Source organism: Monodelphis domestica, chromosome 7, assembly GCF_027887165.1.
Source record: "Monodelphis domestica isolate mMonDom1 chromosome 7, mMonDom1.pri, whole genome shotgun sequence".
NCBI lineage: Eukaryota > Metazoa > Chordata > Mammalia > Didelphimorphia > Didelphidae > Monodelphis > Monodelphis domestica.
The window spans coordinates 93,775,644-93,918,090 of NC_077233.1; the positions used below are offsets into that span (position 1 = coordinate 93,775,644).

Here is a 142,447-nt window from a genome sequence, read left to right on the forward strand (position 1 = left end):
CAAAAAAGTGGAAAATGAGGGGATGCCCTTCAATTGGGGAATGGCTGAACAAAATGTGGTATCTGTTGGTGATGGAATACTATTGTGCTCAAAGGAATAATAAACTAGAGGAATTCCATGTGAACTGGAATGACCTCCAGGAATTGATGCAGAGTGAAAGGAACAGAATCAGGAGAACATTGTACACTGTGATATCGAAATCACTTTAAAAGACTGGTATATATTAATTAAGGTTGCCAAGGAATTCAGCTATGTAATTCCTAAATGAAAACTCAAGTCAGCAGTCAACCTTTTATGGAGTTTTTAATTACAAATAGGAGGAAGAAAGGTATTAGAGAGAGAGAGAGAGAGAGAGAGAGAGAGAGAGAGAGAGAGAGAGAGAAAGGGGAGAGAAGGGAATAGGGCTTAAATACCCCCTCTGTTTAGGCTGGGCCAAACACCCAAGCCCTTAGATAGCTGAGGCAAAGAAAAGAGATCAGTCCCTATCACTCACATGACCAAAATGGAGAAACAGTCTCAGGGGCCTCCACATCCAGCCTCCTTCAGAGCAAGCCCTCCTCTCAGACCTCTCCAGGAACTCTGCCTCCAGGACGTCTCTCCTCTCAGACTTCTTCAGAGCAAAACCTCTCAGAGCCAAAACCTCCCTCCTCAGACCCTGCTATCTTTAAGGACACCATCTAAGTCCCCTCCCCTCAGTTCTCACATCTACCAATCACTGTCGATGTCTCCCCTGTGCCAATGGTGGCTCTAGCTTAACCCAGGACCGCCCAGAGGTTTGGTTCCTTTGCACATGTCTGTTGAAGGTCATATTCTCAAATAATTAAATCTTGATCTATGCTGCAGCCCTTCCTAAATCCTGTTACTCTGAGTAGGGTGGAGATTGTAAGTTCTAAGACCTGGTTCTGTCATTCCAAGTATCTCTATTGTATCAATTCTAAAATCAATCATGACTCAAAGAACTTCCTGTTCTATGCTTAAGCATAGGTCAAAGCCCTTTCCATTGTTTAGCAAAAGGTTTCTGTCCTAAAGTAGTCTTAAGTAGGGAGGAGAAGGACCCTCCCATGCCAAGGGTTTTCACATTCCAATAGAGTTCTTACTATCAGTAGGAAATTTTTCAAGTATGAAATTTCCCAATGGGGAAATTTCCAACATTCATAAGTCTAAGAAATCTTAAGGTTTACAACACAGAAGCTGATACACTGTGGTACAATTGAATGTAATGCACTTCTCCATTAGTGGCAATGCAGTGAATCTGAACAACCTGGAGGGATCTACGAGAAAAAAACACTATCCACATTCAGAGGAAAAACTGTGGGAGTAGAAACAGAGAAGAAAAAGCAACTGCTTGGATACATGGGTCAAGGGGATATGGTTGGGGATGTAGACTCCAAATGAACATCCTAATGAAAACATCAACAACATGGAAATAGGTTTTGATCAAGGACACATGTAATACCCAGTGGAATTACGCCTCAGCTATGGGAAGGGTGTGGGGAGGGAAGGGAGGGAAAGAACATGATTCTTGTAACCAAGGAATAATGTTCTAAATAGAATAAATAAATAATTTACAATGAAAAAATTTGAATGGATTGCATCATAATGTTGATGTTTAGGCATTTCAGTAATGTTTGATTCTTCATGATCCCATTTGACGTTTTCTTGGCAAAGATACTGGAATGGTTTGCTCTTTCCTTCTCCAGCTCATTTTACAGTTGAGGAAACCAAGGCAAATGGGGTTAAGTGATTTGCTCAGGGTTACACAGTTTATAAGTGTTCTGAGGCTGGATTTGAACTTATCAAAGGAAGCTTTCCCGATTCCATAAATAATTTATTTCCCTTAATTCTTATCCACCAATGTTCAAGGGAAAGATGAATGGCTACCTGTCAGAAATGATATAGAGGAGAATTCCTGCTCAGATACAGATTGGACTAGATGCCCTCCTGGGTCCCTTCTGGCTCTGAGATTCTATGGTTTGGTGCTATGCCAGTCACACTCAGATTAAGCCCTAGAAGGAAAAGCATCTGTTGGAAGCTCTAGGACCAAGCCTGTGCCAACCCAACCATCTGTTGTCCCAAAGGGAACACCCCTCATGGGACAGTGGTTATCTCAAAAGTCCTCAGAAGGGAAGGTTTTGCACTTACAGTAAAATCTTGTGAGCAAAGACAGAAAAGTAAAAAAATAAAGAGTAAAGTAGAATAGCGTCTATATTGCCTATCTCACAAGGCTGTTGTGAGGATCAAATGAAATCATGCAAACCTCTTTTTCTTTAAAAAAAATTAAATTAAATTCCTAATTCTTTCCCTCCCTCCAGCAATTCTTGTTCTCAATGTTTGTTTCCCTTTATATTTTAAATCATTATAACTTCTAAATGAAGCTTCCATTTCCACACACACACACCAAATAGAACCCTCTGTTAAAGCCAATATATTTCCCATTCCTCAAAATAGTATTCCTCATTCCACTCCTGTGTCCCCGCATTTCTCTGCAAAGAAGCAAGGGACTTGCTTTGCAGCCATTCTTCTGAAGTCATGATTAGCCCTTGCACTGATCAGAATTTCTTGAGTCTTTTAGCAATATTTTTCTGTGTTTCAGGGGTTCTTAACATGAGCTTGATGTATTTGTTTGCTTTTTAATATTTTGATAACTATTTGAATATAATTGGTTTCCTTTGTAATCCTGTAAAGGGCCTTGCATTTTAAAAGATTGCATGCCCTTTGATCCAGCTATACCAGTACTGGGTTTGTATCCCAAAGAGATAAAAAAATGTTTGTAGAAAAATATTGATAGCTGTGCTTTTTGTGGTGGCAAAAAATTGAAAAATGAGGGAGTGTTCCTTGATTGGGGAATGACTGAACAAATTGTGTTATATGATGGTAATGGAATACTATTGTACTATAAGGAATGATGAACTGGATTGATTGATTTCTATATAAACTGGAAAGACTTCCACGAACTGATGTGAGTGAAATGAGTAGAACCAGGAGAACATTATACACAGAAAGTGAAACATTGTGGAATGATCAAATGTAATAGACTGCTACTAATAGCAATGCAATGATCAAGAACAAGCTCCATGGAACTTATGAAAAAGAATACTAACCACATCTAGAGAAAGAACTATGGCAGTAGAAACACAGAAGAAAAGCAGGATTAATCACTTGGTTATATGGGTATATGATTTGTGGTTGTGGTTTTTTAAAGATTACTCTATTAAACATATGAATAATATGGAAATAGATTTTGAATAATAAGACATGTATAAACCAGTGAAACTGCTTGTCAACTCTGGGAGAGGGGAGGGAAGAAGGAAGGGAGAGAACATGAATCATATAACCATAGAAAAATATTCTAAAAATAAAATTAATAAAATAATGTGGAAAAAATAAAAATAAAAGAACTGGTCTTGCAAACTGTAATAGATAGCGAGGAACTTAAAAATGAAGGGACCAGAAAGCAGTTGTTTTTGAGGACTGAGTTTTGTGTAACCCCTTCCTCTTCCTCCACTAAGTTGGTCAACTTTAACGGAGTCAGTCAGTCCAGACCAGAGGGTAAGTTTACCCCTCACAGTCTTCTTCTTTAGATGAACTGAAAATCCCCCTCCTGTTACATAGACTCTGAGTTAGTTCTATTGTAATTTAAAGTTATTTAACTTATTTTGAAAGGAAGGGTAGAGGGTAGATGGAAGGAATGAGATCCATGCTACCTATTTCCTATGGCAACTTTTTGAGGGCTCAATCAAACCTCTCTTCAAGGAATATAGCTTTGAGTTCCCTTAAGGGAAAATTATAGTCCAAGGTTGTCTTCAGTTTAGGGCAAGAAGCTTCATTCAGCTCAGTTAGGCAAAAGAGTTGAGAAGAGTATCTCTCCTATCCAGCTCTTTCAGAGTCTTAGATAAGAAAACAGACCAGAAATCTTTCTCAACTGGCCAACAGTTTTTCCTTTTGAATCTTCATGGCACTCTCCCATCCCCTGCAAGTCCTGAATGTTCCATTTGCCCCTCCAGAAGCCTTTTCTTCAAATTTCAGGTTTCCCTTGTTTTTTGGCTATTTCCTTGTTCACAAAACCTTAAAACATAAGTGCTAGTTACTATTACTATGATTATGATTATTATTTTCATGATGATGGTGATGAGGAGGAGTCCATGTGCTTTACTGCATTGCCAAAGCAGTCCATGACACAAAAATGGCTAAGACCTACAATTACTCTGGAAATTGTGAAAAATATTTTCTTGGTTCTTTTTAAATTTTTATTTTTATTTTTTATTAGGAATTTAACAAACAGAAATGTGAAGAATGGAAAATGAGGACTGCATATGAAACTATTAATTACTATATGTAATTCTTAAAGCAGATATTAAACTTAACAAGATAGTATTTAAGTTGCCCTGCTTATCTATGCCTCTTTCTGAATATCCTTCTTCCCCTTAGATCTTCTTGTTATATTGACTTTCTTTTCTTCTTTTTTACCATATTTCCAGCATCACTCCCTTACAGCTAGAACCCCTTCCTTGTTTTAAATTTTTTTATTTTTCTTGTTATTCTGAATAAAAAATAGATACAGTGAAGAAAAAAACTCCATTCTGACCATGTGCAAAAATATGTCTTTTTATGTATCTATAAGGGAAAACCATTGTTGTGTGGTAGCATATCAGTTTTCTGCCAAAGAGTGGGAAGCATGCTTCAACATCAGTCTTCTGGAACCATTTGGTCATTGAAATGAAAATGGTTCTTGAGGCTTTCACAGTGGTTTCCCTTTCCACCTTATGGTCATCATGTACATTGTTTTCCTGGTTTTGCTTATTTCTCACTGAATCAGTTCAGACAAATCTTCCCAAGTTTCTTTGAACTCTTCATATTCATTGTTCAGACATTCCCCAACTGATGGGCACCCAGATTCCTTCCAATGCTTTAGTGACAATAAATACTAATACACACACACATATAATTGTGTATTATATACATATATACACATATTTAACTATGTAAAATCTTTCCCTCTCTCCTTGACCATCTTTAGGCTTATAGGCTTTGTAGACTTATCAATTAGTCAAAGGGAAAATACAAATTAATCATTCTTTAGTACAGTTAGACCACATCAATCAAACCTTAAAAGAGCAAACAAATCTCTGGAGGCTAAAATTAGGGGGTCAGGATTCCAGACTGAAACCCCTCTGTACTGGAAGTTAGGAGGCTTGGGTTTTTATTACAACTTTGCTATTTGTTATATGACCTTGGACAAACCACTTGCCTTCTCTATACCTTAGTTTTCTCATCATAAATGAATAGTTCCTTAGAGTGACTTTTGATTGTACCCAAGGAATATTCTACCTGCAGGGAATGACACCTTCCCCTTCTTTTCCCTATTTAAAGCCTAGCTCAAATGCCTCTTTCTCTAGGAAACTGTTCTAATTCCACCACTTGGTAACACGTAAAATAACACTTAACCCCTTGAGAACTGTAGGAGGGCAGAGAGACTGCTTTATCTAAATTCCAAATCTCCTCCAGTGCTGAGGACAGAGATCAGCTCAAAATAGGGACTTAATACTGTTTTAGTTGAATTGAAGGTGTTTACCAAAGAAAGGTCAAACTCCTGTGCCTGGCATACAAGGTCCTCCGCAAATCTCATACCAGAGTCCTCCTCTAGCTTTATTTCATACAACTTCCTTTCCACATATTAGATACATCAGTCAACTGGGAATGCTCTTTGAATTCTGACATGCCTTTGCTCACACCTATTGGATTCCTACTAGTTCTTTTCATCTTTTTTTAACCCTTACCTTCTGTCTTAGAATTGATATTGATTCTGAGGCAGAAGAGTTGCAAAGTCTAGACAATTCAGGTTAAATGACTTGCTCAGGGGCACATAGCCAAGAAGTGTCTGAGGTCAAATTTGAAGCCAGATCCTCCTGACTCCAGGCCTGGTGCTCTATTCACTATGCTATCTGGCTGCCCCCTTACTAGTTCTTTAAAGCCCAACTCAAGAGACATTCAGCAATTGATGTCATTGCCTCCTGGGGAAGTTCCTGATAACCCTGGTCTAGGATAGTCATCCTCATTTTGCATTTCCCTCAAAAGAAGAGCCAATATTAATACTACCTACTCCATGCACAACTGTGCCCTTTTCTCTGTTCTTTTAGACACTCTCAATCTACAGTTATCTAACTTCTTCCTTAATTTAACACTTATGTAAGGGGGGGAAAGGGATTAATTTTAAAAGGATTGGACTGGATTATTTAAGAGTGTGGTCACTAGGAATTTAATTTATTCCAAAGAGATTTATTTACAAAATGTAGAAGGAGTGAAGTAAGAAAATCAGAGAAAGGATAAAGTTAGATATCTAAGTCTCTCTCAAGAGGTAAGTCTCTCCTGACGTTAGTATTTTTTTAGAAAATCCAGCAGTTAAGAGTCAGCTTTTCACTCACCACATGTCAGTTCAAAGAAAGAGATTTTAGAACAGCCTCACCAAGAACAGGGTCTCAGGTCCAGCTTCCACTCCAAAGAATGAAGAGTTGTCTCTAGTCTCCACTTCCACGAATAAAGAACTCTCTCCAGTCTCCACTTCCAAAGAATGAAGAACTGTGTCTCACAGGAAGTGGCAGCTCCTTTTAAAGAAGCTTCTTTTGCATCACTTCCTGTGTCTTCCCCTAATTTTACATCTACCAATCACAGTTGAAGCTTTGCTTTAAGACTGCCCAGGGGCAATTAGTTTAATTCTGATTTATCACCCACTATTGTACACGTAGGTCAAGGCCCTCCCACGTAATTATTAGGTCGGATATTTACACTTTTGGCGATTATATCTAAAAATGGGCAGATCTTCATAGTCAACTTTTAAGTAGGGTGTTTACACTTTTGGTAATTAAAATCTAAAAATAGGCAGAGGTTATAATTTAATCTTCACAATCAGGAGAGAGTTAATTTTAATCTTCACACTTATTTGAGTTATGGCCAGAAAATTCCTTTTAATTCCTATCATATGATGGAATTTACTATCATGATATATCATGACAAATCACACCTATTGAGCTCGTCTGGATTTTATTGGCATCTTGTGTGGATCTCTCCTTTGCCCATATTGGCCATGAGTTACATCATATTATTCAGCATCCTACTTTGTTCTCCATCCCCAAACCCCATTAGACTCCAAGTTACCTGATAGTAAAGGACTACCAGTTTTTGTATCTTTGTCTAGCACAATGATCATTCTGGCACTAGTAGGCTGTAGTGACTGTTGACCTTTGCTAATTCTAGTCTTTTATCTACTCATTGAGCTTTTCCCTGAGCTCACCAATGTTGGATGATCTCCTTAATAGAGAACTAGACTCCCCAGAGCATCAGTTCTAAAGCATCTATGATTTATAGGAGGACAGCTCTAAAGATCTATGATTTATATGATCATAGATTAAAGGATGGAAGGGACCTTGGAAATCATCTAGTCTTCCTCATTTTACAGGTAATGAAATGGAGTCCTTCATAAGTTAAGGGACTTGCTCAAGGTCACATAGACTTAAATGGCAGAGCCAGGGTTTGAAACTAAGATCTATGACTACAGATGCGGGGCTCTTTTCCGTGTACCTCAGGTTTATGAATTCTGAAAAAAAAATATTCAGACTCCAAATTTTAATAGATTTCCCCTTTAATATTAAGAAAAAATTTTAAATATACCTCTTACCACTCTTTGTAAGAATGGAAAACTATGGGTGTGGTTATCATACAAAAATGGTGTACCAATTGGTTTTGTTCCCCCATTTTTTAAACCTTACCTTCCATCATATAATCAGTACTCTGTATTGGTTCCAAGGCAAAAGAGTGGTAAGGGCTATGCAATGGGGGTTAAGTGATTTGCCCAGGGTCACACACCTAGGAAATGTCTTAGGTCAGATTTGAACCCAGCACCTCCCAGTTCTGGGCCTGACTATCTACTGAAGTGCCTAGCTGCCCCCATTCCTCCCTTCCCAACCCCAACCTTTCTTTAAAAAGTCTTTGTTATATAAGATAACTCATTGGAGAGGGACAGAGAAGGGACATATTCAGAAAGGAAGGTGATGTAAAAATAAAAACTTCCAATAAAAAAATTTTATTTTAAAAGAAATTTAGCATCTCACAAAATCTGCTTTTTTCTAGTTCCTGGACAACTTTTCTTACCTGCATTCAGTCTATATATTTCCTGGTGAGTACAACAGCTCGAGAAGTAGGAAAAGTTGGACCCAGCTCTCTGAACAGATTGGTTTCATGATTTAAATCAAAACCAGGAAGGACTGGCATAAACCCCAAGCCATTTTGAATATGACATCTTAATTTGGCAAGAATTGCTGCTGGTCCTAGTTTTCTCTAACAGAGTACAGTGAAGTTGCATCTTTCCCCAAGGTTAACTGCTAGTTCTTTTCTAATGAATATCTACACATCCCTTCCTTTAAATTTTTCACATAATCCTAAAGGTTAGTTCTATAGATGATTTTATCTGTCCTTCCAATCTAAGTATAAACCACTACAAGAATAAAGTCACCTTGGCCTAATCTAAAAACAACATAATAAAGAATAAAGGATTTTTTTATTTTTTAAAAAACGTTTTTACTAACATCTTTTGTTTTTGCATTGCAAAAATTGCTCCCCTCTTCCTCCCTTTCCTCCCTAACCAGAGAGCTATTCTGTTTAACAAAGAATATTTTTTTAAAAAGAAAAGGGAAAAATTAATAAAACTGGTTGAACCATTGAAAGAGTCTGAAAACACATGCACTATTCTATGCCTGTGAACTCCTCACCTCATCAAAGGAGTAAGATTTGGTGTATCTTCTCATTTTTTCTGTGGGGCTATGCTTGTTCTTTGTAATTTTGCAAGATTCATTTTTGATTGTTTCCTGTTGTTCTCTTTCCACTGTTGTAGTCACTGTGTATGGTGTTTTCTTGATTCTGCTTACTTTTCACTCCACCTCAGTTGATATAAGCTTGCTATGCTTTCATCATATCCATCATTTCTTACAACAGTATTCTGTTACATGCATATGCCACAATTTGCATAGCCATTTCTCAATCAATGGGTATCTATTTTGTCAAGTGATAGAAGGAACCTTAGAAGGAGGATCAGGATTAGAGATTTAGAACCTGGAAGGAAACATGGAACATGAGACATATACTATGCAAGATGATCAGTCCTTAAGCATCCTTGTCTACTTCTCTCGCCTCACCCCACTCCCCAGCAACTTCTTCTTTTTCTAAGGAGTTTAGAGAGCTTCAGTGACTTGTAAAGCTCATATGGCAAGTTAATGGCACACCCAGGAGTAGAATCCAGACTTTCTGACTTCCAGGAAAACATTCCTTCCTACCATTGGTGCCTCTTTTCAGTATCTCCTGGCTAAAAGCCTCCAGAAACTCCAGCATCTAGACTATGCCTGGCACATGGTTGGCATTATCAAACTCTTGGAGGTGGCAGGTATGGCGTCAATGACACTTTCGAAGACTGGAGATCAAGACTAGGTACTGTCACTTACCAAATGAGAACATGTATAGAAAGTGCTTTGCAAACTTTAAAGCATCATATAAATGTGAGCTATTATTTTTTAAATTAAATTTTGACTGATGTCTTTTGTTGTTTCTCCCAGAATCCTCTTGTCTGTCATGATTAGGCATCCAATTTTAGGCATAAACACTGAAATTCTAGGAACTTCAGCTTCCTTTCCTAAAAAATGGAGATGATAATAATTTCTTTGCCCATCTCATTCAGCTGTGAGAAAACCCCTTTATAAAGTTAAGGGCTATAGAGACTAGCATAATGGAATTGAATGTTGAATTTTTAAGCTGATTTCCTTAAATCATCATGTAAACACAAATCTCACTCACATTAAATTCCTCTAGATCTGTCATTAACTGCCCTTGTTGCTGTCAGTTATCGCACTAGCCATACCATCTTTCAATTTCCCCAGATATATTGGCATGGAAATTCCCCCAAACATGCTCACACTCACAGAAATACACCATGACAGCATGCTCATATGTATATTCTCTCATCAGACAGAAAATCATATCTAAAATTTAATCATACTAGTGCTTCCCTAGATCTCTGATTTCACTGATGTGGGTATTCTCTCCAATGGCACACAATGCATCCTATTCATGACTTCCCTTTCTGTCTGGTTTTGTCAGTATCTTTCTATAAATAAATACTCCATCTCATTTTGGGATGCATTCGGTATGCCTTCCTAGAGGAAGTCTCTTATGAAACAAACCCATGAAATATATAATTATGGATAATAAAAATAACTCACATCTCTATAATCCATAAATATACAATTCATAATAATGCATAATAAAAATACATAATGGTTTTGTTTGAGAGGGACAGCATAGTTACACCACCTAGCAGATTAGGGGAGTGATTCTGACTCCCACTTCTGATATCACAGGTGAGGAGTGGTCAGGAGATGGTGGTTCCTGTGCCCCACCACATCCATCACAGGACACAGAAATTTCTAGTAGGGATTATGGCAAAAATAGAAAGTTCCAGAAAAGTGGGGACAAGGTGTGTGTGTGTGTGTGTGTGTGTTAGGTAAGCAGAAGAGGAGGCATATTTACAAAAAAGATAGCCTGTCACCTATGGATTTTATGTATATCAAAAGCATCTACTCTAAACCTGAGAATTTTTGGACTCCAGTGTCACCCTACTACCTTGTGATCCCCTATCGGGGAGAGACGTCATCTTTCTTTCTTTCCTTAGCACCCAGCATATATGCTTTGTACAAAGAAGGCATTTAAGATAGAGTTGTTGAATTTAAAACAGCCATGGAGAGCCAAGAAAAACTGAGCTCTCTAACACAGCTACAGAAATAACACAGCTAGCACCACTGTTGGAATTTAAACTGGGTTGATAATACTCTCAGTTGTGATGCTAAAACTGGTAAACACCATAAGGCAGGGATGGAAAAGTGCCTGAAAAACTTGCAAAATTCAGGCAACCAGAAGGAAAGATGAAATAAAATAAGGAGAAACAAAAGCCAACCCCTTCCAAAAGCTCCAAGACTGTTTGCTTATTCCTCCTCTGAAAACTCTTGACTGACATATTGTAGGAATAGATCAGTTAGTCAACAAGACTGTATTAAACAGTGCCAGGCACTTAATATAAAGATAAAAATGAAACAATCCTTGCCCTCAAGGAATTTACATTCTATCTGGGAAGAAAACAGGCATATATAAGTAATTACAAAGTAAATTCAAGTTAATTTGGGCTGGGGTCAACTGGGTAGTACCATAGTGCATCGTGCCAGGTCTGAAGATTCACTTTCCCTAGTTTAAGTCTAGCCACAAACACTTACTAGCTGTGTGACTGTGAGTAAATTATTTAATCCTGTTTGCCTTTGTTTCCCTATCTGTAAGATGAGCTGGAGAAGGAAATGGCAAACTACTCCAGTATCTTTGTAAGAAAACCCCAAATGGGGTCACAAAGAATAGGATTCTGAAATGACTGAATAAGAATTTGGGCAAAGGAGGAATTAGGAAAGACCAAATGGAAGGATGCATTTGAAAAGAGGTTAGAAGGACACTAGGATATCTGGCCCTAGTTTCCTAGCTATGTGATCTTTGGCAAGCCACTTAACCCCAGCGGCCTCACCTTTGCCATTTTTCTGTAAGACAAAAGGTAAAAAACAAGAACACCAGGGATTTTAAGAGGCAAAGTACTTCATTCCATGTATTGGATTCAGCCAATGCAAAAGTCTAGGGATGGGAGAGAAAATGTCCTATGAGAGATAGCAAGGACAGTTTGACTGGACCACAGGGCTCATGAAGGGAGAAATGCACATTTAAACAACTCTGAGATCCAACCTCACACCTATCAGATTGGCTAATATGTTGTAACCAAAAGAGAAAGAGATAAATGTTGGAGGGGATGTGGGAAAGTGGAGATACTAATATCCTGTTGGTGTGAAGTAATACAACCATTCTGGAGACCAATATGGTACCACTCTCAAAGGGTCATAAAACTATGTATACCCAGCAACATGGCCACTGGGTCTGTATCCCAAAGAGATCAAAGATAGAGGAATGGACTACACAAATATTTTTAGCAGTTCTTTTTGTAGTAGCAAAGAATTGGAAACAGGGGGGTGTTTTTCTTGTGGAATGACTGAATAAACTGCGGTATGTGGTTGCAATGGAATACTATTGTACCATAAAAAAAAAAAAATGAACAGGATGAGTCTAGACAAACCCGGGAAAACTTAATGTGAACCAGGATAAGTTACGGAAATATTGGGTGATGATCAGCTGTGAAGGATTAAACTATTAACTGCAAAACAAGGTTCTAATATAACCCCAAGGGACTTGTGATAAAAAATACTATCCACTGCCAAAGAAGGAGCTGTTGGGATCTGATCACAGATCAAGCACACCATCTTTCATTTTATTTCCTTCCTGATTTTTTTTAAACCTTTTATCTTTTGTCTTAGAATCAATACTATGTATTTTACCACTTCTGATAGACTGGTAAGGGATAGGCAAAGGGTGTCAAGTGATTTGCCCAGAGTCACACAATTAGGAAGTGTCTGAGGCCGGACTTCAACCAGGACCTCCTGTCTCTAAGCCTGGCTCTCAATCTACTGAGCCACCTAGCTGCTCCCAGGAGTTTTTTATTGTATGTGAGATATGTGTCATCTGTCACAGCTTGAGGAATGTGGAAATATGTATTGCATGAAAGTACTGGTATAATCTATATCAGACTACTTGTAGTCTCAGGGAGAAGGAGGGAGAGGGAGAAAGGGAGAAAATTTGAATTGCAAACTGTCAGAAAAGAGTTGTCAAAAATCATTTCTACGTATGACAGAAAAAAGAAAAATGTTTTTTAAAAAAGGGGAGCCCAGAAGTAAGAAGACTGAACTCAATGGCCCCAGAAAAAAAAAGACAGGGATTCTTCTACAGCCTGATCAATATGGAAATATATATTGCATGATAGCACATGTATAAATTATATCAAATTGCTTACTATCTCAGGGAGTGGAAAGGAAGGAAGGGGAAGGGAAAGGAAAGGAAAGGAAGAGAGAGAATTTGGAACTCAAAATGTGAGGAATGTTAAAAATTGGGGGAGAGGGAAATAAAATATTACCAAAAGGGGAAAAAAAAAAGACAGGAAATAGAACGTAGTAGAGACCCATTAAAGACTGACTGCCACCAGGATCAGAAGTCACCAGCCCTGAGTCAGGGGGTCAGAGGTTGGAGTAAAGACAAGACTATGGTTGTGTAATACATAACAGTAGCGAAGCAACAGTGTGTAGGATTCAATCCCCAAACCTCCCCTACCTCTCTCCAGAGCTAGTGAATGAAATAAGGGGACAGGAAAGCTGTGGGCAACCCTTGAGGAAGTGACAGGTACTACAGTTCCCAGGTTCCATCTTAAGGGAATCCACATAAATGGGAGGATCCCCAAAAGTGTACAATCAGGAGGAAGCCTTTGAAACTGGGGTTAATAATAATAGTAATAATAGCTAACATGTATGTAATAGTTCACATATATTATCTCATTCAGTCATCAAAATGAACCTGTGATAGGTGCTATTATTATGCCCATTCTCTCTGCAGGAGTGCACAGTTCTCCTATAATATCCCTTTCTTTCCCTTTCTCTTACTCTGCCCCCAAACTCGCTCATCAAAACTTCCATTCCTTCAGTTCATATTTATTAGGAGGAATGTGAGTTTGAACCTATATTCATGTAGGAATGACTGATTGATCTGTTAACCTTTCTTGGAAGCGTTGACATTTTTAGAAAGAATTCTTGTTAGCCCCCAAATAAATCTCTCTCTTTAAGACTTTTTAAAGGTTCATGAGACTATCAGTAGGACAATCACAAAGATCCAGCATTCTATTACCTTCAGCATTCAACTGCCTAACAGAAAAGGGGGGGATAGATAACAGTGACAGATAATTACATTTACCTAGTACTTCAAAGTTGGCTGAACACTTTACATGCATCATCTTATTTGAACTTTCATCAACCTCGTGAAATAGAGTATACAGAGATTATTCTCATTTTACCAAGAAGAAAACTGAGGTTTAGGGAGGTTTATCTCCCATACCACCTCACTGATTGGCACCTCCCCACCTGTGACATATGATATGGGTGATCAAACAGACATGCCTAAAAGAGACTCCACTTTCTCTATCACCTTCCTCATTCCTTTTCAGCATCCCTGAGCTGCCCTGATAGGAGGAACATCAAGCATCTTAATGCAGCGGTTCTCAACCTGTGGGTCGCGACCCTGGTGGGGATCAAACGACCAAACACAGGGCTCGCCTAAAGCCATCAGAAAATACAGATTTCCGATGGCTTTAGCCGCTGAGAAATGGTGCTACTTTACAGCAAGATCTCGGAAAGAACGGGGACCCTGTTGCCCACACATTGTACTAATATTAGTTACCTATAAGCAGCCCTCCCCCTATGAGGGGCGATGGATTTACCCTGTTGCCTGGAGATCGGACTCAAACAGAGACCCAGAGAGAGCACCTGGTTGCTGGCTCTGGAGGGGTTAAGAACGAGTCCTGGAGTGGATAACTCCTGGAGCCGATAACAGAGCCGAGTAACCCCAGCAAAGTGAAGCCTCAGCTCGAGCTGGAGGGAGATGACAGGAAGAAGAAGGCAGCGTCTGCCGACCCCCTCTCCAGGCAGTACTTACCTCCTACCCCAGTGCTCAGGCTGCCTCCTGCTGAATTAATATTTCTCAACATATAATTAAATATTGTTTTTATGATTAATCACTATGTTTAAATTATGTTTGGTTTGTAGCAATGAGAATACATAATGCATATCAGGTATTTACATTCCAAATCATAACTGTAGCAAAATTACAGTTTTGAAGTAGCCACCAAAATAATTTTTTGGTTTGGGGTCACTGCAACATGAGGAACTGTATTGCGGGATCACGGCATTAGAAAGTTTGAGAACCACTGATCTTAATGGAAAGTGGTAAATTCCCCTTTTCCTGCTCTGACCTTAAAATCATTGTGCCCAAGGCTCTCTGGTGACATTCCTGACTAACCCTTTCCTGCCCCTTGCATTCTTTCTTTGAAGGTATTGGCTATACTGCCTTCACTTTAGCATGTGGGTGCTACCATTTTTTGTTGTCCTTGATTCTCCCTCTGGGCCCCAAGCATTGGGTGTCTCCATTGAAGTCACACAGTCTTCCCTGGTGACTTAAACATGCCCAATAAAAAAGGACCATTGACTCATCATCCAATTCTGCAAGGCCCCTTTTAATCCCCAGCAATGGGCAACCTCCTTCCTTATGGATAAAGAATGCTTATGGTTTCTGTTCGTGTAAGAGCTACATCTTTAAATTTTTGCAGAGGCACTGCATTTTCTGACACTCAGAATTTGCAAGGAAAAGTAAAATCTGGGTCACATATTTGCATGTTCCTACCTAGGTATCATTTTTTAAATCCAGTTTTATCAACAGGCAATTTGTCTCCTGCAAAGCCCAAAACGTGGTTTTATTTTAGCAAATTTTGTGAACATTTTCTGAGCCTTTTCATATAAAAATGAGTGAAATTCAACAGGGTACACTTCCTAGAGGAGGCAAGCAGAGGAAACCTCAGAGTTACTCTCTTAGCCAAGAGCTCAGTTTGCCCAGCTTAAGGTTACTTTTCAGCCAGTGGTCACCAGCTCTAGCATTCTGTGAATGAATCCTAGATAGAAAATAGGGAATATTTTCCTCAGTTGAGTTGGAAGACCAGCATGGGGGAAATCATTCTGGAAAAGAAGGGTGGCCTATGGACTGTAAAACTCAATAGAGGTCAACAATGCAGTGCGGTAGGTAAATAAATTGTTGTGGACAGGATAGTCTTGGACTTGCTTTGAGGCATGTTCAGCTTAGCAGAAAGCATGGGGTGGATTCTGGAGAGCAACTTGGAACTATGCTCAAAGGACTCTAAAACTGTTCATACCTTTTGATTCACCAATACCTGAAGCATTTTGTTTTAGAGCTAGAAGTCACCTCAGAGCCTCTTTACTTTATATGATGCAAGTAACCCTATAGATTACTTCCACATATTTTTATCCCATCGGAGTACTTGTCTACTCAAATTATTTTTCTGAACCCCCATTTTCTACATTGTGAATCCCCCTGGACCAGTCAATATTAACTATATATATGTGTATATGTGTATACATACATATATATCTGTAGGAAGGGGTACTCAATATTTACTCAAGATGTATACTACTCAATATTTATAAAATTTTATATTTATTCAAAATATTATAAAGCAAATAACAAAGCTACAAGCATTTTTGGCATTGTTTCTCAAAATTGCCATGTCTCTATACATGTGTCCTGGGAACCTTGATTCATTCTCAATTAAACATTTACTTCTTGTAACCCACTTGAAGTAAAAAAATGTGTTTTACTCACACTTTTGTCTTTTAAGAGATTAACCTGGGGGCATCTGGGTGGCTCAGTGGATTGAGAGCTAGGCCCAGAGATGGGAGGTCCTGGGTTCAAATATGACCTCAGACACTCCCTAGCTGTGTGATCCTGGGCAAGTCACTTTACCCCCATTGCCTAGCCCTTACCACTGTTCTGCCTTGGAACCAATACCCAGTATTGATTCCAAGATGGAAGGTAAGGGTTTAAAAAAAAAAAGAGATTAACCTGTGCTTATACTTCTGAGAATCCCCTCTTCTCTTTTATCTAGGCAGGTTCGTCTAAGGTGTTGCTCTCCACAGGTCAGATGTATTCAAAGTACTATTTCTCTGTCATCTCTTTGCCAAACTCCTACCCTCACTAGTCTCTCAAGATGGCACAGTAGAAGCAGGCTGGTAGGTAAGCATCTGGAGAAAGAAGATTGAGTATGATCTGGCTCAGGAAGAGCAGATGATCTGTGTTCCTCAGGCCATACCCTTGCTATCACCACTGAATTGTAGAGATGACCATAGACTCCAGCCACCACTTCCATTTTCCACTTTCATCTCTAGTTTTCAGCTTCTCCCTCACACAGACATAGTGTGCACCCCTCCACCCCTTACCCCCAGGACCTTACCCCAGAGGGGGAGGGAAGAAGCATTCCCATTGGGCTGCTGGGCAGAGGGGCTAGTGAAGTGAGTAATGTCCTTAGGCTTGGTAGAGAGGAGAAGGGGAAGAGCTCCTACCCAGTCCTTCTGGCTTTCTAGTAATGAACTCTGGAGAGTGATTGCAAGTATACCCACAGAGAGGACTCTGCATGCCCTTTTTTGGCATGCGATACATAGGTTCACCATCACTGTCCTAAAGGGAATGTAATCTCTAATGTAAGGAAATCATCCCCAGTCAGGTACTTGGTGCCTTCAGGGAGTTGGTACTCTATTCCTTACACACTTTAATACTTAATACAGAATACTTTGAAAGCTTTGTGATCTCACCTTGAAGCTTAACAGAAAAAAATTAAGAATAAATTTAAAAAGAGTCCTGTTTTGCATAGTGAATAGTAAATTCAATGAACTTGAGAGATCATATGCTGAAGGCACCAATAACTTCAAAATGTATTTGAATAAATTCATGGACTTATACTAATTCAATAAATCCATTACTTGTTTGGCTCCACAATGTTTTAGAAAGGAAACAAGGATATTGAGAAGCATGTTACCTCAGTTTTACAGATGGAGGGGGGAACCATCTATATGTCTCTCCCCCAACCTCCAGGAATAATAACTGCCATTTTTGTAGCTCATGGATTTGCAGCTTACTTGTGACAACCTTGTTTTATGAAACCCTCTAACAATCCTGGATCATCTGAGGTAAGATTAATAGGAATGTATTCCCTGAAGAATAATCCTTCAAGTACCCATTGTTCTCACCATAGATAAGATTAGCAGCTATAATCAAATCTTAAGTACCCTTTTGTTGTAGAGGTTTCTCCTTTTGACTCCCAGAGATTCCAAACCCTGGCTAGAATCCTCCTTCTGTAGTCTCCATGCAAGCCAATCAGTCATCTTTTCCTATATTCCCTCAAAAGTATATAAGATACACTGTGGTACAATAGAATGTAATGGACTTCTCTACTAGTAGCAATGCAATGCTCCTGAACAATTCTGAGGGACATAGAGAAAGAACGCTATCCACATCAAGAGGAAGAACTGTGGGAGTAGAAACCAGAAGAAAAACAACTGCTTGATCACATGGTATAATGGGGATGTGATTGGGGATATAGACTCTAAATGATCACTCTAGTACAAATATTAATAATATGGAAATAGGTCTTGATCAACAACACATGTAAAACCCAGTGGAATTGTGCATTGGCTATGGGAGGGGAATGGGAGGAGGGGAGGGAAAGAACTTGATTCTTGTAACCATGGAAAAATACTCTAAATTAAGTAATTAAATAAAAATTTCCAAAAATGTCTTAAAATTTAAAAATTAAATAAATAAATAAAGAGTATATAAGACCCCAAGTTCTTTAGTTCAAAGTAAATTCCCATAATAGAAAATTACCATTGGAGCTTAACTCAGTGCGATGTTGTGTGTGCACATGACTCTGTGTGGTGGCCATAAGAATATTTTCTCCCTTGTCCTGATTAAAGATGTGTTCTTTGTAACTGCTCTAATGGTCCTGTGTTTTTCCAGGTTAACACATGGCAAAGATTATCCCATTTGCTCCTCACAACAACCCTGTGAGGTAAATACTTCAGATATAATTGTCCCCACTTAATAGATGAAGAAACTGAGGCTTACAGAAGCTAAATGACTTACTGATGGTCACATAATTCAAAAGTGAAAGAGGGAGGATTCAAATCCAGGACTTTGTGACTCTAGGGTCAGCATTTTCCTACCACACCAAGCTATTTCTCTCTGTTCCCTTGGGTTGGCAACAATCCTCTCCTTGAGACCTTAGCTAGCATTTTGCTTTGTAATTCCCTCTGGTACACTTACCATGCCACCTTGTGTGAGCTCCAATTGGGGCAATGACCCTGTATTTCTGAAACCTTATTTTTTGGCAAGGACCTACACAGAGCATGTGATTAATAAATATTTGTTCTGCTTACAATTACATTTGTAAAGCAAGCCTTAATAACCTCTATCAAAGACCAAAAATTAGTTTGTTTTGTCCATGAGTCACACTCGTGTCAGTTCTGGTCTATTGACAAGAACATCCCAGCTCTAAATAAAATGCTGTTTACTCATCTCGTTAAATCATTCTTAGGAGCAATTAAAGGTTTGGGAAGGGAAGTTTCTTCCTATTTTGCTTCTCAATTCACCTAGCATCATTACATTATTAATCAATCAGAAACTACATAAACATAACATACATCCAGGGATCAACTTAGAGCTATTCATTACCTGTGCAACCTTGGACAAGTGACTTCTTTTTGGACTTTGGTTTCCCCATCTATAAAATGAGGAGGTTGGGCTATGTGAACTTTAAGGAACCTTCCACGTGTGACATTTTGTTTCTATAGAACTAGGAGGATCTCCCCTTGTCTCCTTTTCCTTCCATTGCTTTCTCATAGAAGCAACATCTACTCCAAATGGACTGGGTTAGATTTTCCTTGAAAACTAATGAAATCAGGGATAGCTAGGTGACTCAGTGGAGAAGATCCTAGGTTTAAATCTGATCTCAGGCATTTCCTAGCTGTGTGACCCTGGGAAAGTCACTTAACCCCCATTGCCTAGCCTATACTGCTTTTCTGCCTTAGAGCCAATACACAACGTTGATTCTAAAATAGAAAGTAAGGGTTTTTAAAAGATAGCTTAAGGTTATGAGTGCAAATGACCTTTACAAGAGTTTTAGTTGAGAAGCAAAGGAGAGGTATATGGGAAGACAGCTAGCAGAGATGATAAGATCCGATAAAGAAGAAGAGACATGGTGGTTTTATAGACATCAGGGAAGGAACTATTAGATAAGGGGCAATTGGAAAGGGGAAGGACCACCTCTTCATCAGAGACTAGAGTGGAGGAAGAGGTAAATGGGAGATTGTGTTGGAAGGATATGAAGTGAGGAAAAGAGAAGCGAGTACTCTCAACAAATGGTTTCTATCTTTTCAAGGAAGTCTTTAGCTGAATGAGGAGGGAAAGTGGGAAGAAAAGTTAGGAAAAGTGTAATGGAGGATAATTAGATAATTAGAGCAGAATTCCATTCTACAATGAGGGTCTAGTTGAGATTGTTGTTGTATTCATTTACATTTGTTTCAGATTCTTCATGGCACCATAGGGTTTTCTTGGCAAAGCTACTGGAGTGGTTTACCATTTCTTTCTCCAGTTCATTTTGTAGATACAGAAACTGAGGCCAAAAGGAGTAAATAACTTGCCTGGAATCACATAGCTAATAAGTGATTTAGAATTTGAATTTAGGAAGATGTCTTCCTCAGGCCTGGTGCTCTATCCACTGTGCCAGCTGTTGCCCTACCAGTTGAGATTAGATAACAGATTTGTAGTCAATTCATTCAACATAGTTTCTTGACTTCTTCCATATAAATTTGTGAAAGAGAATTCTTTACTTTATTTTCTATCCTGAGTTAACCCTAACTTAAGTACCTCACTAGATTGTGAAGACCGGATTAACTCTCCTTTGTCTACCTTTTGGTTGAATCAACACAAGCTTGAACTAGGTGGAGGAGCTCACAAACCACTTAGTGAATTCACTCCCTCAGAAATTCAATCAGTCAGGATGAGTATTCACCTCTCTAGAAGGTGAATTTTAGTCTCAAGAGATTCTTATGGAGATAGTCTTCTGAGTGGGGAGAGTCTTCACTGGAGACTGCAGCTTGGATTGTGGGCTTGAAGCTCTGCTTCAACTTAGACTCTGACTCATGGACTACTTTGCTGAATGGGTGAAAGGCTGATTCCCTTCCTTGTTTCTTAAGAGAATAGCTTCCAACTTGGAGGAAGCCATGTGGTTATCACTACCAGCCCTCCTGGCTGAGGACTAGTATAGGTATTTTCTCTAATCTCTTTCACATTTCTCTTCTTTATTCTTTCCCCGCTATTTTGGTAAATAAACTTCTGACTTGAGATACAATAATTTTGGCAACCACATTATTTCACATAATTTAAGTCCAACCATTAAATTTAACCTTTATAAATTCAGCAGCCCAAGAGGGGGAAAGAAGTTAGCAGATGGTAGATATAATACAAAGCTGGTGTTTGGCAAGGTATGGCTAGAGAAATGACAAGGGAACAAAAGATTTGAGAGTGAATATTGATGTACAGTTGAACTGGTTTCCAAGGGGTGAGATTGGGAAATATATAGTTAGAATTGAGGTAAAGGTCTGGGAGAGTACTATGAGGTAGAAAGATTGGAAATTAGAGTGAAGATGAAGAATAGGCTTAGGAAGAGTAAGATATGGGGGTAGATGGAATGACAAAAAAAAATTATAATTAATACAGGACAAGGGAAGAGAATATGCATTGATATGGTGCCTACTGTATAGCAGACATTGTACTAAGCTAAGTACCCTTTTATTACTTACTTTCTTTGCTTTACTTTACTTACCTTACCTTCCATCTTCGAATCAACACTGTGTATAGATTCCAAGGGCTAGACAATAGGGTTAAGTGATTTGTCCAGGGTCACATAGTTAGGACATATCTAAGTCCAGATTTGAACTCAGGACCTTCTATCTCTAATCCTGGCTCTCAATTCATTGAGCCACCTACCTGTCACCTACCTGCCCCCTTCCCCCCCCCCCCCACTAAGTGCTTTTTACAAATATTCTCTCAACATAAGAATTCTGGAATCTTTGAACATGGAAATGAAACATTTATGAGCAGGATTATCCTTAGGGTATGTTGGGGGTGGAGGGCCCTAAGGAAAAAAAATTGTCTATCTTATATAAATAATTTGATTTTAAAATATATTGTAAAATTCATGGGCCCATGTGAGACACATAGATTTAACAGTATAGATTAGCTTATAACATGAACCTTTTCAACACTGAACTGTCTAGGAGAACCAAGATGAGAGTCTAAATTTGGATAACTATTGTGATTCATAAGACCGCTCATTATAATTCTGTGTAGCACCATATGACTACTGTTGGTTAAAAAGTGAATCTTCACATCCATTCTCCTGGTTCTCTGTAAAAATATTTGTCAGGCATTCCAGGGAAATGGGTAGTACCATGCCATCCCATAGCACTTGAGGGTGGAGGGAAAGAGATGCTCTTGACATGACACTGACAAGCAGCTCCAATACTTCTCCATCTATTGCTGCCATTGGAAAGGACTAGGATGCTTTTGTTTGCCATGTTATTTTTCTGTCTCATCCAAAATACCTTTTGAATCCCATGGAAAGACAACTCCATAGTGTCCTAGAATAGGAGATGACTCACCAACCAAGGGAGCCCCTAGGCCTTTTCTAGAAATTTCCCCAAGTTATAGGAGTGGCCTAAGTTCAGTCCAGCCCAACCCAGTCCAGCCTAAAGATTGGGGCAGTATAATAGCCCCGCCGGGGTGGGGAGGCAAGACTGGACCAGAGTTCCCCAGGTAAGGATGAGGGAAAAAATAATAGAGGAATACAAAGGTGGAAATTATAAGGGCCTTGCCTGTAGGTAAGGACAAGGGAAAATATAAGCATCAAAAGGTAACAGACAATATGGAATTGGAAGGGTTTCACCTTGCTGATGGCAGACAAATACAGTTTATTGCATATTGCTAAAAACTTTTAAAGATAGAGATCACAAAGAATAAAAGCATTCCTTTGAGATGCAGATCCTTGGGAAAGTGCTGAGACAATCCTTGGGAAAGTGCAATAAGGATGGTAGATATGACACCTGGTGCAGGATAAGGATTCCAGGAATTTGGGTGAGAGAATATTCCCAAGAAATGCAGATAAGACTTGAAGTAAGATTATGATTCAAGCACCATCCAAGGCTCATGGAACGGTCAGCAACAGCATGTCTTTGCCAGCTAGAGACATGTATTATTATGAGAGACCTAAAGAAGGGGAGTGAAAGAGCACTTGGGCTTGTTCTCAGGCAGACTCTGAGTTTCAACCTCTTGATAGAGGGCACTCAGATCTTTATCTTAGATGGGCTCCAAGTTATCACCCTCTGACAGGGCAGCTCAAGGCTTTTCTTTTCATCCTTCCTTGAATTCTTACAGCAGAAACTGCAGAGGGAGGGATAATTAAACTCCCAACCTCTCATGCTGGCAGAATTGGGATTGGACACCAGTCACTGCTGAACTGACAGAGCAATGACAGATGTGGCAACTAGATGCCTCACTTCCAAAATAGCTCTTCCAATGGGTTATCCACCACCTTTGAACTACATAATTCAGGACAATTGGACTGGCTTAATTTAGATGTAGTCCAATGTTCTTATATCCCATACAAATAAGGTTACATTCATTTGGTTGTGCAGGTCATTCATAATTTTATTTTGTTTTGCATATTTCATTTTTATCATAATAATTTTTTATTTAAAAAAAATTTTTTTAAACCCTTACCTTCCATCTTAGACTCGATACTGTGTATTAAGGCAGAAGAATGGTAAGGGCTAGGCAATGTGGGTTAAGTGATTTGCCCAGGGTCACACAGCTAGGAACTATCTGAGACCAGATTTGAACCTAGGGCCTTCCATCTCTAAGCCTGACTCTCAATCCACTGAGCCACCCAGCTACCCTTTGTAATAATTTTTTATAAGCAGGACCTTTTAAGGGAAAGAACATGGACCTGTGGCCTTGTTTACCTGGTCTATGGGTGGTACTTCTTGGGGGTAATTGTAATCAAAGATATATCCTTGTCCAGAGTTGAAATGGAATGGAAGAGTAAGTCATGGGAGTTGGGTAGACTGATGAAAGAGAAATGTAGAATATTTGAAGGAACATCAATATTACTATGTATACTGGAGTCCCCTGGTAGGAGGATTAGACTTGAGGTAGAGAAGAAGACTGAGACCATAGGACTTAACTTTTTTTTTCTCTTGGGCTCCCTCTTTGCTTATTTCCACATCTTCTTTTCAAGTTACATCTCCTGATGAAATCCTTGAATCCACGAGTAATTAATTCCTATAGGATCAGGATTTCTGAACCTTCCTTCAGTGAATGATAACTCCCTTGCCTCTTCATTATTGCTCCTTGAAGCTGCCCTGGTAAAGAGCTGCCTGTAGTACATGGGGTAAATTATGCAAACACATGTAGTCCCAGCTTAAAACTCATTTCTCCCAGGTAGTCCAAAATGAGAGCATTTCTTGGAGACAGAGACCTGCCACCTGTTTCTGCACTATAGAATTATTTGCTTCTTCCTTAGCAAGTGAAAGGTTTCTTGGAGGAGATTTAGAGAATCACAGATTCTGAGTAGGAAGAGACTTCAGAACTCATCACTTGAATCCCATCATCCTTTCTTTGGATCCCTCAAACATATTCCCTTAAAACTGCTCCAGAGTGGAGCTCCTAGAAATGAAAAATCCTACACAAATTGAACTGGAAGCATAGAGCAGCTGCTTGGTCAATCCAACTACTAACTGTGGCATGGTAGAAAGAAAGAGTCTTGGAACCAAAAGGCCTAAGTCTGAATCCCGATTCTGCCCCTGATTGGCAGTGTGGCCTTTGGCTAAGTAACTTTCCTCTCTGAATGAATGACAGTTTCCTCTGCGAAAACAAACAAACAAACAAGGGAGGGGGATAGCTAGGCAGCACAGTAGATAGAACCCCAGGCCTAGAATCAGGAGGACCTGGGTTCAAATCCGAACTCAGATACCACCTAGCTATATGCATACTCTTGCTACTCTTTTTTGGGGGGGTGGGGGTGGGAGTTAATACTAAGGGGGCAGGTAGGTGGCTCAAGTGGATAGAAAGGCAGGCCTGGAGACAGGAGGCCCTGAGTTCAAAATCTAATTTCTGACGCTGCCTAACTGTATGACTCTGGGCAAATCATTTAACTCCAACTGACTAGCCCTTACCATTCCTCTGCTTTGGGACCAATACTTAGGATTAATTCTAAGATAGAAGGTAAGGATTAAAAAATATATTTGATATTAAGATAAAAGGCGAGAGTTAAAAAAATAAAACAAGGGAGGAGGAAGAAATTATTTCTAAACATCACTTATAGTCTGAAATCCTATGATCTTTTCATTCCTGTTCTCATTTCAAATGATTGAACATTTTTACCATCATGGAAACATGGGAATCTCTTAATAGCCAAAAATCTGTTTAAATGGTTCCCGTCACCAAAAGCTGGCCTTTTAGGTCTTGAGACTTTTCCTGTCCTATTGACTTCAATTACTTTAATACCTTCATCTATGAGATTATTTATTTCTGGGTAAACAATTTAGGTCTTCCACTGTAATTTCCTGGTGCCAAACAAAGATAGGAAATGGAGGAGGTTCTGGAGTGAATTGCTTGGCACTGTTACTGGAAACAGAACTGTCAGAAGGTTGTCTTTCATGTGGGACACTTAAAACCAAGAAAGAAAACTACTTTATGGAAATCACAATAGACATTCTTCAGAGAGAGATCACAGGAATACAGTCTGCCTTCAGAAGTTTGATGGATAGAGGGCGTCATTCTCTGTACAATAGGACCTGGGTATTCCGGGAACTTCCTCCATCTCTTTGATGTTCATGGAATGGGGCTGGTAATGCTTGAACAGCCGGGGAGGTCAAGGCCGAGGGAGGCCACCTGGATGCCAGAGACATAAGAGGGAATTGTTGGTACCCAGCCAGAGGCCTCTAGACTTGAATCCTCTCATGACATGCTTACCAAGACAGTAAGAGCTTGTTACTGGTGAGACAACTTCCTCCTTGTCTTTTCCCTCCATCTCCTTCATTCACCCCCTGACTTTGAAAGTCAGCCAAAGCCCAGAACGGGAAAGGAGAGGTCTTCAGAGTTTCACTGAAATTGTGAAGCAACCAGTTTTAGTGTATTTTAAAAATTCTGATCCCAGTTAGGAAAACAGTGACAATTTTAACAAATTTAGGAAATAGTCAATGGTAAGTTTCTTTAGATTTTAAATCCTAAGTCATTCTGAGAAGTCTGGCAGGCACTGGGAGTTGGGGATGCTACCTGGAATCTGTCTAAAGATCTAGGCAGGCAGGCAGCTTTCGTGCTCTCTTTCACACACATGTCCATGTGTGCAACAAGACTACTCTGATAACTGGAGCTCGGACAACAACTTGATGGTTTATGTAGCAGTTGAATGTTAGGTAGCCTTCATAGACTACACCCCCACAAGCCTCATGGAGAGCAGGAGTGTGCTGGAGCCAGCTCAAATCAGCTGGACTGATTGCTAAATTTCCATTGTGAGCATTTACCCCTCAGAAATTGCCTTACACTCACAAATCAGGGCTTGACTTATAGTTTTGTTGAAGGCCTCTTAGTAAGAAAGTGATGGAGGGGGAAGCTGGATGGCTCAGTGGATTGAGGGCTAGACCTGGAGACAGGATGTCCTGGGTTCAAATGTGACCTCAGACACTTCCTGGCAGCCCTCATCACTCTTGTGCTAAATAGAAGGTAAGGGTTTAAAAAAGAAAACTGTTAACAATGCAGATGAAATGTTAGTGTATTTTTTTTTTCCTGAGAAAGAAAGTTAGTTAAACATTTACCAGCACACTCCTACGTGGGAGGCACATGGACATCACTGCCTATTCATCTATCTTTCAATTTTCCATCAATCACGTAAGAGTCAGGTGCTTTCATAAAAGGAAATCTACCTGTACCAGCTAGCACACACCCCTTACTGACGATGTCAATTACACACACACACACACACACACACACACACACACACACACACACATATTTAATTATATTTAATTTGTCCTCATTCAATCCTCTAATGACTCACTGAGGAAGAAGGGATCCTTGGATTCCTGAAGACTATATGCTAGTAGACACAAGGTCTAATTAATTGGGCTATATAGACTTATAGTCCTAAGTAATGTCTGTTTGTCTGTTGTCGGAGCACTAGCCAACCCAGGTACAAGAGAATTCATTACTAAAGAGTTTACTATCAGGGCAATGACAGTAACAATCATGAAAATTACTGAGACACAGAGGAATTGTGATCTTAGTGGACGGAGGACACACTGACAAAATCATGGATGTACTACAGAGAGGATCTCCCATTTGTATATGCCTTGAGAACAGCTGATAGATGGAATTCCCAACTTACCAAAGATTTAATAAAGGAGTAATTTTTTGTTTTACAGAAGTACTCATTGCAAAGGTTTTTTTTTTTTTAAGTAGACCATTCCTCTATATCTAAAACAATTCATTGTTGTTCAGTCTTTTCCAACTCTTAACGACTCCATTTGGTTTTCTTGGCAAAGATCCTAGAATAGTTTGCCATTTCCTTCTCCAGCTCATTTTACAGATGAGGAAACTAAGGCAAACAGGTTTAAGTGACTCATCTAGGGTCACACAGTATCTCAGATCAGATTTGAATTTGGGTCTTCCTGACTTCAGACCCAGCTCTCTATCCATGGCACCACATAGCTTCCCTCATTTAAAATAATATACTATTATTTATAATACTCTATCATTCATTTGTACCATCTCATAGAAAGGTTGGAAGGGAAGCACTTTGCAAACCTCAAAGTTCTATAGAAATTAGAATTATTGTCATTAATATACCAACAATAATTGCAATTTAGACTCTTCTCTTGCAATTTTTCCCTGTTAAGGTGTCACCTCCATATATTTATTTATTTTTACTAATAGCATTTTCCCCAAGGATCTCAGTCCCTTCTTCCCCTCCCTGCATCATGGAAGGAATCATCTGGAAAAAAATATATGTATATATAAATTATGTTTTTCATGTTTCCATTTTTCAATTCATTCTCTGTAGGGCTCATTCACAAGTTATCCTTCAACTTTTTCTCATAATTAAAAAAAGACCTGTTCTGTAAAATGAGATACAGCTGTAATAAATCTAACCTAAAGTATCTAGTGAAAGGAATCAGAACAGTTCATTACAGGTAGACGGTACAGAAGAGAGAATCTTGGACTAAGAGTTAGGAATACCTGTGTTTGAATCCTACCTCAGACTTTTACTAGTTGGGGAAATTATAGGACCTTTTTCAGCCTCAGTTTCCTCATCTGTCTATTTGTAGCTTCCCTACTACCTCCTAACAACAAAACCTCATTTGATCCATCCCTCCCTGCTATTCATCATTCTCTGTATATTCTCTTTTTAGTGGTGACTCTCTTTGAGTAAGCTGTCTGCAATCTATGCCTCCACATTTTTCCTTCTCACTCTCTTCTTAACTCTGCAGTCTGGCTTCCAGCCTCATCATTCAATTAAAAATATCCTCCCCAAAGTTATCACTGACCTCTTAACAGCCAAATCTAATAACCTTTTTCTTGACCTTTGACATTGCTAATCACTCTCTTCTCCTTGATTCTTCTGTCGAAGGTTTTTTGAACTGTTCCCTCTTGGTTTTCTTTCTTTCTATTTGGGTGCTCTTTCTCACACTTACTCACCATAGGTCTCTAATGGGGCCCTGCCTTATTTTTTTTCTTCTCCTATACTATTTCACTCAGTGATTTCACTGCTGATGATACTCAAATCTACTTTTCCAGTTCTAATCTCCCTGCTGACCTCCAATTTCATATTTTTTAGACCCTTGTCTTAGTATCAGTTCTAAGACAGTAGAGTGGCAAGGGCTAGGCAAATTGGGGTTAAGTGACTTGCCCAGGGTCATACACCTGGGAAGTGTCTGAGGTCAGATTTGTCAATCTTATATTTCCAACTATTTTTCAGACATCTTGAACTATATGTCCTATAGACATCTGCAGCTCACCTCCCCTTTTCCTAACTTCCCAAGTGCCATGGCCAGTCTACCCAGACTCACAACCCAAGTACCATCCTTGACTCCTCACTCTTGTTACCCCTCCATATTCAATCAGTTGCCAAGTCTTGTTTTTATCTTCTCAACATATCTCATATATGTACCCTTTGCTCCTTCTACATTGGCATTGCCCTCATATACAGCCTCCTTACTTCACAACTGAACAATACATATATCTCTATCTATTTATCTATCTATCCATCCATCTATCCATCCATCTGTCTATCTATCTATCTATCTATCTATCTATCTATCTATCTATCTATCTATCTATCTGTCTGTCTGTCCATCTGTCCATCCATCCATCCATCCATCTATCTATCTATCTATCTATCTATCTATCTATCTATCTATCTATCTATCTATCTATCTACCACAATGGTATGCTGGTCAGTCCCCCTTCTCCAAGTCTTTCTCCATTACTCCTCCACTCAACTGTCAAAATGATCTTCCTAAAGTCTCAATTTAACCATATCCCTCACTATTGAATCAGCTTCAGTTGTTCCCTGTTATCTCAAGGATCAATAATAAAATTTTCTGCTTGCTTTATAAAGCCTTTTATGCCCTGGCCCCTTCCGACCATTCCAGTCTTCTTAATCTTACACCCTGTTTCCCTCTTTCCCCTCCCTATACTCTTCGATTTAGCCCCACTGGCCTTCTTGTGGTTCCTTGGACAAAACAATCCATCTCCCAAAGACAAGCACTTTCACTGGCTTTCCTCCATGCCTAGAACTCCTTCCGTCATCACCCTCTCCTTCTTTAGCTTCCCTAGCTTCCTTCAAGACTCAGTTAAAAGTTCTACCTTCCACAAGAAGCCTTTCCCAATCCTTCTTAATATTAATACTTTCCCCTTATTGACTATCTCCACTTTATCCAGGATATATCTTGTTTGTATGTAATTATCTACATGTTGTCTTGCCCCTTAGACTAGAAAATCTTTGAGAGCAGAGATTGTCTTTGAATACCCAGCATGTAGCACAGTGCCTGGCACAGAATAGGTACTTAGTATAAATGCTAGTTGACTGACTGAGGGTTGGTATGAGGATCAGTGAGATACTATATGTAAATAACTGCAAATGTAAAAGTGCTATATAAATGTTAGTTATTATGATTAATGAATGGGCAGTTATGTGATTCAAGTGCATAGAGTACTAGGCCTGGTGTCAGGAAATCATTTTGAGTTCAAATCTGTCCTCAGACACTTACTGCTATATGATCCTGGGAAAGTCACTGAAAGGTGGTTGCCTCAGTTTCCTCATCTGCAAAATGAGTCAGAGAAGGAAGTGGCAAACCATTCCATATCTTTGCCAAGAAAACCCCAAATGGGTTCATGAAGAGTTGGACACAGCTGAAAATGACTGAACCACAAAATTATTAATGAAGAATTAGAAGAAAGAAAATGTATGTTATTGTTAAGGGGAGGGAAATGCCCCATGGCTGGTACTGAAACAAATAAAAATGGTAATAGCAGGGTACAGAAGGAAAATCCATTTGACCTGATTCATAACAAATGGTTCATATTTCCTAGCTTGTCACGTGGAAGAAGATTTAAACCTGTTCTGTTTGCCCTAAAGGGCAATACCAGGAATAAGAGAGGAGGAATTGAAAATAGGCAAATGGAGGCTTGATGTCAAGAAAAATTGCCTAAGAGTCAGAACTGTCCAAACTAGAAATGATTTGTTCTATGAATAAGTGGGTTCCTCCTCTTTGGAAGTGCTCAAGGAAAGGTTAAATGACTACTAATGAGGTATTTGCATGGTACAAATGAGAACTGGTGGTACATGAAGGCTCCTTTTAGGTATGGGTTAGACTAGATGGCTGCTGAAAACATATCCAACCCTGAAACTGCAATTCCTTGTTTCGAATGCCATCTCTGTCCCTACAAGGCATTTCCTCCTTCAAGGACTCATATTTCTCCTTTATAAAATGGGGAGTTTCAACCAGATGACCTCTAAAGCCTCTTCCTTTACAATACTGTGAGACTATAAAATTTCTGGATGCTATACCTCCCTCAGAAAAGGAACTAAAAAAAAAAGTCAAAGCAAACAGAACCATACAATGACAGATTTCAAGTGGACAAAGAAATTATTGTTTTGTTTTCCCTGGACTGCCCTGCTGGCAGATTCTCTGGGTCTTGTCCAAGGAGAGTGTGTATTCTTAAAGCTCCAGTGATTCCACTGTGAAGATTTGACGTGGCACATCTATGTCCTATGAAGCCCAGGACACATCTCTAGGAAACTTCTCGGTGACATGGATTTTTTTAGTTTGGTCATTTACATTTATGAAAATATGCCTTTATTGACCTTGGTGGTGGGGCTTGATTATTAGTATAGAAACCAGGTTTCAGCCTGTGCTGTTAATTAGCTACAGATGTAGTCCATGAAGCTGGGATATATTTCAGGGGGGAATTCAAGATGACCCCAGAACTAAGATTAGCAGATTAAGGCAGAGCCCACATATTGAATGTATTTATTTCTTATGAGAACGTGGGCATTAGAATGAAAAGGATCATTGGATTATAGAGAATAGAATCTCAGAGCTTGAAAGGGCCTTGAAATGTAGAATGTCAAAACTGGGACATTAATGCATTGTTGGGGGAGTTGTTAACAGATACTCAACTGGGAATAGCACACCACTCATCAGTAATCTGTGACTCTTGCTATCTAGATTGGGAATTTAGCTATGGGATGATATGTGATGTTGGTCAAACAGGTTTAAATAAGGAGATTGATGATTTTTACAGTTCCTACCCCATTTTCTTCTTGAAGCTCTGTTAGATAGTAAACAAAAACTTTGAAAGCAAAGTAGACCATTAAAGTGGTCCAGAACTTTAGAGCTGGGATAAATCCTTGGGAGAACAGATTGTCCAGTGACCATCCACTTTCTTAGTATCTATGAGGTGATATGTGGGGAAAATGTACCTCCTCTGTGTGTGTATGATTTCTTGTTATTTACCTTGGTAATCTGCTTTAATTAAATGATTTTTAATTTAAATGATTTTACTCTCATTTCATGTGTTTCTGACTTGGTTTGACAGAGGGTTATTAGATGAGGACTCAGATTTACTACTCAAATACACAGATTCTAACCCTCAATAACCTCATCAAGCCTGGAAAGTTCCAGAACCACGTGGGGGACTCACGGCTATCCTTAAATCTGTTTATCAGATCCTTAGTCTTTTTTTCATCTCTTTGTTGGCTTTCTCATATGTTTATTTTTCCACAACTAGAAGAGGTAGTCAGTCTTTTTAAAGGCAGAATCACAAAGGTAAAAGATGGAAAGTATCATCTCATAGCAGCAAGGTGGCCCATTGGTTAGATTGATGAGCCTGGAGCCCTGAAGATTCAAATTCAAATAAGACCTCAGGCACTAGCTGTAGGACCCTGGGCAGTCTTGCCTTAGTTTCCTCAAATGTAAAATTTAGGTTAATGGTAGCACCTATTTCTCAGGGTTGTTGTAAGGATCAAATGAGGTAATATTTGTAAAGTGCTTAGCATAGGACCTGAACACATTTCTGCCATACCATTTTCCAGTTTTTCAAGCAATTTTTGTCAAATAGTGAAATCTATTTCCAAAAGCTTAATTCATTGGGTTTGTCAAACACCAAGTTACTATGGTCATTGTAAACCTCAAAATTTCTTAGACTTATAAATGTTGGAAATTTCACCATTGGGAAATTTCATACTTGAAAAATTTCCTATTGATAGTGGGTCTTGACTATTGGAATGTGAATCCCATTGGCATGGGAGGTTCCTTCTCCTTCCCTTCTTAAGATTACTTTAGGACAGAAACCTTTTGCTGAACAATGGAAAGGACTTTGACCTATGCTTAAGCATAGAACAGGAATTTCTTTGAGTCATGATTGATTTTAGAATTGATACAATGGAGATACTTGGAATCAATCTCCACCCTATTCAGTCCTAACAGGATTGAGTAAGGGCTGCAGCCTAGATCAAAATTTAATTATTTCTACCCTACTCAGGTTAACAGGATTTAGAAAGGGCTGTAGCAAAGGATCAAAGATTTAATTATTTGAAAATATGACCTTCAACAGACATGTGCAAAGCCAGAAGACCTCTGGGCGGTCCTGGGTTAAGCTAGAGCCTCCATTGGCACAGGGAAATTGATGGACAGGTGATTGGTAGATGTGAGGACTGAGGGGAGGGAACTTGGATGGTTTCCTTAAGGATAGGGGGGTCGGAAGACTCGGTGGGGTGGTTGAGGAGTTTGCTGGAGTGGTTGCGGTGTGCTCTGAGAAGCTTGCTCTGAAGGAAGCTGAAGGTGGGGGCCTCTGAGACTGTTTCTCCATTTTGGTCACGTGAGTAATAGGGACTGATCTCTTTTCTTTGCCCCAGCTATCTAAGGGCTTGGGCCTTTTGGCCCAGCCTAAACAGAAGGGGTATTTAAGCCCTATTCCTTTCTCTCCTTTTCTCTCTCTCTCTCTCTCTAATTCCTTTCTTCCTCCTATTGTAATTAAACTCCATAAAAGATTGACTGCTGACTTGAGTTTTCATTTAGGAATTACATAGCTGAATTCCTTGGAGACCTTAAATTAATATATATCAGTCTTTTAAAGTGATTTCCTTGTCACATCATTCATCATTGTGTGTTAAGTGCCTAATCTATTCCATTGGTCTATTTCTTAACCAGTATCAGATTATTTTGATGATTGCCACTTTATAATATAGTTTAAGATCCAGGACAGCTAAGCCATCTTCCTTCATATTTTTTTTTCATTAATTCTCTTAATATTCTAGATCTTTTGTTCTTCCAGATAAATTTTGTTATTTTTCCTAGTTCTATAAAATAATTTTTGGTGGTTTGATTGGTATGGCTCTGAATAAGTAAACTAATTTAGATAGAATTGTTATTTTGATAATATTGAATTGGCCTACTCATGAACAACTAATGTTTTTCCAGTTGTTTAAATATGACTTTATTTGTGTGAAAAATGTTTTATAATTGTGATTATATAGTTCCTGGGCTTGTCTTGGCAGGCAGACTACCAGGTATTTTATATTGTCTTTGGTTATTTTAAATGAATTTCTCTTTCTCTCTGTTGCTACTGGGCTTCATTGGCAGTATAGGGAAATGCTGATCATTTATCTGGGTTTATTTTAGATCCTGAATCTTTGCTAAGGTTGTTGTTACCACTAGGTTTTTGGTTAATTCTCTAGGATTCTCTAGGTATACCACTGTATCATCTGCAAAGAGTAATCGTTTTATTTCCTCATTGCCTATTCTAATTCCTTCAATTTCTTCATCTTGTCTTTTGCCATAGCTAGCATTTCAAGTACAATATTGAATAGTAATGGTCATAATGGACCTCCATGGTTTACTCCTGAACTTATTTGGAAGGATTCTAGCGTATTCTTATTACAAGTGTTTGCTAATGGTTTTAGATCAACGTTATCATTTTGAGAAATGTTTCATTTATTCCAATGTTCTCCATTGTTTTTAACAGGAATGGGTATTGTATTTTGTCAAAAGCTCTTTCTGTATCTATTGAAATAATATGATTTCTATTGGCTTTGTTATTGATATGCTCAATTGTGTTGATAGTTTTCCTAATATTGAACCATCCCTACATTCCTGGTATAAAACCTACCTGGTCAGAGTGTATTTTCTATATTTTCTTTTCTACTTTTTCTTCTACTTCTCTTATTATTATTTTTTTAATTCTTTTTTTGAGCTCTTCCAGGAGTTCATTTTAAGTTTAACATTCTTTCACATTTTCTTTTGAAGTATCACATGTTTTCATTTTTTAATTGCTACCTTCTTCTGAGCTTGCATTTTCATCATCTTTGCTGTGGACATATTTTTCTAGTGTTGGGCATTTTCACATTATTTTTTCCCCTTGATTTTTTCTAAAGACTATAGCTTAGCTCTTACCCAGGGAGGGAAGAGGTACTGTCCACACATACTATGTCTAGGGTTGACTCTCTTAGGCTGGGTCTTAGACTAAATACTCCACAAAGGTGGGCTGGTTGGCCTGCTATGTGGAGGTTTGCAGGTGTTCAGTTCAGATGCTGTTTTCACTGGATGAAACTGGATTCTACCCAATCCTGCTGAGGCTAGACCTTGGTGGGCTGAGTTCCTCCCACTGCTGCCCACTGGGTTTTGTGTGGCCTGTGTTACAGCTGGACTATTCAGGCCCACTTTCCTCTAACTGCCACCTGTTCTGTATTGTGTCAGTTTTTGCTCTTAACCTGTTGAGGCTTGACAGAGCTGGCTTTGCTCTTTCTCCTGCCACTTGCACCTTATTGCATCTGAGTTCTGCCAAGGCTTGCTCCGCATTTTCTCCTCATACTCCAGTGAGATAAGTTCTCTTTGCTGTCTCTCCATTTTGTTCTGGGCTGGCGCACTGCTACACCCCTTCTTCTGCTGGTTCTGCTGTTCCAGGATTTATTTTCAGGCATTTTTATTCTTCTGTGGTCATGTGGAGGTTAGTTGGTGGATTCTGCATATTTCTTACTCCATCATCTTGGCAACCTGGATTCAATTGCTCATCCTACTTTCTTAAAAAAAAGTATTTAATAAGTTCTATACTTTCAAAATGGTCCTGTTTGTTGGCACTTCCTTCTTGCTTTTGTTTTTCTTTTCTAAACTCTTACCTTTTGTCTTAAGATTGATTGACTCCAAGGCAGAAGGGCTAGGCAATTGGGGTTAAGTAACTTGTCCAGGGTCACACAGTCAGGCCATGTCCGAGGCCACATTTCATTTTGGATTCTCACATTTCTGGGCCTGGCTCTCTATCCATTGAACCACCTAGTGTCCCTATACTTTCTAAACTTCCCTCTGTTCTCTTCCATGCATTTTAAAGCATGTTATAATGGCTATTTTTTTTGGAAGGGAGCAATACTTATTGCTAACTAACTTCCTCTTCCTCATCTCCCCCCCCCCCCCAACACAAACTGTTGAAGCAAATAATCATAGTCAAGAAAAATTATATCCTAGAGCAATAAAGGAGATAAAATTACTTTAAAGCAGCCCTCAATTACTTACACTATTTTATCTGACTTCTAAAGAACTGGAAGGTATTGATGTTTGGCGCTCTTAGAGTGCAAGGATTTTGAGACAGATAAACAAGCAGTAGTATTAATTTAAAATTCCCTTTTGTATCACCTCCCAGTAAATCAATAGGCAATCCTTAGATACTTAAAGATTGAGATTTTTTCTTTCTTAGAAGTATAAGTTCTAAAAGGCATCCTTTTCCATTGTAAAACGGTTTTGCCAACATTAACATTTTGTTAATCAATGAATCTATGTTCTTTAATTATTTTCTTCAAAACATAATGATATTTAGCTACCATAGCTACCATACCTGGCCACCTTTCTAGTGATTTCATCATTATATAAATGAATTCAATTTTTAAAGTAATGGGACAAAACAATGCAGTAAATGTTTCTTTTCTATCCATTTCATTTCCAATTTCTTTCACAGTCATATAACCTTGAAACTTTCACCTCATTGGCTGCTTTGCTAAATGGAATGTGTTTTTTATTGCAATCTTTGAACTAAATGGCTAAAAGATGCTCCATTTCTATCATTTTAACATTTTTGTTCCTGGTAGTGGTTTATAAACCACAAAATGCTGGTGCAATTTTACCTTTTTTTCTTTTAATGTCATGTTTTATAACATTCCATAACATATATTTGAGCATTCCTACATCTTTTCCTATTTTGGAGTTTCTATGACTGCACTTATGCTATTCAATTACATCAATTTTTAAAAATAATATAACCATAAGACTTTTTTCTGGCAGTGTTTCCATCTGAAGCATTCTTTCTTTTATTCACTTTCTTAAGGACTTATAAAAAAGTTAACACAATTGTTGGTAATATGGTATGAAGTAGCACATCATAGCCACATGGATGATAGGCAGGTGCAGACTGATGATGTAGTGGTGTGTTAAAATTCTTGACTATGTCAAAAGACCTAAAGGAAGGCCCTCGGAATTTTGGATAAATTTATCTAGTGAGGGCATGTGTAAGGACATAGACAAGAACCACTGATGATGAGAGGGTGTCAGTGGATTGTGATTTTGGAAGGAGGATCCAACAGATATCTTTATGGATTTGTTGAAGTATTTAAGCATACTATTAGAGCCTTTAAAAAGACCAGGGTTCTGTGGCCTTAGTGAAAAGAACTGTGCAACTATAGATGGCATCTCAGCATATCTGGGGTTTCCAAGGGCATCATGGATAATAGTGAAAAGGTGAATATAATGGCCATGGTTTGTCTAGAACCAAATGTTTCTGAAACTCCTTTTTTCTATGGGGTGAACTCCAGATACTTCAAAGTATTCATTGAGTACTGAAGGTAGCAAGCAAGGGCCGAATGTTTGTAACTCAACACACCGAAGTTGTTCACATGTTTAACTTGGAGAAGAGACTTGATGGAGTGGGGTGTGGAGAGAAGTCAATGATGGTTGGCTTCAAATATCTGAAAGGCTGTCATGTGAATAAAACTTCTGCATGACCAAGTTTTCCTTTTCCTCTATATTTTCCTACTCATCCCAAGAAGCTAGAGAAAGCCTGGAAGAGTGAAGTTGAGTTGCCTTTATTTAACATAAGGTGCTTAAGGTCTTTCCAATGTGGTCCTCTGAAGAGAATATATGAAAGAGAGTCTAAGTGACTCGGTGGATAGAGAGCCAGGATTGGAAATGGGAGGTTCTGGGTTCAAATCCCAGACACTTCCTAGCTGCGTGACCCTGAGCAATTCATTCCAATTGTCCAACCCTTACTGCTCTTCTGCCTTGGAACCAATCCTTAGTATTGATTCTAAAACAGAAGGTAAGGGTGTCTGTCTCTAAGACACAGAGAGAGAGAGAGAGAGAGAGTGAGAGAGAGAGAGAGAGAGAGAGAGAGAGAGAGAGAGAGAGAGAGAGAGAGAGAGTCTGGATGCTTTATAAGAAAGATGCTGCTGCCTCAGGACACTTGTTGGTTCTTTGTTTTCAAAGAAGTCCAATGATATTACAAAGTGATGTTTTGACTTGTGCTGTGCTAAATTGGATTTAAGTGAGGCAAAGTTGCATAAACACTAAAGAAACTTGAGAGCTTGCAAGTATATGTTTGTAGCAAGAGCCCTGGAAGTGCTCACTTATTTCAGCTTCATTGGATCCTACTCCGGGTCCCAGTAGGGGCTCTTAGAAGACCTCAGGGTTAGCACCTGAACTTGGAACTTAGCTATATAGCCCTTGGCAAGTCACTTGACCATTATTGGCCTCAAGTTTCACATTTGTAAAATGGGAATAATAATATTACCTACCACCCAGGATTCTTGAGAACATCAAATGAACTCATATATGTAAAGTACTTTGTAAATCATAAAGTATTATATTAAATGCTATTATTATTATTATTAGTTATTATTGGAACCTCCAGTGATCAGCTTACTGAAGCATTTGCCTGGATAACTTCCTTCTATTTTGCTATCGGGGTGTAATACAATTGTGAAATGATTTCCTCTTTGCCCTATGAGACTTTGAGAACAGGCCCAATGTAAAATGATTCTGCCCCTTAAAGTATTCATATATGTCTGTGAAAGACCTGATCAGAATATTAGGTAGGGGAGAGTTTAAATTCCAAAATTTCTTAGGACCAATGGGGCTTGCTAAGGAGTTTTAAAGTAACCATTGTTAATTTAATTTTCTTGGTATTAGAAGATTGTATGGAATTTAAGATTTTAGACTCTGCCCAGAGGTAGGCCTATTGTTCCAGCCTTTCTAATTCTATACTTTGACCATATGGATTTTGCTTTAATTAAAAATGTTTAATTTTATTTATAAGCAGACAACCTATAGATTCTGTGTGACACTTTGTATACCATGTGACACTTGGGACACTGCATTGGTAGAAGCAGTCCAAATTAACTTATGTACTGCCTTCCTTAAGACTGCAAGAAAGGCAAGTGTGTCATGATGCTAATTATACAGCAAAGGAATATAACATATGATCTGTCCACCAGATGATAGTCTTATGCAAGCCAAATGGTTTCACCAGAGTTTCTATGGCACATGCCTAGGACAGCCTTCCCAAAACCTTTAGTATTTATTCTGGCCACCAGAACTCTCAGTCTGCAAATGCCTAGGCTGTTCCCTGACTAAAGTGATGAGATAGATCTGAAATCAGAAATTCTAGGAAATGCACAATTGTCCTTCCTTCATCAGACAAAGGAATATAATAGCACAGATCCTATAAAATGTCAACTCACATGTCTTCAATCCCTGTCCCAAAGTCCATTGGTATGGGACTCCCTCCTTATCAGTGGAGATAAAGGGCCTGTCCAACTTGAGGCAGATGGATTTGTTGAGTTCTAGCTTTCTAGTTCCTGGCTCCGGAACCTTGGGGCCAGTCCTCTTGGGGGACTCCTCTTCAGGTGACAACACCAAAACCCTGGGATCTGGGATTCATGACATTGTAGACAGATTCAGGATCCAAGTGTCCTTGAGATTTTGGCTTATGGTGGTGTATGGAACTCACAGAAACTGAGTTGGAAGGAATCTTGGTGGCCATATAACCTAACCCATACATGAAAATGTGAAAAAGTTCTATCTTGTTACCCTCATTGACTTCTGGTTGCAGCTAGCTCACCACAGAATTGACAGGGAGTTTTTGTCTTTCTTGTGGAAAATCTAACATTGGCCTGAACCTTTTTCTTTGGCACCCTAAGACAAACTTTAGATTTTTTTTTTGGAAATTTTTATTTAGTCAATTTAGAATATTTTCCCCTAGTTACAAGAATCATGTTCTTTCCCTCCCCTCTTCCCACCCCCTCCCATAGCTAGCATGCAATTCCACTGGCAAATTTTGGATTTTTAAAAAGAAAGTTTTACTATTAAGAATAAAGTTACAACTTTTCTTCTTACCCCACCCTTTGGTTGAATAAGAATGTAGACAAAGCTTGTTTATCTGCAGACAAGCCTGGTAAGATAGCTGAGCAGAAGAAAAAATAGTAAGATAGAGAAAAGTAGACATGCCACTCTGCAGCCATTCTAAAGGGCATTCAGAAGATCCACTTCTTGCTCAGAGTGAGGTCAGAGTCCTCTAATCAGAAGGCTTTTAGAAAGGAATGCCACTAAGGGCATAAATTGGAGTAGCAGGACGAATCCAGAAGAAGAAGGTATCCGGAGGCTGGGCTCCTGGCTTTGGGCCCTTCCTGCTCTTGAAGGAAGCCGCTAAGGGAACAGCGGGTTATATGTGGCTGGTGCCTTTTCTTTTCCTGGCCAACTTTTTATTATTTAATAAAAATTATAAATTAAGATATAGTCTCCAGAGAATATTTAATCTTAATACTCTGACCACATCCTTTACTTGAAGCTTCATCTTGTTATTTCCTATTGATATTCTCCAGTCAGAGCCTCAATAATCTTCAGTTATAATAACAATAGCTGGCAGTCATATAGCTATAGGTACTTTACATATACTTCAATTTGATCTTCAAAACAACTGAAAGAGGTAGGTGTTAATTATCCTTATTTTACAGAGCAGGAAACTGAGGGAGTCAGTGACTTGCTCAAGTTTACATAGCTAATAAATGCCTCAAGTCAAACCTGGACTCACATCTTCCTGACTAAGCCTAGGAGTCTATTCACTGTGCTACCTTTTGCCCCTGCAAGGTGAGCAAGATGGAGGGATGCTCAAAAGAGGAAGCTACCTCCTCAAATTCACAGAGGTCATAAGTCAAGACAAGACTCAGTCTCCGGTCCCTTTATTCCTTCCTGAGCCTGAGCCCTTTTCTGCCTTTTATTTTTCTTTTGGTCCAGGCCTGTGATTGCATTGGAGTGAGGAACTTCTGCTGTGGAAAATTCTTCCAACATTGCAAATATGTAACTCATCTGTAAGTTAAATAGCCTTTAGGGTCAATAAACTTTGTCCAAAGTCCAAATCCAGTCTACCACCTCCTGAGGCTAAGAATGGTGTTTATATTTTTAAATACCATAAAACTTTATTTGAAAATATGAAACTGGGGCAGTTAGGATAAAACACTAGGCCTGGGGTTGAGAGGATCTGGGTTCAGATGTGGCTTTAGATCCTTTCTAGCTGTGTAACTCTGGGCAAGCCACTTAACCCTGATTGTCTAGACCTTGGCACTCTGTCTTAGAATTGATACAGGCAAAAGATAAGGGTTGTTTTGTTGTTGTTGATGTTGTTTTAAAAACATGCTTAGGGGGCAGCTGGGTAGCTCAGTGGATTGAGAGCCAGTCCTAGACGGGAGGTCCTAGGTTCAAATCTGGCCTCAGCCACTTCCCAGCTGTGTGACCCTGGGGGGCAAGTCACTTGACCCCCATTGCCTAGCCCTTACCACTCTTCTGCCTTGGAGCCAATACACAGTATTGACTCCAAGATGGAAGGTAAGGGTTTAAAATAAAAAAAAAAAACATGCTTAGCTGGTGACTACAAAAAAAAGAAAGCCAGCCATTTGGTCCCTGGTTATAGTTTGCTGACCAGATAGAGAGTATATAGGTTGCTGAGAGGTCAAGGGACTTGTCTACAGCTGCACTGCTAGTTTGTGTTGGAAGACGGGATTTGAATTCAGGTCTTCCTGCCTACCAATTAGGATATGCTACTATACCCCAGATTAAGTTTGGAAAGAATGTATATGTGAAAGAGTAGGCTATTGTGCTCTTCAAGGTACAAATAGCCTATGGGGTTAGAATGGATGGAAAAGTAAGATAGAAAGTAGTTAAGCAGTACTCTTAGTACTGAGGTGGATACACTATTTGAACAAAAAAGGATAAATTGGAGACAAAAGTTCTTTGCTAAATCATTTAAGATAGGATTATTTTCTTCTTGGCTTGGTTTCCTGCTGTATTATTTTAGGAATATCATAAATCTAGAGCTATAGTTTAGAAAAGTATTCATGTTTAATTATACAAAAATTTTAATCATAAAAAATTATTGTTTCTTAGCTACCTTGCCTACACAATAATGTTGATAAATTATTATTTATAACAAGTGTGCATATCTCATCTTTAAAAAACTATCAGAAATGCTTAGTAAGTTGTTTGTTTTTAATACTTTCTTCACTGCATATATTTGTTGGTTTGCTGGCCTAGCTGTGCAGTCTATAAATTTTAAGATACTAGATTTTCTATATTTCCCTTTTAAAATTGTTTGCTAAATATCAAGATGAAAAGGATCCTTCTCTTCCACCTTTGGAGAACTATAGTGCAGAAAAGGAAGCTGTAATACATTAGAGCTTTCTATTTGGAGTCAGAGGGCCAAGGTTCAGATAATTAATACATGTATGGCCTTGAACAGCCACTCTCCCTTTCTGGGCCTTAGTCATCTGTAAAATGAAGGTAGTGGGCTAGGTAATCTCTAAAGTCAGTCCTAGTGATAAATTTTGACTTGTTGAAGTGAAGGGCCTGGGCTAGATGATTTCAAAGGTCATTTCCAGATTTAAATCTGATAATCTTTAAAATAAAGTGGCTGAATTTCCAAGGTCATTTACAGCTTTAAATCTTAGTATCCTTTAATATGAAAGTGCACTTGGTTTTCTTTAGGACATTCTTAATCCAGTCTTCTACTGAAGGCAACAATCTCTTATACTGTAAAGTTCTACATTTTAGCTGGTAAATGCTAGAAGGGGAATTCATGTAGCCAAGGCAACAGAGAGTAACACTAAAAATAACTTATATAGCACTTCAACAAAGAGTAGGATGCTTTTTCTTACATGAAACAAAACTTTCATAGTTGAATATTAGTTTTATGTAGATCACTAAATGTGACATACATGTTCCCTCTTAGATGGGCCCTTGTCATTAGAAAATGAAATTGCTATGGAATGTTAGTAGACATCTTAAACTCAATACATCCAAAACTGAACATATCTTTTCCCCAAACCTTCTCCTCTTCCTACCTTCTCTATTATTATAGTGTAACTCTATCCTCCTAGTCCCTCAGGTTCATAACCTAGGAGTTATCCTAGATTTCTTACTATCTCTCAGGCCGTATAGCTAACTTGTTTCATCTTCATAACATTTCTCTTATATGTCCTCTTCTTTCATCTGACACTGCCACCATTCTGGTGCAGACCCTCATCACCTCACACTTGGACTACTGCTGGTGGGTCTGCCTTGCCTCAAGTCTCTCCCCACTCCTATCCATCTTCTATTCAAACTTTGAAGATCTGATCATGTCACTGTAATCCTCAATGAACTCTGATGGCTCCCCATTTCCTCCAGGATGAAATAAATACAAGATGTTCTGTCTGACATACAAAGCCCTTCTTAACCTAGCTCCATCTTACCTTTCCAGTCTTCTTAAATTTTTATCTCTAACAGATACCCCTCAGTTCTGTGATACTGGCCTCCTGGCAGTTCCTTGACCAAGACATTCCCTTCAGTCATTTTCTCCAGCTGTTCTCCATGCCTGGAAAACATTTTTCTTCTCTACTATGACTACTGACCTTTCTGGTTTCTTTTAAGTCCCAACCAGAATGTCATCACTTATAGGAAGCCTTCCACAGCCTCTCTTAATTGCCAGAGTTTTCCCTCTGGTAATTATTTCCTACTTATCCTTTTTATTGCTTGCTTTATACAGACGGAAGAAACCAATGAGAAGGTTCAACGGCTGAGATGGCGACGCAGCAAAGCACTGTGGAGTACTTAGGGCGTGTTGGAGCACAAAAGACAACAGGGCCATCCAATGCAGCTGAGGAAGTCTCCATGCATAACGACTTTTCGTGCCACTGGACCCAGGCTTCCAACGCCAAGAGAGTGGGACTATCTCTGTGCATCGACTTTTTCACTTAAATCTCCTTCACGCACAAGTGTCTTTGTGCACACTCATCTATCATAGATGAAAATGCACAAAGAAAATTGTCATCCTCGGTTACCGAGAGACTACTACTACTATTATTATACATGTTTGCATTTTGTCTTCTATTAGAGCATACACTCCATGAGACCAAGGATGGTATTTTACCTTTTTGTATCCTCAAGGTGCTTAGCAAAGAGCCAGACACTTAGTAGGTACTTAATTCATGATTAAATATTGATTGACTTTACAGGGCATCTAGACTAACACCTCCCTCTACATTTTCAATTCAACATTTATTAAGTACCTATGGTGCATTCAAGGAAGCAACTAGGTAGCTCAATGGAGAGCACATTGGGCCTACAAATCATCTCTCATTCATTGACTAGCCTTGGAACCCTGGGCAAGTCACTAAACCTGTGTTTGCCCTAATCCACTGGATCTCCAGTAATCTTTGCCAAGAAAAATCGGAGGATTGTATGGTTCATGGAGTCAAGCAGAGTCGGACAGACCTGAACTCCTGAACAACACTGGAGCACTGGGAGATAAAACATAACCCCTATATAATAGGGAGGATGACAGCAATAGAATCCGTACCCATATGAAATAAAAGCAGTGAACAGATAGAAACCATAACTTTCTGATGTCCTGGAGGAAGATTGGCATTGATTGGGAGAGGGCAGTATTGGGGGATGGGAAAGAAATGACCAGACAATGAATAAAAAACACTTATTAAGCAGTTACTATTCTGTGGCTGTGGGGCTGATGACACTTTATCACACCATGAGCTCTCTCCCCCTCCTCTACTCCCATGGTCTCGCTTCCATAATCTCGTTTCGCAATTCCTGCCACCAGAAGCGGAAGTATTCTACTGCGCACACTTCGCCTCTGACCCAGTACAACTGAGAAAAGCGGTGGAAGGAAGGAGGTGGGGTCCGAGGTCCAGAGGTGGGAGGGGCGAAAGGGAAGCGAAGATATACGCTTGCGCAAAACGCTCTACTTTTATCACCGACCTCCTCCTTTGGTTCTCAAGATCTTTAGGGCCAGCTCCAGCGCAGGCCTTCTCTCCGTCCTCTCCCCTCCCCCCGACTCTCGTTCTTCCGTTATTCCCCCTTCCTAGCCGTCCGAACTCTCGCGGCCTTTGGCAGCGATCTCGCGTTATTTGGCGACGCCGAAAGGCTAGGGGAGTGGAAGGTGGGGGGGCGGAAGGCGTTGAAGGGGAGGGGGCTGCTGAGGAGGGAGGCTGGGTCCAGCTGGGTGGGAGGGGTGGGGAAAGTGTCGGTTAATAGAGTTGGGCTGCTGCGGTAGTGGCCGCTCTTTCTTCCCGGCCACTTGAGGAGCTGCCAGGTGAGGGCCATCTTAGCTTGTCCCAGGTTTCTTCCCAGGCTTTGCGGGTCTGTGGGCACGCTAGGTGCCGGTCGGGGTCGCCCCAGGAGCGCGGAGACATCCCCCTCCGGCCTCGCGCGCGCGCGTTCCCGGGAGCTCCGCCCTTCTCCCCGCCCTCCCCCTCCCCTGCCGGTGCCTGGGCCCCGCCGCCTCCCGACCAGCCTCCTCCTTTCCTCCCTTGTCCCAGGGCCAGCTGTCGCTGTTGCCGCTTCTGTCGCGATGGGGGCACAGGACCGGCCGCAGTGCCACTTCGACATCGAGATCAACCGTGAGCCGGGTGAGCGAGCGGGGAAGGAGGGTGGGTAGATCCACAAGATTCGGACCTGCCGCCGCGCACACACCCCCTTCCTTCTTTCCCTTCCTTCCTTCCTCCCTCCCTTCTTCTTTCCTCCCTTCCTCTCTCCCTCCCCTCTTTTTGCGCCTCCTGGAGAAGAGACGCTGCCTGGTCCTCTCTTTGTTCCCTGCTTCTCGGCCTCGGGAGTCTAGGTGGCTTCTGGTGCCCGCTGTCTGTTGCTAGACGCTTGATCGAAGCCTCAGTTTCCCTATCTGCGAATTGCGGGGGGTTGGCTCCAATTTCTGTATCTCTTAAAGATGTGTACAAAGTCTTTTCCCCATAGATGGAGGAAAAATATTAGTATTATCCCCATTTGACAGCTGAACCAATGTATTCCTGAGAGTTAAAATGACTTACACAGGGTCCTACAGCAAGAAGTAGCGGACCTGGAGTTCCCACCTAGCCAGGGAGGTCAAATCAGCTTATCTCCAGCCCAAGGCTCAGAACCTGGCCAGGGTCACACATTTAGGAAGTGTCAGATTTGAGATTTGAAATTAGGTAGTCTGATTCCAAGTCAGTGCTGGTTCCTTAGGGCAAGCCCAAGTCCCCTACAACTTTAATATTTATTGAATGATTCTGTCAGGTTGTTTATTTGAAATTTAACATTTTCTTCGGTTAATAGGCAGGGTTTAATGAAGTCTTCCTCAAAATTGCAACCACAACTCCTGGCAAAATGAAACTAATAGGAACATTTTCTTTAGAGGTGGAAAAGGACCTAAAAGGTTTCCTATTTTAAATCCCTATGCCCTGCAGACGAGTCGACAGATCTAGTGACTTTATTTAAAAAAAAAACAAAACAAAACACAAAAATCCCTACTTTCTGATTTGGAGTGAATACTGTGTATTGGTTCCAAGGCAGAAGAGTGGTAAGGGCTAGGCAATGGGGGTTAGGTAACTTGCCCAGGGCACACAGCTGGGAAGTGTCTGAAGTCACACTTGAACCTACAACCTCCCATCTCTAGGCCTGGCTCTCAATCCACTGAGTTACCCAGCTGCCCCAGATCTAGTGACTTTAAACTACCAAAGTCACAAAGTAAGTAGCAGAGCTAGGTTTTGAAGTGAGGGCCCCTGACTCTAAAATCACTGTTCTTCCCCAGATATCAGACTGCCATTTAACTCTAGTTCACTTGAGTATAGCTTTGGGAGCTGATATTTCCAGTATAGGTCAATTTAGTACAGCAAGTGCACAAGGTATTAGATGCTGAAGAAACTCAGTCAGGAATTTTATAAGCTAGAGGGTAGGGACAGGCTCCCTTTTGTATTTATATGTCTTGTTTGATAGGTGTTTAGTAAATGATAGTGATTAATTAATTACCCTAATGAAAAGCTCTGTTTAGGGAGGCTACTGACTGAAATACTCCTATAAATAAATGAGGTCCATGCTTATGCTTTCAAACACTATGATGCTCATTTGGTTGACTGTTTATAGCCTAGTTCTATAGGAACTAGAATCATAGAATCATAGGATGTTACAGAATGAAAAGATCATCTCATATCTTTAAAATGAGAAGGGGAAGTGACTCCCCAAGGTTACACAGTTACTGAGTGACAGAGTTGGGACTCACTTTGGTCTTGTTCTTCTAGGTTCAGTGCTCTTTCACTGTGCCCTTGGCAAATAACCTCCTGCCTGTCTGGCAGCTGTTGATCTAGCTCATCACTTTATCCCTTGGGATGCCTGAGGGTTAGGAGGATGTTACCCCTCTCCCTTTCCAAGAGTTAGCTCATTCCTCAGACTCATTTCCCTTCAATGTGGGCTCCATATAGCTAAGTGACCCTCTTCCCAGTGCCAGTGAATTACTATTTTAACATTTTCACCACCCTGATTTTATGTTGGACCAAATGCAGTTCATTACTATAATACAACACATATATAGGTATACAAAATATTTTAAATGATTCATGCCACCAAATAGGGAGTTGCCAAAAACAAAATACCTGAGTGTATAAATGTTATTAGAACGTATTCCTTTCCAAGCTGTAACAAAATTCTATGCTGTGTAGAAAAAAATCATCAGTTGGCTTTATTAAGTAACTTCTTCCAAAAGCTTGTCAAAGTATTTTTTATTACTTTGCTGCATTGTGTAGGGTTTATTTTATCTTTCTTTAGCATGAGTTGAAAGTTGGCAGAATCTTAGTTTCTATTTTATCAAGTAGAGCATTTTCTTCAGATTTAGGTTTTAAGTAAACTGTAAACCCCAATCCCTGAAAATGCAAGTAAAATTTTCTGCAGTTTTCTCTTATGTAAAATAAATAATAATATCATCCAGTAATAGCAGGATTTGTTGTGAAGATCAAGTGAGATAGTTTTTAGAAGTGTTTTGTGAACCTTAATGTGCTATTATTATTGTTATTATTACTATATTTATGGTACTGATCTAATCATTACTACAAATAACTATTACACCAAAAGCCCTGCATAGGTATGCCCTGCTTAAGGTTGCTTTGATCTATGTCTTTTTGCAATTCAACAAAACATTAAAGACTATTTATTAAATTATTACTATGTTCCAAGTAACGTTCCTTGAATTTAATTCTAACTAAATTCTAACTAATAACTAGTTCTAACTAAATCTTGTTTATTGTTGTGACCTTCTGTTGTAGAGTCACTTGGTTGAAGCCAGTTAATAATATAGTTTCTATCAACTTCCATATAGCTAATAGTAATATGGAGGTAACCCCAAGTTTAAGAAGGTTATGCCAGTAGAGCACAAGCTTTTATTTAACAAGGCCTATCAATCTGGAAAGACTTTGATTACCACTGTGTATACCTAGCTTTATTCTCAAAGGCTCATCACTGGGGGCTTAGCCTTCAGGTAATGAATTTTTTCAGACATAGCAGAAAGGCCTGTTCATAAGATGCACTGATTTTCTTTGCTGGTGGGGAAAACTATGCTAATGAAATCAAGGTCCCTTGAAATACTTACTCTAAAACAATTCTAGTAAAGATGTATCACAGTAAAAGAAAAAGGATTCATATGCTTGGTGAGTTGTTTTTTATTATAAAGAACATCCTAAATAAAAGTTGGGTTCTACAATTAAGCAACATTCTATGAGATATTATTGCTTTCATTAGACACCTATTAAAATCTAGACTTTAATGAGAATATTGTCAGCCTTCCCCAATTAACAAAAAAATCAGATGCTCCAAAGTATGAACTTCATGCTGTTTTACTTTAAATTGTCACTTAAGTTCTAATCATTAGGCCAGTATTGTTCATTGAAATTTAAAGTAAAAATTTTTGAAGAAAAAATGCATAATTTTAATAAAGTTGACTTTGGGTCACTCAAAAAATATACATATTAATGGATATTATATATTTTAAATGTGTTATTGGTATTTTATTTCCACATTGCTTTTCAGAAAGATATCTGTTGAATAAAATGAACTTTATCTGGAACAAGTGCTTAGTTTACTAATAGAATTTTACCAGTGCTTATTCAAGTAATATATTCTGCTTTGTGTGTGTATAGGATTCACTTTATCTAAGAACAACAGAATCTCATTGGTAGAAGATTGTTGATAGATAGTAATGGCTCTTGCCCAGATTAGCTAGAGAATAAGAGGTTTTGATAAAAATGAGGTCATTGTACCCTAAAAAAATGCTGTATCCCTTTTTTTATTATCAATGGGTTTTTCAATGTAAGTTATCAATTCAATGCGTCTTTCTATTTAAATTAGTTCATAAGCATTTATTACCAGGAAGCTAAGTGGCTTAGTGTGGATTGAGAGTAGGCCTAAAGATAACAGATCTGGCTCCATACATTGCCTAGGTGTGTGGCCCTGGGCAAGTCACTTAATCCTCTTGCCTAGCCTTTACTGCATTTCTGTCTTGGCACCAATACACAGTATTTGTTCTAAGGAAGAAGATTTTAAAAAAATTTATTTATTAAGCAATTCCCTATTAGCAGGGTGTTAAGTAAATAAGTACTAGGGAAAAATACAAAAGCAAGATAGTCACTGCCATCAAGGAGCTTATATGGGGGGGGGGGGCAGCTGGGTAGCTCAGTGTATTGAGAGTCAGGCCTAGAGATGGGAGGTCCTCAGTTCAAATCTGGCCTCAGACACTTCCCAGCTATGTGACCCTGGGCAAGTCACTTAACCCCCATTGCATAGCCCTTACCACTCTTCTGCCTTGGAACCAATACACAGTAGTGATTCCACGACAGAAGGTAAGGGTTTAAAAAAAAAAAAGGATTTTATATAGTCTCCTGGGAAGATAATGCTGTGCTCACAGATAAGAAAATACAGAATATATATACAATAAATATACAGTTATATGTAATATAAGTAATACTTTTGACAGCAAAAGCAATAAAGTGATTAAAAGAAAATAGAGAACTGGCCTTGTTATCAGGGTTCAAATCCTACTTTGGTCACCTTCTTGACTGTGTGACCCTAGGCAAATCCTTGAGACAGAATGGCTTAGCAGGTGCTAATGGTCCTATCCCTGCCACTTACCATAGTTCCCTTGACAAGTCACTTAACCTCCCTGTGCTTTAGTTTCCTGTAAAATGAGATTGGACTAGATCTATGTTGGTAAAGGAAGTTATTACTTCTAGGAATACTAATACCAGTGGAATCATAGGTCCAGTTAAAACAAAAAGACCATAGTAGAGGTAGAAAGACCAGGGAATATTGGAGTGTTATATAAGAGCTAAATCTACCTCTTCTTCCTCTTTTACTGCTACCTCCTTCTCTAATCAGTTCCAGGTCTTGTTAAGATTCTGCCCCTATGACATTTCTTTACTGCTACTCTCCTCAGTAGCTCTCATCATGGTTCAGGATATCAGCCCTCGCTTGGACCGTTACAACAGGCTCTTACTACCTTTATGCTCTCTTTGCCAAAATAACGTAAGAGGTAGGTCTGACTGTATCACTCCCCATGTGACTTTGAGGGGTTCCCTGTTGATTCTAAAATGAAATTAAAACTTCTCTCTGGTATTTAAAGCTCCTCACTTTCTGGTTCCTATCTACCTTTGCCATCCTTATTTCACATTATTCACTTTCATACACTTTTGAGTTCTAGTTAAACTAGACAATTGCTCCCCACATTCAACATGACTCAACTTGTCTGGAATGTACCATCTCCTCTCCGAAAGCTTATCTTGGAGCTCTTGCTCAGCTGCTACCACTTTCACTGCCCTTTCTCCTCCTCCCCTAGAATTTGTATTTTGTAGGATATAAGCTTCCTGAGGACAGAGATGGTTTTGCTTTTTCCCTTTGCATTCTCATCTCAGTGCCTTATACAAAGTAGGTGCTTAAATAAATGTTTGTTGTGTTGGTTATGAAAGTCCTGAGGATTGAGAACTTTTCTTGGGTACCTAGAATTCACCAAGACTGTTTCTTATAGGGTTTTTTATGCCTTTTGTTTTTATATCACATTTATTTCTGAATATAGTCTACCTCCTCTCATACCTACTTTGTAACAGGTTAAAAAAAAGACAAAAAACCACAATTTGACAAAATCAGCCAACACTTCAACTTAATGAAGTGGTTGTACTTGGTAGTCTCTGCTATTCCTTCCATCTCTATATCTGTGATCTGACATTATATGCAATATTCCACTCTCTTAGTCCCCCAGGTCTTGGTCATTTTAATTTATAGTTTCTTTTTGTGAATTTTAAAGAAGCTAATTGGTGGGGAGGGGGTTGACTGTCTACTTACTTGTTGTACATTGATTTTCAATGTAAAATCATCTCTTTTCCTTGTAAGTTTTGATATATGAAAAGTGATTACAGACTTCATTACCAGGACTTGGAAAATACCACTGCTGTATTATCTTTATCAAATTTTGGCAAACTGCTTTTACTTTGGTCTGAAATCTTTCCTCCAAATCTATTTATGTTAATAAAGGGAGCCTGTGGGGATAACTTGAGTAGGATCTTTTTTCTTCCTATATTGGTCCCATAGGATGTTGCCTTACAATAACATCACCTGTGATCTTTTTCTTGCTCTCTTATTAAAAATTTGTAGGGTACTTAGGCAGAAAAAGTCTGAAAGTATTAGGAAAATGTAGTTAAGATATTCATGGACTAAAGAGTCTTTTCAACTAATTTTCTCCAGTTTTGAATTTTAAAGCAGGAAGGGATTTTTCTCTGCTTTATTTTTCTGAGAGTATTCTTGATTTTGGAATTTCCTTTTCTGTCCCTATTCTCAGAAAATTGGAATGGTTAGCTTGTATTCTCCTCTAGTGATCCTACCACAGCACTTTACTACCTTTATTAACACATTCATTAGATTGGAAGTTACTGGAGTGCGGAGACCAAATCTTATTTGCTTTTATATCCCTACGGTTATTGTTCAGTTGTGTCTGACTCTTCTTGACCACTTTTGGGGTTTTCTTGGCAAAGATAGAGAAGTAGTTTGCCATTTTTTTCCTCCAACTCATTTTCAACATGAGGAAACCAAGGCAAAAATTTAAGTGATTTGCTCAGGGTCACATATCTAGTAAGTGTCTGAGACTGAATTTGAATTCAGGTCTTTCTGCCTTCAGGTAGGCATCCTACAGTAGTAGATATTCAATAAATGTATTTTGGATGAGTGAAACATTGATTCAAATCTGAATTATGCAGATAAAATTGGAGTGGGAGTTTTGCCTGTCTGGGGTTCTGTTAATATAGAATTAGTAAATCATTTGCCCAGTAAATTTGAAACACATTTAAGAAATTAGTTACTCATAAATATATTAAAAGCCTTCTAATGCATGGAACTGAACTAAGTACAGGCTCTGGGGATTTTTATATGTCTAGCTTTGACAATACTTTTTAAAGGAATTTATAATCTGAAAGTAAGACAGTAGAGTACTAAGAACAGAAGCAAATTAATGCATACAAGATCATTTCAATTCATAAAAGGGCATGCACTTGATTGGTACCACACTTGGTGGTATTCAGGTGCTCTGCTGCCTCATCCCAGATTTAAGCAGGATCAGAGAAATTTTACAAAGTTAGTTACAGATTCTGCTTTTTGTCTGAGAGCCATCCTAGCTAAGGGTTAAGAACCTTTGGCACTAGAAGATTGATTGCCAGGTAAGAAAAATGTTTTGGCCACAGCAGTTTATGAAAGCAACAGTATTAAGTAGTGGTAGGAGAGCCTACCCACACAGCACAGACCCAGAGCATCTTGTCTCCATTATGCCTTTGCCATTATCACATTCTGTTTTATGCCATGTTGTAATCTTTTTAGAGTGTAAAGTCCTTAAGGGAAGAGACTCATTTTCATCTTTGTATCCCTAGTTCTGAGTATAGGAGTATATTTAAATATTGCCTTTAACTAAATTTGTTGAATGGAATGGAAATTTGAGATACTAAAGTATGCAGACAGGTAAAGAAGGCAATACAGTATATAGGATTATTTGCTTTTGAATTTTGGAAACATTTCTGTGAAAACATATGTATAAAGTAAATCCACAGGAAATTAGATTTTTTTTTTGTTCTCCCCTTGAGATTCTAATCAATAAAAGTCTTACTACTGAAGCTCCTGAAACCATGGAGGTAGGGGAGGTAAGGGAACAGAGGGCACATACTAAGTGCTTTACAAACATAATCTCATTTGATCCTTACACCAACTCTGTTTGGCAAATGCAATAATTATGTCCATTTTACAGTTGAGAAAACTCAGGCAAACAGAGGTTAAGTTATTTGCCCAGGGTCACACAACTAGTACATGCCCACGGTCAAATTTTGAACTCAAGTTTTCTTGACACTGGGCCAAGTGTCATGTCCAGGCACACTCTGTACACTGTTATTTATAAATAAAACTGGCTAATCATAAATATCAGTTATAAGTCTTCTCATGCATGCTCATACCACTAGTAAGTGTTACTAATGGGCCTCTGAAAAGAAATTTTCAGCTCTAGTCTGAATCTTATTTTTATAGTTGAGTAAGTTGAGGCCCAGATAAGTAATGACTTTGGTGTGAAGTTTCTGCCATGTCTTGCCAGTAGCTTTCATATGCATATGTACAGATTGGGCTTAGGTATGGTCAATCACTCCTTAATATCTCCATTTTAAGACTGTTTTTAAAGTTTTTAATTCTTTAATTAATAAGCATTTTCTACTACCTCCCTCTCACTACTTAAAAAAAAAAAGAAAGAAAAACCCAACCATTGTAAGAAATATGCATGATCAAGTAAAACAAATGTTCTCATTGGCCATGTAAAAGTATATGTTAATAGAAACTACTTGGGAACTCTGATCAATACAGAGACCAGTCATTCCAAAACATTCATGATGAAACATGTTGCCTACATCCTGGAAATGGAGAGAACTCAGAACATAGATTGAGACATTTTTTGGTCACAATGCACAAATTTGTTGTGTTTGTCTATATGTGTTTCTAGCAATAGTTTTGTGTTTCTTGCTTTCTCAATGTGGGGGAAGAGAGGTGTGACGGAGAAAAGGCCTATCTTCATTTGAAAATAAAATAACATTTAATTTTTTTTAAATGTATGTCATTATTCTATATCTTGAGTCCATCACCACTGTTAAAAGAATTTTTCATCAAAAGTCTTCTGGAATCATGATCACTTTGCTTCATTTCATACTAGTCCTCTCACATCCCTTTCATCATTTTTCATGTCACAGTAATGTCCCATTACATTCCTATGCCTAGAATATAATGCTGTGTTGGTGAACCTGTGGCATATGCTAAAGCATGCCAGAGGGGGCTGCTCCTCTCTTCACCGAGCCTGAGGACATTTCTCACATGACCCACTCCTCTGCCCAGAAGCTCACTGGGATCACTTCTTTTCTTCCCTGTCTGGGGTAAGGGTGGCCGTGGGGGTGGTTCACATGTGGAGTGAGGGTTGCAGTTTGGGCACTTGGTCTCTAAAAGGTTCGCCATCACTGACAATATGTTTGGCATTTTAGTTTCTAATTATTTGCCTCTATAAAAAGAACGGCTATGAGTATTTTTATGCATATGAATCCTTTATAAAACAATATCTTTGGGGTATAGACTTAATAGTGATACAGCTAGGCCAAATGACATGCACAATTTAATAACTTTTAGGACTTGGTTCCAAATTGCTTTACAGAATGGTTAGACCAATTCATAGCACTACCAGTCTTGCATTAAGATAGCTGTTTTCTAGCAGCCCATCCAGCATTTGTCATTTTCCTTTATTGTCATCTTTGCTAATATGAGGGGTGTAAGGCAGAGCCTAGGGGATTGTTTTTAATTGGCATTTTTCTGTTAGTGATTTGGGGGGGTGGGTAAGCTGGTTATTGATAGCTCACAATTTTGATTTCTTCCTTTGAAAACTACCTGTTTACATTCTTTGACTTTATCAATTGGGGAATGGCTCTTAGTCTTATAAATTTTAATCAGATCCATATATCTTAGAAATGAGACCCTTATCAGAGAAACTTGCTATACTTTCTCCCCCATTTTCCTGTTTCCTTTCTAATCTTATCACCATTTTTTTCAATTGAGTAAAAGCCACCTTTTCTCCCTCTTATCCCCTTCATTCCAATTGAAAAAAAAAAAGAGAGAGATGATCAATGGCACATGTTAAACCCAGTGGAATTGTGTGTTAGATACTGGAGGAAGGTGGGGGGGGGGGAAGGAACATGAGTTGTAACCATGGAAAATGATTCTAAATCATCTATTTAAAAAAAAAAATTTTTTTTAATTAAACCCTTACCTTCTGTCTTGGAGTCACTACTGTGTATTGGCTCCAAGGCAGAAGAGTGGTAAGGGCTAGGCAATGGGGGGTCAAGTGACTTGCCCAGGGTCACACAGCTGGAAAGTGTCTGAGGTCAGATTTGAACCTAGGACCTTCCGTCTCTAGGCCTGGATCTCAATCCACTGAGCTACCCAGCTGCCCCCTAAATTTTTTTTTTAAAGGAAAAAAAGAGAGAGAAGCAAAATCCTTTCAAAAAATATGCATAGTTCAGTAAAACAAATTCCTGAATTGGCTGTGTCCAAAATATTTATCCAAGTCCTCTGGAATTGTGATTGGTTGTTGTGTTGATCAGTTTCCAACTCCTTTATAAAGAAGAGAGCGATAAGAGCAGTGTGCTCAGTACCAGTTCTCTGACTTTGATTTAGTCTGCTTCTGCCCTCTCTTCCTCTTTCTCTTGCCTGTCACACAGATTCTTTCCTTTCAAACCTGTATTAAACTTTGTTTAGTTCTAAGTTCTGTAGTCCATGGTTTGTTTTGTATAAGACAGTTCTCTTCCTTAATCTCCTTGTTCCTCCCCTCTTTCCTGTTTCCCAGTTGAGTAAAGTATATTTCTGTATATATTCTTTACTGCTTTGATAAATTCAGCTGTGATAGTCTTATACAAACTTTTTTTTTAAAACCATACCTTCTGTCTTAGAATCAATATATAGTGTATTAGTTTCAAGGCAAAAGAGTGGTCTGGGTTAGTCAGTGGAGGTTAAGCGAATTGCCAAGGGTCACTCAGCTAGGAAGTATCTGCGGTCAAATTTGAACTCAGGACCTTTCATCTCTAGGCTGACATATAGCTTTTTTTTCTTAAATCTGGAAATTTTTATTTAATTAATTAATTTAGAATATTTTTTCATGATTACAAGATTCACGTTCTTTCCCTCTTCTCCCTCTACCCCTCTCCTGTAGCTGATGTGGAATTCCATTGGGTTTTATATGTGACACATAGATAGATTTTAATGAAAGCTTGTTTTCTTCCTTATATTTATTTAATCAAATTATGTAAGATAAATTGCTTAGCCTTTTTCTCCCTTTCTTTCCTCCTCTAGTATATTTCTTTTCTACTCTTTTTCTTTTCTGATTATTAAACCACTTTAAAAAATCTTTCAGGCCTCTTTGTCAATATTTTTATTTATACCTAACATTTATATAATGCTTTTTGCCAAGCTCTGTTTTGAACATTTAGCACTTATCTCATTTGTTCATCACAACAATCATGAGAGGTAGGTTCTGTTATTCCCATTTTACATATGAGGGGACTGAGGCAAACAGAAGTTAAATGACTTACCCAGTCACAGCTAGTAAATGTTAATATTTGAACTCAAGTCTTCCTTACTCTAGGTTAGGTAGTCTATTCACTGGGCCACTTAGGTGGCTCTCCAGAGCTTTGTTTTATTAGACTCACTCTGTGATCCTTGATGATGTTAAGGCTCTGAGGGAATACATGGCTACATGGCTCTCTCTTTGTTTTAGAATGTAAGTCATGGTCATTATATTGATCAGTGCGCTGAAATCTTTCAGGGTCATTTTTCCATTACATTGTTGTGATCATATAAATTGTTCTAGTTCTGATTACTTTGTGTGCTGTATTAGTTCCTACAGTTTTTCCAAGTTTTCCAGAATTCTTAATATTCATAATTTCTAATGGTGACATTGCATTCATGTACCAAATTTATTTAGCTTTTGCTCAACAGATGGATACCTGCTTCATTTCCAGTTCTTTGCAATTACTGAAAGTGCTACCATAAAATATTTTTGTGTACATGGAGCCTTTTCATTTATCTTTGACTTCCTTGGGGTATAGGTAGGTCAGAAGGCATCAAACTCAGTTCTCCTGACTGAAGTGCTCTTTGTACTATACCATAATGAGAAGAAGATCCATTGGCTGTAGTTTAGTCTCTTTATCTAGAAAACTTCAGCCCTGCTATAAGGAGCATAGGATTTATTTTGAAACTAAAAAGTTCATATTTCAAGTAAGGTTTTGTTTCTTCTATTTAAGTATTAATAGTGCAATGACTTTGGGAGGTAGGGACAGGGAGGAAGCCTCTGTGATCTTGATAGCAAATCACTCAACTTCTCTGCACCTCAGTTTTCTTTCCTGTAAATTAAAGGCATTGGATTTGATGACTTTTGAGGTCTCTTTCAACTCTGAATCTATTATCTTATTTCTATAATGTTATGGTTATGGTAGTATAATTTTTTATATTTTTATTTAAACATTTAACATACAGAATAATTTTATGTATAAATTAAATAATTTTTATTACCTTGATTTTTAAAATTAAACCAGTTTTCCTTTTTTATACCTTATTTTTAGCCTCCTTTATCCGTTTAAACAAAGCTAAAATTGGAGAAATAGTTTGAATTGATATTGGATAGAATTCAGAATTTAGCTTTTGCAGTGATTCTTTAGTTTTGCATATTGTTTAAGTTATTTCTTTCGTAATTTCTCCATCTGCTTCATTGGGGTGGTATATTTTCCATTTTGGTATTTAAGTTAGAAAGGCTATTGTCACCTTTTGGATTGCATCATACCCTTTAGAGAGAAAACCTTTATTGTTTCTTCATTAGCAGTTAAGAGATTAAAGATAGTTTTGCCCTTCAACCTTGGTAAAGTTAAGAGCACTCCATTAGTAGAATAGCTATCAGTTTCTGATTTTAAAAAATAAGGTTAAGATAGTATTTTTTACATGCTTTAATACACATGGTCTTTTATACCAAGTCAATTAACAATTTACTAAGCACCTACTATGTGTTTGGTACTTTGCTAAGCATTATGGATATTAAACAGAAGCTAACTACAGTCTCAGTCGAATGAGGGAGACAAGATGCAAGCAAATATATTTACAAGATACTTAGGAAATAATTAAAAGAGGGAAAGCACCAGGATTTAGAAGGATTAGGGTAGGCTTCCTATAGAAGATAAGATTTTATTGGGACTTTGGGGAATCAATGGAGGGGGGAGAAGGGTCCAGGCATGGGGGACAGCCAAAGGAAATGCTGGGAGCCAAGAGTTGGGAGTGTCTTATTCCTGAAATAGCCAGGAGGCCAGCATCTGTGGATCAAAGAGTTGTAAGAAGTAAAGTGTAATAAGACTGGAAAGGTAGAAAGGGACTGGGTTCTGAAGGGTTTTGAATGCCAAAAAGAACATTTTGTATTGCATCCTGGAAACAGTAGGGAGGCCACTGGAATTTATTGAGTTGGGCAGTGGTAAGATTGGACCTGCAGTTTTGGGCAGAGATTTGAGGCAGGCAGATACGCCAGTAGTCCATTGCAGTAATCTAGGCATAAGGTAAGGGCATATACTAGAGTGGTGGTAGTCTTAAAGAAGAGAAGCGGGCATGTTTTGAAAGATGATAAAAAGGTGAAATCAGCAGAACTTGGCAACAGCTTGTGAGGTGTGTGTGTTTTAAAATGGCTCTGAACCCTGGGAGACTACATCTCCCAGGACACTATACCCCAACTTCCTCAGGTGGGGGTAGTTAGAGATAGTGAAGAATCAGAAGGACTCCTAGTTTGAGAGCTTGAGAGACTGGGTGGATGGAGTTCTTCAGTAATTGAGGAGGTGAGGTTTAGGGAGAAAGATAATGAGTTTTTTTTTAGGACATAATTGAGTTTCATATTGGACATCCATTTGAGATGTCTGAAAGGCAGTTGGAGATGTGAGATTTGGAGGTCAGCAGAGAGATTGGGATAAGTAAGTAATTTTGAGAATCATCAGCAGTTAGCTATAATCAGGTATGTCTTTTAAAGTATGAATAAGTAATAGTGGCAAGTGAAAGCAAAAATTGACCTTGAAAAAGACATTTAGCCCTGATAAAACTTTTTTTGGACTCTACCACTAGATGGCTCCCTTTGATTTCTAATAAATAATTTGTGAAGGACAATAAAATAAGATACTTTGAAATTTTCAGTAGCAAAAATGAGATGTTCTAGGTTTTACAAAAAATTATCACATATACATCAAAAGAAGTATGACCAGAAGTAGGCAGTCAGGATAGTAGAAATCCTTGAAATTATGCCATGTTAAAATCATATGATCAGTTAAAGAGATTGGAGATGGAGCCTGGAAAAGAGAATACTCTTCTTGAAGGGGGTGTGATAACTATCTTCAAATACCTAAAAGACTTTCATATAGAAGAGGGAATATATTTGTTCAGCTTGGCCCCAAAGGACAAAATTTTAAGTGGCTGGAAATTGTAAAAAGGCAGATTGGGCTTTATCATAAAGAAAAACTTCCCAACTACTAGAACTACCCCCAAAGTACAATGGGCTACTTTAGGAAGTATAGTAGTAGGCTCTCCTTTCACTGGAAGTCTTAAAAGCAAAGACTTGATGACTGTTTTTCAAGTATGTAGTAGTTTTTGATCAGATATTGATTAATTAGATATCCTTGTTGAACCTTGCCAGTTCATAAGGTTACACACGACTGAGTTTTATTCTAAGTACAGGTTTATGGCAGCAGATACAGGGAATGAGAGTATGCTTCACTCTGTATTAGCATTCAATTGGATAATTGTGCAAATTGTCAAAACTACTTTATTGACAGATAGATGGCCCAGGGGATAGAATGCTAGCCTGGAGTCAGGAAGACTGAGTTCAAATGAAGCCTTGCAAGCTTGATAACTGTGATCTTGGGCATGTCACTTTTGTTTTCTCCAGTTTCTACATCTTTAAAATAAGAATGATAATAATAGCACCTACTTCCAGGGCTTTTGAGGCTCAAATGAGATAACAATTGTAAAATGCTTAGTAGCACAGTGCCTGGAAAATAGTGCTACATAAATAGTAATTATTATTTTTATTCTCTATCTGCTTTCTTGGTGGTCTCATTGGCTCCATGAGTTTGGGTGTTATTTTTATACAGATAAATCTCAAATCTCAGTCCAATGCAGATCTCTCTTTTGAACTCTAATCCCACATGCTTTTTGGATATTTGTAACTGGATATCTCAAATTCAGCATGGACAAAACAACTCTTTATTTACCCTTTCCCTAATTTTGCTGTTTCTGATGAAGGTACCTACATTTATCCATTTTCAGAAGATTATTATCTCTTGAGTCATTCTTGACTCTTGACTATTCTCCCTCACCCCACTTTTTCAGTTAGCAAATCTTCATTCTGTTGATTCATTATTAAGAACATCTCACATCCATCCACTGCTCTCCACTCTTGTGGCCACCACCTTAGTTAGTCCCTTAATACTTCTTAACTGACCCATTTCAATAGCCTCCTGATTGAACTTCTTGCCTTTTCTTTCTTAATCCAGCCTCCACACAGCTACCAAAATGATACTCCTAAAGCATGAGTTTGATCATGTTGCTTCCTGACTTCCAATTTCCTCTGGTATAAAATGTGAGCTCTTCTATTTATCATTTAAAACCTTTTATAAGGTGGTCATAGCCTAACTTTCCAGGTGTATTACGCATTACTTTTCTATTCCTACATGCCACATACCAGCCAAATTGACTTTGTTTGTCCTCCCACATAGTATTCTATCACATCTTTGTGCCTTTGCATAGGCTGCTCCCCCTTTTCCTCTTTCCAAACCTTGAATATACTTCTTTCTCCCTAGACAGCTTAGTGGTTCCTGGATAGAGTGGATAGGCCTGGAGTCAGGAAGACCCGAGTTCAAATTTGACCTTAGACACTTACTAGCTGATTTTGGGTAAGTCTCCTCAACTATAAAAAAAATGTCATAATCCTACCATCTCAGGGTTGTTGTGGAAGTCAAAATGAGGTAATTATATATATATATATATATATATATATATATATATAAAGTGCTTAGCACCATGTCTGGCATGTAGTAAATGCGTCTTTGCTATCCTGCCCTGACCTCTCTTAGCTTTCACTCCTTCAAAGCTCAGCTCAAGTACCACAGTTTACATGAGACTTTTCCTGATTTCTTCCCAACTCTAGTGCCCCCGCCATATTTACCTTTATTTACTTTGTATATATTTTGTATCTACTTACAATTTCCATGGTACTTTTTGCCTCTATGATAGAATGTAAGCTGCTTGAGAGCAGGGAATGTTTCATTATGATGTTTGTATCCTTAATGCCTTGCTTGGGCTTATAGTAGATGCATAAATGCTTATTGATTGATTATTTGGTACTGTATGAAGTCCAGGGATGAATATTTCATGTATTAATGCATTAATTCCTGAAACAGTATGTAATACCCTCTGGGTATTAGTGGGTTGGGTCCTCCATATGGTGACAGCTTTTAGGTTCCAGGTGTAACCATATGGGTCAGCACTAATAATAGCATTTATATAGCACTTTAGGCTTTTGCAAATATCTGTTTTGATCCTCACAACCACCCTGTGAGGTAGGTTATTCTCATTTTACAGATAAGAAAACTAAGGCAAATAGAAATAAGTGACTTGCCTAGTGTCTGCATGACTAGTATTAGCAGTTAGATTTGAACTCAGGTCTTTCTTATTCCAAGCTTAAGAATAGTAGCTTTAAAACATTCTCCCTAAACCTAGGGTTTATACTCCCACAGATACGTGTGGTGTCTGGGGAGAGTTGACTCAGAAGGAATATTCTGTAATATTTAGATTACCCAAGCTCCTCCTGACTTTTCTGCTTCCTTTACTGGGCTACCTTTTTGTGATTTTATATTTGATTATCCCTCCAGTGTGAGGGTGTGCTGGGGTAGGATATGTGATGGGATATTGTCAGGCAGGCCAAGGAATATACTTCTATCTACTTCTAGACTCAGTTCTACAAAGATAAACAATTGAGATATAGAATTAGATCTAGCTCTTTCTTCACAAAGTCCTCTTTTTCTACATTTTGTCACAGCAGATGTGGTTGATATCCAGTTAATATAATTCTTTTTTTGGTTTGTTTTTAATGTTCAGTTATGTTGGGGAAGTTGAAAGAAAAAGTAAAAATGAAATTTTTGAGTTATTTATGGATTTTAGTTATCTATTTGAACCTTCCCTTTTATTGCAACAAGTATCATTGGATATATTCAAAGTAATCTTGAATTTATTTGATGATAATTTATTTTTCCATGTGTTTTCTTTTTAGTTGGTCGTATTATGTTTCAGCTCTTCTCAGACATATGTCCAAAGACATGCAAAAATTTCCTTTGCTTATGCTCAGGTAAGTGAAGTATTGAAATATTTTCCCTGGAAAAGTTACCTTCTTTCAATAAAACTGGGAGACCATTATTTTGGGAATAAAAAAATAAAGCTATAAGACTGCTACTGTCTTAGATGGCAAAACATTTTCCTTTATACATAATGCAATTTTAAAAATATGCTCCAAAAATAGAATTCACTTACTATAGTTTAAGTAATCCATTTCTAGTCTCTGACTAAATTCAACTTTCCAAATGTCATATAAAATCTAGAATTATTCATCAAGAATAAGTTATTGCTCTTCATTTTTATGGACCTGTCTTCCTCTCTTTCTCTCTTTATGTGTGTGTATGCATATGGCTTTTTATATATTGTATGTAGACAAAGAAAGTAACAAATATTTCCCTATTTTTCTGTCAACTTCCATAAACCACAAGTTAATAGTATTAATTAATTTGTATAAAAGTATTGAATCAATCATGTTTCTAGTACAGGTCTTCAGTCACATCCTTCCTATATTATAATGGAATTCAGATTGGTTTTTCCCCGATTTCCTCCTTCTAGTCTGTCCTACATAAATAACATTGCCAAATTAATCTTCCTAAAATATCATTCTTTTGGTCATATCTTTGTCCTGTTTGGGAATCTACAGCGCAGTGGCTCACCACCTTTTTAAGTATAAACTCCTGCCTAGCTTTCAGTACTTTTAGGATTTGCTCTCCAATTTATGCATCCATCCTTCTTTTCTATACTGTTTTCTTAATTCCTTTGTATAACCAGAAAGATACATTCATTCACTATTTCTTGAATATATTATACATGTACTTCTTCCTATCTTTGTGCATTCTATAACCTCTGTTCATCTTCAGTAATAATAATAAAAATAACTCCTATTTCTCCAGCCCATGAAGATTTATGAGGGAAGGAATGCAGATATCACACCTTACAGATGAAGAAACTAAGTTTTAGAAATATTAGATAACTTGCCTCTAAATTACTCAAGCTAGGAAGTGACACAGGTAGAAATCAAACCTGTCTAATGATTCAAAATGTAGTGATCTATCCGTCTTATAAAAACCAACTCAAATCTCAGTACTTCTCTATTTTAATCCACCTCTTATCATTTCCTTCTTTGAATGTCTGTATTTGTTATCATTTTTCCCATACAAATTAAGATTTAATTATACTTATTCTTTAGTTTTTTCCAGTGTACTTTTATCTCTCTAAATAAAGAATGTTAGCTAACTGAGGGCTGGGGCTGTACTTTTGTTTGGATCTCCCCACTGTGCTCTTAGTCTAGTCCTGGGAATGTAGAGCCCTCCTCAGTAAATGATTGATTCCTTAAAATTACATATACATGTGTATGTGTTTGTGTATGTATATATTTGTAGCAATAACCTTTTTTTCAGGTGAAAAAGGCCTTGGGAAAACAACTGGAAAGAAGTTATGTTACAAAGGGTCTACATTCCATCGTGTGGTTAAAAACTTTATGATTCAGGGTGGGGACTTCAGTGAAGGTAAAGCTGAAAATTATGCTTTGTCACACTCCATCTCTTTAGATTGAATATTTCTTCATTTATTTTCCTTACCCAGATTTTTAGACTAATGCTAGATATATAGTACTCAATAAATGCTCATTGAAGGTCTTTTCTCATTTTTAGACATTGATGTGTCTAAATCCTAACTTGTTTTCATGAAATTGATTTATAGTAATATAATTATTTCATAGTTTCATCAGCTTAGAGATGGAAGGGACCTCAAATTTCATATAGACCATTGGTTCCCAACATTTTTGTTCCACAAATCCTTTAATACAATACTCATAATATTCATGAACAATTATTTACTTCATGAGGTGCCAGTGAAGCATTTGTAGCACAAACTCCTTGAATAACCAGTGTCATGAACTTCCAAGAGTTTTGTGAACCACCAAATGGAAGCTATTGTTTAGTTCAGCCCCCTCATTTTACAGATGAGAACACTAAGTCTTGAAGAGATTAAGTGACTTGTTCAGGGTCACATATATAGAGAAGAGAGCAGGGTTGGGATTAAAATTCAGGTCTTTTTACTCCAAATGCAATGATTTTTGAACTCTGAAGATACTGTCTTAAGTTCTTTTGCTTTCTGATATTTTAATGGATTGACTACTTTTGAAATAACTAGGCAATGTTGGACAGATTTTGTTGAAATAATATTTGTTATGACAGGATTATTTTGAGATTAGGATTAATTAAAAGAATCTTGCTTTGTGGAGTTAAGTTTAAAAGGTTTTGGATCAGAACAGTTTTCATAATGTTATAGATGTTTTTGGAAATGCCTTCCAGCAATAAAAGAACTATAAGACTGACTCCTTGAAAAGAATTGCATAGATTAAATTTAACAACAATTTTCAGGATTACTTACTTAATATAATCCATATTTTACAGGTAATGGAAAAGGAGGAGAGTCAATTTATGGTGGCTATTTTAAAGGTAAGGCCTAATATTTTATGGTTTTTGTTTTAATTATGGGATAAAGCAAGTTTGATTCCTAGACTTTAAATGAGAAGTTTAATAGTTCATCTTTTGCATGAAACTAACTTTGCATGAAAATACTTTTATCTGCATGAATTTTGGGGTAAACTTACTGTAATATTTAACTTTTAATTGACAAGATTAATTAAGGCTAACTTTATTGGTTAAACATGACTTTCAGCATGGAGGTTAGGCAACTTTATTCATGAAAACTCCTATCTTCCTGCCTAAAACTGTCAACATATTCTTTTGTTTATAGAGAATGTGGTCTTTTGCAAAATGAAAAGGTAAGAGAACGAAGCTCAGTAACACAAATTCAAACTTTTTTCCTTTGCACCCTTCCTAATAAATTTATGGACAGCCTGGGGCAGTTGATGGCTGGATTTCTAGATTGCTTGAAGGTGTGGAGAATTCTGTATATGATTTCATACCTACATTTGTCTGGATTTCTTTTCTTTTCATGGTTGTCAATTACATGTCAGAGGAAAAAAAAGCCTTGTGACTTTTTTTCAATACAAGCAAACAAATTTGTTTAAAAATGTGCTATTCCCTTCATTTCCAAAGGTTTGTATGTTTTATTTTGTGTTACTAAAAATATATGATGAATTGCATAGCTCTTTGGTGTATAAAACTGTTAAAAATGGAATTTTATATTTTGCCTTTTTCCAAAAATGCCTCAGAAAAGAAATTTGCAAGATTTAGTAATGGGGGTCCAGTTTCAGGTCTCAAAACTGAGAGTTACAGTGTTATTATAATAGCCTTGTATATTTCTTTTGAAAAATTGGATTATTACTCTTTTCAGAAGCCTGTTCATAAGGTAATTATTTTTTTAAAGTATTCTATGTTTCTGTTGAATGAATTTTTATGACCAAATGTTTGTTTTGAAGAAGGATGCTTGTATGAATGTTTTAAGGAGGCTTGAAGAAATGTGCAGAATAGTTGTCTTTAATTAGAATACCTATACAAGTGCTTCTTACTAGATTCTTTCTCAGTGCTCTTTAAGATTGCAGTAGGTCATTTATTTATAAGGTTCCATTTGACTATGACAGTAAAACACTATAAACTCTTAAAGTAGACTTATATTTCATTTCATTGCTCTCCATGGCAAATGCTTGTGTTTCTTAAAGTTGATCCCATTTCAGTTTAAGTATATCTTTTCACTTTTGTAGTCTTGGTTTTACTGGCAACTTTTGTAGACCTATTGAGTAGAGGGAACCCTATTTTCACCCATAATTTAGATGTGTTCCTGCCACTTAATTTATTTCACAATATTAATTTGAATTTATTTATATAGTGTAATACATATCTAGGAGTTCAGTTAATAAATGTACAGATATGTATATTCAACTATAACCCATTTACGTATGTTAAGCAAGAGTATTTGGGACTGTTAAGACAAAAAGAATTTTGCAATAGAATAGCTTCATAGATTTTATTTATTGGCTTTCCTTAACAGTTGATAGGTATATTTTCCTGTGAGCAGGTTCTAAGTAAAAAAAGGTTTCTTTAAAGTGTTAAATATATGGGGTTTTTTTCCCCTCAAGGCTTTAATTAATACATTTTGGGGGCCTATTTTTTGTTGATTGAACTTTGCTATTTCATTAGACTTAATTTTCTTTTTTTAAGTATTCAGTCGAGTATCTATACTGACAAGAAGAAGAATTTCATCCTTAACTTTCCATATATTACTGTGAAAATTACACTTTAAAGTTGACTTATAACTAGAGACTGACTAACCTGTTCTTTCTTCAAACAGATGAAAACTTTGTTCTCAAACATGACAGAGCGTTCCTTTTGTCAATGGCAAATCGAGGGAAACATACCAATGGTTCCCAGTTTTTCATGTGAGTAGGCATATTTCAGAGCCGAGCTTTTCTAAAACAGAGAAGCGCTGTTCATGAGAAAGATGGTATTGCTAAACCAATTTTGTTAGAATTTTATCAGTTTAGTTTTTATGAAATCTTTTACCTGCCTACTCATTTTGAATGTTACAGTAATTGTAATGTCTAGCTGGAATGGTCTCAGCATTCAGCATTTATCCTGGATTTGAAGAATGGAGCTTATAAAGATATAATTTGAAGCTTATTGTTTCTTCAAAGCATTTTAAAGTCATTTTACAAAAGAAATTGGCTTTGACTTTTAGGTACTCTAATGTCTAAGTAAATTGCGGGGCTCAGTTTACAGCCACCAAATTAAAATACACACAAAATGTATACCAGATTATTTATTGCCCAGTGTTTTGAAATTGCTCATGGAAGAGGACCAAATGTGCCACGAGGCAAAGCATGCAGTAAGTTTGAGTAAATTGTTGTGTATTTTTGTTTTGAAATGTGATTGGTTTTTTTGTTTTGTTTTGTTTTATTGAAGCTCTTTGAGTCGGTCTCAGAGGTGCCATTACTTTCTGTTTCTTGCATAAATATAACTGATTGCTTAAAAAGCACTTCAAAAATATTCAAACTCAGGACATTACATTTGCATAATTTTGAATTGGTCCAATACATCTGCTTTTTAACACTTGCCCCATTTTATAACCATCTACCCTCACTGTAGTATTTAGGAAACTTCATATCACTAGACCAAAAACCAAATCTAATAAAAACTTTTACACACAAAAAAGAACTAACTCATTTCTTTCTTAATTAAAGATCCTGCAGCATTCATTTTAGTTGTTTGGTTGTCTACAACATTTTCTATTCCATTTCTACTTTTTAAAAAGTTCCCAAACTTTTTTGGTCACTTTTATAGAGTGAATGTAAAAGGAAGTTATATAACCTGAAGTTTGGTGCTTTACATTGGCAGGAAACCTCACTGTTGGGACATACATAGACTAGAGAAATGTATTCCCAATGGTTTAGACAAAAAAGTTTTCTTTGCCATCTTTTTTGAGTGGATGAGAATGAATGGCGCTTCCCTGTCACAAAAGATTAAATTGTTCTTTAAAAATTTTACATTTTATCTTTGCCTGAAAAAAAAAGATTTCCTGCATAATTTTTTAAAAGTTCAGATAAGAGACATTTTTGGGTGTATGCCTAAATAATGTGAAAAATGGAAAGCTAATAAAACACAAAATGGAAGTAATTTTAGCTTTGTATCAATAGTTGCAAGGTCAGTTTAGGAAAGTACTCTAAAAATCCTGGCATGTGTATTATATAGTTCAGGAATACATCAAATAGTTTCTTTTGACTCTACTTGAGGGTCCAAAGTAAGTTAATTGAAAAGAATGTAGATGAAAAACTAATTCTGGTTATTTGGAATCAATTTATTTTAATAAGTGCTTTTGATTGAGGTTAAGATTTCCATTTTTAAGCTTATCTGAACTGAACATGACAAACTAATTATTCATCAGTCAAGAAACTACCATCTGAGGGCTCTAAAGTTTCTTTTAGATTTCCCTTTTCACAGATTAATAAATTTCAAACTTTAAAAACAGCAAGTCACTTATCTTTATATTTTGATGAGGTTGTTTTTAAAAACTCAAAAAATTTAAATTTATTAATTCCAACATAAAAGTAATGATATGTAACAAGAGATTCTTTTAAAAAAATCATACTTGTTGATTATAATATATCTAACGTTTATATCCTTTTGAAGAATATTTAGGTAGAAAAGTAACTGAAATGAAAAATATTCCATTTTTTCACCCCGCTTACTTTCCTTTGGAATGTTGGATATGGACAACAAATAAAAATCAAGTGTATGTGTGTATAAATCTGTAGATTCAGGAAGATATATTCACATACACTGCCCATTAGTTTATAAGCCTCATACCTTGACAAATTAGGATTAAGAAGAAATTTTAAAGTTCAGAGACAACCTGACTTTTATTTGATCTTAATAACCAAACCAATAACATTCCAAAGCTATTGATATGTAGGCATATGTAGAATTGTGTTTATATATGTGTGTATGTGTAATATATACATATGTAGAGAGATAAAATCTATATTCACATACTTAGTAGATAACTCAAGGTATGTGTTTGTGTACACTAAAGTGTGTATGTATATGTGTTTAATGATTAACCACAGGTGGCATTTAAATGATCTAAATCAAAAGTTTAAATGTTAAGGATAAAAAAAATAGCTATTCTACTTTGGGTTTATTATTTTTGTTCTGAAAAGATGACTAGAGTCAAAGGGAATCATAAAAATCATTGAGCCAAATTGCATAACAATTTTTTCCACCATATCCTTAAACTGGTATTTCTGTCTGCTATTTTCATATGAATTGAAACCATTCTCTTTGGTTGAAAAGATACAATAAAAGCAATGTTCACGAATCCTAAATTGAAATATTTTCCCTTAACACTGGAAAATGTTTCACCAATGAAAAATCTGAGTGAATAGAAACAAATGGAAAATAGTACCCATAAAAGGAGAGTGTATATTGAACATTTCTAATCCGTAATTAGTCTGTTGAACCCTAAAATCCATAAAAAAAGTTGGGAGTTTTCTGTTTGTTTTTTTTTAAGAATAATATCCTCTTTTTAGGAAGGATAGATGTGCTATAGTTAATAAATTTGGAGTAGTGGAGATTTCTGAAGGACTTTTAGAACCACCCTAGTAATGTCATCACATGGAATGTTATTGTTTCATGGATTTCCTGTAATCCCTTTACTTCATCCAGCTCTGCCCTAGTCTTTGTTAGTGATAACTTTTCCCAGAGATTCTGGAAGTTGAGAGAGAAAAGAGCTGCTAACCACTTTTTTTTTTTTTACCAAATCGAATAAAATGAAATTGAATTGGGACAAAAGAAAAGTCAGACAGGTTTTAATGAGGGAGTCTGGATAATCAGAAGTTCTTCTGAAAAATAATTTAGGAGTTTGAGTGTCAGTAAGTCAATTGTTTACTATGTGCCAGACACTGTGGTAAGCATTAATAATGCAAATACAAGTAGTAGAATGTCCCTGCCATTAAAGAGATTACATTCTAGTGGGGGAAGACAACATATAAGGAAGCTGAAAAGCATAGGGTAGGGTGGAGATAAAGGTACCTATCAGAGAGGCATGAAAGAACTTTCTCTTTCTCTTCAGAAGAGTTAGGAATGACAACATATTTTGGGCTGAGTTTAGTGTCCTGCTTAAAAAAGGGGTTATTGGAGAGACAAGCCAATCAGTAGGGGCTACAAAGAGTTTGTGGAGTAAAGAAGTTTTGGGGGCTTTATAGAGGAAGGTGTGCCATGGACTCATATTAACTCAGTAATGTGATATGCCAGACAGAAAAGCTCATTTACTCTTAGGCCACATTTTGAGAGAGATAGTATCCAGGACTAGATATGTTTAATTTGGCTTCTGTGTCTTAGCCAGGATGCTAGATTGTTAAAATGGCGAGTGTCCACTAGAAGACCACCAGGATGGAGCAGGGCTTCAAGATTATGCTTACATTAGGATTGGTTGAAGGCATTGGGAGACTTTCTTAGTTGTGTTCACATCTGTCACAGGAAAGAAATTATTCTTGCTTTGCTTAGCTCCAGAGGCAGAATTAGGAGCCATGGGTAGAAGTTTTAGGTGGGCAAATTCTAGTGGAACATAAAGAAAAACTTCCAAATTGGTGACTGGGGTGTTGTGGTTTCTCCTTAGAAAGACATCTTTCAAAAAGACTTGAAAAGTGCTTGTTAGCTGTTTTATAAGAGGAATGAAGGTAGTTCTAGATGACTGTGCCCTTTGGAGGTCCAACCCTGAGATTCCATGATCTATTTTGTAAGGCTTCCAATGGGGTCTTAAGATGATTTTGCAAGGGTAGTGTCTTATTGTGTATGGTAGCCCTTTTACATTGGGGTCCCCTCAGGGATACTTGGAAGTAATTATAAACAAGTTTTTGTCTGTATGTAATAAGATGTTCTGTTAGTAGAAGCTGAAAATCTCCAGGTAGATTCTTAGGTTTTATATACTTTCATCATTTTCTTCCCTCTTTTCTCATAGACATTAAATCCTAGTGAGAAATTAATTCATGGAATATTACTGCCCCTGAAACTGGGCTCCTTAAAATAACTGTAGTTAGTCTTATTTGTGAAGATTTTATTGCTGAGAAACCTATAGCAAGACACCGATAAAATATTATTGCCTGAAGAAATAGTGATTCTTAGCAAAGCATTACAATTAAAGAGGTTTGATATAAATGGTGTTATTAATGTATTATTGCTCAGAATCCTAATTAAAACATGGGAAATTAGTAGATTTCAAGGCATCTGCTGCAATTCAGTGACTTAGGTTGGATGGAAGAGGACTAATTTTTTTGGATTTTTTTTTAAGGGAATGATCTAAATGAAACCACAATAAATAGAAATCATAGAATCTTAGAATTGTTAGTGCTTGAAGTGACATTAGAGGTTATCTAGTGGATCCCTTCATTTTCTAGAGGAAGAAAGATATAAGGAACTAAAAATAGCTGGAGAAAAACAGGTCATTTATGGGAAATTTTACTCTGGAAAATATTGATAGGCAAGAATCCAAATATGTAACAATCTGGAATAACTATTCACTGTACTAGTGAATATATTTTAATTAGAAGACTTTATGGGAGGAAAGGAAAATGAAAGAGATGCTGGGAAAATATTTGTTATTTGTTTAAAAAATACTTGTTAAAAAAATTTTTTTTCTAGACCCTTCATTTTGACTTCCAGATATTTATTATCTTTTTGTAAAATGGTCTATTCATTGGAAGCTCAGAGAAGGTGATTTTGTTTATGATGAGATCTTAAAGACAGTGGGGTGGGACAGCTAGGTGGCTCAGTGAATTCAGAACCGGACTTAGAAATGGGAGGTCCTGGATTCAAATATGGCTTCAGCACTTCCTAGCTTTGTGACCCTGGGCAAGTCACTTAATCTCCATTGCCTAGCCCTTGCCACATTACTGATTTTAAGACAGAAGGTAAGGGTTTTTAAAAAATAATACTGATAAAAAAGTAAAAGAAAGACAGTGGTGTTGTGTATATAACTTTGTACAAGCTAATTGTGCTCTAAGTTCTTCAACTCATGGGAGTCTGTCTGTGCAATCTAGGGAGAAAACCAGGAGATGTTCTCTCGTTTTCTCTGTGTCTCTCCCCTCTTTCTGTCTTTCTCTCTAGCCCTTGGGGTTAGTTTTGCCCTAATCCTCACCAGGGATTATGCCTTAGTCACTTTACTTTTCTGGCTCATTTCTGGAACCTCCGTCCCTGCTTTCCTCACTGGGTCAGTACAAAGATAAATGAGGTCAGAATTCTTCTGTTGACTTTGAAGACTTGAAGTTCTTAGGAGAAAAAGTTCTTCCCTGAGGAACTGTTTGACATTGTGGCCTTTGACAGAAAATGACACACCTTGATAACAGTAATGCAAACACTATTGTATAGATAAGTTTGCAGGGCCATTTTTAATATTTATTAAACTTCAGTTTTTTTAATTTTCATAGACTTGATAATACTTGTCATTTGCAATATTGCAAAGGGTCTTTGGACTCTATAAATGAAGATCATTAGTAATTGCTTCCTTAAATAACTTATAAAAAATACTTTTTAGAGTAGTGTCTATTTGGATTGCAAATTTCCTCCTGAGACCTTAGTATAGTGCAATTTAAAAAAAAAGGAATGGCAGAAAGCAGTTAGGATTTTTGAAAAGTTTGTTATAGGACAGTAATATAAGAACATATGAGGGAAAGCATTGCTTTTTAGTGTAAATGGAAATATTTACTTGAATCTTAGGGGGAAGTTTGACATGTATCTTTAAAAACTCAGTAACATGATTATAAAAAAAATAATTGAAAACACTAAAATAGAGAATGTGTTTTAGATAATTTTAAAATTGAGTTTTGCTTGTTCATTTTTCCTGGCTGAGTAGTTATTGTTAAGTAGGACTGATGAAATTCTGGGTTTGGTAGAGCAGATGGAAAGATGAGGCAGCTATGTTTTGTTGTGGGTCTTCACCAGCCTCTAATGATATTTTAAATTTCAAAACACTTGAGAATTGGCTTTTTTTCTAATTCCTGAATTTATTAAAAGATAAGAGTAATCTTTTAAAATAGCACCTAAAGTTCTAGCGTTTATTTCTTACGATTACATTCTAATGCCACTTCTTAGGATTGGCATTTATTTCCATAAACCAAAATTATGAACCATTTCTTTGTTAGTTGTAATATCAATTGGCCACTGACCCACAGTTTTTAATGTTGCTTAAGAGATTCTGTGGCCTTATGTTAGCCAAGTACTTTTTCAGTGGCTCATTGGAAAAACTTTGTTCCCTAATGATTTGTTTTGTATGCATTATTTTAAAACTAGAAGCAAATTAGAGCAAGCTTTTCTACTTTTGGGGCTTTAAAAAAATTTACTACCCAGTTACATTAGGTAATTCTTAAGAGTGATTTTAAGTGACTCTTTGCACAAGCATTATTGTTTTAAAACTATTTGGGACCTCTGACAGTAGCTTACTGTGGCTTTAGGGGATATGGAACAATGGAAAATATAGCACTTTTAAAGGTAAGTTTAGACTGGCTTAAAGTATTTCTATAATTGTGTTACTCTATTACTTTTTGAGAAACCTAGAATCATAAAATCTTGTGTTCCTGATGAGCATAGATTTTTCATTGTTCAGACTTTTTTTGCCATATCCATATAAAAACATGTCCATTTATTTTGAGAATTCTAATGTGCTTTGTTGGCAGGCACTAATTTATGTATAAATGCCTTTGTAAGTAAATTAGAAACAGTTTATTAAATGGTTCAAGATCAGTGTTTGCCAAGTCCCCTGCCAGAGTTTTTCCACTGCTATAATTTTTGAAGTAAATTCTTTTAAAATAAGACAGCTTGTTTGTTCACACGAACATGCAAAAATAGCTCTGTTTAGCTTTTCAATACTATGAAATTGGTCAGATGGTTGGTACATAAGTGTAGCTTGTTTCTCTACTGGCCAAAAGCAGGGCTGTGTGTTATATACTTTTCAAGTGATTTGAAAATTACTTCCACCTTTGCTGGACCACTTAACTTTCATACTGATAGGAGCCAGAAATAGGACAAGAAAATTAAATTGAGGTGGCAGAAGTTCCCCACCACTCCAGAATGTTTCTCATCTCTCCCACTCTTTGTCCAGTGAGAGTAGATGGTCTTGAGCTCCAAATGGGGCTTTGATTGGTTTGTTTTCTGGATTAAACAACTGCACAGTCCTGCCTGTTTGTGGTGACATTCATTTTTTCATTGATTTCTGGTCATGGGCCAATGTGATGTGGGACTTCAAAATTGCTGAGCTTTATAAGCATTGAACACTGCTTATTCAACAGATGAAGTGCATTAGTAAAAATTCCTTTTCAATCTGAATATTTCTTTAGAACAATCTAACCCAAATTTTCCATTGAAATTTTGGCTTTAGACTACTAGAATGGTAGTAAACTGCTCTCTGGCTTTTGGATTTTATTTATTTTTTTTTTTTAGCATTGTATTGACAATATTGTACCCTTTTAAAGAAAGATACCAATTGTCTCAGCCAATTTCTGGGATTTGGGAAAAGAAGTGTTTACAGAGTTTCATAAATAGGGTTTGTTGATACTGTTATCTTTGCAGTATTAAGGCTCTGATCAGACTCCCACTTCAATATAATGCTTCAGAAAAACTTAATCTAACTTTTACAGATAGCCTGTGTGTGAAAGAAAATTTAGAGCCCTCCATTTTAAAAGCTTTCTTGCTTTGCATAAACTTGAAAATAATTAATTTCAAATTTGTATTGATATTAAAACATAGATTCAGTCTTGTCTTAAAATGTATTACAATTTATTTCTTGCCATTTTTGTGTAAAATTTACAGAAACAGTGTTACACCGTGCGCTCCAAAGGTAATGTCTCATTACTCTAAGGCTCTCTCCTTTCTTTCTCTGTCTTTGCCTTTATCTTTTTGATCATATTGTTATGTGCATTGAATCCTGTGTTAGTATGTTGAGTCCTTTTAATAACAAAAAAATCCTCTTGCTTGATCAGAAAATGAACTTTGGCCACAATACATGTCAGATAATCACTAGCTGGTTAATCCAATAAAAAGAAATGTTGAATTTCAGTGGCTTATTTCCACTAAGCTCCTATTAATGAAAAAAATGACTATATTGAGTTTATTAAATCACTTTAGTGCATAAATATATTTTACATAAAACCAATAACCCATGTTCAATGAACCTGAGAAATTGGGAATAATATGTATGGAGGTGTTTTGATCTTTGGTAAAGGTTTTTTAAAAAATAATTGTTTTTCTGTATATGTGTTTGTGTACACTTAGAATAGATATGAGTTCCATAATCAATTTGGACTTCCTAAAATTGTCAATTTTTTAAGCTTTGATTTTTGAAACATGAGTGTGGTTAGTTGATAAAAGTTCTTTGTCCATTTTAGCTTTGAACATACCTGATTTTTTGTTTTAGTTGATTTGGCTTGTCTCCTTGGCCATTTATCCAGATTTTGTGCCAAAGCCCAAAGAGGAAATGTAGAAAATGTTGACTGGGCATGAAAAATACATTTTACGTTAGTTTTCTTGTCTGTTGCTAGTTAGATTGAGGGTAAATTTCAATACATTTCAGTATTCTTGTTAAATAATTTAACCCCCTTAAATACAAATTTGCATTTCTGTGTTCTGAAGTATTAATGCAATTGAAATTTATCTGTGTTTAAGCTTTGAAGGACAACTGAAGGAAGTTCTTTGAAAGAAATAGTTGATTTTGCTTTCTGAATAATGTTTTCCTCACCCTGACACTAGCTTACATTTCTGTAGCACTTTAAGGTTTATCCTGTGAAGTAGGTAGTGCAGGTACCTCATTGCTTTCCCCTTCTATTTCAATTAAATTACAGTTAAAACTTGAATGGATCACAGCCATTCCATTTTCTAGTTGGAGCATCAGAATTTGATCACTAGAGTACTGCTGTGAGTTAGAAAGCTGTTATTTCAGCATTTCCTCCAAAAACTTTGCCGTGAACTTGTTTGCCATTATGTTTAAGAGTTGAGTGATATATAAAAGAATCAAGTTTAAAACTTTAGAATACTTTCTAATTTTTTGTCCAATATGAGATGACTTATGAAAATTATGGGAAGGGATTTTGAGATAGAGGGAAGGGAAGAGGAGAAAAGGGCATCTAAGCTACATCATCATCAGAGTTCTCCATGGTAATAGTTTCTGTATCTATTGCCCTTTCCCCTTACGTAGTAGTCCCTAATATTCACTTAGTGTTTCTCTTGAGTGTTCTAATGTCTATCTCATGATATAACAATAGTTTTCCCTAGAAATTATTTTTCCCATTTTGAGTATGTTTTGGTAACTTATAATAATAGAAACATTCTTATGCTTAAAAGTGCTTATTATCCAAAGTAGTATCTTGTTGTTAGTTGATGATCTTAGCATTTTATTGTGAATCACTAGTTCACTGCATCTCTGCTGCCTGTATTTTAAATTTATTTTTTAACCACATTGGCTTGAGTTTCTAGTTCCCAGAGGTCCAAGCATAATTTTAAGACTTGTGGTTTTGGAATGTAAAAAGAGGTTCTTCTTGATCTTTTTTCTGTCTTTCTTTTTTTTGTTCTGAGAATTTTTCCTTAGCTGTCATTTTAATTTTGACTAAATAGCATCTTCTGGATGGCTAGATTTATTTGACTATGAGCATGATCATGACAATTCTTTTTTAAAATTAGGGGTCTAGTGGAGAAGACAGCACTTAGAATAATGATTTGTTGCTGCTATTATGAGTTTTTCTTTCTTTAGTTTATAAGCCTTAGAATTTCAGAAAAGTGATTAAGAAAATTCACTTGGGAAAAACTAAAAAGATTACAACTTTTGTGCAGCACGGTATCTCTTCCAAATAGCTGTTGAAAGGCTCATGAAGTATAATTTTGAATTTTTAATCTATTGTTTTACAGAATCTTGTTTCAGCATCACATGATGCAAAGTTTTGTATAGTACAACAGGGTTGATAGATTATCTTTAAATTTTCATGACCATGATGACATACTTCTATAGCATGAGCCTGAGATACTGCAAGGAGTATTAGGTTTTTCTTCCATGATCCAGAAGTGTGTCTTATGTGGTGGGCCATGCGCTGTCTAGGTGTGATTTTTTTTTTACTCCCTGACAGCGACCCCCACAGTATTTTCACAAGATAGTAAACTCTGCTGAGAGTTCACCTTTGCTGCTAATAATGTGACTGCCAAGCAAAGAAGAGAGCTAAAAAATTCTTTGAACAGTGCTGTCAGAATCTCCCTGAGGTTGGCTTAGTATGGATGGATTCACTGATTAATTTTTTTTTTAAACCACAGATTTGGCATGGAAAAATAGTCTGCATAGTGGAGGAATCATTTAAATTTATTGGAGAAATATTGGTAGTGCTTTTAACCCGTTGTAGGGCAAATGTTAAACTGCTTTATTCTTTTTAATTATCCTCATTGTCTTAAGTAGTTTTTCACACACATGTGTTTGTGGACATGAGTCTAAATCAAATGTGTATTATACATGTATTTTTTTCCTAAAAACATTTCTTTGGTAATTTGATTCTATAATTCAATATAATGTTAAATCTCAAGTTTTGAATTTTATCAGTTAAATGGATGCTGTAACAGTTTTTAGGGGTTTTTTTTTTGTCAGATGAATAATTGATTTTTTTTCTTTTCTCTTTATCTTCACTTCTTTTGTTTTCTACACCATTCGCTTTAAATCATTCCACACTGTTCATCTGAATGCCTGGGTTTTGCCATCTTCTCCATGTTGATGTTTACTTAAAACAGAACCACAAAGCCTGCACCACACTTGGATGGGTAAGAGTTGCTCATTTCTTTGGCATTGTAAAGGTGGAGTAGGTGAATGAGGCAAGGTGCCTTGATTAATGAGCTTATTAAAATAAAAGTGGGATAGATCCCAATTTGTACATGGGGGACACTCTAGTTTTCTTGTTTTTTGGTCTCCAAAGAATTATAGAGTGTTATAACTGGAAAGGTCTTGTAGTCAGTGCATTGACTTTTAAAGATAGTTTAAATGACTTGGTCAAGGACAGTCAGCTACTATAGTAAATTGCCTAACTGGGGCTTGAATGTGAGTCTCTTGACACCTTATTCAGGAATTTCTCTAGCACTGCATATTGGACCTCCTTATTAGTTATGTCAGTGAATATTTTGCTTTATAAAAAACACAGAGCACTTCATAGCTATTATAACATTTGACTTTGATGACAAATATATCTATCTAAAATACTAATTTAGAAGACTAATACAGATTCTAGATTTAGATTCTATTTGCCAGTTGAATATATGATCAGATTGTCATTTTAAGTAGGTATCTAGTGGCAAGACTTTTAAAGTTATTAGCATTGTTACCTAATTAATGCCTTTTTGAATTTTATATTATTACAGTGTACATGTTGTCTTTGGATTGGTTATTTCTGGTTTTGAAGTAATCGAACAAATTGAAAATCTGAAAACTGATGCAGCAAGCCGGCCTTATGCAGATGTTCGAGTTATTGATTGTGGAGTACTTGTTACAAAATCAGCAAAAGATGGTAAGATATTTTCTGCTCTCTTTCATTTCCTTTTTAGTTCCCTAAAATAAGTTACTGAAATAAATATTAATGTTTTCCATTGATCTTGAGGTAGAGGATGTGTGTGTGATGGTAGAATATAGAACTATGAATTGATGCAATGAAAATGCTTGTTATTTTGGGATTTGTTTTTGTTTTGCTAAGCTTTAAGTTCTTAATAGCCAGAAGGATTCAATGAAACATGTTTTTCCCGGTCAGAAAAACAAAATTTACCGTAAGATAAGGTTATATGTTTGGTGTTCTAAACTGTCATATCTTTTGGAACATCTGTATTTACTTGGTTGGCAAATTAATTTAGTGTCCTTTTGATGAGGGAACATCATTCCAAATCTGTAAGCAAAAAAGCACATTTCACCTAAATAATGCCAAGAACAGGTTCCATAGGGTCCTTAGGGTGTTTTGTTATTTATGAGAGTCCTGTGAGAAATTATCTCTGCTAGCATTAATTTTTCTCTAAAATAGTAAATGTGGAATTATCAGTATTTGGACAGCAATTTTTCAGTATAGAAATATATTCAGTTTCTTCCAATTTGTACCAATATTTTGTAAACTTTGTCCTTACTCTCCCTTTCTCTGTTGCTGCCACATATGTGTGTGTGTGTATATGTATATTTATACACATATACATACATGTAAAAACACAGACACCCTTCATGCTACAGTTGTTGGGGAATTGTCATATTTCAAGACCCAACATTTGGGAAACACTGAGATAGAAAACTATTAGACTATCTTTGATCACCTTATTTGGGCCCTGGTTTTTCATGTTAATTAAACTTTGAAGCAATACTCTCCATTCCCCCTTCTTCCAAAGCAAATTAAGGGCTGTGTTCTAAGATGTGAATTGTTTGGATTCACTTTTAAAGCAGAAATTTAGATTGTCTTGGTAATGTATGCACTCCGCATGAATTCTTGCCTTTGAGGGATGAAGCTTGATTATTCCTCCATTTTCCTAGTTGTATTCATCCTTTTATTCACTTTTCTTCTATATTCAAGAACTTAAAAGTTTATAAGCCAGCTAATTTATCACTTCATGCAAAGATACACATCCTCTTATCCATACTTCTTTCTAAGTCTCTTTGGGGACTGAAAGTTTGAACAAGACAAGGGTATGAATAGCTTTGAATTTTAGTTTACTCAGTCATAGAAGATCTATTTATTATTGTGTCTGTAGTTTTAGTTATTTCACTTTAATTATACAATTTTCTAGTCACATTTTTCACTAGTTGGCATTCTAACTCTGTCATTATTTTTTTAATGTTTCTTAAAAGCTTTGGAGAAAAAACGGAAGCTGTCAACTCATTCAGAAGACTCAGATTCTTCCTCCAATTCCTCCTCCTCTTCAGAATCATCTTCTGACAGTGAAGCTGAAAATGAGAGAAACAGAAGAAGAAAACACAAGAGGAGAATTAAAGTAAAACGTTCTAAAAAGAGACGAAAGGAGGAGAATAATAAACAAGAAGAACAGAGACTTAAACAGTCATCAAACCAGAGAGGGTAGGTGATAATCCAGGACTGCTGAGAAATGTGATGGGCAAGGACATAACATTCAGGTATCTCAAGTATTATCCAGATAAGTATAGGTCAGAAAATTTGATACATTGATGAATTGTAGTATTTCTGTGATCATTATCTGGGAAGTGATCCCAGACACATTTTATCAAGATTCGTGTGTTTGAAGATGGAAAAAGTCTTCAGAACCTTGAAGAGAGAAAGAGAATGTGTCTGTGTCTAAAGATCACTTTTTATTTCCATGTACATATTTCTTTTATCTTGCCTGTGTTGGTTTGCTTTTTTTTTAGTCAAAGAAAAGCATTAAGTTTGGCCCTTGAAGGATATACATGATTTAGCTCTCTAAAAGAGCTATTGTCAAATTTTGTGATTTGTAGTTGCTTATATTATTATGTAGTTGGGCATCATTTTAACACTTGACACTTTATATGAATTTTTCTCATAAAATATAATTTTTATGCATTTTAATTAAAGATGGCTTTATTTGCTTTATTTAAGTCACTCTGAGAGGAGTGATACAAGTGAAAAAAGATTAGTGGATTTAAATACCAAAAGGGAAAAGCCAGTAGTTCGTCCAGAAGAGATCCCTCCAGTACCTGAAAATCGATTCTTATTAAGAAGAGATATGCCAGTTGTCACTGTGGAACCTGAACCGTAAGTAGAGTGGTTTTTAATCTGTTTTTTTTTTCTATTGTGTGAAACCCTTTAACTCATGTGTAGTTTGTTCTACTTCTCCTGAGAGCAATGAGGCTTTAAAATCTTCAAACTTTGTACAGAGTAGGTAGGTATCTTACTCTGTCACTATCATTGTATCCCCTTCGGAATATTCCATAACACTTGTTTGAAAAGAATCATCTCCAAAGAGACAAGGAAGATTAATGACTAAAAAGCTTTAATTTGTTTTAGCTTTGAATCATATTTAAAAGTTGCAAATAACTTAGAATTTTAATAAAATATAAAATTGATCAAAATCATGGCTAAGAGAAATCTGGTGCCACAGATTTCTTTGTCTTTGTCAGTCAATGAAAGTATCCCTCTTATTTAAAAAAAAAAGTTATAGCTAATTCAGTTCTCTTAGGGGCCTATTTGCCTTCACTCAGATAGTTTGATTTCTTAAAGCTTTCCTTTCTACCTGCACAATGTCTGTTGCATAGATTCCACAGCAACAACCCTAGATCAGGACCTCATCTTTTGTAAGAAATTAGACTAATAGACCAGCCTCCTAATTGGTCTTTCTATTTCTTGTTATTTCTCTTATAGTCCCTTTTTCCCTTCCCAAAGCCACCTAGTAATCTTTTTTTTTTGCACTTTTAAATTATGTTCCTTTGCTTAGTAACCTATAGTAACTTCCTGTTGCCTTACCAAAGAAGTTAACTATAAACCCTGTGGGCTCTGATCAGTTTTTTTTCTGTCATTTTTTTCTTTCTGTTGCATTTAAGTTACTTACATTATCACTAGGAAATCAAACAAGAATTACTAGGAAGGGACCTTTGGATTAGGCAAAGATAGGCAAGGGTCTTTGAGCAGAGCCATAAGGTAGTAGAGTAGTGCCTTAAAAAAAAAAATTAAACCTTTGTCTTCTATGTTAGAATCAATACTAAGCTATCTGTTCCAAGGCAGAAGAGCAGTAAGGGTTAGAGAAAAGTCAAACAAAAGTGACTTTCCCAGGTTAAAGAGGTAGAAAGTGTCTGAGACCAGACTTGAACCCAGGATCTCTCAGTTTCTAGGCCTCTATCCATTGAGCCACCTAGCTATCCCTTATTATACCCTTTTCAATAGTAATGATAATCATTGATTTCATTCTTGTTCCTTGAACAAAGAGTGGGAAGTGAGGTTTTGATGGGACTGGCAGGCTTTTGACAGAAGAGCAGACAGCAAGATGATATCCATTCTGGCTAGACCCTGGTGAGATGAAGCACAATTTGCAATGGACTAGATCCAGAAGACTGAGAGGAAGGCTCAGCTTTAACCCAGAAAAAGTCCCTAAGCAAAGAGGGTTAATTTCTCTCTGTGTATGTAGGGGTGTGAGTAGGGAGTTACCAGTAGTATTGACTGGCAGAGTCTATAAGAAGATCAAGTCTAGAAGGTTGCTGTGACTGCCTGAAATAAAGCATACCCCAGGACAGGTTTGGTAGAGAGGGCTTGAGGTAAGTATTGCTTCCCCCAATTTAGAGCAGCTCAGGCTCCCTCTTATCATACATTCTGTACCCCAGCCCCACTGGACTATTTGCTATTTCTTATTCTTCTCCCACCTTCTCCCAATACTTCTGCCTCTACACTACTTTCACTACAGAGTGAAAGTAATGCTTTCCTCCTCAGATTTTTCTTGCTTTTGTAGTTTTCCAACTTTCTCATTTGTGTCATAGTTATTTGTGCCCAAATTTCTCTGCCCTTCTTCCTTTACTGGTTACATTATAAGACTCTTGAGGAAGGAAAAAACCATTTGTGTATTAAGTGTCTACTATATGCCAGGCCCTGTGCTTCAGACTAATTTGTGTCATATCCATAATGATTCTCTGTTGTCTAGCACATGCTGGTGCATAGTTTGTACTTAGTAAATACTGGTTTATTTAAATTGTACTGGGTGCTCCGTAAGAGATGATTGACAGGATAAGTTCAGAAAAACCTGGAAAGACTTATATGAACTGATGCAAAGTGAAATGAGCAGAACCAGGAGAATAGCGCACACAGTAGCATAAATATTGTACAATGATCAGATGTGAAGAAGTAAACTTATTATCAGCAAAGCAAGTTCTGAGGTATCCACAAGGAATTTATGATGAAAAATCCTATCCACAGCCAAAGAAGAAACTGTTAGCGTCTGATTACAGATCAAAGCTTGCCACATTCTACTTTATTTCCTTCATGAGATTTTTATTGTATGTGTGATCTGTGTCTTCTATCGTGGCATGAGCAATATGGAAATATATATTACATGAAAGCACTGGTATAATCTATAATAGACTAGTGACCCAGGGGCTTCGGGGAGAACGGGAATCTGAATCCTAAAATGTCACAAAACAATTGTCAAAAATTGTTTCTATGTGTAACTGAAAATTTTAAATAATTTTTTAAAATTTGAATTGGGGATAGAAAAACTTAATATCTTTGCTAACAACGACAAAAGCAAATCTGAAAGAGAATGGTCACTTTCACAAAGTCCATACTGCATTTTATTCTACATGAGAGGGTGGAACCATTCTTGGGTATATTAATTTAAAATTGTTTGTAAAATAAGGCAGCAGAGTATAGAGATTACAAATATAGGCTGACCACTGAGGAGAATAGCAGTTGACAGGAAAGCTTGGGACTATAGAACTAGAAAAGACATAAAACTTTTTTAAATTCATACCATCTGTCTTAGAAGCAATATGAAGTATCTGTTCCAAGACAGAAAAAAGGTCTAAGCAATTAGGGTTAGATGACTTGCCCAGGGTCACACAGATAGGAAGTATCTGAGGTCAGATTTAAACTCAGGACCATTTCTAGGGTTGACTCTCAAGCCCCTGAGCCATTTAGGTTCCCCAAGACATATAACTATGAATTAGCTGCTCTAATTTGAAGCAGCTTATCATAGAGGCAGATAATTCACATTTAAATTTACCTTTGAGATACGAAATCAATTATTCTTATCCTTATTTTTCAGATGAGGAAACTGAGGTATAAAGGATAATAAATATAGAGGTATTAGGAATATTTAGAGGCTCTCGTTTAATCCCTTCATTCTATAGATGAGGTAATAAGGAATTTGTTTTGTACTCTAAATTAATTTGCTAATGATTTGTTCAAGATCACACAGATAGTAAGTAGCAGGACTGGGGCTTGAATCTGAGTCCTTTGACTCCAAATCTATTGTTCTTTCTGTTATGCTTAGTTGCTTTCAGAGAAGTGAAAAAATCTTGCTCAAGTAAATGGCAAAGTCAGAATTTTAACCAAGTTCCTTCTGATTCCAAGCAGAATCCAAAGCTCTTTCTAATATGGCAGAATGCCTACTCATGTACTTTATTAGTCCTAAAGGCATCAGAGTATTACATTCAAAACAGTACAATAATGGATGCTCATTGTAAGGAGTCTGAATTAGGAAGAGATGACATTAGTGTATACTTTAAGAAGTCTGAGAAGTATGTAATCCATTTTTAAAAGATTGCCATCAAAAATGTTTTAAATAATTTTGGTGCTCAAAGGGATAAGATGAAATTATCTAAAAAATTCCAGACTTGCTGGTTATAATGTTTTCTAGATTCTGCTATGTCTTAAAGTGGAATATTTGAAGAAGGAAAGTCTTAGTTTTCATTTCTTCATTTTTGTTACTTTTTTTTCTCTTTTGCTCTAGGAAACTTCCTGATGTTGCACCCATTCTAAGCGATCAGAAGCCATCTGTATCAAAGTCAGGACGGAAAATTAAAGGACGAGGCACAATAGTATGTATTTCTTACTTTTTTACAAGTTACTTATACAGATAATAAAAGATACAGCTTTAAAAATATTTGTAAAATGCTCTCTATTTTCAAAGCATCCTAACAGGCATCCCTTGTTAGGTGCACTTAGATATTAGGTGTACTTAACTCTTTTGTGAAAGAGGTCATATTTGAACTGGGCTTTAGAATTGGATAGTATCACAGTTCTAGGGATATAGAACAGCAGGACCGATGATGGAACAGTACAAGATCTATAAAGGGATCAACAAGTTGTTCATTTTGCCTGAAGTATAGCCAACATGGAGGGGAGTAGCATGAGATAAAGCCAGAAAGGGTAGCACCAGATTTTGGGGAGCAAGACTAGGAAATTTTAACCTTATTCAATAGGGAGCTGTTAAAGAGTTTTGTGCAACAGTGTGGCCTGGTTAGAGTTATGCATAAGGCAGATAAATCTTGCAACATTATAAAATGTACAGGAGAGGTGGAGGAGAGTTAATATCTGGAAGACCAATTAGCCTGTTATACAAGTGGATGGTAAAGTCATAAAATGGTGACTACAATGGGAAAAGAGAGGAGATGAATAGCCTTAGGAAGTAATATGAAGATAGAATTGGTAGTATTTGATAAGTAATTGTATGTGGAGAGTAAGAAAGCAAAAGTTTGTGATTTTTAATAAGGATTACTGGATGAATGGTGCCATCACTGACCAAAATAAGTGGAGTTGGAAAGAGGAACCATGTTGAGGGGAAAGATAATTTCAGTTTTGAGACAAGGTGGAGTTTGAAATGCTAGTGGGATCTCCCTAAGTGGGGATGTGCTCTAGGGAATATGAGATGCAAGGCTGAGATAAGAAAGAAAAATTGAAGTTAGTGATCCGGGTTTGGGAGTTGTGTCTATATCAGGTAATATTCTGTATCAAATTCTACTCAAAAGCAGATAGTATTATAGGGAGGAATTTACTTAGACTTTAAATCTTTATTGTTATTCTTAAAGCGGTATCATACACCACCTCGATCAAGGTCTTGCTCTGAATCAGATGATGATGAAAGCAGTGAAACACCTCCTCACTGGAAGGAAGAAATGCAGAGGTTAAGAGCATACAGACCACCCAGTGGAGAAAAATGGAGCAAAGGAGATAAGTAAGGACTTTTATTCTTAATGGAATAACCTCAGTACTTTATAGGAATGAATTTGGTGTCTTCTGTATTATAGATTTTAGGAAGATTGAAGAATTCAAGATGGGTTTTTTCATGAGGAGTCATAATTTAAATTAGACTAATGTAATATGAGGTAATTATAGGAATATATTTAGGGATAAAATAGATGAGAGTGAATTGGACAGACATGGGTGTTAAATAACTTGAGGTTCTCTGAAAATCAAAACACAAGTAAAAATACCTTTTATTCAGTTTTAGTAATTGATGACAAAATTTGTTTTTGAAAAAAAATCATACAAAAGATTGTTCCCTGGGCATGTTTCTCAAGTACTGACAAATTTTTGGACCAAGTGAGGCATCATCATACAGTGGAAAGGATCCTGGACCAGTCACTGAGAATTCAAGAGGATTGATTGCCCCTGACTTTGGGGAAGTCACTTTCCCTCTCTGGGTCTCAATTTTTTCCCTCTGGGAAATGAGAGAATTGAACTAGATAATCTCTAAAATCATTTCTAGCTTCATCAACCTGTGGATCAGATTCCTTGCTATAGTGTAGACAATATTTAGGTCATAATATTTAAAACTAGAGGGATCTTAGAGGCCCCTTTCTTGATAATATTGTTAGTGCTCTGTGCACTGAAAATGCTTGTATTTCTGGAATCAGGAAGACTTGAATTCAAATCCAGCTTCAGACCACCTATTAGAAGGGTGACTGGGCAAGTAACTTAACCTCTGTCTGCTCTGGTTCCTCATCTGTAAAATGGGGAGAATAATAACATCTACCTATATATACTTATAATAATAGTGTCTACCTATACCTGTTATATCACTTGATCCTTACAACAACTCTACCTATGAGGGTTGTTGTGAGGATTAAGTAATAATAGTATTTATAAAGCATTTTGTAAACCTTAAAATGCTATGTAAATTTTGTTTCCTCAGTATCATATTTATATATGTATCTGTGTTCATGTTGTTTTCTCCAAGTATAATGTAAAACTTCTTGCGGCCAAGGACTTTTATTTTATCATTGACTGAGGCAAAATAGGCACTCACCTAGTAAATGCTTGAATTGAATATTATCTAGTTCAGCCCACTTATTTTATAGGTGAGGAGATTAGAGACCAAAGGAGGTATAAAACTTGCCCAGAATGACACAGGTAATAAGTAGCAGAGTCAGGATTTGATTGCAAATCCTCTGACTTACAATCCAGCTCTCATTACACCATCCACAGTAGTATGCTATCTTTAAATCTTGGTCTTCTACAACCCTTGCCTCTCATTTATTTAGGGAATGAATCCTTTTTTAGAATAGCTGTTCAACATATGCATTCCTAAAACCCTTAAGCATCTGGTAAAATCTCATAAGATAATACTCTTATGAGTATTAGTTATTATTATTTATGAGTAAAAGAAAATACTTTTCAACTCTAAATGTCATGATTGGTTGTAAAATACCAATTCATGGGGTCCCCTCCCAAGCAGAACTTTACCTAGTTTATCCCAGGTACTAGGTAAAGTTCTGCTTGGGAGGGGATCCCATGAATTGGTATTTTACAACCAATCATGACATTTAGAGTTGAAAAGTATTTTTGAGATTCTCTAGGCCAGGTCCCTTGTTTTACATATGAGGAAACAGGCCCAGAGAAGTTCATGATTTACTCTGGGTCACATAGAGCCAAAATTAAACTCCATGTCTTTTGAGGTCACATCCTGGTGCTCTTTTCATTTACATTGTTGTCTCAGTGACATTACTTCAGAGGAAAACCTTAAGTTCTTTTCATTGCCTTATTTTCTCCATAGCTCTACAGAATCTACATGGTTTTTTGATCTGTTGCAAGGGTTTCTTATGGTACTCTGCATGCATTTGGTAGTGGTTTTGATGATGGCAACCTAGAATTTTTTAAATTGTTTAACCCTGAGATATTTTTAAAAAAACATTTCATGAATGAGGTGATACATTCACTCTGTGTTCTTGTTCATAGATTAAGTGATCCATGTTCAAGCCGGTGGGATGAAAGAAGCTTGTCTCAAAGATCAAGATCATGGTCATATAATGGCTATTATTCTGATCTTAGTACAGTAAGACATTCTGACAGTCATCACAAAAAACACAGAAAGGAGAAAAAAGTAAAACATAAAAAGAAAGCTAAAAAGCAGAAACATTGCAAGAGACACAAACCAACCAAGAAAAAGAAAATTTCTCAACTTTCAAATGTTGAATCCTCTAGATCTTCAGTACGGCAAATGAAATCTCCTTGTGATCGAGAAAGGAGATCTCGTTCATCTTCATCATCTCAGCACTCATCAAAGAGGGGCTGGTCTAAGTCTGACAAGGATGACCAAAGCTCTTCCACTCAGTATAGCAGAGATTCTCATTCATACTACAGATCAAAATCCCAATCCCGTTCATACTCCAAAGGAAGCTCTAGGTCAAGGACAGCATCAAAATCTTCATCACCTTCTCAAAGTAGGTCAAAGTCCAGATCCAATTCCAAGTCTAGGTGTCAGAGGACAGCATCTAAATCCCCAAGAAGTACAACTTCTCGATTAAATGAAAATAAACCAATCAAAACTGAACCTGTAAGATCAGCAGTACCACCAAATGAAAAGGTTGTTGTGCAGCCAATAGTAACTGAAAGTATTCCTGTAATACCTTTAAGTGATAGTCCTCCACCTTCACGATGGAAACCTGGACAGAAGCCCTGGAAGCCCTCTTATGAACGAATTCAAGAAATGAAAGCTAAAACAACTCATTTACTTCCTCCTCCAAATACATACAATTTAACAAATGTAAAAGAGCCTAGTATTTCATCTTCTTATCGTAAGCGGGAAAAGAGTTCAGATAGTGATTGGAGTGGTTATTCAAAATATCATAGTGACAGAAGTTCAGAGAGCTCACCAAGATCAAGAAGTAGATCTTCCAGAAGTAGGTCTTATTCAAGATCATACACAAGATCAAGGAGTCTAGCTAGCTCAAATTCAAGGTCTCAGTCGCTATCAACTCTGAGATCCCATTCACGAGGTAAGTACAGTGATAGGTCCAGATATAGTAGGTCATCTTCATATTCTGTTAGCAGTGATGATGGGAGACAAACTAAGAGAAAATCTAGAGCCAATGAGAAGAATATTAGTGATTCAAAGAAAAGGCAAGTCTCTAGCTCTGAAAGAACACTTAATAAGTATTGCAAAGGTGGAGATGAGTCCTTACGTAAGAGAAAAGATAGTGAAAGCAAGTCATCTTTAGACTATTCTTCAGATAGTGAACAATCATTTGTGAAAGTTACACAGCCAACCCTAGAAAGAGATAAACATGGCCAAGAGGAAGGCATCAATAATAAGAAACAGGAAAAAAGTGCATCTTGTAACAGAGATGAAGAGAAATCAAAGTGTGAATGGGATAGTGATCATTCTAAAAGGAAGCTTTTGAATGAGAGTACCTCTGACCATCTTCTCAATGGAGAAAAATCCAAAAGGAAGAATTATGCTGGCAGTAGATGGGATTCTGAGTCCAATTCAGAACGAGAACTAAACAAAAGCAAGGAAGATTCAAGGCCAGTTTCTGATAAAGAGGAAGGAGAGGCTACATCAGAATCTGATGTAGAGATCATTGAGACTGTTATTAAGGCCAAACCTATACCAAAACCTTCAGAAAACATCGTTGGGTCTGATAATGAGAGTTCTTGGAAGCCAAGCAGGCAGCACCCATCTTCTTCCAATTCAGAGAGTTCCCATTCTACTTCTGAAAACAATCAAGGAAAGTCAAAGAAACACAAACATAGATCAGAGAAGAGTGTTAAAAAAGAACATACTAAAAAGATGAAAGAGAAATCCAAGGGGAAAAAAGAGAAAAAACACAAGGTTCAGAAACGAAAGGAAACGTTTCATTGGCAGCCTCCATTAGAATTTGGTGAAGAGGAAGAGGAAGAGATTAATGACAACCAAGTTACCAAAGATATAAAGAGTAAAAAACAAGATTTTGAAAGCAGTGAAATTATTAAAGATAAAACGACCAAAACTGAGAAACTCTGTGGTGAAAGCAGCCACGTGGGCAAACATAATACAATTAATACCTCAGCAGATTCTAATTCCACCTCTAAAGACAATGGTAAACCCAGTACTTCCACTAGCATTTTAAATGCAGAAAAAAATGTATCTACTTCCCAAAAAAGTAATCAGCATGTTGATGAAACCATTCAGAGTGGAACAGAAGACATGGTACAGACAGATGATAATATGGAGATTTGTACTCCAGAACGCAGCTCACCTGTAAAGTTAGATATTTCCCCTCCAAGCAATCTGAGTTTTGGTACTCCAGATATAAACATTGTCCTAAACCAAGATTTGGTGAATGAAAATCTAGAAACTGTGGTTATTAATCAAGAAAGCAATGTGACTGAGAGTAAAACAGTGGTTGAAGTAGGAAAGCAGGATGGCAATACTCTGGGATTTTCTGGTACTGTTGAAAATGCTGTCAGGTCAGACATGACTGAAAGGAGCCAGAGCAACATAGTTGATAATAAATGGAAACCTTTACAAGGAGTGGGTAATCTGTCAGCAACTACAACTTCCACTGCTATGGAAATTAAGACTTTACCTTCTGTACCTGACACAAAACCACAAGGCCTGCGAATAGAAATCAAAAGCAAAAACAAAGTCCGACCTGGCTCTCTCTTTGATGAAGTAAGAAAAACTGCACGATTAAACAGGAGACCAAGAAATCAAGAGAGCTCCAGTGATGAGCAGACTCCAAGTAGAGATGAAAATAGCCAATCCAGGAGCCCAAGTAGATCCCGAAGTAAATCTGAAACCAAATCAAGACACAGAACAAGGTCTGTCTCCTATAGTCACTCAAGAAGTCGATCTCGAAGTTCTACTTATTCTTATCGGTGAGCAATTTTCTGGTTTGTTTTCTTTTCCTCTAATGGCCTGCCAAAACTCCACTTTCATAGAATGTCAGAGATGGGGACACCTGTGAACAAAAATGTTAGAACTAGAAAGAGACATTATTATCACACAGTCTTTTAACTCCTTTTATAGATGAGGAAATTTCCTTCCATAGAAGTTGTGACTTGCCTAAGATCATATAGATTTATTTAGGAGGAAAAAATAAAAACAAATCCTCTTTAAGATAGTCTTCAGATAATAAACAGTTAACAAAATATGCACATTTCCAAAGTAAAGGTACTAATAATGAGCAAGGAATTTTCCAGAAATGTTTAGCTTTGTGTTCAGCATAGTCTGGATGGTGAAGAGAATGAAGTGAAAAATATTTAAGGTTAGAGGAAATATTAATAGAAGGTTACTGACTGATTCCTTGTTCCTTCTCAGTTCAATAATAAAATATTATGTCTCATTACTAATCCCTACTACAATAATTCAGCACTTAGATGAATCTGTTATCTCATCAGGGTGGTTACTTGCTCTAGCCATGCATCTTTTGTTTTATATTTTCAATTACTAAGCATTTGTTTTCTTTCCTACCTCCACCCAAGCCCCTTGAAAAAATAATAGAAACAAAACCCTTGTAAGAAATTACATAGTAAAGAAAAATAAATTCCTACTTGGACCTTGTAATCACATCTATCCCATTCTGCATCTTGATTCCATTATTTCTCTGTCAAGAGGTGTAGGTAGTATTCACCATTATGCATTTTCTCCAGCAGTGCATCTTATAACTCTTCTACTTACTTACTTTTGTTTTTTAAACCTTTCCCTTCCGTCTTGGAATCAATACTGTGTATTGGTTCCAAGGCAGAAGAGTGGTATGGGCTAGGCAATGGGGGTTGTAACTTGCCCAGGGTGACACAGCTGGGAAGTGTCTGAGGCCAGATTTGAACCAAGGACCTCCCCATCTCTAGGCCTGGTTCTCAATTCACTGAGCTACCCAGCTGCCCCCCTTCTCTTATACATCTTCACAGGAAGTCTTCTTCTGGGTCTTTTCATCATGATATGGAAACCTAGTGCAGCACACCTTATGTCTTGGTAGATAACTACCCACCACCACTTTTTCTAGTCATACATTGATGTCTATTATACCACTTCTGCTCAACTCGTCATTATCCATATGTCACAATGTCAACAGAGATGCCATATATCACCATTGCTTCTCTGGTTGCCTGCAATTTTAATCATTTTAAGATTGTGGTGCTCCATAATTTTCAGCATTATAGTATTAGAAGAATATTTGTGTTTAAAAGGATGGAGTTTTGTGTTTAGCAAAAGAATAATTTAAAGTTCTGTGCAGTTTCTCAACTGTAATCTAACCTATTTTTTCCCTCTATTTGATTTCTGAACCAGCTCATTCTTTATCCTTTTGCAGGGTCTTGCCATAATGTGGACTGATGGACTGCTAGCTTAGTGGGCTATCCATTTAACTAAATGTTATAGTCTGGACAATCAGTATTCTTTATTCACTTGATGTTTTTCTTATGAGTTGTTTGAAGTCTTGGGTATTTATGTATAGCACTTAGGAGGCTCGTTAGTATGTCAAGGCATAGCATAGTGTCGTTCACAAACAGAAGCATCTAGAAACCTTATTTTAGCAGAGTCTGCAAGACATAGCTGTCATGGTGGTGGCATATACCTTCAACAAACATTTCTCCTTGTTAGTATTGTCTTTCTTGATAGTGATAATCAAAAATAATTTCTCATTAGATTTATCAAAGAAAGTTTTGTGGTCTTAGCATGTACATGGAAAGCATTTCACTGTAAGAGAAACTTTAAAGCTACCTTTTGCACTATTAAATCACCATCTACCAAAACAAGCTCCAAATGGATGCTTGACTTATAGACCTTAAGGGTGACATCATAAATCAGAGAAGCAGGGGGCAGCTGGGTGGCTCAGTGGATTGAGAACCAGGCCTAGAGACGGAGAGGTCCTAGGTTCAAATCTGACCTCGGACACTTCCCAGTTGTGTGACCCTGGGCAAGTCACTTGACCCCCATTGCCTAGCCCTTACCACTCTTCTGCCTTGGAATCAATATTGATTCCAAGACTGAAGGCAAGGGCCTAAAAATAAATAAATCAGAGAAGCAAAGAAGAAAGTAATAATATTGTGTTGTAAAATAAATGACATAACATATGATTTTAGAGAGACGTAGTAATGATGCAGAGTGAAAAGAACAGAACAATTTATGTAATAAAAACAGTATAAAAAGAACTTGGAAAGTCTTAAGAATTCTTATCAATGCAGTGACTATCCATGACCCCAGAAGACTAGTCATCGATGATACATACTATTCTCTTTCTAGCAAAGAAGTAATGGAGTCAGGGTGCAGAATGAAGCATATATTTTTAGACATGGCCAATGTGAGAATCTGTTTTGCTTGACCATGCATATTTGTTACAAGTTTTTCCCATTTCACTAGTGGGAGGAGAAAAGAGAGAAAAAATTGTTTTTCTATTAAAAATTTTTTAAATTAAAAACGCATATTAAGGACAGTAGCTTGAGAAGGATTAGCAGGATCAAGGGAAGGTTTTTTTTTAGGAATAGGGAATATTCATGCATGTTTTGTAGTCATCAGAGATTGAAAGGGCAAGACTAGAAGGTAATAGTATCAGAGGTATAAGCAAAGGAATTGACTTTTGCAAGAAGGCCCACCTTTTCCTCTTGAGACTTGAACAAAAGAGAAGCCATTGGAGGTTGGTAGTGAGTGGATTTGAGGTATAGAACTGGGCATAAGAGAGTTCTTATGATGGAACCCAGTTTTCTTGGTAAGATAACATGAGGTTCTCTGCTGAGATGGAGGTTTGGAACCGACTCCCTTTTGGTTACTAATTAAAGTAACAGACTTTCTTGCCATTCAAAGCTCTTCACAAACTGACAATATTCTACTTTTCCAGGTTTATCTCATTTTAGTTTCTTCCACGGATATTATTTTGTGTCCCCTAAACGTGCCATTTTTTTCCTCTTTCCCTCCCTTTGTTTATGTTATCTAAAACTGACTTTGCTTATAGAATTCCTACCCATCTTTTAAAATATTTTTATAAGTCTTTGGATCCTACCTAAGTGAGCTGCCGTCAGGAACTGTGTTTGGCCTAAACTGTATCTTCCCCAAACTTTGCACATGACTTTCTGTTCACAGCCAGAGGATATTTGCTAAGTGAACAAATAAAGAAACATAGAGCTTACTTTTAATTTTCGTGTTCTGAAGTTGCATTTTCACCCACATAAAAAAGTGAAATGTTACTTTATGTTCACTGATTTAGTTGTATATGTTCATACCTCTTGTACTATTTCTGATTTGTAGTTCAAGAAGTTATTCTAGAAGTCGAAGCAGAGGCTGGTACAGTAGAGATCGATCACGAAGTCGCAGTAGTTCTTACCACAGTTATAAAAGCCACAGGTAAGTTTACCTTAAATGGAAAGTTTTATTCTGTGGCATTGATATTTTTTAGATGATATCATTTGATGTTGCACATAGTTGGATCTTAATAAATGCTGTTGACTTTGATTTGTCCCATCATTCTGTGGTCACTGTTCTTATCTCTTCCCTATATTTAAAAAAGACTTAAAGAGATAGAAGTCATTGAGTAGAAAACAGTGATTGGTGAACACTAGACAGAGGATGACTGAGCTGAGATAAAATATGGAAGGCTATAGAGAAATGACTACTTATACAGTTTGCATGCCTGTCCCCAGGCCTTAAAGGTTCTTGTGTTGGGGAGGGGAAATAGCAGAAATGCTCTACCTACAGGGCAAAGCAGGACCATGGATTTCTGCATATTCTTGCAAAAGTCTGTCTTTACACAGTTGCATATACTTCTTCTTCTTCTTTTTTTTTTTAAATAAAAACCCTTACCTTCTGTCTTGGAACCAATACTGTGTATTGGTTCCAAGGCAGAAGAGTGGTAAGGGCAATGGGAGTTAAGTGACTTGCCCAGGGTCACACAGCTGGGAAGTGCCTGAGGCCAGACTTGAACCTAGGACCTCCCATCTCAAGGCCAGCTCTCAATCCACTGAGCTACCCAGTTGCCCCCAATTGCATATACTTGATCACTTCTTGACACACCAGGTGTATGTATGTACACATGCCTATGCACACACTTTTAGCTACCAGTTTTCTCAAGGAAAACTTAGTATTCTCAACATAGAGCTTACCAGTTTTTAGGTGTTCCCTAGCCTAGTTTCATAGCCACAGCATTGGCACACAGTTCATTTTAAGGAAGGGTTTTTCATTTGATTTGGTACATTCAGAGTCTTTCTCACCACTTTAAAATGTGTTTAGATAATGATGTGTATGTGAGTGTGTGTGCATATGCATGTTTGAGTTGTTTTTTTATACCTTCTTGAAATTATGCTAATATTTCCCCCAGTTTCTTATACTATCAAAACGGTAAGAAATGAGAACATTACACCTGTAGTTAACTCATAGTTTTTAAATAATACCACAAAGCAAAAAAAAAAAGAAAAGTGCTTCTCACTCTTAACACTCCAGACCTATGGCAGGATATCAGTTCCTTAACTCATGTGATCTGTATATCCATTCTATCCACTCTCTTCAATTCACCATCCCAACTCAAAAGTATAGCAATCTTAGTTTAGTGTTTTATGTGTGTTTCAAAAATATCCAAAGAGTTAGTAAACAATATTGGCTCTTTCTTGTACAATACCATTGTATTTTTTTAAAGACTAAAATAGGATGTGTGGTGTGGCTGCATACTCTAGAAGTTTTGTCACTGAGTTTTTCGTTACTTTTTTGATTGATAAATATTTGGATTTCTGTAATTTTGCAGAAGCCCATTTTAATTAATATACACATTTTTTCCTGCAAATATTCGATAGTAGGACATACAGCAGAAGTCGATCTAGGAGCAGCTCTTATGATCATCACAGTCGATCCAGGTTTGAACCATACTTTCATATAATAATGATTTAGCTGACATTACTATATTACTTTAAAGGTTTACTCTCTCCCTTTTAAAATTATTTTGTATTGTTTGGCATATATGCTGTATTCACTTTCTTATACATGTTTTCCCCTGAAGGGCAGTGACTTTATTTTTGTCTTTTGTCTTCCCAACACGTAACAAAGAACTTTGCAAGTAATAGATGTTTTCTAAATATTTATTGACTTGAATTTGTGGAATGCTTTTCTCATAATAATGCCATGAATTTAGATAGTCCAAGCATTATTCTCCCTAATCAGTCAGTGAAAGTAGAGACTCTGAGAATAAAAGATCTATCGAGGATTACTCAGCTAGTAAAATGGAATCTGGACCAGAGCTCTATCCACTATACTACACTCCCACATGGAGACTGGTATTATTTATGTTTATTTCATAATCCATTAATTGTAAAATGTGTTTTATCAGCTCCTCCGAATCAAAATAAATTCCATGGGTTTAAACTGTTTCTAAAACTAAAGATCTTTCTGACAATTTATGTCTCATTCTATTATGAATGAATGAAAAACAAAGTATGTATTTAACACATTACCCTTCAGGCCCCTGCAAATACAAAAGAGACTGTCTCTGCTCTGGAGGAGTTTATATTCCAGTGGCATAGACTACAGTTCAGTACCAGGATGTTGAGAGTATCAAAAAAGTAATAATTGAACATTGTAATGGCTGGTATTTTTGGAACATAATTGCCTAATAAGATCTACCAACCTCAGTAAATATAGCTCACTTGTAATTTTAGGAAAAAGAGGTTAACATTTTCCTTTTCTATATAATGAATCTAACATTCCCATTAGTAATTTTTTTTTGCTACATATCTATTCCTATGTTTTCACAATATGATATATTCTGTATAGTGTTTCTGTTTCAAGATAGAGCCCTATGCATATATAATTCCTTAAAGTAGTGTATATGAATGATTACTTTTTAAATGCTTTAAATATCTGTGTTACTGGTTAAATAGGTCCTACACTTATGACAGTTATTACAGCAGAAGTCGCAGTCGAAGTAGGAGTAAAAGGAGTGACAGTTACCGACGATCTCGGAGTTATAATAGGCGGTCTAGGTGGGTGTCATTAATTTGGACTCTTGCAAGTTTCTATAGATAATTCTTTGCAAAGTTATTTATAATTAAGATATGCCATCTTTGTTGTGTCAAGAAGAAGGAATAAATCTTGGAGTACAGAAATATTATGTTTCAAATCTTGAATTTTAAAAATATTATACATCAGTCTAGATTAAAGAGTTAACTTTTTATTAGTTTTCATTCAAGTTAGTTTCCAAAATGGATTTTAAAATATTCATGCCTCTAGACAATAATTTTGGAAGGAATGCAATAAAAACTATGGCCTACTTTCTGCACCAAGGCCATTTCCCAGAAATAATCAAGGCTGACAAAGTCAAGTGCTTTTTGAAGAGAAAGCTGAAACCTAGAAATGAAGTTATTTCCTTTGATCAAAAGATCAGTTGCTTGAGCCAGTTATTCAGATATAACACTTTTATAATTTATTAAAAGAACATCATAGCAACATGTAATGATTCTTTTTAGCATACCTATACTGTAGGCTAGTGTTTGGTGGATAAAGAATGGTAGTGTGAGCTCCTGTCTTGACTAATATCTGCCATTTTTTAATATTTTCCTAATTTGAAGTTACTGGCCCCTCTGGCTGCCATTTAACTTTCTGGTTCATTTATTTCTCTTTTCATTTAACAATCTTTCCTCAAGTTATTTTGAAAATAAAAAACAAAAGCTAATATCTCTTTTGGATTGTGAATGACTTTGTTAAATCAGCCTTCTACTGACTTCTCCCATGGTTTGCAAAGGATTTACAGACATGCGACCTTCCTTCACTTATTCGTTATATTTTAAGCCTGGTGTCACTCTCTTAAATCACGAAAATCCCAGAGAGTCCCATGGTTGTCCTGTCCATCCTCACTTCCAGTTTATATCTTTACCTTCTTCATCTTTCTTTCTGATATTCTTAATCTTAAGAATTTCTTATTGTCTGTATTGTCATTTTTTTTTGTCCAGGAGTTGTAGATCTTATGGCTCTGACAGTGAAAGTGACCGAAGTTATTCTAATCACCGAAGCCCCAGTGAAAGCAGCAGATATAGCTGAAAAGTTCTCTTGGTGGTGCTGATTATGTTTTTATTTAAAAAGTATCAAATATGTGAAAAATGTAATGGCAGTCAATCCACTGTTCTATTCTTCAGTATCAAATGGAAATTGAGGGAGACCAGATCCCACTTAATCAGACTTGTTCTTTCACTGGTAAACTGAAGATTTAAAAGTACACAGACCTGTCACCTCAGAGATTTTAATTTTTGCCACATTTCACAGTAGCCAACTATGGAAACCAATTTTATTTTCTCAAATCAAGTTTTCCCATCTACTGTATTTTATCTCTGTGTAAATTTCATGATAACTTACAAACTATTGTTCTCTGTCCCAAAGTATTTATCATAGAACTTTAGGCTTTTTGGTCTTTTGTTCACATTTTAGTTTCTCAGCTGTTTAGAAGAGTAGGACTGTGAAGGAGAACTGTCAAAGGCTGCCATTTCTCTTTTATTAAACTGCTTGAAGTTTTCAAACTGTTTATACACCAATTCAGTGGTGTCTTGTACATACATATTCTTGGAAATAAAACCACACAGATTTGATGCCAGTAGTAGCCAGGGAATACAAAGTAATGCCTCCAAGGTTCTTGATTCATTCCTCTCTTCTTTGCTGTCTCAAAAGTATGAGAAAAGTGATGATCTTAAAACATCATGTTGTCATAATTACTGTGAACCAGGAGGTGAGTTTGAGAATAGCAACTAGCCTTAACTGTAAATATATCTGGATGCAACATCCCTGAGAACTTAATGTTTTATCTACTTTTAGAAAAAGACTATTGTTAAAGAGTTTAACCTGTTAAGAAAAAAGTTGCATTTCAGTCCATGCTCTGGTGCTTGGGTGCCCCTTGGTGCCTCCTTAAAATGTTGGCCTTATACACTGCATATTCAAGTTGCAGTAAAGAGGGAGATGAAATGTCTTTGCAACACAGTGGTATCCTAAATGGTTCCTCCTGGGATATGTTTTCTTTAACATTCTCCCAAGTTTTGCTGTGTTCCATATGCCCCTTGGCAATGCCATTGTGCATGTCAGTCTGACTGCCTAGACCTACAGAATAAAACTGGTATACCCGCTGAAAGTGTTCACAGAAGTAGGGCTTTTCCAGACAGTGCTTTAAAAAAGGAAATGCATCACCAGAGTGAGTCAGCCAGTCTAGAAATACATCTCTGTACAGAACTTCTATACCAAGGAATGAATTTCTATGACTTCAAAAACAAAACCCTCTCATTTATGAGGTGGCAGTGATAAGCAGTATTGCAACAGTGTGGTTTTTTCAAGGCCATCATAACTTTGAAAACAGAAAAAGTTGATGTTTTGAGGAAGCCCCTGAACAATTTTTTCCTGTAAACAGTAAAATTGGTGTAATTAATTTGGTCTTTGATTAGATTTTTTTCTGGTTGTACTTACTGCCAATTCAAACAGGGCATCTTTGGTACATTTGGCAATTTAACAAAAACTTATTAAGTTAAGTTAGAAAAGTCAGAGGTTTTTGAAAACTATTGGTTACCTATTATGGAAAATTGTCTAATTGATTCCCAACCTAGTAGATAAAATTTTACTAGGAAAAAAAGATTTAATTCAGACAACCATGATCCTCTAGACATTTCATATTAAGTGCAAAATAATGCTTGTGTCATACCAAAAGTCTTCAGAAAGTTTACTGTGAAGGAGACAAAATTTAAGTACAGCTCAGTGAAATAATACATTTAGAACCTCATATAAAAACTGCCACATCTAATTAGGTAAAAAGTAAGTTACCCTTGGCCTGGGACTTCCCTGTATCTCTCAGCTGGGAGTGGATTTTTATCCTGAACTGAAGCACTACTTGTTTTCCTGAAACCCTCATAAGGGACAACTCTTAGCTGCAGCGTTCAGCTCACATGTTTACTGGAATGAATGACAAGAAATAGCTTTTCTTCTTAAAGGACTTGTTCTGTATTTTGGAATTATTTTTGAATAAAATTCAATTATGTTGTGTGTTGTAACACTTACTAGAAAGTGCATCATCGGCTGTTTTTGTAATGTCACCATTACTAGAAAAAATATTTGGACACTGTTCAGAAATGTAGACGATACTTTTGTACAAATTGACAAGAACTGATTTGTATACATTTCAATTAAATTTCCCCTACTCCTTGAAAGGGGACCTTGTAGAAATTAAAAATATACTTCACCTCAGTCTCTCAGGATGTCTCATCTTTCCCTCTTCCTCTTCAAGTCTTCTATTTATTATTTCCTGAAATGGAAAAAAGCACATTCCATCATGGCTAGCAAATATTCACATTTTCATGGTTTATAGTTCTTGTTTTCATAGTTGAATAAGTAGAAAAAATGAACAGAATTAAAGACATTTCAGGTATAAAATTTAACCTGTGAATAGTATGGTCTACAAACTGTTTAATGGTGGCTTCACTCCATGATGTTACTTAAGACTTTCCCCAGATTCTTTGACATGACTAACATAGTTGACTTCTTTTAGACCTGTTTTCAGGCATTCATATTTTATTGGGATTCATCCATATAGATGGCATTAATTGTCATTTAGGGCCAACCATTCAATTATCTATTATACACCTATACTATATCAAATACAGGACTGGGTCTGGAAAACTGAAGACAAAATTAAAATGGATTCATGTATCAAGGAGCCTGCATCCTACCTTCCAGGGTTGTTGTGAAGCTCAAATGAAATCATTTAGAGGAAGTGTTTTGCAGCACTTGAAGAGCTTTATAAACACCATAAATTAGTTGAGTACAGAAATTATCTAATCCAACCTGTTCCTTTTATATGTGAGCCTTAAATCACAGGCTCTAAAGCTAGAAACTTAATAAAGAGGTTATAATGGGAGGGCCAGGCTAAGTGTGCAGGTGTCCTGATTCTTAGTTCAATGCTCTTCGCCATACAATATTGTTTGTCATTTGGCAAAGTATGGCTTCTTTTATTAGTCTGGTCCTTGCTAGCAAAGTCCAGTCATTCTTCAGCTTGAGTCACTGACCAAACTCACTGAAGAACTCCCATCATTTCTCTCTCCATTCTGCATTACTGTCTTCTCTTGATGGAAGCATTATTCTCTTTGGATTTTTCTAGATTTTGTTATTATTCATTAATATTTGTAACAGATCCAAGCCCTAGCACATCCAGTTGTTTCCATTCCTTTCCACCACATCCATGGAAGAGAATAATGTCCTGAGATCTCTAAAGGGGAAGGTCTGTTAAGTTTTGAGGAATGCAATTACAAAACAATTGTTTTATACCTAACTGGATTCATAGTGACGACACTGGGGAGTGAGTCATTAGTTCAAATCCCAGCTCGGCTATTACTTGGGTAAGTCACAATCTTCTTTGGACATTTTTCCTTATCTGTAAAAGGGGGAATTGGCTCTTTAGGGCTCTGAAGCCTGTAACCCTATCCATTCCCTAACTATTTTTAGACTGTTCAAATTAGCAACTCTACTGAATTGAGCAAATCGTCTGTTTTCTTGGAAATCTTTAAGAAAAGTTAGTGTGTTGTACTTAACAGAGCACAACTCAAATCTCGGTACCAAAGAAGACAAAAGTTAATTATGCTTGCCCTGAAAATCAAACTTGTGGAAACTAACAATATCTTCTGTGAGATTTAAAATGGTTGAGGTCTTAAACTATAGTGATTAAAATAGTGGAAGATATAAATTGTGATAGATATAAGAGAGGGTGAGTAAATTTGACCCCAGAAAATGTTTTCACTACAGTGCCTTGGTTTTAAATCAAATATAAGGTGGTCGCCAGGGAAATATTCCCAATTATTCAAATACCCAAGTCAATTGGGTTTTATAGAGATTTTAATTAACAATACAATGAGTAATCAAAGAAAGAGAGAGTAAGAAAGGAATAAGTATGAAGGGCCTCAAGCCAATATGGCCTAGACCTGAGTCTTAAAAGAGAAATCAGTCAGTTTTTTAACACTCACCACAAGGTCTGACTAAACAAGGATTCTAGTAACACCAGGCCAGTGTCCTTCTTCAAAGAGTCTTCCAGCCAGAGATTGTTTCAAAGGGCCTCTCTCAAGAGCCTCCAGAGCTCCTACCCCAGAGGGACAGAGCCCCTCAGAGGAGCTCCTCAAGGAACTCTCCTTCAGAATGAGAGTCAGAAATCGAGATCCTGAATGAGATCCAAGCTCTTATTTTTAAGGGCAAAATCTCCTCTGTCACCTCCCCTAAGTCCTTACATCTACCGATCACTGTAGATGTTTCTAAAGGACCGCCCATTTTGAATTCACAGCTGAGTAGTTTTAATCTCTTTAGTAAGTCAGGAAAAAATGCTGCTGTGTTGACAAATTTCATTAGAAAAAACCTCTGAATAAGTTATCACCCTTTTAGGTTTAAGTAGTTTACAAGTTACCCCACCTTTATAGGTACTTAGTATCCCATTGTATCAATTCTAAAACAGTCATGACTCAAATAACTTCCTGTCCCTTCCATAAGCATGGATCAAAGTACTTTCATTGTTTAGCAAGCCGTTTTTCTGTCCTAAAGTAATCTTAAGTAGGGTGGAGCAGGGGCACTCCCATAGCTAGGAGCCCCCACATTCAAGTAGAGTTCTCACTATCTGCTAGGGAATTTTTTAAAGTAGTAGATTCCCCAATGGGGGAAACCCCTAACATTCATAAGTCTGAGAAATTTTGAGGTTTACACTTCACAACCTCTTTTCTTGGAAGGAAGGAAGTTCACCTCTTTAGTAGGGGAAGAAGGGAAGTGACTGGGATATACAGAGGGTTAACAATGCTTTCTTCAGGCAATAACATTATTAGATAACTACCTGAAGCAAGAGATGTTACTTCCTTGAAAAATATGTCTCCCCGCACATCAAGGAGATGATGGCAAGAATGGATTTTAGCAATGGGGCAATATGCTTTCTCCTTACATCTCCTTTCAGCAAATCTATTTTGACCCTACTGACCCCTCATTCTATTGTCCTCCCTTTCACAAGCTGTCTACCCTGCTTCTGCTTCCTCTGCTCACTCACATCTCAACTCTGCAGTCCAGCTTGAGACACCATTATTCATCCCAAACATTTCCAAAGTTGTCGATGAGCCTTTCTCCAGCCTCCACCTCACCCCGCTCCCTCATTCTGAGCTCTGATTCCTCCCCTTCTGTTGCCCAGACTTCCACAGTATGCTAGGGCACATGTGTTTTCCTCCCATCCTTCTCCCATTCTAGCTCTTGGCACAGTTATCACATATATGTGACTCATGCTTGGAGGGGACTTGGCAATCAAATGTCCTCTGACTTCTTTTCTCCATCCAAAACACTCCCTCCTGGTGAGCACTCCTCCTATGTATTATTTCCCCTTATTAGAAAGCAAGTTACTTGAAGGTAAGGTCTGCCATACTTATATGTGTATCTCTGAGCACATAAACACTTAGATTTCTCACTCATTTGTGCTCCACAGCCAAACCCCAGGGTCTTTTCTCAAGCTCCATATTTCTTGACCTCTGCATTTCCTGACCATCTGATTGTGGCTACTGCCCTTGCCTGCATGATCTGTCTAGGTTTTCATGACATTGATCCCTCTTGGTTCTCCTACTTCTCCAAGAGCCCTGTTCTGGGCCTTTTTCTCCTGGCTACCTCATCAGCTGTCCTAGCTCCAGCTCTAGATGCCCTGGAGATGTACTGCATCATCAGCTGTCCAATGGACATCTCAAACTTGACTTCCTATAAGCACCTCAAGCACAGTAAGTCCAGAAGAACTCGAACTTCTCTCCAACCCAACTTTCTCCTGAACTTCTCTGTTATACCTCCCAGGTTCACCAACACCACCTCTACTCATTAATGATTGATTAGTGTTTCCCTACTCTTAAGACTCATCATTTCTCAGTCTACTACAACTGCCTCTTAACGGGTCTCCTTGCCCCCAGGCTTTCTCTTATAGAATCCATCTCCAATTAGCTGTCAAAGGGAGTCCTAAAGCATTTCACTAACCAGGGTCCAGTACCAATAACTGAAGCGTTTAAAGTTCTTCATACCCAACCTAGCCCCAATCCACCTTTCTAGCCCTATTATCCATTACACTCCATATTCTGCATTCCAGCTCCTATTTCTGGGTATGCACGGAGGAGCGTGGGTGCACACAAACACATTCTGACAGATGAAAGTACAGACTTAAAGATCAAGTAATGTGCCAGGGGTCCCCTAGCAGTCAAAATTTGAACACATTTCTCTGGCCCTGTTTCCAGGACTCTGTCTGCTACACCTCTTCATACCTAAGTAATACAATAATCATTGAAATGCCTTCTGGGTGCCCTGAGTGAAGTGAGGTGGTTATGACTTACACAGAAGTACACGGGAGAAGAGGCTAGACAGCTTTAGGAATGCTGGAGGAAGGAGAGCATTTTTAGCTGAAGATGGGGATAGAACGTTTTTGTAAAACGTGGGACCCAGAGCCTGAGCCTTCTAGAAAGAGAATTTCAATATGCAGAGATGAGGGGGGATTTGGGGGTCCTGACGTAAATGCATGAAAGTGGTTGAGTAAACAGACCACTTGGGTTGCCCAAAAAGAATGCAAAAGGAAGTAGAATGAAATACAACACAAAAATAGGTTGGGAACATTGTAGAAAGCTATTCTTGAGGCAGTGAAGTGACTCAGTTGGCAGTCAGAGCTGGAGATCGGAGGGATTGGGTTCAAATCTTACCTCAGCCTTGTCCTAGCTGCGTGACTGTGGGCAAGTCAAAGCCCCACTTATCCAGCTCTTACCACTCTGATTCTAAGACAGAAGGTAAAGGAAGGAAGGAGAAAGAACACAGTTATGTTAAGCTATTTATATTTTGCCCAATAGGTCAGTGATCTCCATAATAGTAGGTAGTTGTATAATTTGAAGAGGTTCATGGTTGAATAAAAGTGGGGGGGCAAAGATGGGTCACTTCCGACCCTTCCCAATAGTGGGGCTTATACCCCAAATCACCTTCCTTCCCCTAGTTGGCTCATTCTGTGCCTTTATAAGCTTTTAGGTTCCCCTTTCAGCCAGAGTATGGACCCCTTCAAGATCATTATAACCTAATCTCTGCTGAGGCAACTGCAGGGGCTACATAGATAAGGAACCATTTGGGAAATTACTCCTCCCTGCAGAGTGTCCATACACCGTTCTTCGGTCACACCTGGCACCCCCCAGGCTCTGCACCTCTTGCCACCCTTCTTGTTCAATGAAGGTCAGAGCCCCACATCCAATTTATTTTTTGTTTTGGTGGGACCCATAAGACGAGCCCGCACAGATAAATTGCAATCTGCATTAAAGATTCTTTATGTTATCATTCCTCAAAGCCCCTCTTTTGATAGTCTTCCTTCTGGTCCCCAGGTTCCCAACCTTGGTGTCATTCCTCACACCTATTCACTCCCTATATCTAATCGGTTCATCAAATGTTGTCATTTTTATCTCTGCATCCTCTCATCTGTCCCTTTCTACTTCCCTAGTTTAGGCTGTTCTCACCTTTCATCTGGACCATCGCAATTCTCCTTTTTGTCTTATTGCCTCCAGTGACTTCCTCCCCACCCCGACTTTAGTCCCCAGCTAATAGGTTGGGTGATGGAGAGGATGGGGGTCCCCTTGGATTGTGAGGGTGTGATGGTGAGAAGTGAAGGATAACATAGGTTGGGTGATGGGGAAGATGGGGTCCCCTTGGATTGAGAGGATGTGATGGTGAGAAGTGAAGGATGACATAGGTTGGGTGATGGGGAAGATGGGGTCCCCTTGACATTATTAGAGAATTTAGGAAAAGGGAAGGGTTTGGGAGACTGGTGAGTTCAGTTTTGGACATGTTGGGTTAAGATGTCTACAGGATATCCAGTTGGAAACATCCAACTGGAAGCTGGAAATTTGAAAACAGAGGTCAAGAGAGAGGTTAGAATTAGACAAGTAGATCTAAGACTCATCAGCATAGAAATGATCATTACATCCATAGGAGCTGATGAGGTCACCAAGCTGATTAAAGGGGGGACAGGGCCCAGAATTGGAATCCTGGGAGACATCTGTAGCTAGCAGACATTATTTGGACAAATATCCAACAAAGGTGACTGAGGATAGTCAAGGTAGATAGGAGGAGAAATGAGAGAAGGCATTGTCACAAAAACCTAGAGAGAAGAGAATAACAGGAAGATGGTGATCAATAATGTTGAAGGCTACAGAGAGGCCAAGAAGGCCGAGGACTGAAAGGCCATTAGATTTGGCAACTAAGATCATTAGTATCTGGAGAAAGCAATTTCAGTGGAATGATGAGTTCAGAAGCAGAAAGTTAAAAGAGTGAGTGGGGGCAGCTGGGTGGCTCAGTGGATGGAAAGCCAGGCCTGGATATGGGAGATCCTGGGTTCAGATCTGACCTCAGACACTTCCTAGCCAGGTGACCCTGGGCAAGTCACTTCACCCCAATTGACTAGCTCTTACCACTCTTCTGCCTTGGAACTCTAAGACAGAAGACACAGACTTTAAAAAAAAGGAGTGAGAGGAGAGAAAGTGAAGACACCAGTTATAGATAGCTTTTTCTAGGCCTTTAACTGTGAAAAGGAGGAAACTTCATGCCATGTAACAAAATAAGCTCCAAATGGATACATACCTTGGACATAAAATATCATCATAAACTCCCAGAGGAGCAAGAATAGATTACCTGTCGGATCTTTAGGTAGAAGTTGTGACTAAGCAAGTGATAGAGAGGCCCACGTAAGATAAAAATGGGCAATTTTGATTTTATAAAATATAAAAGGTTTTGCACAAACCTATCTAATATAAAAATTAGAAGAGACCTATGACTGGGAAGAAATCTTTTCAACAGGTTTCTCTGATAAATATCTCTTTTCCAAGATCTATAAGGAACTGATTCAAATTTCTCAGACAAGAGCCATTCTCTAGAGTAAATACTCAAAGGAGATGTGCAGTTTTTAAAGGAAGAAATCCAAGCTATCAACAACCATATGAAAAAATGTTCCATATCACTAAGCATTAGAGAAATGCAAGTTTGGTACTTTTAAGATTCCACTTCTTGCCTATCAGATGGGCAAAGATAACAGAAGAAGAGGATGACAAATGTTGGAGGGATTGTGGGAAAATGGACACTGGTACCCAGGTGATGGAGCTGGGAACTGGCCCAGGAGCACTCTGTTTCACCCTTCTGGAATGCACTAATCCTGTGATATTCTTGCCCTTGTCTAGTTTACAATCTACAAGGGGGATAAGCCACCAATATAGACGATGATAATACAGAACATTTTGTGATAGTACATCAAAAAGTGATCCATAAATTGAAAAAGGGATCCATAAAGGGATGGGGAATGAGAATGAATAGTTATTACCAATTACAAGAGGCAGCTGTTGGCACAGTGGATGGCATCCTGGATCTGGAAAGAGGAAAACCTGAGGTCAAACCTAGCCTCAGACTTACTGGGCTAATCACTTAATCTCTATTTGCCTCAGTTTCCTCAGTTCTATCTATATTATTATAGCAATAATAGTTATTTTAATAATCACAGGATAATAACTCTCCAAGCTTTTGTGAGGATCCAATGAGAGTATTTATAGAAGTGCTTAGCATGGTGTGTTATATAAATGCTTATTCCCTTTCCTATCAGTGTGACCTTGGCCAAGGTTCATCTCTGGTCTTCAGTGTCCATAAAGCAAAAAAGGATTGAACTGGGTGACCTCTAAGGTCCCTTCAGCTAAAACATTCTGGGATTTGAAATTAGGTTTTGGCAAATATTTGGAGCACATTAGCTTCTAGAGTGGCCCTTGAAAGGATGATATGCCATGACCAGATAGATGGGTAAGCAGATGGTTTTCATTTGATTCTTCTTAGTTTCCAAGTGCTGACTATATTTTTTAAAGGGCTTTTAAGAGAAAAGCTGGAGGGAAATGGTCTCTGGCCTTCTCCCAGTCCTCCCTGTTAGTCACTCTAAGAAATGTTGTCTATAACAGATTAACTGTGCTCTCTTGTCCTGATCTTCTTTCTCCTCTCCCTGGCCCCAAGGCCCCCCCCCCCCAAATTGTAGGTTACAGAAGATCAATATACTTGGAAACTTAAAAGAAAGAGACTCAACTTGGCATTCAAGACCCGTCAAAGAGCCAGCTCCCCTCAAATGCATTTTTTTTCTCTAGCAAGAAAGTCTCATTGTCTCACATTTTGTATTTATTTCTGCCCTCCCCTGCCTTGTTGAACGGTGTTCCCCCCACCTAGAGTGCCCTTGCTGAAAGGCAAAAAATTCTGTCATCCAACTGAAGCCTTACCTTTCTTCATAAAGCCAGCACCCCCTCTTTTGCCATTCATCTCTGATCCCCAAAGGTCAGAGATTCCTGGTGTTCCTTGACATCAACCCCTTCCCTGATCTTGCCCATTCTCTTCCTCTTCCTTGGGCTCACCATTTCTCTCTCTTTTCCCACTAAAATGGAATCACAACGAAACCCTCCAGTCTTGGTAGAGAAAGGAGACAGAAGGAATTTCCCATCTCTTAGGAAGAGTGAAGTGCCTAATTGAAGAGATGGATGTTCATGTAGGCAAATATCATTCCTCCCTTTTTTTTCTGGAGAGAGGGGAGGGGAGCTTTCATGGAAGAAGATTAGCCTTCTCCTGCTTGACTCCAGAACACAAGAGTAGGGCAGCCAATAAGGGAAGGTGCAGAAAGATAGATTCTGACTTGCTTGATGTAGGGGGAAACCTCCAACAAGCACAGCTGACCTAAAACAGAATGAGCATCATGAGAGCTAGAGAGCGACCTGCCATGGTCAGGAGTAGCACTCGAGCATAGAGGAGATCCCTTCCATCTCTAAGAGGCTGCATCTTCCTTTTCATCTGACTTTTTTTGTATTATCACTGAATGTCAGAACTGAAAAAGTCTTAAGAGATGATCTAGTGCAACCCCATAACAGAAACCCAAGAAAAATGCCCCAAATCACAAAATGAGTAAGTCCTCGAGGCAGCACTCAATCCACACTGAAGGGTTCTAACTCCCAGTTCTATGCTGGTTCCACAATACTGCATTGTTGGGCCCTCCTTGTTGGCTGCTTTCCAATTATTATAGGATCATGGATTTAAAATGTAAAGGGACCTTTGAGGTCATCTAGTCCAAAAGTCTTGTTCCATGAGGAAGTCAAGTGGTTTGTCCAAGGTCACATAGATAGTCCATTGCAGAACCAGGATTGAAGCCTAAGTCCTGGGATTCCTAAGAGTTCTCTTGCCACGTGGGGTGCATTGCATTTGTCGGGTCCCCTCCTCCATCTCCCTTCACAAAATCACAGATTCTCTCAATTGGAAGGGAGCTCAGGAGCCATCGGGTCCAACCTCTACACCAAAAGGAATCTCTCCTGTAACACCCCAACCAGGGATTGTTCAGGCTTTGCTTTGAGGAGGAACTCTCTGAGGCAGGGTGACAAGGTTGGCCATTATAATTCGGTTTCGGGATTTGGGTTTGTTTGTTTCATCTCACTTATAATGTTGGAGACGCTGTTGTAGGCAACTAGGTAATGAAGGGTGTAAACATTAAAATTAATATACAATAATTTTAAATATTATGTTGTATAAGATTTATTAATAATCACTAGAGTTAACAAAATAAAACCACATACCCTTGGCTAATCTACCTGTTCAAACAGCTCACTCCACCCATGTCCCCACCCAGGAAGGAAAGAGCGCTAACCATGGAAGACCACCATATTTATCCCCTGTCTACATCAGCATGTAATGAAAGGAAGTCAGTGGGATCCTGGGAAATGTAGTTCAAAGGCACAAGATTTCCAATTACATAAGGGAATGGAACACTGGGCTTGGAATCAGGAGTCTTCATGAGTTCAAATCTGGCCTCAGACATTTACTAGTTTTGTGACCCTGATCGAGTCACTTAACCCTGTTTGCTTCATTTTCCTCAGATGGGAAGGAAATGGCAGACTACTTCAGTATCTGCCCAGGAAACCTCTCATGGGGTCACAACTGAACAACAATCATTATGTATGTTGTTTTCTGGTCTTGCTTGCTTTATTTTACATCCATTCCTTGTCTTCCCATGAATTTCTGAATTCTTCACATTCATCAATTCTTACAGCTCAGCAATATTCCATTGCCTCTGTTTACTATGTTTAACCATTCTCCAGTTGATTGGCATCTACTTAATTTCCAGTTCTTTGTTATTAAAAAAACAACAACAACCTACTGCTTTGGGGAACAACTGGGTGGCTCAGTGGATTGAGAGCCAGGCTTAGAGAAGGGAAGTCCTGGGTTCCAATCTGACCTCAGACACTTCTTAGCTGTGTGACCCTGGGCAAGTCACTTCACCCCCATTTCCTAGCCCTTACTGCTCTTCTGCCTTGGAACCAATCCACAACATTGATTCTAAGGTCAAAGGTAAGGGTTAAAAAAAAAAAGAGTACTTTTTGCTTTGAGTACTTGATGCACATGGGTCCTTTCTTTCTTTCTTTCTTTCTTTCTTTCTTTCTTTCTTTCTTTCTTTCTTGTCTTTGATGTTCTTAGGGTATATGCCAAACAGAATCTCTAAGTCAAAGGATAAAGACACTAAAGTGACTTTCTTAGCATAATTCTAACTAGCTTTCCAGGCCAGTAGGACTAGTACAAACTCCAACAATGGTGTGATTGTGTCTCTGTCTTTTCTTGGCCCCTCCAACTCGTCTCATCTTTTGTTATCCTCTTAAGGGAGCTCCTTTTGGATCCTATCCATGTGTTAGTTAGCCTTCCTAATTATGGGTCATCTGCAAATTGGATAAGCATGTCAGGTCATCATTCAGGTCAGCTGGATATTGTTAGCACAGCATCTTAGCTGGGATGGCGCAGTCTCTGGCTGGGAGGAGGACCCGGGCACTCTCTCTGGCTTCTCCTCTTTCCCTGCTCAGCTACAAGGGAGTGCCTAATTTGGTGACTGGCGTTAACCTGCTCTCTGAAGCTTGGTCAAGAGCTGGGAGGCCTGGAGGAAGCCACATCCCGTCCCATCTTCCTTACTAGGCCAAGTGAATTCTCCATCCCCATCTGTGAAATTAGACTCACAGGGAGATTCTCGGTGGGGCAGGGCTGGAGTGTCATTGGAAGTCCGGGCATTCCTTTCCTTTGCTCTGGGGCTCCCTGGCCTCCTAGGTGAAGTGGAGATTCCTAAACCTAGTTTTCAAGGCCCTCCCCAATCAGGCCCCACTCTGCCTTTCCAGCTGGGTTTCATGTTGCCTCCTTCCACGTACCCTCCCAGTGGGGCCAAAGGGATCTAGCTACCCCTCACCCCCACTCCCAGTGCCTGCCATTCTCCTCCTTCCTGGTCTTTGCTTGCCCACTGCCCTCTGCCTAGTACCTAGATCCTCTTTCCTTCTCTTTGTCAGCAAAAATCCTATAGCCACTCTTTAAAGTTCATCTCCTATGTTATTCTCCCACCCCATCCCACAAAGCCAGAAGAAATGACTCTCCTCTGACTTCACTGATCACTTTGTACCTTTCTGATACACCTAAAAATATTTTACCTCCTCCTCCTTCTCCTCCCTCAGCCTCTGCCCCATTTTCCTCTAATATATACATATATGTGTGTGTGTATGTATGTGTATATATATATGTATATATATATATATATTTTAAGGATTAAGAAAACTTTTTGATAATACATGTATAACCTAATAGAATTGCTTGTCAACTCTGGGACAGGGGAGAGAAGAGGGAAGGGAAACAAGATGAATCCTGTAGCTTTGGAAAACTTATGTGGAAATTTGTTCTTGGAATAAAAAAAAAGATAAAACTAAAATTAAAAAAAATTTAAACCCTCTTAATTTCTGTCCTAGTAACAACTCTAAGACAGAAAAGCAAGAGCTAGGCAAATGGGATTAAGCAACTTGCTCAGGGTCACACAGCTAGAAGCATTTTGAGATCAGATTTAAACCTAGATCTGGTATTCTATTCACTATGCCACCTAGCTGCTCCTTCTCTAATATACTTTTAAAAATTCAACTTCTGATTTCATTGGTATAGGGAATTCCTTCTATGCAGTTAGATGGTGGAGAAGAGAGTGTTCTAGACCTGGGGTCAAGAAGACCATCAAGAAGGCTTGGATGAGTCACTTAACCACTCAGCCTCAGTTTCCTCATCTGTAAAATAATAATAATAGCACCTACTTCCCAGCATTGCTATGAGGATCAGATGAGGACATATTTATTTTATTTTTTAAACCCTTACCTTCTGTCTTGGAACCTGGTTCCAAGGCAGAAGAGCGATAAGGGCTAGGCAATGGAAGTTTAAGTGATTTACCCTGGGAAGTGTCTGAGGTCAGATTTGAACCCAGAACCTCCCAACTCAAAGCCTAGCTCTCAATCCATTGAGCTACCCAGCTGCCCCCTGAGGGCATATTTAAAGCACTACATAAATGCTAATGGGAATAATTATCAATGCGGATCAATAACTATTCTTCAATTTATAGTCTTAGAATATTGAGAAACTGTCCAGGGAGCCGGGATGTGTCAGAAGGTGAAACTGAACCAGGTCTCTGGCCATCCTCCTTCCTCCCTTGCCTCCTCTAATGCATTCATTAGGTAATATTGTGCACTATCCACCACAAAGCCCTGTCTGATGTCTCCTTGTGGTGTGGTGATTGTGGGTTCTCAAAGATGATGCCTTTGAGGTGTAAACTCTGACAGGTTTAGTTCTAAGTGACAGACTGAAACTGCTGAGTAGCCCCCACACAAAAAATAACATGGAGCAGCTCATCGACGGAAAGGGGACAAAGTGGTTGGTGGCACATTCTTTGTGTCCTCTTTGTGTCCCCTTTTCTGCTCCCACAGTTATGGTGATGGAGTGGCGGAAAATGGGGCAGGGGGGACTGCCTCCCACTTTTTATACAATTTCTATATTAACCAAATTGTAGGGACTCTCAGTGTAAGATCATTGTCCAGTGATCTAGAATTACTGGGAGAACACGAACCCTAACAATATTCATATTCTTTGCTATCTACCTCCAGAGAAAGAACTGTTGGCGTCTGAATGCAGATCAGAGCATATGATTTTTCAGTTTAGTTTATTGGTGTTTTTATTTGGGGGTTTTGGTTTAATATGATTATTAATTGTATTAATATGATTATTAATAGGAGTTATGTGATTATTAATTGTATTAACATGATTACTATTAATATTATAATGAACAACATGGAAATATGTTTTGCATGATAATGCAGGTATAACCCAGATCACATTGCTTACCATCTCTAGGAAGGGGAGGGAAGAGAGGAAAGGAAATAATTTGGATCTTATAACTTCAGAAACTGTGGAAAATTATTACATGTAATTGGAAAAATAAGACATTTTAAAAAAATATTGATATTCTTGTGACAAAGGAGCCAAGGGAAGCCCCTAAGGAAAAGGCCAGTTTCTAGGTTCTTCTTGAAGGAGCTAACAAAGGAGTTGATGGAATTAGTGTCATGAGATACCCAAAAGGCAGTGAGAAAAACCATTTCATAGAAGGCTTGGTCATCTTGCCTCAAAGTCCTCAAGATGACGATAAACAGAGTGCCATAAACATCATTGCGTTGACATTTGTGGTGGAGAATGAGGCGACAGAGAAATCCTAACAAACACCCGATAAGACCCTGCAATCTAAGTCAATGTATATTGTGATTCTTAGACATCATAGTGGTACAGTCACCATAGGGAAGGGTGATGAAGAAGGTGTTGGAAAATATGGCTCAGATTTAAGACATTTTTAAAAGCTGAAGAAAATAACTCAGATGCTTTATGCCTATACGTCATTAATACCTTATTCCCAAAGGGAGTGGAAGACACCATATAAAAAAATGAAATTGTTCTCATCTTAAATGATAGGGAATAATAGGTTAGTGATGTGGAAATCATCTCTGAAAAGCTATCTAATTAATTATAACAATACCAAAAATAGTATGATTATATGAATGGATGCAGAAAAACTTTTGACAAAATATAACACTCATTCCTATGAAAAATATTTGAAAGTGTAGTATAAACAAATTTTCCCCTTAAAATGAAAAGAAGGATTTACCTAAAACAATCAGCAAGCATTATTTGTAATGAGGATAAGCAGCCTTCCTGATAAGATCAGGAATGAAACAAGGATGCCCATTATCATCAGCATTATTCATTATATTCAAAATGCTGGTCATAGCAATAAGAGAAGAAAAAAGTTGAAAAAGAATGGACAATGAGGTAATAAAACTATCTCTTTTTGCAGAGATATGATGGTATACTTGGAAGATCCTAGAGAATCATCTAAAAAGCAAGAAGAGATAGTAAGGGATTCCCCATTTAAGATAACCATAGACAGTATAAAATACTTTGCAGTATACCTATTAAAACAAACCCAGGAACTACATAAATATAATTATAAAACACTTTTATTCAAATAAAGTCAGACATTTAAATAACTAGAGAAATATTAATTGCACATGGGTAGGCAGAGCCAATATAATAAAAAATGACAAATCTAATATATCAATTCGTTACCAACCTAATTAAATTCCAATAGGATGTTGTTTATGAAATGCCTAAGTAGGTTTCTAAGAAATACTTATTAAATAAGATGGTTTGCTATTATATGTGATTTTTAACTTACATAAAGGGTATTGGTCATATAAACCAAAGTCCTCCTGTACCAAAAATTATTTTATTAAGGTAGAAAAAAAATAAAATTCATTTGGAAGAACAAAAGGCCAAGCATATTGAAGGAACTAAATGAAAAAAGTAAAGTCTAGCAGTACTAGATCTTAAATTGTATTATAAGGTAGTAATTATCATACTATCTGATACTGGCTAAGAAATAGAAAGGCAGAGTGGTGGAACAGAGTAGATATATGACACAGAGAAGCAAGTGATTGTAGCTTTTGGGATAAGAATTTGCTATTTGGTAAAAATTATTTATTTATTTGATTGTTTGTTGGTTTTAAAAAATTTTCCATGGCTACATGATTCATGTTGTCTCTCTCCCATCTTCCCTTTCTCCTTCTGGAGTGGACAAGCAATTCCATTGGGTTACACATATATTATCATTCAAAACCTATTTCCATATGATTCACTTTTATAATAATCTTTTAAAACTTAAACCTCAAATCATATGCCCATATAACCAAGTGATAAATCCTATGTTTTCTTCTGGATTTCTACTCCCACAGTTCTTTCTCTAGATGTAACACCTCTCTTTGTGATGGCAAAGAATTGGAAACTGAGGATATGCCATTAATTGGGCAATGGCTAAACAAGTTGCAGCATATAATTGTGATGGAGTACTACTGTGTGGTAAGAAGCAACAGGCAGTTTGATTTTAGAAAAACAGGAAAAGACTTTCATGAAATAATGAAGAGTGAAATGAGCAGAACCAAGAGAACATTATATACAACAGCAATATTATTTGAAGAATAACTGTGAATGTCCACCTCCTGGAGTAAGCAAGGAAAGATTGCAAAAATCATTTTTATGCAAACAAATTTTTATGCAAAAATCATTTTGCATAATAATAATAGCACTTCAGAGAATGAACTGACAAATAAAAATGTGCGTGATATGGCTTTAAAATACCTATATATATATGTGTGTGTGTGTAGGTGTATTTACACATGTGTATATATTTATACATACATATATTTATTTCAAATAGTGCCTACTCTAGTATGGAATGGGAAGGGAGGGATGGAGGGAGACTGGCTAGAACTTAAACTGTAACAAAAATAAATTAATTTTTAAAAAATCCTGGGTTAGAGCAAAGGTAAAAGCCAAGAACAAATCAGAAGAAAAAATAATGCTGAGAATACAATGTGTACAACTGCAAAACTTCAGCTTGATCTATTGAAATAAGTTATCAATGCAGAAAAAAAAATGGGAAATGGAAAGAGGCAAAGTCAAGGGTGCCCTAGTTCAAGCAGATCTTCTTCATACCACCTTCTTCCAATTTCCTCATCCTCTTATTCTCTTCAAAGCCCAGCTGAAGCCTCTCCTGTCTGAGGAAGCCTTCTCTGAGGACTCTAACCCTGTGATTGCTCTCATCTCTGGATGTGGATAGCATCTTTCTCATGAGTCCCTCAGAAATGTCCTGAATCATTGCATTGCTGCTAGTACATTAGTCCATTACATTCAATTGTGCCACAGTGTATCTGTCTCTGTGTACAATGTTCTCCTGGTTCTGCTCCTCTCACTCTGCATCAATTACTGGAGGTTGTTCCAGTTGCTCTCACCTCTGAATAGCTACAGTGTATAACCCTAAGTTTGTCTGCCTATTATTGCCTTTTCTCCTGCCTTCCATAGTTGAGCAGAAGATAGTAAGGTCAGCAAAAGATCTGTGGGCTTCTTGGGGGCAGGAGCATGGCCATAACCCCTTCACCCTGGAAGGTCCCTTTCTCCCAATGATGCGCTCCTCTTGGAAGCGTGGAGGAACCCTGGCTGACCTTCCCTCCCTCAACAGCCCAATTCCTGGCTGCTGGATTTCAACTCCCGTTCCCTTTCAGCTCCCTTTTCTAAGTTATCATCCTCCATCATCTTTGAGGACAGGGGTTTTCTTTTCATTTGTATTCCCAGCTATTAGCACTGTTCCTGGCACATAGTAAATGCTCATTGAATTATGGTTGTCATCTTTTTTTTTTAAGTCCCTTACCTTCTTTCTTAGTGACAGAAGAACAGTAGGGACTAGGCAATTGGAGTTAAGTGGCTTGCTCAGGGTCACCCAGCTAAGAAGTATTTGAGGCCAGATTAGAATCTAGGTCCTCCTAATGAGCCCTGCAGCTCTATCTACCATGCTATCTAGCTTGGCCCCTGCCGCCATCTTTATTTCCTTCTTTGGGGCTGAGAGCTTCTAGAACCCAACAACATTCAATAAACACACTTTATATGTTTGGTGGTCACAAGCAGCAATGCAATGATCCAGGACAATTCTGAGGGACTCTTGAAAAAGAACTCTATCCACATCCAGAGGAAGAACTGTGGGAGTAGAAACACAAAAGAAAAACAATTGCCTGATCACATGGGTCGATGGGGATATAACTGGGGATGTAGACTGTAAATGATCACCCTAGTGCAAATATCAGTAATATAGAAACAGGTCTTGATGAGTGACACATGTAAAACCCAGTGGAATTACACATTGGCTATGGGATGGAGGTAGGGGGAGGGGAGGGAAAGAACATGAATCATGTAACCATGGAAAAATATTCTAAATTAATTAATTAAATGAAAATTTTCAATTAAAAATATATGTTTGGTGCTCAGGATACTGTTTTCCATATCATGCAGTTAGACAATCAATCGATCAATCAACATTTATTAGACACCAACCATGTGCCAAGCACTGGGGATACAAAAAACAAAAAAAACACCAAAAACAAAAGACAGCTCTTTAAGGAGTTTACCATCTAATGGATTATAATATTATAAATTGGATTTTAAATAGTTATATATAAATTATAAAACATAATCATACCAATAGAATGGATAATAACCATACAAGAAAGAGTCATCTGTGTGCATAGGCTAGGGCCTGGCTAGCTAGGGAGGGGACAGGTCAGGGAAGGCTGAAGGAGAAGAGGGACTTTCTAACCCCCAGACACGGAGAGGAGTCCTTTCCAATTTAGATGATTTTGGCCAACACGGACTCTGTGTCTGCCCCATTCAGCACAGCATTCTGGGTGCTGGGATTCCAACCTAGATCTGACTCCCCCTTGGGGGCTCCTCCGGAATGCCCTGAGAAGCAGAGAATCCATGTGCCGATCGCTGCGTGTTGGCAATATTTTCCTGGCGTGGGCCTGGAAGGAGGTGGGGGGGGGGGGAAGAGAAGGGGGGGTGGGCCCCGGCCTGGCTGGGACGCCTCTCCCCGCCTCCTCCTTTCTTCTCCTCGAGCAGAGCTCTGCTCACGGTAACCTCTAGGGAGCAGCAACAGGCCAGCAAACCTGCTGACTGAGCCGCTGGCAGCTCTCGGTGCCCACTGGCCCAGGCTCCCTCTTCAGGGCTCCGGCTTGGCCTCCGCAGCCTTTGCCAAGGAAAGAGTGGGGCATTCTAAGTTCCAATGTGGCCCGAGATGGCAGCTCCCCTTCTAGACGGGGAGCTCCCTGGGAGCCCAGGAGAGAGGATGAGGAGGGAGTAAGTGTGTAGGTAGGGCCTGGGCCAAGAGCTTTACAAATATCCTCTCTCAGTACCAGGTTATGCTCCTCATTTTTACAGCTGAGGAAACTGAGGCAAACAGGGTAAGTGATCAGCCAGGCTCACATTGGGGCTCAATTTGACCGTCATGACTCCAGACCTAATGCTCTACCCACTGCACCACCTGGCTATCCTTAGAACTGATTTATTGGGGGGAGGGTAAGGCAGAGAGTTTATTTTGTCCAGTGCATGTCTTTTCCTTTCTTCCTCCAGGTTCCCCGTAGGCCTCCGGGGCCTGAGCTTAACTTTCCCTGTTCCTCCAGCTTCCCTTGGCTCTGGTCAGGTCTGGCAGTGCCAGAAATCAGCATTATTCTCTCCACCCCCTTCTTCCCAGCTGGGAGAAATGGGTCCCTTTATTCCACCATGCTGTCTCGGGCCTCCACCCCGCCCCCCCCATCTTGGTTTGGGCCAGTGGGAGGTTGGAGACAGGCCAGGGTGTGTCAGGCCATTGGGGGGCATGGAGGGGAGGTCTTTGGCTTATCCTAGAGTCAGGCGGATCCCCCCAACCCCCAAGCCAGCAATCATCTGCACAGCCTCTTTGGAAACCTCTGTCTTCATCTCCCTACCCCCTGCATGCATGCAGCTGGCTGGCAGCAAGAAGGGACTGAGGGGGAATGGAAGAGGAGGAGATTAGAGAGGCTGCCTGGAAAAGATCCCAGGACCAGGAGGCAGGAGACCAGATTATCAGATCCATCTCTGCCATGGAAGTCTCTGTGGTCCCTGAAGGCAAGTCTCCTCTTCGCCTCAGTTTACCCTTTGGTCAAATGGAATCTTAAAGTCTTTGGAAAGTATTGGGTGGTGGATGGACAGGAAGAGAGCTGTGCTTGACCGTAGGGAAGCATCTTTCTTCTCCTGGGAGCCACCAATTATCCTAGAGACAGAGCTTGCCATCCTCTTGATGATAAAACTAGCATGAATGCTGGCTCTCAAATAAGAGAGAAAAAACTCTCTTCTCCTTGGACAGCCCAGCACCTTCCCTCCTCCCTAGGCCCCTTCCACCGCCCCGCCCCACCCCCAGCCCCTTTAATTCCTTTAATTATCCCTCCTCCTCAGTCTGGCCTCATGAGGAAGATACAGGATCACTGCTCTGGAGGTGAGAAGGACCTTGAAGATCTTTTACTCAAGGGTCCTTCACTGGTATGGGGGGAGGGGAATGACACCTTCTTTTCACGAACTTCTGACTTCATTCTTCCTTGAAATGAAAGGCAGATAAAGAAGGGCACTGATGAAGAGGACCAGTTGTTCTGTGACTCACCCTGGGACCCAGATTAGGAGCTGATCTAGGTCTGAGATCAGGATCAGGAACTAATCTAGAGCCAGGAAACTGTTTCCTCTGAACCTGGAAAGTAGCCCCTTTGGGCACTGGATTAAGGACTGAGGTAACCAGCCCCAAGTAGGTTCATCCCTATTCAGTACTCTGGGCACCCTGTCTTTCTGACTCTGCCTGTGGGTTTCAACGTCCTTCCTTTTTTCTGGGGTCTTGCTGACTTTCTTCCTTGAGGCTGAGCAGGCTCTAATGAACGTGGCTTGTAAGACATACCTGTGCATGGGCATTGGTTCCTTCATGGGCTACAGAGAGGACATGCCCATAGAAAAAGCATGTTCCTGACTATGCACAAAGGGCGCTAAAAGACTGTTGGCCCTTTGATCCAGCCATAGCACTGCTGGGTTTGTACCCTAAATAGATAATAAGGAAAAAGACCTGTACAAGAATATTCATAGCTGTGCTCTTTGTGGTGGCCAAAAATTGGAAAACGAGGGGATGCCCTTCAATTGGAGAATGGCTGAATAAACTGTGGTATCTGTTGGTGATGGAATACTATTATGCTAAAAGGAATAATGAAGTGGAGGAATTCCATGGAGACTGGAACAACCTCCAGGAAGTGATGCAGAGCGAAAGGAGCAGAACCAGGAAAACATTGTACACAGAGACTGATACATTGTGGTTCAATCAAATGTAATGGACTAGCAGCAATGCAATGATCCAGGACAATTCTGAGGGACTTATGAGGAAGAAGGCTGTCTACATCCAGAGAATGGACTGTGGGAGCAGAAATGTAGAAGAAAAACAACTGCTTGATCACATAGGTCAATGAGAATATGATTGGGGATGGAGACTGTAAATGATCACCCTAATGCAAATATCAATAATATGGAAATAGGTTTTGATCAAAGAGACATGTAAAACCCAGTGGAATTGCTCTTTGGCTATGGGGGAGGAGTGAGGAGGAGAGGAAAAGAACATTAATTAATTAAACTTTTCCAAAACTTGGGGGAAAAAAAGGCATGTTCCAGGTGGTAAAGACACTAAGGATGTGTGCTTGTGTTAAAGGGGATGGAGGAAGGGGTCTTTCAGTGGCATTTCAGTCCATCAAAAAGCATTTATTAAGAATCTAGGGGGCAGCTGGGTAGCTCAGAGGATGGAGACCCAGGCCCAGAAATGGGAGGTCCTGGGTTCAAATCTAAGCCACTTAACCCCCATTGCCTAGCCTTTTACCACTCTTCTGCCTTAGAATCAGTATTGAAGACAGAAGGTAAGAGCTTAAGGGGAAAAAAAAAAAGAATCCACCATATGTCAGACTCAGTGTTAGAGGACAGTGATGCAAAGGCAAAATGGAACAGGCCATATCCTCAAGTAGCTTCCACTTAATTGGGGGAGATGATAGTACCATGTATGGGTGGTCTGGTGAGGTCTTTAGAACTGGACTGACCATAGAGCCTTTATTTAATTTGATCAGATTTTAATCACTTTTTATCTCGGTTCATCCCTCCTCCCAACTGCTACTTCTCTTCATGCCCCCTCAGATCACTCTTTCCTTTTTTTTAATTGAAAAATTTTATTTAATGAATTTAGAATTTTCAATGGTTACATGATTCACATTCTTCCCCCTCCCCTCGACCCTGTAGCCAACTTGAAATTCCACTGGATTTGACATGCATCATTGGATCACTCTTTCCTGATGGAGGTTCTTGAAGCCAACTTAAGAGTGGGCACTTGGACGTTCTCCCATGTTACTTAGTCACCTGAACTATTTATCTTGAAAAGGGTACCAGCACGGGGCCCCTGGTATCCAGGATGGATTCCATTTGGGGGTCTGAATAGAACTTACCCAAACTTAGCAACTCTGGAATTCTCAAACTCCCCTCTCTTGTGAGTTCTTGGCTCTTTAATCCAGGGTTGTTAATACCCACAGACCTTTAGGATCCATTCTGACAGGTGCCATGAAAGGCCAGGCTGCCAGCTACGTGGTTTCACGTGATGGACCATGTACTTGCAAGTATTTGAGGAATTGGCAAAATTTAATCAAATCTGAGGCCCCAACACTGCTGGCCAGAGTAGGGCTCATTTGATCACAACAAAATTAACTATTTGTAGTTGATTCTTAAAAACAACAACAACAAACCCTTACCTTCTGTCTTAGAATCCATATCAGGTACCAGTTCCAAAGGAGAAGAGCAGTAAGGGCAAGGCAATTAGGATTAAGTGGCTTGTTCAGGGTCACACAGGTAGGAAGTGTCTGAGGTCAGATTTGAACTCAGAATCTCCCATCTCCAGGCCTAAATGTCTACCCACTAGGCTACTTAGTTGCCCTTTTGTGTGGAATCTTGATTTCATTGGCCCCAAATTAGAGGGCCCCCTTTTTACAATGGATCCTTGAAACAACCAACGGGGAATCTAAATCTAAATACTCTTCCCTTCAAGGGAATCCAACAATTGAGATCAGGAAAAAGGAAGATTGAGAGATCAGTGACCTCCAAATCTGGGGTAGATCTCTAAAATAAAAGAGGGAAAAAATCCCAAAATAATCAGGTGAAACCTTTATTTAGGGAGATAGTGAACCCTAAAGAGGCCTTGAAACACCTCTACTTTCTCATCTGCCTTTAGACTTTTCCCTTCTGAGCAAGCCCCTAGCTACAGCTCAAACAACAAAGTAAGCTGGAAGCGCTTAGGTGAAGCTCTCTTTCTCCCCAGACAAGAATGGGAATCCCCCCCCCCCTTAAAAAAGACCAATTATTCTGACTCAAATTGGTGGGGCTCTGAGGATAGAGGAGGACTCAAATTGTGTACACTAAGTTATTTTAAGAAGCTTCCACTACTGTTTGCTGTCTTTTGTCTGTCTTTGTACAGTGAAATTTGTGTTAAACGTGTGTTTATGTGTGTTTGTGAACTAGGGCTCTGGAGACAGAATACCCTCTGGAGACTAGTAAGGACCAAACTGAGAACAGCAACATGCTTATGCAAAAGATTGGTACCTCAAAAGCCTCACTAGTATTCTCAGATTTTAGAGGTTGCCACTGGAACCCCCAGAATTGAATTAAATTTAAATGTGCTTTTAAGTGAGATGAGTGGGGCTAATTAAAAGCTCATATTGGACTGCCACTTTAAATTTTTTTTTGGCAGCAGATTAATAGTTAAAGCTTTGGATAAATTGTCCTTGTAAAAAAATTAAATGATAACTTGGGATTCTGTGACACTAGTAGGAAAATCCATCCAGGTGTGGTTAAATTGATTCTGATTTTATTTTGAGTGAGGCATATCTCTCTTTGATGGGTTGGAATTTGCTGTGCTCTTTGGCATTGGAACAGAGTTAAAGAAAGGCACATGGATCTGGAGGTTTGCTGGTTGACTTGTTTTACCCATCTATGATGTGGATATTAGCCATTTGGATCAGTATTCTTTTGAGTCATGGATTGTATTGCTATATATTCAATTGTTAAAAGAGAATGATATTAAAATACTTGAAACTGCTCATTTAGAAATCCTATATGTATATATTTAATTTGGAAAATTTTATTTAATTGATTTAGAATATTTTTCCATGGTTACAAGATTCATGTTCTTTCACCCCCCTCCCATAGCTGACACACAATTCCACTGGGTTTTACATGGGTCGTTGATCAAGACCTATTTCCATGTTGTCGATGTTTGCACTAGAGTGATCGTTTAGAGTCGACATCCCCAATCAGACCCCCTCGACCCATGTAGTCAAGCAGTTGTTTTTCTTCTGTTTCTGCAATAGATATTTATAATGTTTTTAACAGGCATTTGGAATAGTAGGAATCTCTTTAAGACATCTCCATCTGTGAAAAGCAGAGTCCTGGGATCTTACCATGTCTCTGAAGTCACTAAGGAGATTCCTTCACCACCAGGTTCTCCCTTCTGTCTTACTACTGTGGGCTCACTCAAGATCTTTGAGACTTGAACCATCTTGTTTCTCAGTTACAGGGTCTATTGGAGAAGACACTTGCCTAAGGACATACTGCAGTCTGGGTAGAAGGGACACTACCAAAGTCTTACTGACCAATCCCTCTGCTGTAGAACTGAAAGGAATTGAGAGCTTGATCCATCTGTCACATCTAAAGAAGGCCCTAACCCCTGAGTGGACAGCCCAGGCGAATACCATCGATTTTAATCTCCTTCTGACCTGGAAAAGGAAACTGAGGACGGCAGTAGCCCAAGATGAAGGACATGGGCTTACTCAATGGGATACAGCAGCACATAGAACTTCTTGATTCCTGCCTTGGTCAGTAATGTGGGAGCTCATCTTCTCAGAAGAGGAGAATGTTAAATGCACTTCTCAGAAGGGGCTATCTTCAGCCCACTGACCTCATGGCTGAAGCTGGTCTTGTGACATCTTTGGAAATTTACCACTCGTAATCTGGCCTCTGACACTTCCAACTGTGTGACTTGGGTAAGTCACTGAACTCCTATTGCCTAGCCTTTACTGCTTTTCTGCCTTGGAACCACAGTATTGATTCTATGATGGAAGGTAAGGGTTTAAAAAAATATTACCACTCCCAGATCCTTTGATTTGATCCCACTTTAATCATCTGGATACCATCACTCCTCCCAGTCACCTCTAAACTCTTTGATCTCTCCAAATGTTAGTGCCTCCTCCTCACTGCTGTCCCCTCTGATAACTTTCCCCCAGTATTTAAACTGGTTTAGTGTGGGTGCCTAGACTCGTTCCAATGTTGTTCAGTGACCTCAATTTGTAGTTCCTCCACCTTGATTAAAGAGCCTTGTTGTTACTTTGGTAGGTTGACAATACAAAATGGTACAGGATATCAGAATTTTAAAAAAAGAACAGAAAGGTAGTTATGATATTGGATCTTAATTGGGGGCAAAGAGATTATAATCTGGGAAGCCACAAAGAGGAATAGAACTGGGACTTCCACTGAACCACAGAAAGGGAGGTGATTAAATAATTTTTTTGGGAAAGGAGATCTATTGAGCTCACAAAAGCTTGGGAAAGCCACAATAGCCAGAAGCTAGGGTGGCTGGGATTGGCTTCCAGGTTCTTTCTAGGTTTGATTGTCTTCTTAGGTTTGATTGCCCTCTTTAATGTCAGTACTTAAGCTAAGGAGGTTTAAATTTTAGGAAAGGCTAGACCAATTCACAGTTGAATGATTGAGGAGAGCATTAGTGGTGGGCCAATAGGTGATTGGTTTCATGCAGAAGGTGGCATTTAAGGTGAGTATGAAAGGATGCTAGGGATTCTGAGAAGTGGAAGTGAAGGGGGAATGTATTTTAGTCTTAAGGGGATGACCAATGACCCTCTACAAGATGCAGTAAGAAGGCCAGAGTTCCTGAAACAAAAATGTTCATAAAGAGGAGTAATGTGTAATGAGTTTGGAAACGTAGGTTGGAAGTAGTTTTCAAAGGGCTTTAAATTGCCAAATAGGGGGCAGCTGGGTGGCTCAGTGGATTGAGCGCCAGGCCCATAGATGGGAGGTCCTGGGTTCAAACCTGGCCCCAGACCCTTCCTAGCTGTGTGACCCTGCGTAAGTCACTAGATCCCCATTGCCTAGCCCTTACCACTCTTCTGGTTTAGAACCAATATCCAGTATTGATTGTAAGACTGAAGGTAAGGGTTTAAAAAAATTTTTTTTAATTGCCAAATGGAAAAGTTTACTTTTAATCTTAGATGTAATGGGGAGACACTGGAGTTTCTTGGGGAGGGGAGTGGCCTGCATTTCAGGGAAATTATTGTAGCAGCTCTGAAACTTGAAGCAGGGGGACCAATTAGAAAACTATTGCAACAATTCTGTTGAGAGGAGATGATGGCCCAAATTAGGGTGGTGGCTGTGTGTGGAGAGAAGGGGGCCTGTATTGTGGCAGCGTTATGGATGTAGAAGTGACAAGATCTGGCAACTTATAGGATATGTTGGCTGAGAGGGAGGCTGTGATGACACAGATTGTGAGGCTGGTTGACTGGAGGATGATGATACCTTTGAGAAGTTTAAAGGAGGGGTGGGTTTCAGGAGAAAACAATGAGTCTTGTTTGGGACATGGTGACTTTGAAATGCCTATGGAAGAAGCAGTTAAAAAATGTCCATTAGGCATTTGATATAATGGGACAGGAGTTCAGATGCCAGTTTCAGACAGGGTAGGAATGAGGACTAGCCACCCAATGGGAGAAGAGGATGCTAGCAAAGGGGAAGGATGAGAATTGCCTCCAGAATTGCCCTCATGCATAGGAAAATTAGGTGCCCACCTACAGAGATATGCTACTGTCCTACTCCTGAAATATCTTCCTCTCCTGCTCACTGATTCTTGAAATCTAACTATTAGAGCTTCATTCTTCTGTTTTTAGGCTGTTGCTGTTAAAATGAAAATGCTCCAGTGACTGAAATGGGTTATAGAGTCATGAAATGTGGAAGGGTCCTATAGAACAAAGCATCTTACCAGCTTTGCCACTTGGGGCAAATCCCTTCACCCCCCTGGGCTTCATTCCCTCTTAGTTAAAATGAATGTCGGAACTGTTAGGGATTTTGGAGAATCCCCTCCCCTTATTTTTGGCGAGGGGAAGGGACTTGTTCAAGGTCTCACCGGTTCTTTCCACTCCACTGACTCACTCTATGGCTGCCGACGGATAAGAGTTCCCCAGGCGTGTTAAAGGAGATCATGGCCCAATCTACAGGGCATGTAGCACCAGGACCAGTCAGCACACCTCAGCCACAGAGCACAACCCTCCTGCAAGCACGTTTCTGTCTGCCCCACCCCAACCTTTCCCCCACCAGGTTAGACTAGAGGATAGACCTCCTCCTGTAGGGAGACAAGTGCTTACACATAGATAGGGACCAAGGAGAACCCAAAGTCCGAATTGTGATCCAAGGCTGAAGTGTTAAGTTCTTGTCCCCAAGGACCGGAGGCTGCCAAGGGAAGGATAGACTCTTTCCTGCCAGGTCAGCAATGAACTGAGGGGCTTGAAGGGAAATAGGGAGAGTGGCGTGGGGCCTGGGCGAGGCTACCACGAGGTGGCCTTTGAAGGAATGCAACAAGAGAGGAAGGTTAGATCCAGGAGGAACTTTCAGGCAGCAGCTCAGGGGTGGAGATAGGGAGGGGGGAGGTTAAACCACTTGATGGGTTTCACACAATGTCAGTCCCGGAAAGATCCCCAAGATCCCCGATCCTTTCATTTTACAAAGGAAGAAACCAAGGCCCATCTTGGTGAAGGGACTTGCCCAAGGTCACACAGCTAAGACGATGGTCCCCTAAAAGGGGAGGTGGAGGATGGGCCATGTGACCTCCGTTCCCCTCCCCGCAGATTTCCCTGTCCTTCTCCAGGGAGCTCTAGCCAACCCCCACCCCACCTTCCGGCGTGTGTGTCCAGCCAGGTGACCAGGTCTTTGAGATTCCCAAGGTTCCATCTTCCCATTCCCAGGAGCGTGGGGCGGGAGCGGGTGGGCGTGGGCGGAGTGCGCCACGCGTGTACTCCCCTCCCCACTCCCCCGTTCCCGACTCACTGCGCGCCCCGCGGAGCCGGCGGAAAAGGTGGCCTGTCCCTTTAAACGTCCAGACGGCCGCCCCATCTGATGCGGAGCCTCCAATCCGGGGCTCGGGGCCGAGGAGCCTTCAGCCGCTGCTGCTGCCGCCGCCACCGCCACCGCAGAGGCTCGGACTCCGCGCGCGGCCCCGGCCGCCTGCATCTCTCCACCCGCAGCGCATCCATCCCCTGCCTCCGCTCGTGGCTCCCACAGCTGCTGCTGCCGCTGCGCCGCCCAACCGGGATGGGCGCGGGGCCCGGCGCGGGGCTCTGAGCCTCCCTGCATCCCCCCCCCCCCCCAGAGCTCCGGCTCCAGCTTCCTCCCTTCCCCCTCCCCTCTCTTTCCTTCCCCTCCCCTCCCCCAGCCGGGGGGCCATGCCCCAGGCGCTGAGCTGGGGGGCGGCCCTGGGGGTCCGGGCAGCGCGGAGGAAGGAGGTCCAGGTCCAGGTCCAGGTCCGTGTCCCTGTCCCCGAGGGCCCCCCCAGCGCGGCGCTTCATGGAGCGGCCCGGCCCTGGGTGCCGGGGGCGGGAGGAGGAGGATCCAGCTGGGCCCTGTGAGCCCCCAGCGCTGGCGGCAAAATGGTAGGAGGGCTATGGGGTCCCCTCTCCCATCCCCCAGCTCCTATTCCCCAGCCCCCAACCGATTTCCAGCTCGTTGTCAGAGCCCTAACTAGCACCCCATCTCCAACTCTCTTTGCCACCACAACGCCCCACTCCAACATAGCACTCCACCCCCTGACCCTATCGCAGATAGCCAGCCCCACAGCCCCAGAAGGGACCCATCCTTGCTTCCAGAGTAATAGATTGGTGAACAGCCTACCTCCTCTGTGCCTCATCTCTATCCCATTCCCAAGGGTCCCAGGGCAGCTAGAATTGGCCCTTCTCCTTTCCAATTAAGGCCATTTCTCTGGCCCTGCGTCCCCGCCCACCTCCAAGTCCCCCAAATGGTAGGTCAGCTGGGGAACCCCAATAACTGATCCTCCATCTTTGTCCCAACTTCCCCTAAATAGTAAGAAGGTACTTCTTTCTCAGCTAGCCACCCCTCCCCCAGTCCCGTCAAGAGTCCAGTCCACTCTTCTCAGACCACCACATTCTCTCCCCGCCTTCCCCCTTCCTCTTTTCCCAAACTCCTTACTTAAGCACTAGGGAGGATCGCCAAGACCTCCTCATCTCCTGCGGGGAAATTCTCGCTGTTCTCTGTGCGGTTCCCAAACCCGAAATCTCAGGTTTCTGCTCAGAACCCCCACCTCAAACTCACCTGTTCCCCGTCCCCAAATCCCAAACAGGAGGCGGCTCCCAGGCCTCCCTCTCAACTACTCTGCGCTCTCCATCCCATCAGACCTGACCATCCGTAGGCTGGCCTCCGGTCATTTACCCCGGCCCCAATTGGCTTCTAACTCCAAACCTCCATCATCTTAGTACTGACACTCCAGTAACTGAAGGGTCTTTGAGAAACCATACGCACTCCCCCACCCCGCCGGCCCTGGGGCTTACTCCTACTCCTAGGCTCCCTTTGAGGGGAGAGAGTGGATCGAAGAAAAAGTGGGGAGAGATTCGGGACTAGAAGAGGAAGGTCTAGAACCTAGAAGTAGTGGTCTGTGCTTGGGCGGCTGCGAGGAAGTGTTAATTTAACGCTAGAGTTGGAGGAATTAGAATTCTGGGGCTACTATGTAAAAACGAGTCTCCAAGGGTTAAATTCCTTTCTCCTGGCTCCGCCCCATCTAAGGGGCTGCCCCCACTCTGCAGTGACCTGGGAGCTGGGCTGTGGGATCCCTGGCTTGCCTTACTGCTCAGTTTGGGAGGGAGCTCACCGCCCTACCACCTCTTAGACCCCTTAGAGTGGGGTTGAGGCGGACCTTTGGGCTCTTGCAGCACCGGGAAACCATTGACCGTAGGATTTAGGGGGAGGGGTTTAGAGGGAGTTGGCTTCCCCATTCCGGACCCCCTGGAGTTCCTGCGTGTGTATCTATCTGTGAGCCCGGCGTGAGACTGATTCAGCTCTAGGTCTGAATGATGGCAGGGCAGGACATCTCTTACCACCGAGGACTCCCAGGAGACAGTTCTGGAGGAGAGAACCGCCAACTCAGCAAATTCCCCCCCTCCCCCCTCCCCACGCCCTAGCCTGGGGTAGCATCCGGACAATTCCAAACCCTTACGGACATTGTGGTCCGAGCTGTCCGCCCAGGTGGGCTTAGGGACTGAGGACTTGAGGGAGCAGGAGACCCTCCTGCCAGCCAGAGATGCTGAGTTGGATAGAGGCAGGACTGTGGGGAGCCCATTGCCCCTGCTTCTCCTGTCAAAGTACTCTGGCCAGTATAACCCTGCTGCTTATTTTCCTCCCATCTCTCCCCTGTCACCGGGCACTGAAACTCACGAGAGGTTGAGGGGAAAGGTTGTTACTAGCTGGGCTGGTCAGGAAGGCTCCCTGGAGGAGATGGCACCGAATTGACTTTAAAGTAGGAAATGAGCAAGGTTAAATGTGTATGATTAGTGACTTGTCCAAGGTCACACAGGTTGACTAGATTAATGCTTTCCTTCCTGAGCCTCAAGTTTTCTGATCTGTAAATTGAGGAGATGGGACTAGATTTGTCTCTAAAATCTTTTTTTTTAATTCGAAAATCCCATTCTCTATTATAATGGAGATGTACATTTTATAGGCAGATGTAGTTTTAACTTAAAGGAATCATCACCGCATTTTCCATATTTAAAGTTCACCATGTGTTTTCCTTACAACAAGCCTCTGAGATGGGTAGTGCAGCCATTCATGAGGAAGCAGACTCGGGAAAGGGCTTGCTCAAAGATTGCATCTCTTGAGTGCCTGCTGCCTCCTTGTTAAAATATACTGGTATATTTCTGAATCCTGAAGTCAGTGGACTCAACTGGCCAGGCCTGAAACCCAGGGGTCTCTTGTACCTTTTTTGTTTTTTAAATCTTCACTTAGAATCAATACTAGGGTATCACCAAGGTCACACAGCTAAGAAGTGCCTGAGGTCACATTTGAACCCAGATCCTCCAGGTTTCAGGCCTGGCACTCTATCCACTCTGCCGCCTATCTGCCCCTTGTATCTCTTGCCAGGGAGAATTCTGCTGCCCCCCCCCCCCCATGGCTGTGTGCCACTTCTTTGTCCAGGTGGAATGATCCTCATCTGGGCAGGTGATTAGGTTTGGGAGAGGTCTTTCCTGAGCTTCAGAAATCCCTCCTTCCCACCCCCAAGAAAGCCCAGGAGTTTTTGATGTGGATAACCCCTTCTCATTCACCCCCCAAAGGTTGGTAATATTCTTCAATAATTCTATGAAAAGGAAGTGCTCCTTATAGGAAGGCCTTCCTGTCCTCACTAGTGCTGGGGACACCAAGGGAGATAGGAAAAAGGAGTCTGCCCTGGAGGAGTTTTCAGTCTTCTGGTAGTCTTTGAAATACCCATTGTGTTGGGCTTTGGGGGAGGTTACCCAATTTAGGTAATTCTTGGTCCCTACTCTGAGAGCTCCAGGTTTAATGCATCAGGCCCTGTGCTAAGCTTGGGATCAAGAGAGACCAAAGACAATCTCTTCCCTTGGGGAGTTTACAATTGGATGGGGGAGACGATAAAGGTAAAAAACAAACCAACCCCAAACTTAGAGCAAACAAGCTAGATCCAGGATAAACAGGAAATAATCCACCCAGGGAAGGTACTCGAATTTAGAGGGATTTAGAAAGGCTTCCTGAAAATGGTGGGAATTTAGCTGGGATTGAAGGAAGCCCAAAAAGGAGAGCATTCCAGGTCAGCCAAAGGAAAAAATATAAATCCCTAAAGAACCTGAAATCAGTGCATTGGAAAGGGTTATGGTTAATACTAATGGGGAGATTGTGGAAAACTTCCTAGAGGAGGCAGCATTTGAATTGGGGTTTTAAAAGATGGGTTGGTATTTAAAGGGAAGCCAGAAAGTGGTGCAGTTGGGGCGGAGCAAGGGAGAAATTCAGGTGCTGACCCTCTGAGGAGTATGAAGGAGAAATGGAATGGAAAGTAGGTGGGATTTGGAATCAGGAGACTGATGCTTACTTGGGTGCAGCCAGGTGGTTCACTGGATTTGAGAGCCAGGCCTAGAGATGGGAGATCCTGGGTTCAAATTGGGCTTTAGGTACTTCCTAGCTGTGTGACCCTGGACAAGTCACGTAACCCCATTTGCCCAACACTTACTGTTCCTCTACCTTGTAATAAATATATAGTATTGATTCAAAGGTAGAAGATAAAGGCTTAAAAAAAAAAAGACTGCAGCTGACACTTGCCACCTGTGTGAGCTTGGTTATGAGGCTTTAATCCTTTTGTGCTTCATTTCCCTTTCCTGTAAAATGAGGGGCTGAGACACTCAGAATTTAAGAATTTCAGCATTGGAAGGGATCTCTGGGAGCACCTGGTCCCACTTTTCCCTGCCCAAGAATCCTCTAAGTCTCTAACAAGGGGTTGCCCAGCCTTTGCCTGAAGAGAAACACAGCATCGTCAGGGGCAGCCCATTCTGTATTTACTCCACTATTACAATTTTCCTATGGGTTCTCTTTTATATCAAATCCAATTCTCCTTCCTTTAAGCTGCTTTCAGTGCTTTTCATATTGCCCTTTAAGGCCAAAGAGAACCAATTAATTTCCTCTTTCCTTGGGGCCACCTTCTAATGCTTGAAGGTAGGATTCTGACCCCTCTGAAGTTTTTTCTCTTTGGCTCATCACTAGATCAGATCAAAGGGCCCTTTCAGCCAGCTTGATGGAGCAGACTGGACTCTGGTTTTGAAGTCAGAGGACTTGGGTTTGAAATCTGACTCTGCTGCTGGTTTTCACTCTGGGGCTCAGTTTTCTCCTCCGTAAAATGGCTTAGATGATCCTTAATCAGTCGTCTTACAGCTCTGTGATTGTCAGCTTCACCTGATTTTTTGGGGGGGTGTTCCTGGGGTGGGGAACTCGCTCCTCCTTGGGAGACTGGCCCCTGCTTGACAACATTGACAGAAGCAGAAAGGGTTTGGAGGATGTACCCTTAAGGAACTGGGAGGATCTTGCAGTGGCTGGGGTTCCAGGGATGTCTGCTGGGATGGAGATCACAGTGTTCCTAAGTCTGCCCTTCAATGCTTCCGTTGCTGTCCTGGGTCTAGAGAAATGACTGGGGTGTGGGGCATATATGGGGACCCTGGGCAGAGAGGGATGGGCAGGGTTTGCCATTAAGGAGTACAAGATTCTGCTATCTTTAGCTGATGGGGGTGTGGGGGGGAAGTGCAGAGTCAGCCCCAAGCACCACCTTATCCTTAAACCAACTTGTATTCAGCTACTCTTCCTTTGTCATTGGCTGGGCTGGACTGGAGTTAGAAAAACCTGAGTTCAAATTTAACCTCAGATACTTATTCGCCCAGGGAAGTCATTTAACCCTAGTTGCCTCAGTTTCCTTATCTGTAAAATGAGCTGGAGAAGGAAATGGCAAACCCCTCTGGTATCTTTGGCAAGAAAATAAAACCCCAAATGGGGACATGAAGAGTCAGATCCAGAACGACAACATTCTCTTTATATTTATCTTTTATATACTGTTGTTGCCTCTCCCAGAGATAATGTAAACTCCTTGAGAAAAGGGATGATCTCATTCTTTGTCTTTGTGGCCCCCAGTGCCCAGCACATAGTAGGGAGCTTAACAGATGCTTGTTCATTGATAGAAGGAGCATGGGGTGTAGGGGTTGTCATCCTTCCAGGCCCCTCCTGGGCAATTGGAACTAGTTGCAGCCAGCACAGCTGGACCAGAAAGGCAGGGCCCACAGCTGGAGGGCCTGATGGAAGCCAGCACATCTGGTTGGGGGAGGTGGGCAGGGCTCAGAACTGGGTTATTGGCATCGCCTGCTGGCAATGCCTTCTTTGTGGGGAGGGAGAGGTGGGGCAGACAGAGGAGCTGGGAGGGCTGGGATGCTGTCAGGGACTGGTTCAGGCTCCCAAGGTCCTGGAAGACACGAACCTCTTCCCTCCTCTTGTGAAATCACAGAACTAAGGAATGTCCAGATTTGGAAGGGCCCTCTGAGATTGTTTATCCCAACTGCTTTATTTTACAGAGGAAGAAACTGACCCCCCCTTCCTCCTCCCCAAAGGAAAAGGGACTCACCCAAGGTCTGTTAGCCACAGAGCCCAACTTCAGTCCCAGAGCTCCCTACTCTTGGGTCAAGGTCCTTTCCAAGCTCGAGGTAACTTTAAGGGACACACACAAGTCAAGCTTTCCCATGTTTCTCAGTTCCTGACCCAACTTCATAGCTGCCAAGAGACTGCTATTCCCTTATCCATCCCCGTGTCTGTTGTGTGATGGCTTCCAGTGGACTTGACTGACATAACTCAACAATAAAGCAGCCATCGGTGCTTTGACCAGAGCAGGAACTTGGCCAACGTTTGCCCATCTGAATTTTGTGGATCAGTAATACTTCCTGCTGGAGTGACTTTGCATAAAACACCCCTTTGCTCTCGGAGTCTTACTTCCTTCATCTGTAAAATGGGGAGAAAGGTATTTGGAAGAGTTTAAAGCCTTTTGGAAGTGGGAGGGGGTTAATGGCTAAAGGCTTTGAGAATTGGTCCAGGTTTTGCAGGGGAAATGTGGTGGCCAAGGCGATGCCTGTGAAAGTGTGCTTGGGGGGAGTGGGAAGGCTCCCGTGTTGGAGAAAGGGCGTTTGAACTTGGTGTCAGAGAATCTTGACAGTGTGGCTCTGGGCCTCTCTGTCCTCTTTGTCAAATGGGAATAATGCTCCTTGAATGGCCACTGTCATAGTCATAGGTTTTTATTGAGAATCAGATGGAGTAACAAATGTTTATGAGCAGAGGAGTGTCATGGTTTAGTGTGTGTTTGGGCAGGTCTAGTGAAGAGAGTCCTGGAGTTGGAGCCAGAAGGAGCTGAATTCAAATTCTACCTCACAGAAACTTAAAAGCATTATGACCTCGGGCATGTCATCTCACTTCCCCCTACCTTAGTTTCCTCATCTGTAAAACAGGGGTGATAAGAATGGCACTTGCATCCCCCGGTTGTAATGTTCAAATGAGAGAATGACAGCATTTTGCAGACTTTCATGCACTATATAAATGCCGGATACTATAATAATTAATGTTATGGTGGTCTTTAATCATGGGATATGATGCCACGACTGGCCACAGGGCCAGGTGTAATAATGCACAGGACAGAGACCAGTTAGGAATTGCCAGTAGAAGGCCAAGTAACACGTGATGAGGGAGCAGAGAGGAAAAGATGGAGGAAGAATTGATAAGACTTTTGGCAGCAAAGTGGCTCAGTGAATAGAGACACAGGTCTAGAGACCAGAGGGTCCTGGGTTCAAATTTGGCCTCTGTTGCTTTCTAACTGTGTGATCCTGGGCAAGTCACTTAACCCTAACTGGCTAGCTCTAACTGTTCTTCTGTCTTGGAACCTCTACTTAGTATTGACTCTATGACAGAAGGTCAGGGTTTAAAATAAAAAGAATCAATAGCATTTGGTAACTGGATGTGGAGAATGTGAGAAAAGGAGCCTGGGAAGATGGCAGTACCTTTGGCAATAATGGAGAAACTAGAAACCTAGCCCTATGTTTGCAGACTAAGGATCAGGGAACTCCTAGAAGGAATCACAGATACCAGAGGGAACTGCAAAACCTGGGTGCTTTGGGCAGGGAGAGAGGCTCGGACCCTCACCCTTTTGGTCTTTCTCTGCCTTCTGGAGGTAGGGAGGTGAGGGATAGAGACAGAGAAGAAGGCGAGACCTTCACCCTTTTGGTCCTTTTTTGTCTTTTCGGGAGAGGGAGATAGGGGGCAGAGAGACAGAAAGGAAAGAGGGACAAGAGAGAGAAGGGAGACAGGAGGATCTCTAGTGTCCCCAACAACTGTTGGGTGTTCATGGTGCAAGGGCTATACAACAAAGCTCGATGAATAATAATACTAGCTAGCATTTCCACAGCACTTTAAGGTTTGCCAAGTCCTTTGGCCTATATTCTCTCTCTTTTGATCCTCACGACCCTGGAAAGTTAAGTGCTCTTATTATCTCCATTTTCCTGGGGAGGAAACTGAGGCTGAGAGTTTAAGGGACAGTGTCACTATACTAGCATCTATGAGACAAAATTTGAACTCAGGACCTTTTGACTCCAAGTCCATACTCTCTCCACTGCTCCACCCGGCTGCCCCTTGTTCGAATGTTTCTAATGCATGTATCAGGTAATGTGTACTCTGGTTATCTGGGCTCATCCCCACATTAGCCAGTGAGCTCCCTGAGGGCAGGGACTGACTGCATCTGATGCCAAGGATTGCTCCTGGGACAGGGTACAGTGCATAGTGGGCACACAGATGTTTGCTACAGAATTGAGATGATTAAGTCCTTATCTTGTGCGGGGACTGTGCTAGTTGCTAAGAGAGCTAGAGATGAAGCAACCGGGGCCCTTGTCCTCAAGGAACCCGATCTCAGTTCAGTTCAAGGAATATTGCATAAATGCCTGGTGCATGCAGGGGGAATATACCTGTCCCTGCCCTCAAGAAGCTTACCTAGATATGAATGGTATACTGGTGTGGCACAGACAAGTCGTGAGATGCAGGGGAGAGAAGAGGATGGGGACCAACGAGAACCAATCAAAATGCTTTCAGAAAATTTGAGCTGGAGAAATCATTTTCGTGTGTGTGTGTGTGTGTGTGTGTGTGTGTGTGTGTGTGTGTGTGTGTGAGAGAGAGAGAGAGAGAGAGAGAGAGATCAAGGAAGCTTCAACAGAGGGGAGGGTCATCTGAGCTGAGCCTTAAAGGAATTCAAATTAACTCAACAAACATTTCTTTATTAAGTGTTTACTATGTGCAAGGCACTGAGAAGGATTTCAGCAGATGGAAATGAAGTGAGAGGGGAGAGAGCACTTTCCACTGGGCATTTTTTCTTTTTTGATATGTCTCTGGGGAAGGATGTGGACAGAATGAGAGGTGAGGGAAGAGAGGTCCTGCCCTTTCATGGAGTGCCAGGTGGAGGAGGGACCCCTTTTTTTCTCCTGGATGCAAGACTTGCTGGGATTTGCACATCCTAAGCATCTCTGCCTTGGGTTTTCTCCCTATGCTCCTAGACTGCTGATATGAAGAAAATCTCCAGCTGGAATTGATTCTCTTGTGTGCTAATGCATGTGCATTCCTTCTCTCTCCCTCCCTTCCCCTTCTCTCTCTTATTCTCTCCCTTCTCTCTCTGTCTCTGTCTCTCTCTTATTCTCTCCCTTCTATGTCTCTCTCTGTCTTTCTGTCTCTGTCTCTCCCCCTAGCCCCCCCTCACACACACACACACACACACACACACACACACACACACACACACACACTCATAGAAACTCTTTATCTGTGCCTCTCCCTTCTGTGAGTCAGGAAGAGGGTTGGATTGGAGGCTGAGCTTTTTCATGGAGTTCTGGGAGTTCCTAATCCTGATTCTGGCTCAGGACTGCTGTCCCAGCTCAGCCTGCAAACAGACATGACCCTTTAAGATTTAGCCATAGAAAGAGCATCAGAGCTTATCTCAGTGAACCTCATTTTATAGTTGAGGAAACCACAGCTCAGAGAGAAGGTGTAGTGAGGTCCCATTAGCATAAATAATGAATCCCATGAAATGGTTGAAGACATTCACATCTCCACAATTGGAAATATGTGGAATTTGCCCAAGGTCATGCATACTAAATTGCAGAGCTGGAATATAAACCTGGCACTCTAATTCCACGTCTATTGTTCTTCCTAGTATTCCATACTTGGGTCTCTGATGGAGGACTGGGGTTAGAGAGCCTGACATTCATGCCTAGAAGGTCTAGAGAGATCCCCATCTACCCAGGCAGCAGAGTGCAATGATTTGAACTCATGAGCATGTGACCTTGAGGGTCTTACTTGATAATATCCCAAAGGTACTATGTTGTGATATAGTGGAATAAGCTCCAGACTTAGAATCAGGTGATTAGGGGAGGCTAGACTTGGCTTTTCTACTTCCTAGTTGTGTGACCCTGGGCAAGTGTCTTCTCTTTGAGCCTTAGTTTCCTTATCTGCAAAATGGGAAGAATAATACTTTCATTCTCTCAAAGCACCTTCAAATACCATAGAAATATGGTTTTTGGTGGTAGTAGGGATGACCCTGAGCCATTCTTTTTTTTTGTTTTAAACCCTTACCTTCCATCTTGGAGTCAATACTGTGTATTGGTTCCAAGGCAGAAGAGTGGTAAGGGCTAGGCAATGGAGGTCTAGTGACTTGCCCAGGGTCACACAGCTGGGAAGTGTCTGAGGTCAGATTTGAACCTAGGACCTCCCATCTCTAGGCCTGGCTCTCAATCCACTGAACTATCCAGCTCCCCCCTACTCTGAGCCATTCTGAGAAGCTTCTATTTTGTTTTTTTCTCTCTCAGAGAGTAGGAAAGTATGATCCGTTTAGACATTTCTACCCATTCCTGATAAGCAAGGCATGGAGTGTCTGAAGCACTGGGGTATTTGAAAGGCTTTCAGATGGATGGAAGAAGTCATTTCCAGGTACTCATCACACTCTGTTCTTATTGTTGTTCATCCTTCGTTTTTGAAGAGGCATTATGAGGTAATGACTTGACTCCTTTATGAGTTGAATTTCAGTGAGACGGAGTTGCACAATGTCATCAGCCTCATTCTTTCTTCCAGAGTCATCAAAGTCCAATGGCAGCACAAGAGTCAAAATGACTGGTGACCCCATTCTATGTAGTTAGTGGTCAGACCTCATATAGGTTGGGGTACCTGTTTAGAAGGGACCTGTGAGAGCTTACAGGGCCCAGAAGATAGTAGAGCTTTGAGTTTGAAGGGACCTTACTTAGACGTTATCTGGTCTGACTCCTTAATTTTCAGATGGTGAAACTGAGCCCCAGGGAGTTAATAACTTGCTCAAAGTCAGACAAAGACTGACTGGCAAGTCTGGGATTGGATCCAAATTAGGACCAAGGAAAGTGCCAACATCAAGATTAGCACAGGCACATATTGACTTAGAAAGCCACATCTTAACATTATATATGTTCTGTGGTATTTTTGCTTATGTTGCTAAATATTTCCCAATTGCATTTTAATCTTATTCACTGGCCATTTTACCTGTTTTTGACACCTGGACTCGGGCACATGTCCTTTGAGTTATCTTGTAGCCCTGAAATTGTAATTCTGATTCTTAGTTCTATTCCCCCTTATTCTGTGATGTTGGGTGAATGACTTAATTTCTCTGGGCCCCAGTGCCTCATATATGATATCCATCAGTTCAGCTACTTAACAATTGGAGAGAGAAAAAGAGATAGTTGTGATGAGGATCCCACAAAATCATAAATGGGAAAACCCTTTCGAAAATTACTTTTTCCTCCTGCACCTCTTTGTCGTCCTCTCCACATCTTGGAAGCTGGAGGAACCTAGGCCCTGGTGGGGAGAAGGTGTCAGAGCTTATGGGAGTGAGTTCTTCTCCTTAGTACTACCCTCTTCTCTTTCCTAGACCCAAAACAATCCATCTTAAGAGGAAGAAAGTCAATGACTAGCTGAGGCAGGGGCAGGGCTAGAACTGGGTGATTCAGAAGGTGGTCTTTGGGCAAAACCACCACTTTCAGGGGTTGGGTGTCTTCTACACTTGCTATTAGCTGCCCTAGGCTTTGACCCTTCTTCAACCTGGATTCTAGGTCTTCACAACCCAACTTTCTCAGGGCCTTCAAAGGTGATTGATTAATTACTACTTTGCAAAATGATCAGCTCCCAGAGGTGAGAGAGCTCTAGAATAGAAAAGGCCAAAGCTGAAAAGTGCCTTAGGAATCCTCTACTAACCCAATCACAAAATCCCCCAAAGTTGGACTGATCCCAGAGGCCACTCTGTGGCTGACTAGAATCTTCTCAACACACCCAACTTTGAAGACCTCCAGTTATTGATAACTCACTGTCTGAGACAGAGAGGATGAGAATTCTCTGAATTCCACCTTTGAAAAACTGTTGGGGAACTTTATTTTCAGAGTGGACTGAGAGCCTGAGAAAGATCTGGTGAAGGAGATCTAAGCTAAGTCTTGAAGGAAACAAGGGAAATTAAAAGGCAGAAGTGAGGAGCACTCCAGGCAGGGGTATGAAGGAATGGAGATAGGAGAGGGAGGTAGACAATCATGTGTCCAGCATAGTTGGATCATGAGTGTATAGAAGGGAGCGAAATGAATGGAGTTTGGAGAGATAGGAAAAGGCCAAATTTGAAAGAGCTGTAAATGCTGAATGAAGAGTTTTCTATTTGATTTTGGAGGGAAAGTCATTCTCTTCCTTCATTTTTATCCAATAAAATGCCCCAACATTTTGTACATGAAGTACAGGTCTGCCATCATCTTGTACTTTTGACACATGGGACCTTATATGTATCCGCATTACATTTCATTTCATTAGAATGTTCTAGATCATCGAGATATCTTTGGTCTGACTGTCATTCAGCACATTAACTATCCCTCTCAGATTGTGTCATCTGCAAATTTGATCCACATATTATCTATACCTTTATCCTGTCCAAGTAACCGATTAAATTGTTAAACTGTACAAGGCCAAGGGCAGATCCTTATTCATTCATTCCATTAGAGACCACAAGTTTCCCATGAGCAGTGAATGATGACTTTTGAGGTCCCATCTTTTAACCAGTTCTGAATGCAAAATCTTATTTTGTCTGTAAGGATTCTACTTAGATTTCAGCAACTTCTTTCATGAGGTTTATTTGAGTATTTCTCCTGACCTTTCATTCTAGTAACTTTTTTGAGAAAAGAAATTAAACTGGCATGGTCTATACCTTAGGAAGCCTTGCTGGCTTTTTTATGATCACTGCTTTTTCTTCTAGATAATAGCTCATATCTATATGGCATTGTAAGGGATTGCAGAGCATCTTACCCATATTATCTCAGTTGTTTTCAAGAAAATCCTGTGAAGTAGATGCTATTTTTATCCCCATTTTAACTATGAAGAAAATGAATGGGCAAGTATCAGAGGTGAGATTTGAGCCCAAGTTTATGGTGCAGCTAGGTGGTACAATGGATATAATGGCCTCAAGTCAGGAAGACCTGAGTTCAAATGGAGCCTCAAGACACTTACTAGTTGTGTGACCCTGGGCAAGTCACATAAACATGTTTAACCTCAGTTCCTCATTTGCAAAATGAGTTGGAAAAGAAAATGGCAAACCACTCCAGTAGAGTCACCAAGAGTCAGACCCAACTGAACAAAAACTGCTGACTCTAAGGCCTATACTCTTCTGTATTGTGCCGTGTCTAGATGTTATTAACCATCCATTTGATGACACATACTAGAATTTTATTAGGAATTGAAGTTTCCTAGCCTATCGTTTGCAGACTGTTCTATTTCCCTTTTTTGGAAAAATCAGGACAATAATTACTGTTCTTCAATCATGTGGCAACCCTTTCCTTTTCCACAGTATTTTTTTGATTTTACAATAAATTTTCATTGATATCTTTGGTTTTTATGTCTCTTACTCCTAATATATCCCTCCCCACTCTTCTTCCTTCCCAAAGAGCCATCACCTATAACAAAGAATTTTTAAAAGAGTAAAAGACATGTCAACAATGTGACTTTATATGTGGTGTTCTACATCCCTGGTCCCTAACCTCAGCAAAGAAATGAGGGAGATAATTCTCATTTCTCTTCTTTGGGACCAAGTGTGGTCCTTATCATCTCTTAGCCTTGATTATTTTGTTCATGATATTATTTCCATTTACATCATGGTGGACTTACTGTACGTTTTTCTTTTTCTATTCACTTTACCCTGTATCAGCTATACAAATCTTCCCATGTGTTTCAGTCTTCTTCTTATTTGTTGTTTCTTATGGTCAATAATATTCCATGCCATTCATATACCCAGTTTATTTAGCCATGTTCCAATCAATGGACATCCATTTTCTATTCTTAGCTGCTACAAAAAGTGCTGCTTTAATTTTTTTTTTATTTGAAGCTTGTATTTTTATCATTGGCCCAGCTTTGGCATTTCTCAGTCAAAGGATATGGACATTTTATCTCCACACTGTTTCAAAGATGAGGCTGGCATTGGCTCAGGATCATATCAATCAATTCAGCATTATCAGATGTCATTAGTCATGTCTTGGTGACTTGAACTCATCAAACAGAGCTAGATATTCTTTTATCATCTCCCAACTTATCTTGAACATCGATTCCCTGGAAGCCATTTTTGTTCTGTCCTTTCCAGTTTAAAGGTCATTCTCCTCGCAAAGAGAACAGTCAGAATAAAGGTTGTTTGCCTCCTCTTGTAGTCAGTTATCGCCCTTTCTACCTCCTCCAAAGTGATCCTCACCTTTCTTTGATCTGCCTCTCTTCTGCCCAGTACTAAGATAGTTCAGTGCAGCTCTGATTTGATTGCTGTGAGTATTCCTCCCATTGACTCAGGTGAACAACCACTCATGTCTTCCCATCCTGTGTTTCTCTGCCAAGAAATCCAACCCTGCGAATCCAGTTAGTGTGCTTTCCTGCCCTTGCTATTGGCTACCGATGGGACACACATGTAGCCAGCCTTTACTTCATTGGTGCCGTTTCTCAGATGGTTCCTTTTCTTTCTTTCTTTTTTTTAAACCCTCACCTTCCCTCTTGGAATCAATACTGTGTAATTGGTCCTAAGGCAATGGGGGTTAAGTGACTTACCCAGGATCACACAGCTGGGAAGTGTCTGAGGACATATTTGAACCCCAGTCTTTGGAGACATGACTCCCAATCCATTGAGCCACCTAGCTGCCCCCTTTATCCAGGAACTATTGATGAGCTTGACTTCATTTCACATTCTGGACTTTAGAAGCATAGATTTTGAGCTGGAGGGGATTTTAGAGGCTGAGTCCTATCCAGTCATTTAAAGATCACAGTGAGATTAACACAGGGTCATGCAGCTAGTAGGTTCCTGAGACAAGGATATGAACCCAGGTCTTCCTGACTCTGAATCCAATGCCCTATTCAGTTTTCCCATTTTCTGCCCTGATGTGTAGCCCTGCATCACCAATTCCCTATTGGACATTTCACACTAGATGTCCAAGAGCCAAATTTTGAACTCAACATTTCCAAACTGAACTTATGATCTTTTCCCTAAAACCTTTTCCTCTTCTCAGTTTCTCTTTTTCTGTAAAAAGTACCATCATCCTAGGTTTGTCGCTTTGGTATTCTTTATTCCTCATTCTCTCCCACCCCACATATCCAAATAAGTTGCCCAAACTTGCCATTTCTCCCATAATATTGTTCATATCTGATCCCTTCCCTCTCCTCACAGCTACAGCCCTAGTTCAGTCCTCAGCCCCTAGATAATTGCAGCAGTCTCCTAATTGATCTCTCTCTCAAGTCTCTCATCATTCCACTCCATCCCACACACTGATGCCAGACTAGATTGTTCCTAAGTGCCAATATAACCATGGGACTCCTTTATTCAGACAATTCCAATGGCTTCCTGTTGCCTCAAAGATCAAGTGTAAACACCTTTATTTAACTTCTGAAGTCCTTCAGAGCCTGGCCCCATCCTAGCTTTCCAGTCTCATTTGATGCTCCCTCCCAGACTCTGTGATCCAGCCAGGCTTGTCCTTTCTGTTCCTCTCTCGTGCTCCTCTGTCTCCCGTCTCTAGCTTTTGTAGTGGTCGCCCAGCTTACCTGGAAGGTGCTCTCTCTTGAACTGTGCCTCTTAAACTCCTTCTAGTCCAGTAAGATTCATCTTAAGCACTATGTTCAAGTCAAGAACCCTTTCTCCGGCTGTTAGGACCGTCCCTTCCAAACCACCTTGCTTCTTACTACTTTGTGTTTATTCACTTTCTACTTAGACTGCATATATTTATACCTTCTGCTATTAGAATGGAGCCTTCTCTAAGGAGGCAAGGATTATTTCATTCTTTGTACTTGTATCCCCAGCTCCTAGCACAGCACCATACCCAACACATTATAGTCACTTAGGAAATGCTTGCCTATTTTATTGATTAACTGAATATACATCCTTCATTTGTATTTTCTCTTATATGGATAGTCTGAACATTTTGAGGGATTATGAATCTCGTGCAGAATATATCAAGTATATATTGAGGGGAGGGGCAGCTAGGTGGCTCAGTGGATAGGGCCAAGACTGGAGATGGAAGGTCCTGGGTTCGAATCTGGATCCAGGTACTTCCTAGCTATATGACCCTGAGCAAGTTACCTACCCTCAGTTGCTTTGACTTACCTTGAAACCAATATACTGTATTGATTCTAAGATAGAAGGTAAGGATTAAAAAAGAGAGAGAGAGAGAGAGAACGTGAATGCGTGTGCATGTGTGTGTATGTGTGTATGTGTGTGTGGAGAGAGAGAGAGAGAGAGAGAGAGAGAGAGAGAGAGAGAGAGAGAGAGAGAGAGAGAGAGAGAGAGAGAGAGATTGGTAAAGGGAATAGCCACCTCTTCATCACCTCTTCATCAGAGGAAAG

The 142,447-nt window shown here is 39.2% G+C and overlaps 2 protein-coding genes and 1 long non-coding RNA gene across 8 annotated transcripts in view; 2 read left to right on the plus strand and 1 right to left on the minus strand.

Annotated features, from left to right (window-relative positions):
• Nucleotides 1-22,729: 22,729 nt before the first annotated feature.
• LOC103098819 (uncharacterized) lies at nt 22,730-44,674 on the minus strand. Its single transcript, XR_470549.3, has 3 exons — nt 44,523-44,674; nt 25,654-25,785; nt 22,730-25,572 (listed from the first exon to the last, which is right to left on the minus strand). It is a non-coding gene; the product is annotated as an uncharacterized LOC103098819 (long non-coding RNA).
• A 96-nt stretch (nt 44,675-44,770) lies between these two features.
• Nucleotides 44,771-99,319, plus strand: NKTR (natural killer cell triggering receptor). 6 transcript variants are annotated; one of them, XM_007499801.3, is made up of 17 exons: nt 44,771-44,856; nt 45,083-45,172; nt 61,951-62,025; nt 63,413-63,520; nt 64,430-64,474; nt 66,273-66,360; nt 77,228-77,257; nt 77,849-77,994; nt 79,305-79,530; nt 80,044-80,199; nt 83,879-83,966; nt 84,957-85,102; nt 87,106-90,009; nt 93,374-93,469; nt 94,909-94,968; nt 95,989-96,090; nt 97,057-99,319. In XM_007499801.3, the coding sequence occupies exons 2-17, from the start codon at nt 45,115-45,117 to the stop codon at nt 97,142-97,144; spliced, it is 4,416 nt and encodes a 1,471-aa protein (XP_007499863.1). In that variant the 5' UTR covers nt 44,771-44,856; nt 45,083-45,114; the 3' UTR covers nt 97,145-99,319. The 6 variants fall into 6 exon arrangements, with proteins under 6 accessions (XP_007499863.1, XP_016279851.1, XP_001367392.3 ...); XM_007499802.2 differs by lacking the exon at nt 44,771-44,856 and adding an exon at nt 60,482-60,574 and having other exon boundaries at nt 45,061-45,172; XM_016424365.2 differs by lacking the exon at nt 44,771-44,856 and having other exon boundaries at nt 45,013-45,172.
• Nucleotides 99,320-126,126: 26,807 nt separating this feature from the next.
• Nucleotides 126,127-142,447, plus strand: part of ZBTB47 (zinc finger and BTB domain containing 47) — a 49,649-nt gene continuing 33,328 nt past the window's right edge. The window contains exon 1 of the mRNA XM_056805101.1: nt 126,127-126,621. Within this exon, the coding sequence (XP_056661079.1) occupies nt 126,619-126,621 (3 nt within the window). The 5' untranslated portion in view covers nt 126,127-126,618. The remainder of the gene's footprint in view (nt 126,622-142,447) is intronic.

What these genes read in the sequence shown, in the direction of transcription:
- NKTR (XM_007499801.3), top strand. Translation starts at nt 45,115, where the DNA reads ATGGGGGCACAGGACCGGCCGCAGTGCCACTTCGACATCGAGATCAAC. An exon ending in TTTCCTTTGCTTATGCTCAG is followed by an intron (nt 62,026 to 63,412) that starts GTAAGTGAAGTA and finishes CCTTTTTTTCAG; the next exon opens with GTGAAAAAGGCCTTGGGAAA. An exon ending in GTCACTGTGGAACCTGAACC is followed by an intron (nt 80,200 to 83,878) that starts GTAAGTAGAGTG and finishes CTTTTGCTCTAG; the next exon opens with GAAACTTCCTGATGTTGCAC.